The 131107-nt window shown below is 38.5% G+C and overlaps 2 protein-coding genes and 2 pseudogenes across 2 annotated transcripts; 2 read left to right on the top strand and 2 right to left on the bottom strand.

The window, feature by feature from the left end:
- Positions 1-9859: 9859 nt before the first annotated feature.
- LOC103225092 (small ubiquitin-related modifier 1-like) lies at positions 9860-11911 on the bottom strand. The gene is made up of 2 exons (XM_073014887.1): positions 11884-11911; positions 9860-10405 (listed from the first exon to the last, which is right to left on the bottom strand). Exons 1-2 carry the CDS (start codon positions 11909-11911, stop codon positions 10038-10040), a joined length of 396 nt encoding a protein of 131 aa, XP_072870988.1. The 3' UTR covers positions 9860-10037.
- A 10788-nt stretch (positions 11912-22699) lies between these two features.
- Positions 22700-94432, top strand: DDX4 (DEAD-box helicase 4). Its single transcript, XM_007972759.3, has 21 exons — positions 22700-22774; positions 30287-30347; positions 41509-41586; positions 44796-44873; positions 45658-45708; positions 49587-49646; positions 61978-62079; positions 62996-63076; positions 63845-63892; positions 67603-67650; positions 67754-67801; positions 68039-68181; positions 68822-68974; positions 70153-70307; positions 73121-73250; positions 75240-75406; positions 80978-81123; positions 90853-90952; positions 92103-92373; positions 92515-92625; positions 93647-94432. The coding sequence occupies exons 1-21, from the start codon at positions 22706-22708 to the stop codon at positions 93722-93724; spliced, it is 2178 nt and encodes a 725-aa protein (XP_007970950.1). The 5' UTR covers positions 22700-22705; the 3' UTR covers positions 93725-94432.
- On the top strand, positions 59558-59678 carry LOC119618349 (5S ribosomal RNA; annotated as a pseudogene).
- A 21557-nt stretch (positions 94433-115989) lies between the features above and the next one.
- Positions 115990-117335, bottom strand: LOC103221597 (heterogeneous nuclear ribonucleoprotein H-like; annotated as a pseudogene).
- Positions 117336-131107: the final 13772 nt, after the last annotated feature.

Genomic DNA, 131107 nt, shown 5'->3' with positions numbered 1-131107 from the left:
TACAATGCCAAACAACTACTAAGTGGCAGAGGATCTGGAATTCATGCTAAGATCTTATCCCAAAGCCTGTGTGCTCTCAAACATTGCCTCTGTTATGGAGGGCTTGACAAATGCAAGGCAAACGATTTAATGAATGTTGTCTTTAAGGTAGATAAAAGTTGTTTTGCTGATGGTATTATTGTTCAAAAACTTTTTGAACTGCTCTTTGGCCCTGCCTTCAAGTCAGGGCCAGTCAAGTAACACAAGTCAGTAATACATTCTTTTGGTAGTTTCAGTGATAGCAAGCTTTCTTTTTTCTCTGCATTCCAGGCTGAGAAAATAATTTCAAGCAAGGCTGGGAAACACAAAAGTAAATAGTATGAAATTATGTCAGCAAAAAATGGAAAAAATGAATAAGCTGGCAAAACTGTCAGAAGCACCTTTTTTGGAAACTGTGAAACTAATTTAAAAAAAAAAAAAACCAAAAACCTCACAAAAGTCAGGAGAACATGTAATGAAGAAAAAACTGCTGAATTTTTGTAAGACAGTTCTGTGGTCATCTACTCTTCAAGCTGGCAGTGGCCTTTAAGATGGCAGCCACATTCCTGGTGTGGGTTGCTGGCACCAGAGGGAGCACTATGGACCTTATCCTCAAGGAATCGTAGATGTGTTTTGACCTCTCTGATGGTTTCCTGAAGGTTCAACTCAAGGGCTTGCCTTTGTTTCACCTGCCTCAGAGCTTCCTCAGGGCTCAGGCAGCTTCCCAGGCAGCTCAAAAACATTAGAGGCAAACAGCCAGTGTCACAGAAAGCATGGTATGAAAGCCAGGGCAAGCAATAAACAGACAAAAATTGTGGGAAGGAAGAGGCTGGAGAAGGAGATACTTGGGGGAATAAGGGCTTTGGAAAGCTTCATTTTTTTCTGGGGAATCTAGAAGGCCATCAGCATGCCCTGGTCTGGATGCATACTCAGAAAAAACCTAAGAACACGGTAAACTCTCACCTCTGACTGACCTTTAGCCTTCATGCAAGCAGGAAGTGAAGGCTAAGGCGGCATTGTAAAGTACTTATTTGAGCATTGAAGGGGTGCTGCAAAACATAGCTAATTGGCAAAGACTGGGAGTGTTTTCTCGCATTTTGGGCTTTTATCTTTTTATTTTTTGGTTCCAGACTTTTAATAAAAGAAATAAACAACAATAACAAACTCTGGTAGGGAGTGGGAGGAACAGATACCCAGAATTATCACATTATAAACAAAACGTCCAATTTTCAACAACAAAAAATTATGCGGCATGCAAAGAAACAAGAAGGTATGGCTTATTTACAAGGAAAAAATGTTTAAAGAACATTCCTTTGGGAAGCCCAGACATTGTCAATTGCCTTCAGTATGCTCAAAGAACAAAGAAAATAATAGACAATAACTAAAGGAAACCAGGAAAAGTGAATTGTTCAATAAATAGAGGTTACTCTTAAAGAGGTAGAAATTATAAAAAGAAACCAAATAGAGTTGCTGGAGTTGAAAAGCACAATAGTTGAAATATAATGTTCACTGGAGGGGTTCAATAGTGGATTTGATCACGCAGAAGAAAGATTGGGGAATTTGAAGATATATCAAGAGTATACAGTTTGAGAAACAGAAAGAAAAAATAAGAAAAATGAACAAGACCTGTAAGGATTGTGGGACACCATCAAGCAAACATTTGCATAGTGGGAATTCCAAAAGGAGAGGAGAAAAGAAAGGAGTGTAAAGAATATTTGAAGATATAATAGCTGAAAACTTACCAAATTTAATGAAAGACAGGAATCTACACATCTAAGAAGCTCAATGAACTTCAGGGCAGATAAACTGAAAGGGATCTACACCAAGACAAATTGTGATTAAATTGTTAAAAGACAAAAACAAAGAATTTTGACAACAGCAAGAGAGAAATGACTGGTCATGTATAAGGAATCTTCATTAAGAGTAACAGTAGACTTATCATCAGAAACCATGGAGCTCAGAAGGCAGTGGAATGACATAAGTGCTGCAAATAAAAACCAAAAAAGAATCATGAATCTGGCAAAAGTATCCTTAAAAAATGAAGGAGAAATAAATATGTTCCTAGAACAACAAAAAAGGAGGGAGTTCATAACTACAAGGAATACTAAAGGAAGTCCTTCAGCCTGAAAAGAGGCTAGGAGAGAGTAACTCAAAGCCATATGAAGAAATAGAGAACATCAGTAAAGATAACTACATAGGTGAAATTAAAAGTAAGTAGTTTTCTATTTTTGGGTTTGTAATTCCTCTTTTTTAAGTAAAAGGATTTAAAAAATAAATGCATAAAAGACTAATTATAAATCTATATTAATGAGCACATAATATATAAAGATGTAATTTTAGACAGTGCCACCCTAATAGTTGAAGAATTCAACACCTTGCTTTCCATAAAGGCCCAGATAGAAGATCAACAAAAAAGTTGAAGTCTCAAACAACACATAAACCAGCTAGTCTAACAGACATTTATATGACACCACCGCCTCCCAAGAACAGCAAAGTGTATGATATGGTTTGGCTCTGTGTCTCCACCCATATCTCATCTTGAATTGTACTCCTATAGTTCCCACGTGTTTTGGGAGGGACCTGGTGGGAGATAATTGAATCATGGGGGCAGTTTTCCCCATACTGTTCTTGTGGTAGTAAGTCTCATGAGATCCGATGGTTTTATAAGGGGTTTCTACTTTTGCTTCTCTCTCATTCTCTCTTTGCCTGCCATCATCCGCATGAGATGTGACTTGCTCCTCCTTGCCTTCTGCCATGATTATGAGGCCTCCCCAGCCATGTGGAACTGTAAGTCCAATTAAACCTCTTTCTTTTGTAAATTGCCCAGTCACAGATATGTCTATATCAGCAGTGTGAAAATGGACTCAATACAGTAAATTGGCACCAGTGGAGTGGGGCGCTGCTGAAAAGATACCTGAAAATGTGGAAGCAACTTTGGAATTGGGTAACACGCAGAGGCTGGAACAGTTTGGAGGGCTCAGAAGAATTCAGGAAAATGTGGGAAAGTTTGTAACTTCCTAGAGACTTGTTGAATGGTTTTAACCAAAAGCCTGATAGCGATGTGGACATAAGGTCCAGGCTGAGGTGGTCTCAGATGGAGATGAGGAACTTGTTGGGAACTGAAGCGAAGGTGACTTTTGTTATGTTTTAGCAAAGAGACCGGTGGCATTTTGACCCTGCCGTAGAGATTTGTGGAACTTTGAACTTGAGAGAGATGATTTAGGGTATCTGGCAGAAGAAATTTCTAAGCAGCAAAGCATTCAAGAGGTGACTTGGATGCTGTTAAAAGCATTCAGTTTCATAAGGGAAGCAGAGCACAAAAGTTTGGAAAATTTGTAGCCTGACAATGCAATGGAAAAGAAAATCCCATTTTCTGAGGAGAAATTCAAACTGGCTGCAGACATTTGCATAAGTAACAAGAAGCAGAATGTTAATCCCCAAGACAATGGGGAAAATGTATCCAGGGCATGTCAGAGGCCTTCATGGCAGCCCTTCCCATCACAGGCCCATGGCCTTGGAGAAAATAGTTTTGTGGGCCGGGCCCAGGGTCCCCATGCTGTGTGCAGTATAGGGACTTGGTGCCCTGCATCCCAGCCACTCTTTCTGGAGCGGTGACTAAAAGGGGCCAAGGTACAGCTCAGGCTGTGGCTTCAGTGGGTGGAAACCCCAAGCCTTGGCAGCTTCCACGTGGTACTGAGCCTGTGGGTGCACAGATGTCAAATATTGAGGTTTGGGAACCTCTACCTAGATTTCAGAGGATGTATGGAAACACCTGGATGCCCAGGCAAAAGTTTGCTGCAGGGGTGGGGGTGCTCATGTAGAACCTCTGCCAAGGCAGTGTGGAAGGGAAATGTGGAGTGGGAGCCCCCACACAGACTTCCTACTGGGGCGCTGCCTAGTGGAGCTGTGAGAAGACAGCTACCATCTTCCAGACCCCAGAATGGTAGATCCACCGACAGCTTGCATCATGTGCCTGAAAAAGCCACAGACACTCAATGCCAGACCATGAAAGCAGCTGGGAGGAAGGTTGTACCCTGAAAAGCCACAGGGGTGGAGCTGCCCAAGACTATGGGAACCTACCTCTTGCATCAGCATGACCTAGATGTGAGACATGGAGTCAAAGGAGATAATTTTGGACCTTTAAAATTTGACTTCCCTGCTGGATTTTGAACTTTCATGGGGCCTGTGGCCCCTTTGTTTTGGCCAATTTCTTCCATGTGGAACAGCTGTATTTACCCAATGCTTGCACCCCTATTGTATGTAGGAAGTAATTCACTTTATTTTGATTTTATAGGCTCATAGATGGAAGGGACTTGCCTTGTCTCAGATCAGATTTTTATTTTTTTTAAGATAGTATCTCACTCTGTCACCCAGGCTGGAGTGCAGTGGCATGATCTCAGCTCACTGCTGCAACCTCCACCTCCTGGTCTCAAGTGATTCTTCTGCCTCAGCTTCCTGAGTAGCTGGAAATACAGGCGCCCACCACTACACCTGGCTAATTTTTGTATTTTTAGTAGAGATAGGGTTTCACCTTGTTGGTCAGGCTGGTCTTGAACTCCTAACCTCAGGTGATCCCCCCACCTCAGCCTCCCAAAGTGCTGGGATTAGAGACGTGAGCCACTGTGTCCAGCCAAACACCCCAATTTGAAGAGAAAAGACAACTAACAGAGAGACCAGCTCTAAGATGCCCAGATGTTTGAATTAGTAGACAGATATTTTAAAGTAGCTATTTAAACTAAGTCAAGGATGTAAAGGGAAATAAGATCACAATGATGAAAAAGTAGGAAATATTAGCAGAGAACTAAAAACCAGATGTATATACACATACAAAAAATCCCTGAAAATTTTAATATCTGAACTTTAAAATTCATCTTTTTAGTGAATAGGCTTAACAGCAGAATGGAAGTGACAGAAAACAGTCAGTAAACTTGCAGATAAATCAACAGAAATTATATAATCTGAACAAAAGTGAAGTAAATAGTTGGAAAAAATAGCCTCAGGGACCCTTTTGATATGGGACAATATCAAAAGTTCGAACATAAATGAAATTATTTTCCTAGAAAATGAGGAGAGAGAGAATATTTGAAGAAATAAAAACTGGGAAATTCCCCTAATGTTGTGAAAAATAAAACATCAGATTCAAGAAGGTTAAGGAAACACAATAAGATTAATTGGGGGGACAGCCGGGGCCTGTGACTCATGCCTGTAATCCCAGCACTTTGGGAGGCTGAGGCGGGTGGATCACCTGAGGTCAGGAGTTCGAAACCAGCCTGGCCCACATGGTGAAACCCCATACAACCTAATACAAAAAATTGGCCAGGCATGATGGTGCATGTCTGTAATCCCAGCTACTCAGGAGGCTGAGACAGGAGAATCACTTGAACCCAGGAGGCAGAGGTTGCAGTGAGACAAGATTGCACCACTGCACTACAGCCTGGGTGACAGAGTGAGACTCTGTCTCAAAAAAATAAATAAATAAAAATAAAAGCTGGAAAATTCCCCTAATGTTGTGAAAAATAAAACTTCAGATTCAAGAAGGTTAATGAAACACGGTAAGTTTAACTGGGAGGACAGCGGGGGCCCTGTGGCTCACACCTATAATCCCAGCACTTTGGGAAGCCGAGGTGGGTGGATTACTTGAGGCCAGCAGCTCGAGACCAGTCTGGCCAACATGGTGAAACCCCATCTCTACTAAAAATACAAAAATTAACCAGGCCTGGTGGCGCACAACTGTAGTCCCAGCTACTCGGGAGGCTGAGGCAGGAGAATTGCTTGAACCTGGGAGACAGAGGTTGCAGTGAGCCAAGATTGCACCACTGCATTCCAGCCTGAGCAATAGAGCAAGACTCTGCCTCAACAAATAAAATAAAATAAAATAGAATAAAATAAAATGTAATTTAATTAAAAAAAAAGATTAATAGAGGGAAAAATTTGAGTGCCACAATTTTTCTCCAATCATTTCCTTCCTCTAACAAAATCTACCTGTTTAATGGTAATTTTTGTCTGACTAAGCAGGCATAGAGTTGTTTTTTTTTTTTTTTAGCAATATAGGTTGTAAAAATATAAAAGTATAAAATATAAGTTGTAAAAAACTTTATGCCTGCTTGTTAAGAGGAAAATTCGTATTTATTTAGCAATAAATACAAGTTGTAAAAAACTCTGTGTGTAAAAAACTCTGTGCCTGCTTAGTTGGACAAAACTCAGTCCCCAAGTCTGCCCCGCACCTCACCACACCAGTTTGAGTTGATTTAGACACCCTAATCTACTACAAGTGAATTGGAATGACATGGTCTCTTCCAAGAAGGAACTAATATTCAAGTCAAGGAGAAACACAATAATAATAACAATTAAAAGTGAACATTTTATTTAATAAATAGATGTTATGGTAAGTTCTGTTCATAAGTAAACTGGGTGCCATTGTACAGTGTAATGCTTTGAGGGTACTACTTTAAATCAAAAAGTCAGAAAAGGATACTGGAGTAGTTTAGATGAGAGATGATAACCACTAAACTACATTAGTGACAGTAGGGAACAGATAAATGAGCATTCAACGTATAAGATATGAGCATATTCAAGATAGAGAAAAGCAAGGTAGAATTGACAAATTTTACTACCTGAATGTGGGGAGTGATGGATATTGAGGAGTAAAGAATAGGATTCCCAGGTTTGGGGATTGCACAAGTCTATGAATGGTAGTATCCTTCATTGAGATTGAGAATAAAGAGGGAAAACAGATTGGGAGGAGAGGTTGAGAGGATGAATTCGGCATTGGAAATGCTGAGTGAAGAGCAGCTGTAAAACATCTGATTGTAGGTATCTAGTGGGCTGCTGGGTGGCAAGATGTGGAACTCTACATTTGAGAGTTACCAACATTGCAAGGGGTCACTGTAGCTTTCTTTAGGGAACTGAGATAGCTACTCTTATTTGCCCAGTAAAAATTTCCCTTTCTTCTGATAATAGACCCTTCTGCCTTGGTCTTAGCCAGGCCTCATCATTCTATGTCATCCTCCCATATGGGGAACATGACTCAAAAGGCAAATCAGAGTCTTTCCCTAGAGTTGGTCTGTAGACAGGAAGAGAAAGAAAATTCTTCCCGGAGTTGCTTATTTGTTCACCAGATGGCTAAACTAGATGAACGTGATTCTGGGGCTGACGGTAGTCATCATTTTCTTTTCTTTTTTTTTTTTTTTCTTTTTTTTTTTTTGAGACAGAGTCTCGCTCTGTCTCCCAGGCTGGAATGCAGTGGCTGGATCTCAGCTCACTGCAAGCTCCGCCTCCCGGGTTCACGCCATTCTCCTGCCTCAGCCTCCCGAGTAACTGGGACCACAGGCACCCGCCACCTTGCTCGGCTAGTTTTTTGTATTTTTTAGTAGAGACGGGGTTTCACTGTGTTAGCCAGGATGGTCTCGATCTCCTGACCTCGTGATCCGCCCGTCTCGGCCTCCCAAAGTGCTGGGATTACAGGCTTGAGCCACCGCGCCCGGCCTAGTCATCATTTTCACTGCAGCATAAAGAGAACCTGTCTTTAGAACAAAGACATCTCTGCTCAATGCATGGAGATAGAGTGACTAGAGCAGTGGCACTAAGTCTAGAACTGAGGTCTTGGTTCCTATAACTCTGATCTTCATTCTGTATTCTTTCAAGATAAATCTCCTTCACTGTTTTTTTTTTTTTTTTCTTAAAGTGAGTTGAATAAGGTTTGTTACTGTTGGGGAGAAACTCTCAAAGTATGTTTTTCCTCTGCTCTCACGCTACCATGACAACAATCATCAACACGGAAAAGGTCTTCTGTGACCAAGTGTGTGAGGGTTTCTCCCCACCACCAAGCAAGCAATGAATTCTGCAGTGGACACCAACTGGGAGTCCTCCAATCAATTCTGATACTGGAGATAGCAACAGATTCCACAGGCTGAGGACTCAGTGCCCAAGATTGCCCCCAACCTCACCACACCAGTTGCAAGTCTAGGCCTCTGGAACTTCTGGTGGACTAGCTTCAAGTTGGGGTTCCCGTGACCCCATCTCTGGGTTCAATTAATTTGCTGGAGTGGCTCACAGAACTCAAAGAAACACTTACTTATATGTACTGTTTTATCATGAAGGATATTACAAAGGATACAAATGAAGACATGTATAGGGTGAGGTATAGGGTGAGGTATAGGGGAAGGGGCATGGAGCTTCAATGTACCCCCTGGGTGCACCACCCTCCAGGAACCTCCACATGTGCAGGTATCCAGGAGCTCTCTGATCCCTGTCATTTTGGGTTTTTATGGAGGCTTCATTGCATAGGAATGATTGACAACTGTGTAGAAATGTGACTAGACAAGAAAATATGATTTAAACCCAGCAAGACTGGTCTTTTCAGACTTTTCTTGGCCTCTCTGTGTTGTATTCTTTCCTCTAAGGTGTGGGGTAGGGCGCTCTCTGGCTTAAGGGTCTTTTGACCCACAATCAGATTACAGTCTTGGCGTGGGCAGGTAAAAGGAGGACGGGAGAAAGAAAGAGAGATTCTATTTCCTAAGGCCTTAAGTGCCCCAACATTATAACAATGACTATGGGAGATAGGGATCAGGAACCATGGACAAAAAAACAGTATATATCATAACATCATAGCCACTAAAACTTTGTTTTTGTTTGTTTGAGACAGGATCTCACTCTGTCACCCAGGCTGGAGTGCAGTGAGTGGCATGATCACAGCTCACTGCAGCCTCTACCTCCCAGGTGCAAGAGATCCTCCCTACTCAGCTTCCTGACTAGCTGGGATTACGGGTGTACACCACCACAACTGCCTAATTTTTAAATTTTTTGTAGAGATGAGGTCTCCCTATGTTGCTTAGGCTGGTCTCCAACTCCTAACCTCAAGTGACCCCTCTCATCTCAGCCTACAAAAGTGCTGGGATTACTGCAGGTGCCATTGTAGCCAGAGGCCCTAAAACATTTTTGATTAATACATGTGTGCACTGAGAGAAGATAAAATCACTCAAGACAAAGAAAGGATGGGGCCAGGAATTGAGAACAAATTCCAAAAAAAACCCCAACATTTAAGAACTAGGTAGAGATTCCCTGTATCTATCACTTATAGATGTTGCCTTATCTGTGTTATCACAGATATCACTTACCTGTGTTGCCCAGGCTGGCCTGAAACTCCTGAGCTCAAGGGATCCTCCTGCCTCAGCTTCCTAATTAGCTGAGATGATAGGTGTGTACTACTGTGCCTGGCAACTCAGTATGTATTTCTTTCTTTTTTTTTTTATGATTTTTACAAATATTGTTTATTTTAATGAAGCTGGTACAGACAATGTCCATTTAAAACCCATATCCCAGGCCAAAAAGTACAAATAAAATCAAAAAGAGCAGTGTTCTGTTGTATTCATTTCTGCATGTATAGTTTTATTAATTGCTAATGAAAATTAGAACTTTTCTGGGATCTTCTGACAAGATTTTTAAAAAATCTTAAAATGCCTTTTCTTCGGTGAAGCCATCTTTGGAGTTAGTTATTACTTTCACCTTATCTGTCATCTTGACTTCAACCTGATATTCCTCTTCTTTTGGTCCAGACCCTCAAATTATAAAAGTAGCTTCAAGTTAAAGAAAGGTCATTTTTCCACAGTTCAGTTCTCTGAAAAACTTCCCTTTCCCACTGAAACTCATAGTCCAGGAGTGAAGCAATCACATGCTAGAACATCAGGGCCAATTGGAAAGTCATTATGAACACTTGCATTGGTCAATCTTATTTATCACCACAAGCCTGAAAATGCAATGTCCTGAAAAAGGTGGCCTCTCTGTGCACACGTAATTTTTAAAAAGGAGAGGGTAATATGAAGGGGACTGAGGCTTGATCACCAAAAATCAGCACAATGAAAACAAACAATAATGAATAATGAGCACTAGAATTCAAATTACCAGATGTTTCAAAGAGATGGGTGCCAGTTTTCAATTCCGTTTTGAACACCACATTACAAAAGAACTAGTTTTAAAAATAAAAAAGGATTGAGGGAAAAGAAAAAATATAAAAAGAATATCTAAACTGTTGAATGACTACCCGTTTGTTCCTGATAAACTTCAATCACATCTTCTTCCTCCATTCCCAGTTCTTTTGGAGTATGATCATCAGCAATTCTCTGACTCTCAAAGAGAAACCTGAGTGAATTCATTGGAACGCCCTGTCTTTGACAGTATGATTCTTTGAGTTTCTTGAGATGTGTTGTCATTTTCACTTTGAAGTGAATCTCACTGCTATCCTGTCCAATGACTTTGAGTTTAATATATTCACCTTCCTTCTTATCCCCCAAGTCCTCAGTTAAAGGTTTTGCCTCCTGGTCAGATATGATGACGGTGGTTTCACCCGGGGGTCTCCGCACAGCAGCAGCCTCGGGTAGGCAGAACCTCCCTCAGTATGTATTTCTAAAAGATAAAGACTCTTTTAAGGCCAGGTGCAGTGGCTCATGCCTGTAATCCCAGCACTTTGGGAGGCTGAGGGAGATAGATCCCTTGAGTCCAGGAGTTCAAGAAGAGCCTGGGCAACATGGAGAAACCCTGTTTCTACAGAAAATACAAAAACTAGCTGGGCATGTTGGTGTACACCTGTAGTCCCAGCTACTTGAGAGGCTGAGATGGGAGGATCACCTGAGCCCAGGGAGGTTGAGGCGCAGTGAGATTGCACTATTGCAGTCCAGCCTGGGTGACAGAGTGAGACCCTGTCTCAAAACAACAACAAAAGACTCATCTAAAAAATTATAACCACAATATAATTATCATACTAAAACATTATTTACTTAGTATCATTTAGTATCATGAATTTACAAATTCTTGAATTGTATTGTAATTTAATTCAGTTGGTTTGAGTCAGGATCCAAACAAGATTCACACATTGCAATTAGTTATGTTTCTTATATCCCCTTTAGTCCTAAGTTAACCACCTCTTTTTTACCTTTACATTTTTTTTTAAAGAAACTGAAGTATTTTTTTCCAGTAAAATTTCTTGTAGTCTAGATTTTGCTGATTATATCCCTGCAATGTTATTTAACATTCTCTATTCCCTCTAACTGCTGTAGGCTGATAGTTAAGTCTGGATAGTTGAACAATTGATCATATTCACACTTGATTTTTTAAAATCAAGCCTTTATAGATAGTATTTTGTACTTCTATTGTAACACTTTGGGAAGCACACGATTTCTGGGGGTCTTTCTTTTGTGAGATTAAGGCTGTTCAGTGGGCTCAAATATTGTCTATAACAAAGTTCCTCATCTGCTTTTCACCTAATTGTTTCAGCAGCCATTGATGATCATCCACTAGATCAGAAGTTCATGGCACCTTTAGTGTCTGAATAATTTTTTCTCAGTTCCCATAGGTCAAAAGAAGTACCTAACATTTCTTTTTATTAAGTAGTTAGGGTCAAACAAATTAATATTAGGTTGGTGCAAAAGTAATTATGGTTTTTGCTATTACTTTTAACATATGTATTTATGTCCTAATAACTTAGTAGCAACTTTAAAGTATACACATAAATTGAAAGAAAGCATAATACTTTAATTTCATCCTTAAATAACCACATTCGCTTACTAATGGGATGTTTATACCTCTTTGGTACCTCATAATTTCTGAAACCTTGAAATCAGGTGGGACACCACTACCCTCATTTCCTGTTCGTAACTGGATTCTGCACAACGCTTTCTTGAGACCATATCTACCACTGAAAACCTGACTGCAAAGATAGGTTAGTCAAAAGAATGTAATTTGCTCTAATGTTGAAACTTTGAATTAACTCAAGCTGGTAGTTCACATGGCTTCTGATAGATGTCACTGTTGTTTCCTCAGAAATTTAAAATACCCTGTGATGTCCCTGTGAGTTTGTAATAGTGCCCTCACCGTTTGGGCACTGGAGGTCATTGGCCATTCTTCTCCTGGACTAGAGCAAGGATTGGCAACCTTTTTCTGTAAACAGCCCAGTGGTAAATATTTTAGGCCCAATAGCCATGTGGTCTCTGTCATAACTACTAAATTCTGCCTTTATGGTGTGAATGCAACCAGTATAGACAATATGCAAACAAATGGGGTGATGGTTGCCATGATTTGAATGCATGTTACCTCCAAAATTCAGTGGGGCCTTTTTAGGAAGTGATGCTTATGAGAGCTATACCCTCACAAATGTAGTAGGACATTTATAAAAGGGGCTTGAGAGAGTAGGTTTGCTCTCTTTACTCTTCTGCCATGTGAGGACACGGTGTTCTTCCCCTTCAGGGGATGCAGCAACGAGTTGCCATCTTGGAACTGGAAACTGAGCCCTCACCAGACACTGATCCTGCTGGTGCCTTAATCTTGGACTCCCAGCCTCTAGAACTGTGAGTTTATGTTCTTTATAAATTACCCAGTCTCAGGTATTTTTGTTATAATAAGCACAAACGGGCCAACACAACTGTATTCCAGTTTATTTACAGCCACAGGTGTTGGGCTAGGTTTGTCCTGAGGACCTTGGTTTCCCAATCCCTGGTGTAGAAAATAGAGAGGAATTTTTCGTTTATTAGCTGGAATTCTTCTAAGGAGAAGAATTTTCCCTCAACAGTTTGATTACCCCAAGATAAAGTGTGCTTAGGAAATGTAGTATAAACATTTTCTTCTGTTTCTTGGGGGGATGGGAGGACGGAGTCTCGCTCTGTTGCCCAGACTGGAGTGCAGTGGCATGATCTTAGCTCACTTGCAACCACCACCTCCTGGGTTCAAACGATTCTTCTGCCTCAGCCTCCCAAGTAGCTGGGACTACAGGTGCATGCCACCACACCCAGCTAATTTTTGTATTTTTAGTAGAGATGGGGTTTCAGCATATTGGCCAGGTTGGTCTTGAACTCCTGACCTCGTAATCCACCTGCCTCGGCCTCCCAAAGTGCTGGGATTACAGGTGTGAGCAACTGCACCCGGCTGCTTCTTTCTTTTTACTAGTTTTCAAGATTGGTTGATTCCCTAGCATCCAGCAAAGGTGGCCAATAAGGTATTTGGGTTTTGATTTGGACTTTTTTTTGCATCGTTAATGATGAAGTCATAAAAATTTAAAATATCTTTGATATGTTTTGGTTATTTGAAAATATTTTCTTTAATTTGAAATAACTTCAAACTTGTAAAAATTCTGCAAAGATAGCACAAAGAATTCCGATATACTTTTCACCCAGAGTTACCCATTGTTATCGTTTTGCCATATTTTATTATTCTCTCCCTTCTTCACCCCTCCTGGCTTTCTCTCTCTCTCTCATACAGTTTTTCCTAAATCACTTGAGATTAAGTTGCAGACAATATGCCTCTGCCCTTAAATTCTTCAGTGTATATTTCCTAAAAACAAGGATGTTCACAGTACAGTAATTACAATTAGATCATTTTTTATTGACACAGTGCTCTTATTTAATCTATAAACCTAACTCAAATTTCACCAATTGTTCCAATAGTGTCTTTATAGCATTCTTTTTTTCTCATCCAGCATCCAACCCAGGATTAATCATGCATTTAGTCTTCATGTCTCTTTAGGCTCCTTTAATCTGAATTAATTCCTTAGGCTTTCTTTGTCTTGCATGACATTGACATTTTTGAAGAGTATAGGCTATTTGGTAGAATGTCCCTTAATTCGAATCTATCGCAAGTTTCCTCATGATGAGGTTCAAGTTAAACATTTCTGGCAGAAATAGCACATGAGTGTTATAGTGTCTTTCTTATTGCATTACATCTGGAGGCACATGATGCATATTGATCATCATTGATAGCTAGTCTCCAAGTTCTTCAGTGAACTATGTCCCCAGTTTTCATGGCCTTATGTTGTTGCCTCTCCTCGAATCTGGACTGGCCCAATGACTTTCTTTTAACTAATCGAACGTGGCAGATGTGATTGTTTCTTCTTCTACTAGATCTGAAGAAGCCTTGCAGCTTCTGCCTTGGTCTCTTGGAATTTTGTCCTTGCAATGTTTGCTTGGTTGGAATGCTCACTCTGGGGGTAAGCCACCAACATAAGAAGTCTGACTGAGACCATCAACTGTGAGGAAGCCCAAGCTAGCCACTTGGAGAGAGAGAGATGCCTGGCCAGCACCCAACTGTTCCAGGTATCCCAGCCACCAGATAGCTCAAGAAAGAAGCCATCTTGAATGTTAAATAAATTGATATCAAACTTTAAGATGAATCAAGTCCCAGCCAACATCTGAATGTAACTCCATGAGAGATCCCAACTGAGCCCCCTCAATCCACAGAACCAAGAAAGATAATAATAAATTGTTTTAAGCCACCAAATTTTGGAGCAGTTTGTTATGCAGCAGTAGATCACCAGAACAGTACTACTAACTTTGGTCACTTAGTTAAGATAGTATCTTCCAGGTTTCTCCACTGTACAGTTATTATTTTTTCTTTATAATTGATTACTAATTCATGAGGAGACACTATATAAGACCTTATTAATGTCCTTTTTTCATCAAACTTTCAGCTGCTAGTTTTAAGTAAGCCAGAATCAAATATTGGTATGATAGTTGCAAAATGGTAACTAAAAAACTCCTCTATTAGTTCTTCTACATTTGTTAGCTAGCATTCTGCTGTAAGAAAGAGATTTGCTGGCCGGGAAATCTCTTTGCACCCGGCCTAGCACACGTTCTTATCCTTTGCTGGTTCCCTCTTTTCTTTCCATTTTATTAATTTTGGTTTATCCTTCTAATAAAAATGAGCAAATATGTCTTTATAGATACAAGCTAGCGTACTGGACACACTACTCTGGTTTTTTTCCAATAATATATCCTGGCAATCACTCCATAGCAGTGTGTAGAGATAATCCTCTTTTCTTTTAATAACTACAGAGTATTCCATTGGTAGATGTTTTGCCCTGCTGTTGAGGAAGTTTTTGGTTGTTTTCAGTCTTTAGCTTTTGGTTCTGCAGTGAATAACTTCGTGTAAAATCCTTTTGTGTTTTTTGCCAGTGTATCTCTGAGATAACTTCCAGAAGAAAGTTTGCTGGATCAAAGGGTAAATGCATGTGTAATTTTGCTAGATATTGTCAAATTCCTTTCCCTCAGGGTTATGCCATGGTGCATTCCCAAGAGCAATGTGAGTGCCTATTACTTTACAGCTTTCTAACAGAGTGCATTATCAAACATTTGCCATTCGAATAGGTGAAAAATTGTTTCTCAGTGTAGTTTTCATTTGCATTGCTCTTAAAACGAAGTTGAGATTTTCTTCATTTATTTAAGGACTATTTGCTTCTCTTCTTCTGTGAACTCTGTTTATATCTCTTGCCCATTTTTCTTGAGATTTGTTAATCTTTTTCTTTTTTACTTTTAGAAGCTCTCTCCATATTACAGATCTTAATCTTTTTACTGGATGTATGTTGAAAATATATTTCTCCAGCTTATCATTTGTCTTTTGGCTTTCTTATAGTTATTTTTTGCTATGAAGTTTTATTTTTTAGCCTTTACTTAGTCATATTACATACAATTATTCCTTCGGGATTTTAAATCATAGGTAGAAAAGTTTTTGCAAGGACAGAAGAATTCATCAGTGTTTTCTTCTAGTTTTTGCATAGTATTTTTGTTCTTATATGTGAATTTCTTACTCTGTATAATGTGAGAAACAGGTCAGATTTTGTTTTTTTCCATATGGCTATCTAGTTACATATAGAGTATTTTCATAAAGAAGTGGTCAACGGTGTCACTGACTGCTAAGAGGTCCCCTAGGTTAAAAACTGAAAACTGCCAGTAGAGTAACAAGGAGGTCAATGTGACCTTGCCAGTAGCAGTTTCAATAAAGCAATGAGACAGAAGTCAGATTGCAGTGGATTGAGGATTGAAAGGTGAGGAAGTAGAAGGAACAAGTGTAGATAACTCCTTGTGAGGTCCTAAATTGATAGTCTTTTTATTAGGCACTCTATAATAAAGTTTCAGAATTCCAAAAGACAGATTTCAGGCAAAGAAGTTTTCCAATAAAACCCCTGTATCAATCAGGGACCAATCAGGCAAATAGAAACAATTCTAAGTATTTTAAATAGAGGGAATTTAACCTTTGTGAGAATTGGAATGGTGCCTCATATGAGTAGATGCAGCTGTGCAGGTGCCCGGCTTGTTCAGTAGAGAGCAGGCAGGGAGGGTTCAGCTATTTCTTGCCTTTTGGTTTGGTGCCTTTTTGCAGGATACAACCTCCATATCTGTATCTGATGACCCTGGTTATCTCCATTTTACAGAGAAAGATTAAATAATTTGCCCAAGGTCATATGCCTAATAAATGAACAATCAGAGATTACCAATGTTGAATTCACAGCCAGTTGTTGGTGACTTTCCTCCTATTTGAAAGCTGTAATCCTTCAGTCTTGAGAGAGGCAGACAAAAAGAGATTCATTCCTGGCCAAGGTTCATGGACAGGGTCTGGTCACTACTTCTCCTCCTAGGGTACTATGCTTTCCTAGTGACTCTTCACTAAATTCCATAGTTCACTGGTCAACCACTGTTCTGTGACAAAGGGCCAATAAGACCCCTTAGTCTAAGGAAGTATTGTCCAAGGTAACCTGACACAGTGTTTGACTTTTATCTTTCACTTACTTTAAGCTCTCATTAAACACACTGATAACAGAGTTTAGGTGCCACAGATTGTGTTATGTCATCTAGGAAGGCTGGTTGATTGCAAACAGGACCTCTCAGGAACACTAGTTAAGCTCAAACAAGACTGATTTCTAAACCAGAATTTCAATGTATTAATTCATAATAAGGAGCAAGTAAGGCTTGTATGTCTTATTTATGGCACCTCCTTTCCCAGTATCCAATCACTAGGGAAGTTGAGTAATTAGTAAAGAAGTTGCTAGGTAAGCATGGAATCAGAACAGGTGCTGATTAAATATCTTTACTCATAATAGAGAACACTTCTCTAGTGGTCAGCCTCCAGATTTAGAGTCTTTTAAATTTGCACCAGTGTTTCCCAAGCTTCAGTCATTTGAATATCACCTTCATGATTTTACCATTTTTGTATTTTTAGTGGAGACGGGGTTAAACCGTGTTAGCCAGGACAGTCTTGATATCCTGACCTCGTGATCCACCCGCCTCAGCCTCCCAAAGTGCTGGGATTACATGCGTGAACCACTGCGCCCGGCCCTTAGTTTTCTTAATTTAACAAGTTTTTAAAACAAAACATTTACTTTAGCTTCAGTCTAAGCAATTATATTTCTGAAATCATATTTGCTGTGCTAGTTTTCTAACACATATTAAAATAAATATAGGCCGGGCATGGTGGCTCAAGCCTGTAATCCCAGCACTTTGGGAGGCCGAAATGGGCTGATCACGAGGTCAGGAGATCGAGACCATCCTGGCTAACACAGTGAAACCCCGTCTCTACTAAAAAATACAAAAAACTAGCCAGGCGAGGTAGCAGGCCCCTGTCGTCCCAGCTACTCGGGAGGCTGAGGCAGGAGAATGGCCTAAACCCGGGAGGCGGAGCTTGCAGTGAGCTGAGATCCAGCCACTGCACTCCAGCCTGGGAGACAGAGCGAGACTCTGTCTCAAAATAAATAAATAAATAAAAACATTAAAATAACTATCAAAATGAAAATGTCCATGCACTGCTTAACTCAGTGGTATGTATACCACACCTTAGTAAATATTGCCCTAGCCATTACTGGAAAAATAAAATACAGAAGTTTCTCTGAATCCTGGTTGGTATGCTGAACACCTCTCTCTGTTGAATTTCTTCCTCAGGTGTGTACTAGCATCATGATATCTTTTACCATCATTATACCCATCCCCTCCATTTTGTGTTGATTTTACAGGGCTCCAACCTACAGTATTTTATTCTATTTTATTTTTTTTAGATGGGGTCTCGCTCTGTTGCTCAGGCTGGAGTGCAGTGGTGCAATCTTGGCTCACTGCAACCTATGCCTCCCAGGTTCAAGTGATTCTCATGCCTCAGCCTCCCGAGTTGCCAGGATTACAGATGCCCGCCAGCGCGCACAGCTAATTTTTGTATTTTTAGTAGAGGCAGGGTTTCAGCATGCTGGCCAGGCTGGTCTTGAACTCCTGATCTCAAGTGATCCACCCACCTCAGCCTCCCAAAGTGCTGGGATTATAGGTATGAGCCACCATGCCCGGCCTCCAACCTACTGTATTTCATATTTTATCTTTAGTATTTGTGATTTTTTGCATAGTAAGAGATTCTCAAATATTTGTGTACCTAATATTCTTGATATTTTCTAACTATTCTCAAATATTTATAGTATCTAAGAATGAACATATACTCTACCATTTGAGGTGATTAATTTTGGCCTACTGGTGGATTAAAACAATTTTTAACAGTGTTGATGTGGCGCTAGGCACAATCCACATCAATAAAAAATCATTATTTGAATAAGATGAAGATAATGCTGAAAAGATAAAAAGACTAAAATATCAGTTCTCTTTATTTGTATTAACTTTGAGAATTTAGTGTTTCGAAAGTGTGAAGGGTCTTAACTTAATTGATTTAAAACTGAGACTTCTTTGAGGAAATTGTCTTGCTTTAATCAATCCTTCTAATTATGGGATTTAGAGAATTTGGAGGAACTGTATACAATAAAGTTTTTTTCACCTGAGCTTTCTAGTTAATCATTAGACACAGCAGTCTTAAGATTTTAAATTCCAGTTGCCACTGCCGTTCTTTCCACTAGAATGTTCCTTGAGATATGGGCCAATTTTACTTAACACCTAGCTTGGTACCTGGTGTACAGTAGGTGCTCATTTAAGGCTTATTTTACAACTAAGTGAATTCCTACCTTTTCTCTATGTTACAGAACATCACTAACACTAACTTAAGATCTATAAGAGGGAATCAGAAAATAGAATATTAGCTTCACTTTCTTGGAACACACATGAAGAAGCAAATCTTTACAAAACTGTCTTTTTTCACTATTCATGGTCAATATTTAAATTATATTATTTTTATCCACTGCTTATTTATGCTATTGAACTTTGTTTCTCATCAGAATTCACTTTTTCTTAACCAAGGATTCCTCTCACACATTATACATGCAGACTTTTTCATTAAGAGTCATTTTATTGCAATACCTGAGAGCAACAAGAATCTGTACTCTCCAAGTGAGTGAATAGCAGAGAATGTTCGCTAAGTGTTTTTAAAAAAGTCTTCATTTTAGAAAATTTGCCCAAGTTTACCATACTTGAAAAAAAAACCTAGTTGTCATTCTCTCTACATGATTTTATATCTTGCTTTTTCTGCTTAGTAAATATTTTCCCATAGAATTAAAAATTTTGCAAGAACAATCTTTAATTTGAATGGAATTAAAATACCTTAGAGGACCTGAATACAAATTCAGAACCTTGAAGATTGGTTGCTCTCCTCCACCATGCCTCGAGGGTATGTGATGTGAAAATTTGGTTTAAAAATGGAAATTATTTAAAATGAATTATATCGAACTGTATTTTGGTTTGACCTTTGTTAAATATAATTTTTTTTTTTTTTTTTTGGCCTAGTCTCGCGATCTCCACTCACTGCAACCTCCGCCTCCCGGGTTTGAACAAGCGATTCTCCTGCCTCAGCCTCCCAAGTAGCTGGGACTATGGGCGCTTGCCACCACCCCCGCCTAATTTTTTGTATTTTTAGTAGAAACGGGGTTGCACCATGTTAGCCAGGATGGTCTTGATCTCCTGACCTCGTGATCCACTCGCCTCAGCCTCCCAAAGTGCTGGGATTACAGGTGTGAGCCACTGTGCCCGGCCTAAATATAATCTTTTAAGGTTGGGTGTGGCAGCTTATGTCTGTAATCCCAGCACTTTGGGAGGCTGAGGCAGAAGGCTCACTTGAGGCCAGGAATTGGAGACCAGCCTGGGCAACACAGAGAGACTCTTTCTCTACAAAATTTTTCTTTTTTTAATTAGCTGGGCATGGTAGCTCACCCCTGTAGTCCCACCTATTGGGGAGGCTGAGGTGGGAGGATCACTTGAGCACAGGAGGTTGAGGTTGTGGTAAGCTATGATCATGCCAGTGCACTCCCCTCTGGGTGACAGAGTGAGACCTTGTCTCAAAAATAAATAAATAAATAAGAAATTCATTTTAATCACCTTGAGAATAATCTGACAAAGTTTATTGCTAACTAGATAAATCCTGACATACTTGGTGGTGATGGTTCTACAGATAAAAAGTATAGAGATGAAAAGTATGAAGCAAGCCTGAGCCTATTAAGTGCTTCATCCTTTATGTACCAGTATCAAACTGTGTTGCTATTTATGTTCCTGAATGAGATAGGAATTTCTTCAAAGATTCAGAGAAGGGAAAATGACAGAAACAACAACAAAAATGAGAACTACACCTTTTTTTTTTTTTTTCTTGAGACGGAGTCTCGCTCTGTCACCTAGGCTGGAGTGCAGTGGCGCGATCTCAGCTCACTGCAAGCTCCGCCTCCCAAGTTCACGCCATTCTCCTGCCTCAGCCTCCCGAGTAGCTGGGACTACAGGCGCCCGCCACCACGCCTGGCTAATTTTTTATGTTTTTAGTAGAGATGGGGTTTCGCCCTGTTAGTCAGGATGGTCTCCATCTCCTGACCTCGTGATCTGCCCGCCTCAGCCTCCCAAAGTGCTGGGATTACAGGCGTGAGCCATCGCGCCTGGCCTCTGAGAACTACACTTTTAAAACAGCCCATGGTCACGCTTTTTGAAGGGCTGGGGAAAATACTGAGGGATTTTACCTGCTTTGGGGTTGGGGGCTGGGGACAGAACAAGAAAATCTGATTGAAGGCAGCATGAAGTATCAGAATAACCCTTGGCCACTTTGGCTAATGCCGGAAGGAATGTAAACAGGTGGACCACAAATCCAAGCCTTGATGAATGACCTATGCTAGCACAATTTCCTCCCTCCTTCTGGAGCAGAGCCTGTTTTCTTCCAAAGTGGTGGACCCCCCAACTCTTACAGGCTTTTTTTTTTTTCTGTCTCACTCTGTCGCCCAGGTAGAGATCAATGGCAGATCTCTGTTCATTGCAACCTCTGCCTCCCAGGTTCAAGCGATTCTCCTGCCTCAGCCTCCTGAGTACCTGGGACTACAGGCGCCCGCCACCATACCCGGCTAATATTTGTAATTTTAGTAGAGACGGGGTTTCGCCATTTTGGCCAGGCTGGTCTCGAACTCGTAGCCTCATGTAATCTGCCCGCCTCGGCCTCCCAAAGTGCTGGGATTACAGGCATGAGCCACCACGCCCAGCCGAGTCTAACTTTCTTTACAACTTCCTGGGGTACCAGCTGGATGGAGTCTTATCCCTGCCCCCCTTACTGGAAGGAAAAGGGAATGCACCTCCTCCATGGGCCTCAGCTGCACTTTGAGGCACCTGGAATCCCCAGATGTGAAGCGAGCCTCTGAAATGCAGAACCCGAGGGGCCAACTGCCCAGGGACTGCGATGGGTAAAATGGGAGAGAGCACCAAAGAGGCCGAGTAGGGAGAGCATTATCCCTTTCCCCTTTTACTATCATTTTTTGTTAGAAAAACGCAGGTGGACATCTTTGGCATGTGGAGCTTGCACAAGGAAAATCCAGAGCGTCTCCAGAATAAGGACCCCACCAGAGAACGTGGACATGAGTGGGCCCTCGGCCAGCCTTGTACTCGTAGGCCCAACAGGCCATTTGGCAAGGAGTCCAGAGCGTCATCATAGGTACCCGAACGCTAGCGTTTAGGGAATGCGCAGGCTAGAAGTGGAGGCGGGACGCCACTGGACATCTGAGCGATGATTTGCTGGTGGCGCTAGGCACCAGCCAATCGTTAACAGACGCCATTTGTTGTTGGAGCACGCACCTGACGCAGTGGGAGTCTTGCACGTGCAGCCGTTTAAGCCGCGTGGGCGCCTGCGAGGACTTGGGAGAGCAAACAGCGGAGAGGTGAGTGGGCCGCCTTTCTGCGGGAACTGGCCTGAATTCGGTCGTACGGGCTCCCCAGTAACCGGCCTTTGGTCAAAGAGTGGATGGGGTAGGCGGGGTTTCGAAGCCGTCCTTCGGAGTCTTTCTGCCTCAGGGTCTCAAGAGTCCCCTGGGTGCCCAAAGTCTGGGCTTGAGGCCTGTAGAGGAGGCAAAGGGGCCTTCTTCCCGGCCTCTACACTACGTTTTCTCTGAACAGAGATGGTCCTAGTACCATTTGTGTACAAACCCTCCTAGTTGAAGCTGGTTGTCCTTTGTCGGCAGGATTTGGGCGACCCTATCCTTCTTCCCTTTCCCACTAAAATCCAAGGCCTCCCTCTTCACCCAATTCCCACCTCCCCGCCAACTCCCGTACTCCTGCCCCCGCGCACACCAACACCCCAAAGCAAACATCCTGTCCACCTTAGACGTTAATCTGGAAGGGAGAAATCTTAAGTAGTTTCTGAAAAAATTTTCCTCTCCCTTAATATTCAATAAGTCGTTTGGAGACTCTTTGAGGGAGGAGATAAATTCTATGAACAGATTTTTGGGAAAAGCCTAAGGCTCGCTGGGGACATGGTGATTGCTAGAATGACTAGGTAAGAGGTTCGACTAGTTTTTAAAGATAAAAAAGGAGATAAATGCCACCTTTAGATAAGAAGAGACCTAATTCCTTCTTTGGAAAAAGCTTCTGGGGAATCAGCACCTAGTTGGGTAGTTTCAAGAGGTGTATATGAAACAATGAGTTTATACTTTTAAAGTTATGATTCTGATCTAATTGAGTCCAAATATGCATTTTTTTTTTCCTGAATAGAACTTGAAGCCACCATGGGAGATGAAGATTGGGAAGCAGAAATCAAGCCTCATATGTCTTCCTATGTTCCCATATTTGAGAAGGTAATAACATTTGAAGTTGAGTTATTAAATGCTATGGATTTTATCAAAGTTGAAAATCACTGTGGTGAGAGTTCTAAATTATACAGTCTGTGCCAGTGTTTATCTCCATGTGATTGTTATTAACTATTATATGGGAAGTAAGAGGCAAGCTACACCTCGTATAGGATACAATAGCTTGAGAAAATTTGATAATTAAAAACTAAAATAGATGTAACAATATTAATGACCTAATTTAAATCTCAATGATTTAGGACTTCTTCAGGTGAAAGCAAACTTGGACAAATGTGGTTGATATCAGTGAAAGACCCTTGTATGGAAAATTGAAAACAATAATTATGTTTTGGGAGATATTTTGAATTCTGAAAATTGATTTTGTGCAAGGAGGGCTCTCAGAATAAATGATACTAGGCTGATTGAGTTGGTAACGTCAGTTTGTATGAATCTTCAGATCTTTTTTCTTAATGACATTTGGGGAGTTACGTTGTAATTTAGCAGGGGACAGTGGGGTAAGCTTTTTGGGCTTCAGTTCTGACTTGGAAATTGGCTTTAAAAAGATTAATAGAAGGTACTTTAAAAGATAATATAAGAGATTATTTTTGCATGTGTTACTTACTTGATGGTGTCTCTACAAGTTGATTTTTTTTCCCCCTTCAGAATTTCCAGTTTGAGTGTATGTCAGTTCTGACACTTTGATTTCAAGTATTGCCTTAGTGGAAGTTCTTATTTTAGACAAAAATATAAAATATGCTATCTTTTGTCTTAGTTGAATTTGATCTATATGTGACGTTTATATTAAAATACCCAAAATACTAATATAAATTTATCATGTTTCTTGTCTTGGAACTTTTTTAAAGAAATAACATGTTACTTTTTTTTTTTTTAATTTTTAAAAATTTTTGTGGAGATGAAATCTCACTATATTGCCCAGGCTGGTCTCCAACTCCTGAGTTCAGGCAAAATTCTCAGTGTTGGGATTACAGGCGCGAGCCATTGCACCTGGACTATGTTATCTTTTTATAGTTCTCTTCTCATCATAAAAATATTATAGCTTTTTTGGGAAAAGAGGAGAAAGTCACCTACAAATCTTGCCCAATAGACAAGCACTCCTGTTAAATTTTTTAGTCAAGTTTCTTTTGTTTTTTCCAGACATTTTTTGTTTGTTTTTGGTACAGAGTCTTGCTCTGTCACCCAGGCTGGAGTGCAGTCGTGCAATCTGGGCTCACTGCCGCCTCTGCCTTCTGGGTTCAAGCCATTCTCCTGCCTCAGCCTTGCTCAGCTGGTACAGGCGCATGCTACCATGCCCAGCTAATTTTTATATTTTTAGTAGAGATGGGGTTTCACCATGTTGGCCAGCCTGGTCTTGAACTCCTGATCTCAGGTGATTCACTCACCTCAGCCTTCCAAAGTGCTGGGATTACAGATGTGAGCCACCGTGCCTGGCCGAAACATGTTTTATATAGTTTTGATGATAGTATATAACAGTAATTTTTTTTTTTTTTTTGAGATGGAGTCTCACTCTATTGCCCAGGCTGGAGTGCAGTGGTGCCATCTCGGCTGACTGCAACTTCTGCCTCCCAGGTTCAAGTGATTCTCCTGCCTCAGCCTCCCAAGTAGCTGAGACTACAGGTGTGTGCCACCACACCCAGCTAATTTTTTTTTTTTTTTTTTTTTTTTTGTATTTTTAGTAGACGCAGGGTTTCACTATGTTGGCCAGGCTGGTCTCAAACTCCTGACCTCAGCTGATCCTCCCACTTTGGCCTCCCAAAGTGCCAGGACTACAGGCATGGGCCACCACACCCAGCCACATGATAGTAACTTTTGAATCCATCTTTTTTCACACTTCAGCACTAACTATTCCATATTACAACTTCTGTAGGAATTTCAGTGGTGTTAACTTCTCACTCTGGTATTGTCATTAATGTTTACGTCTTATTTGTTTTAATGTGGTGATTTTTTTCAAAAATGGAATTACTTGTTCAGAGGACATTTTTTATAGTTCTTTTACTTCCTTGTTCTCAATAGATTTGTTATAATACAAAGTTTAATTCACAGATACATACTTTATTCCCCCTGGTTTTAATGGCCATCTGTCCATTTCTTTTTCTTAGTTTGAGATTTTTGTCTTCATGAAGTGTTTAAGCAGCACGCTGCACTGTAGCATGTTGTGCATATTTATTGCATTGGGTTTCTGAAATTAAGGATGACTGTCGAATCTTTCAGATTTACCTTTTTGGGATTTTTATGCTATTCAATAACATAGTTTCTTCACATTGGGAAGACTAAATTGAATATGTTGACAAGTCTACCTTATGATGCTTAATACATTTGTGTTGGGTGAATTTATAGTATGTCTTTTGCATTTGTCTGCAAACTTAACACCTGGTGTTGTGCTGGTTGTGCCATTAGTTCTTGGGCTTAGTTGACTCAAAGGAACTTGGTGCAATCAGGATCTTTATTTGCCTTCCTAGGTTGAATAAAAAGTACAGAGATGGGCACGTGCAGTGGCTTATGCCTGTAATCCCAGCACTTTGGGAGGCTGAGACAGCCAGATCACTTGAGGCCAGGAGTTCAAGACCAGCCCGGCCAATGCAGCAAAACCCCTTCTCTACTAAAAATACAAAAAGTTAGCTGGGCGTGGTGGCACGCGCCAGTAGCCTCAGCTACTCGGGAGGCTGAGGCAGGAGAATCGCTTGAAATCGGAAGGTAGAGATTGCAGTGAGCTGAGACTGGGCAGCTGCACTCCAGCCTAGGCAATGGAGCAAGACTCTGTCTCAAAAAAAAAAAAAAAAAAAAAAAAAAAAAAAAAAAAAATGTGGAAACTAGAGATGAATACATTACATTTTTATGTAGAAGAAATCTAAAGTATTTTATTCCATTTCTTTTAAAGACACCATTTTGATTTGTTGTTCTAACTGAATTTGGTTTTCAAGAAAAAGCTGGCCTTCTCTTTTAAATTTATAGCAGTTTTGTCTGTGATGATCTTTTTCTGAGTGCTTCTCAGGAACTTTATTTGGAGACTTAATATTGACATACGCTTATATAATTTTGAAATAATATGTCATTGTTCTGGTAGAACTGATAGAATTTTGGGTAGAACTTCTCAATTCTAGATTTTAAAGTGAGTGTACCACCTGGGGATAGAATAGCGAAAGATGTGAAGTTAAGAAAGATTTGATAATCTGGCAATTATATCGTCCAGAAATCTCCACCGTTAGGCATTTGCACATTGCCTGCAGGCTTATTGGGGTGAGTGTTAGAATGGATGGGTATGGTGAGTATATTAGATAATTCCGTTGCTTACTTACTAGCTGTAAGGCTTCTTGCTAACTGACCATGAAAGTAAGCTGGTATAGTGATCACTTCTGTCTGATCTATTTGCCATTTTTGTGGCACATTTCAGAAGGCAAAATCTCTTGTGGTTAAAGTGGAAACACTAATTGAGTAATTAGACCATCCACAATTATAATTTTATTAAGCAGCAGTAGCAAGGTTAGTAATTGTTGAGATTAGAAAATAAACGTATTATGATATGCCAAAATTGAAAATAAGAATACAGGTGAAAAAAATGTGTTCATCAAAATGCCCTTTTTATTTGTAGCTGCATATGAGAACTCTTATGTGTTAAACATTTGAAATTTCTGAATTGGTGCATTTGGGTGGTTTGAGAGATAATAATGGTTTACAGCTAAGTATTTTAAGAGGTAAGCTAATGACAAGACCTATGATTCATTCAGCATATCTTTGAGTTCTAGTAGGTGATGGAGAGATAGTGGTGAACATAAGGTGCTTGCTGTTACATTGTATGTTACTGGAGAAGACAGAATAAGCATGTTTGAGAACCAAATAATTATAGTGAAAAGTACTATAAAAATTAGAGAAATGTGTGTGTGAGACTGGTGTAGGATGGATTTAGTTGGAGAGGGAAGGCTTCTCTGAGACAATGACTCATGAACCTGAGACTTAAAGGAGTCCCAGCAGGACATCATGTGCACAGGTTCTCAAGGAACCTTTGAGAAGGAGGAGGAAACAAACTTGGGGTATTAGGGCAACAAGAAGAAGGCCAATGTGTTAGTTTTCTGTGGCTGCTATAACAAATTAACACCAACTGGGTAACTTAAAGCAACATAAATTTATTCTTATAGTTCTGGAAGCCTGAAGTTAAAAATCAAGGTGTCAGCAGGGCTGCCCTTTCTCTGGAGGTTCTAGGACAGAATCTTTGCTGCTTCTAGCTTCTAGTGGCTATAGGCATTCCTTGGCTTGTGGCTGCATATCTCTTGGCTCTGTCTTCACATTGCCACCTCCTTTGTGGGTCTTTGTGTTATCTCCCTCTAGCTCTCTGTTATAAGGACACTTGTGATGGCAATTAGGACTCATGCCGATAATCCAGGGTAATATCATCTCAAAATCTTTAACTTAATTTCATCTGCTGTGACCCCTTTTCTCCTTTTTTTTCTTTCTTTTATTTATTTATTTATTTATTTTTTGAGAAAGAGACTTTTTCTGTCACCCAGGCTGGAGTGCAGTGGTGCAAATCTCGGCTCTCTGCAACCTCCACCTCCTGGGTTCAAGCGATTCTCCTGCCTCAGTCTCCTGAGTCGCTGGGATTACAGGCGCCCACCACCATGCCTGGTTAATTTTTGTATTTTTAGTAGAGATGGGGTTACACCATGTTGGACAGCCTGGTCTTGAACTCCTGACCTCAGGTGATCTGGTTGCCTTGGCCTCCCAAAGTTTTGGAATTACAGGTGTGAGCCACCGCACCCAGCTGGTTAAGGTTTTTCATGATACAATTCTGTTGGAAATTATTTTTGATGTCTTTTTTCAAAATTCATCTTGGAATTTGTAAGTTGGACATATGTGGGATATTAAGTTCCATAGCTTGAAGAGTAATAATAAGTGTTTCAGTTCTTTAGTGTAAGAGTGTTTTATAACACTTGTAAAAACAGTCTTTTTTTTTTTTTTTTTTTTTTGTGGCTCTGTTCACTCTAGTACGTTGAGCATTGCAAACAAGAAAAAAGTCTTCAGATTTTGAATGTAAAATATTGGATAATTGTTCTTGTTTTAATGTCTGTGGTAGTAATAAACTGGAACTTTTTTTTTTTTTACTGTAGCAATTACCAAAACCTCAAGGCATTTCAAGTATGTTGTTATCTTTGTGCTCTTCATGATGACTCAGAAAAATGTTTGGACGACTCTTGAGCTTTTTTAAAGTAGGTTTTTTTTTTTTTTGAGACCGAGTCTTGCTCTGTTGCCCAGGCTGGAGTGCAGTGGCCAGATCTCAGCTCACTGCAAGCTCCGCCTCCCAGGTTTTCGCCATTCTCCTGCCTCAGCCTCCCGTATAGCTGGGACTACAGGCACCCGCCACCTCGCCCAGCTAGTTTTTTGTATTTTTTAGTAGAGGCGGGGTTTCACTGTGTTAGCCAGGATGGTCTCCATCTCCTGACCTCGTGATCCGCCCGTCTCGGCCTCCCAAAGTGCTGGGATTACAGGCTTGAGCCACCGCGCCCGGCCTTAAAGTAGTTTTAAAAGTCAGTGTCTTTGTGAAAGAAATTGTAGTAAATAGATGTTAGCTAAAGATGCCTACCTTGGTGCATTCTCTCTAGGTTTGGGACTTAGTTAAATGAACTTATTTGAAGGAACATTTTAACTGTTGTAATATAGTCAGTTGATTAAGAGATCATCTGTAGATTTCCTTTCATTCTTAAATTATTAAATTCTGATTGTCATGTGCAAGAATTTCGGAGCTCTATTCTGAACTTTTGCCATAATTAAAGGAAGTTTATGTGAGAAGGAGTAAAGGTGTGGATTGATGATAAGGACACCCTAAGAGTTAGAAGTGAGAAAAAAATGTACTCAAATTGTCCTTAATCTAGAGCTGTCCAGAGAAATGTTGGAAGTTTCCAAAATTAACCTGCATTCAGCTATTGATTTTATAACAAGTTGAATTTTCTAAATCCAGCAGTAATTCGACCACTGCTAATGTAATGCTTGTGTGTTAATAGTAAGTAATTTTCTTTAGCCTAAAGTAGGGAAAGTGGAACAGTTAGTATTTGAGAGCAAAGACAGTCTTCAGCTACTGCTATGGCAAATTTGATTAAAATTAACCATGAATATTCTGATGCTATAGCTGAGGATACACCTTTTCATTGTAGTTATAGTGCAGTGGCAGGTTGCATATATAAATTGTTTTCAGTCCATAAGTGAATTTACTTTACAGTGAACCTTTTTTTTTTTTTTTTTTTTTTTTTTGAGACGGGGTGAGACAGTGTTTTGCTCTTGTTGCCCAGCCTGGAGTGCAGTGGCACAATCTCGGCTCACCGCAACCTCTGCCTCCTGAGTTCAAGCGATTCTTCTGCCTCAGCCTCCTGAGTAGCTGGGATTACAGGTGCCTGCCACCATGCCCGGCTAATTTTGTATTTTTAGTAGAGGTGGGGTTTCTCCATGTTGGTCAGGCTGGTCTTGAACTGCTGACCTCAGGTGATCCACCCACCTCGGCCTCCCAAAGTACAGATGTGAGCCACTGAGCCCGGCCAGTGAATTCCTTTTTAAAACATAAGAGTACCATTAATTGGTTTCACTATAAATGCAGTAGAGGTTTTAAAAATTTCTGTGGTACTTTTCTAGAACAAAGATTAGTGTTAAATCACTAATACTCTGTAGTATTGATGAATATACTGTAATATATGGAACTCAGCACACAGTAGTGTATATTGACCAGTGTTGGTTTATTCATGTATTACTTTGTCAGATTTTATAATGATATTTTATTATATTTTCTTTTCTATTTTTATTTTGTGAGACAGGGTCTTATTCTGTTATCTGGCTGGAGTGAGTGGTGTGATCTTGGCTCACTTCAACCTCTGCCTCATAGGCACAAGTGAACCTCCCACCTCAGCCTCCTGAGTAGCTGGGACTACAGGCTCATGCCACCACACCTGGCTTTTTGTATTTTTAGTAGAGCTAGGGTTTCGCCATGTTGCCCAGGCTGGTCTTGAACTCCTGGGCTCAAGTGATCCTCCTGTCTCAGCCTCCCACAGTGCTGGGATTACATGCGAGAGCCACCACACCCATCCTGATTGTACTTTTCAGGAATATGGGTGACTTAAATGACTAAACTTTTGTTTTAAGTCAGGTGTCAGCAAACCCTTTCTATAAAGGGCCAGATAATAAATAATTTAGACTTTATAGGCCTTACTTGTCTGTCACAACTTTGCTGTTGCAGTGCTCCAATACTGTTTACAGAATCAGGTGGCCCACCAGATTTGGCCTGTGGCTGTAGTTTTCTGACCACTGTTCTAGTGATATATATTAGTACTATATATACAATGTTAAAAGTGAAGATGTCTTGGAATAATTAGTAAAGAAACTTCTAGTGATTTAGAAAACCTTACAGTATGTCATTATTTTGTTCTGAATAAAGCCCAATTGTTACAATTTTCTAGTACTTGTGAAATAAATGACACATTTGTATTCAAAGTAGGAAACTAGTCTTTTCTTTCTTCCTTCTTACAGGATAGGTATTCTTCTGGAGAAAATGGAGACAATTTTAACAGGACTCCAACTTCATCATCAGGTATGTGTTATGTTTGGAAAACGGTAAAACCCTTTTTAGTTTAAGGGTTTCATCTAGTGAATGAAGAGCAGCAGACTAGTAGACATCTTGTAGAGGGTGTTTTAACAAATTTAGTGAAAGTTCCTTCTGATTTGGATATTGTGGAATGGGGGTACTTCTAGTTAGAGGAATTGAGAGAGGGGAAAGTATAGACTGTATTATTTGATTTAATGGGTTACTATAAAACGTTTGCCCAACTTGGAAGTTGCACATTCAGCTTCCAGGCTGCTAGGGCATCATCATCGTCAGGGTTCCTGACATAAGGGAGTAGAATATAGGACTATAAGGCTGTTGAAGCAGGTTACGATGGTGATGACCTGTCACAATAATAATTGTTTAAGCCAAATCTGCCATACCATCAGGATATTGTGAGTTTCTTTGGGATCAGAAAACTAATTTGGGAAAGGCCTTAGGAGAACAATAGAAACAAGTGTCAAGGTAAAGGAACCCATATCCTTCCTGATGCACCCTCCTCCCAACCTCACTGTGAACTTTTCATTTTGGTTGCCCCTCCCACCATCATTTTTCCCCTTGGATTGTCCAACTCTGTTTTACAGAGTGGATGTAGATGGGAAGATGGGTGGAAGTGGTAGGACTAGGCTGGGAAATTGAGCTCACAGCAGTAGTTTTTCACATTGTTGAAGTCCAAAGCAGGATGAAATGCAATTGTTACTGCATTAAAATAATTTTGACCAGGCTCAGTGGCTCATGCCTGTAATCCCAGCACTTTGGGAAGCTCAAGTAGGAAGACCATTTGAGACCTGGAGATCAAATGATCATTTGAGATCATTTGAGACCAACTTGGGCAACATAGTTGGAGTCTATGTCTACAAAAAATTTAGGCCGGGCCTGGTGGGCTCACGCCTGTAATCCCAAAACTTTGGGAGGCTGAGGCAGGTGGATCAGGTCAAGAGATCAAGACCATCCTGGCCAACATGGTGAAACCCCGTCTCTACTAAAAATACAAAGATTAGCTAGGTGTGGTGCTGCATGCCTGTAGTCCCAGTTTCTTGGGAGACTGAGGCAGGAGAATCGCTTGAACCCAGGACGTGGAGGTTTCAGTGAATCGAGATTGTGCCGCTGTACTCCAGCCTTGTGATAGAGTGAGACTCTGTCTCCAAAAAAAAAAAAAAAAATTTAAAAATTAGCTGGTCATGGTGGCCTGTGCCTGTAGTCCTAACTACTTGGCAGGTTGAGGATTGCTTGAGCCCAGGAGTTCAAGGCTATAGTGAACTATGATCATGCTACTGCACTCTTCCCTGGGCAATGGAGTGAGACCCTGTCTCTAAAAACAAAACAAGACAAAAACATTTAAAAAACTATGGTGAAGTATACATAACGTAAGATTTACCATTTTCATGTGTACAGTTCAGCAGCATTCGGTACAGTCACATCACTCTGTAACCATCATGCACCATCCACCCCCAGAACTTTCTTGTCTTCCCAAACTGGAACTCCGTACCCAATGAAAAATGACTCCCCATTTCCTCCTTTCCCCTGATCCTGGCAACCACCATCTACTTTCGGTGAATTCGAGTAACTATGACTTTACTATGAGTCTCTAAATTGAGTTATTACTATTTTTAAGGCTGACTAGCATAAAAGGAAGAGGGCCTGGTGGCATCAGGTAGTAGTTTTATCATTTCTCTTATCAAAAATTAGCAGATGAGGTAAAACATTTTATGGTCAAGTGAGCTACATGTTCACTGAAACCTGGCCTATGTTGGAAAACACTCGTGGTGAGGTAATTTCCAAAATGTGAGGATACTTTGAGAGTTAGTTTATCGGGTTAAAGCAAATCTAATTCTCATGAAGATCTTTCTTAAGTTCAGGGTAAATATCTTTACAAAAGTTAAGTTTAAAAGAGATGCTTTTGCTATTTTCAAAACATATTTATCTTTTATAAACATTAAACACAGTGGTTTAATACAGAAATACTCAGATTCTCAGAAGTTCTTGGAATCCTGCCTGCTGAAACCCCAGCAAAGGGCTAATTTTGCTTCTACCATATAAACTCTGTGTGTACTTAGAGTATTCCAGAAAGACAAATGGGTAAACGTAATCGATGCCTCTTAACCTGTCTGTTTGCATAGATCACTAGGAGAACCCTGGTTTTTTGAGGTACGAACAGAAGCCATTATTTGTAAAGGAGTGAAAGCTTAGATCTATAGTGTATTAAAGCATAACACTGTTTTATATTGGAATTTTCAATAAACTAGACTGAAATAACCACCAACTAAAAGCTAAGTTTTTTTTAGCATTAGACCTATGAATGTTTAGGCTAATGAAATGAAATCACTAATGAAAATCACTAATGAAAAATATTGATTGCCTGCTTACCTTCTTCTAGATAACAAGTACTTTTTGTAGTTCTTCATAATTTTTTTATTTTTTAATGAAAATTTTCTTATTAGAGAAATGTAAGCCAGGCCAGTGAATGTATGCCAAGCCAAAACCTAAATATGCTTATTGTTTTAAAAAAAGTAAAAAGGGATAAATAAAATCTGAAATCTTAGCCCCTAAATTTAGCCACCATTTGATGTCTGTTGACTCTGACTTTTTAGATTCCTGTGTATATTCTCCACATACATGATCGTATACACTGGCATAATACATATATTCCTTTTATTATAAATACCTGTCTTGCTTTTCGTTTGCTTACCCATGCTTACCTTCCATACCCTTTTCATGCTCTTAAAATTGTACTTAGACCTGCTTCTTTTCATTCTGTATTTTATAGAGATGGAATCCTGTTATATCTTGCTTTTATTTAATGGTCATGGAAACCCTTCTAAACAACTGGTATTGTCTGATTATTTCCAAAATTAAGTGAAAACAATTTCACATTACTTGGCTTTAAAATGTCAATACGAGCTGTAGTGGCTTATGCCTGTAATCCCTTTGCTTTGGGAGGCTGAGGTGGAGAAGTGCCTGAAGCCAGGAGTTCAGGACCAGCCTGGGAAACAAAGTGAGACACTGTTTGTACAAAAAAATTTTTTAAATTAGCTGGGCATGGCGATGTGCAACTGTAATCCCAGCTACTCAACAGGCTGAGGTAAGAGGATTGCTTGAGCATAGAATTTTGAGGTTACGGTGAGCATTGATCACACTGCTGCACTCCAGCCAGGCTGATGGAGTGAACCCCTGTCTCTTAAAAAAAAATTCTGCTGAACCTTAGTTGCCTTGTTGTTTTTGAGGGTGGATCATTAAAATGCTGATTAGAAACTCAACTCTGTGCAGGGATGCACTGATGGGCTCTACTGTGAAATGATTGGGCCAGGGCCAGGCTGTTTTGTTTGGGAGAGCAGGATCCTCTAGTCTCTGAGATTTAAGTATATACTAGTTTCAGCCTTCCCTTCCTCCCTCTCTGTCCTCACTATATTGTACAGCTCCTATGTTGCTTTTGCTTATTTCTTCATTACTCATGTTTGATTTGAAACAAGCTGTTTATGGGAGGAAGTTTCAGGGGTTTCTTGCCCTCCCCTTCCCCAAAGGAACAATTATGTTGTATGTGTGTGTCTTTTTTTTTTTTTTCCCAGAAAACTTTTTGCGAGTTTTATTTGCAATGCTAACTTTTAAAAGGCCACTAAAGTTAACTGGATTACAAACTAGGCAGAAATTGCTTTACAAAAGGAGGGAAATACCAAAACGTTAGTTTCTATAGAGAATCCGCAGTTCCGTTTTATTCAGAGCAAAAAAAACCAACAAACTTTTAATCACACTAGAAGAAACTCAGCATTAGGTTTGGAATCTGTACTCAAACGATACGTACAATGACAGTATTCTGCTAATGCAGTCGATTTGCTGTTGTATTTGTCTACTTTTTTTTGTATTAATAATTATAAACTCTAGAGCAGTGCAACTAGTATTTGGAACAATCTTTACAGTGTCAGGCACATTTCGCGTTTCTTCACACCATTAGTTCTGTGTACGTGGGCTTCCTCCCCTTCAGTAAAGTTGTTTTGATATTGAAAGGCTTGGGAATGTCCACAGGTGTTTTCTCCTTGATCTTATTGGCAGCAGTCTTGCATGTAACAAACCTTTGATAGTAGCTTGCAGCTAGAGTAAGTTCAAAGAGAGTTCCTTGGTGAATTTTCAGGAATTCTTGATCCCAAACAGGATTTTTATCTGTTCGCTTTTCTTCTCAGTATTCTCAGGAGGAGGAGGAGGGTCATCTTTATGGTGGGTGCACCACTGAATGACCTTTTAAAATAGTGCTTCATTAACATTTGGTAGAGGAACTGGGTCATCATCTCCTTCATTCATTCATTCCCACGTCTTCCAACATGATCTTGATAGTACAGATTGTTTGGTAGTTTCCACATTAACCTCAAATATTTCTTCATTGGAACTCCACAACTAATTGAAAGCAGTCTAGAGGCTGATATGAGCTGGGCAGCATCAGCACAGAAGGGAAGGGTGGAGGACATGGGTGCTCTGTGTATGTTTTTAAATGTATGTTTTTCTGAGCATATTTTGGTGTGTATTTTTAACTTAGAAAAATTATTGTGCCTAAGATTTTTGTTTTTTAAATTTTCTCATGGTCACTGTTTAAGATATATTCCTAATTGATAATCGATTTCCTTATTTCTAATGACTGCATGGTATTTCATATACTTTTATCACCAAGTTTTATCTACCCCTGTTTTCCCTCCGTGATAGGCACTGAAATTACCTCCTTTTCCCCTCTGCTACCATAGGATGGGCATTCTTGTATATGTTTGTTTATGGGCCAGAGTGAGAATTACTTTGAATAGTGGACTCGAGTAGAATTACAGGGTTATGGAAAGGGGTAATGCCCTTAATTTGTCTAAATATTTCAAAAATTGCTCTCCAGAATAGCTATACCAGTTTATACTCCTGTCATTAGGTTGTGAGGGTTCTCATAGTCCCTATATTCCCACCAACATTTGACATTTTTAATTTTAATTAATTTTTGCCAGTCTATTTGGGTATAAAGTAAAAAAAAATTTTTTTTTTTTTTTGTAACAGGGCCTTGCTCTGTTGTCCAGGCTGGAGTGCAGTGATGTGATCATAGCTCACTGTGGCTTCAATCTCTCAGGCTCCAGGAATCCTCCTGCCTCAGTCTCTTGGGTAGCTGGTACTACAGACTTGCTCACCATGTCTGGCTGATTTTTAAAATTTTTAGCAGAGATGAGGTATTGCTATGTTGCCCAGGCTGGTCTTGAACTCCTGAGCGCAAGTGATCCTCCTGCCTTGGCCTCCGAAAGTGCTGGGATTATAGGCATGAGCCACCATGCCCAGCGTCATTGCTTTAATATGCATGTATCTGGCTGTCTCTTCATATACATGTTGTTATTCTGTAAGTTTCTACTTTTGTGAGTTGCCTGTTCATATTTTTAGTTTATTTTTCTAGTGACCTAGCTCTTCCTATTGTTGATTGGCAGGCATTGTTAATATTCTAGATTTTAGGCTCTTTCCTGATTTAGACACTGAATATCTTCTTCCATTCTGTTGTCTGTCAGCTTTGTTCATGATATGCCTTATTAATCAAAAATTTAATTCTGAAGTTATTAAATAACTTTTTTGCTTCTGAATTTGATTTTGTAGTTTAAGAAACTCTTCCCCATCTCTGTCAAAAAGTAGCCTTCTACATTATCTTCCTTAGACTTTTGCCTTTCACATTGAGCTTTTAATCATCTGAACTCACCCTTTTTTAATCATGGTGGCCATCTCTGAGTGTGAAATCAAGACATAGTGTATGCAGTATGAGTATTCCTAAATGACTCATAAAAAAGGATCTTTGACATTAAAGTTTTTCTGGTCAGCCCTGGCCATGGGCCTCTAGTTATTTAGGAGTTGTATTTGTGAACTGTGGTAAACTAGACATAATACAAAATTTATCATCTTAACAATTTTTAAATGTACCATTGAATCCCTTTTTTTCAATACGGTGAGAAATAGGGATCCAATTTTATTTCTCTCCACATAGCAACCTAGTTTTTCCAGCACCATCTAATAAGCATCCTGTCTTTTCCTTGTTGATGTGTGATGCAAATTTCATCTCTTAAATGATTTTGTTCTTTGTTGTCTTAAAGCATTGGATAAAATCTACAGCTCATTAACGAGTACTAGAAATAACAAACATCTAGGCTTTTCCTCACTTCAATGGGAATGCTCCCAAATTTTTATAATTGTGATATTTGCATTAGGCTACTAATAGTTGTTTTTTTTTTTTTTTTTTTATCATGCCAAGAGAATTTCTTTTCATTTCTACTTGAATATTTGTTTTGTTCAGGAATGGCAGTTGAATGTTATCAAATGGCTTTTTAGAATTACTGATTTCTATTATTTCTCCCTTATGTCTGTTAATGTAGTAAATTAATTTTTAAATGAACTTTTTGTTCCTGGGCTAAGCCTTACATGGCTCTTTTATTGTAGTATTGGATGAAATTAAATATTTTAGTTAGCACTTCTGAATTAATGTAAGATTGGTGTATAGTTTTCTTCTGTCATGTTGTCCTCACTTGATTTTGGTTTCAAGCTTTTCATGTTTTCCAGTAAGCTCTGGAATGTGAAAATTACCTGTTTTTTACAAGTTATATAGCATTTGTTCATAAAACTGTCTAGGCCAGGGCAGATTCTTTTCTTTATTTTCAACTTTATTGAAGCATAGTGTACACATAGATTCAATATGTATTTCAGTATGATACACAGCATAAATGTCCAGCTCACTAAATTATCACAAGGTGAGCACTCCCTGAAAGCCAGCACTCAGATGAAGAAAAACAGCATATTAACAGCACCCTTGAAGCCTTCCTTTTTCTTCTAGGCACTGTGCTTCTGTCCAGAGGTGACTACTATTCTGATTTCTAACAGCATAGATCAGTTTTCCCTATAAATGGCAGTCATATAAAATGGCATCATACATTATGTTCTTTTTTTGTTGAGGTTTTCTCCAAGTTGTTAGAAGTAGTTATAGGTTATTCGTGGATGTATGATATTCCCTATGTAAATATACCATAAATTAAAATTTTGATGGTCATTTTTGTGGTTTCCAGTATTTGCCTATTATGAATGGTTCTCTTAAGAATATTTTCTAGTTCATGTCTTTTGGTGGATATAAAAATCTTCTCTGAATGTGATTGACAGAACAATAGCATTGGCATCACCTGGGAACTTATTAGAACTGAAGAATCTCATACCGCACCCAGGACTACTGCATCAGAATGTATGTTTTAATGAGATCACCAGGTAATTTGAATGCACATTACTGTTATACTCTGAGGTCTCTACTTGAAAGACTTGACACTGAATTCTAAGTGTTTAGTGTTTTAGCTACTTTGGATAATGAAAGGGATTAGAAGTCAGTACAGCTGGCAGCCCTAAGCACCACTAAATAGTTTCAAAACTCTTTGCCACCAAGTCTTTTCTCATCTTCCTTTAATTTTCCTCATTCTGGTTTAGGCAAATCACTGTGAAGAAAGGTTGGAAGATTATAGAGTCCTAGAGCTCATACTGAAGTCTCATACATAATTGGGTTCTTTTGCTTGGTGGTTTTAGTATATGGATTTTTTTTTAAGTTGTTGTTCAATATTTGAGCCTCTTTGGATTTGATCCAAGTGTAACTATGTTGGGAGATACTCTTTGTGGTCAGTTGGGGATTGTGTACACTAACACTAAATTCATTTTAAATGGACTTCATTTTTATTTCTTTTGGTTTATTTTCGTGGATTTCGTAGCATTCAGGAAGAGCATCTATACTCCATCATTTATTGGTATTGGGGCTTATTTTTATTGCTATGTATAATATGTATTATGGGGACTGCCATGATATATATCAATGACAGCATATCATTACATTCATGAAAGTGAATGTAAACTTTCACATTTACATGTGAAACTACTGTGAGATTTAAAACTACTAAAAAATGGAAAGGAAATAATTGTATATTTTCCTTAGGATTGTGTGCTAATAACAAGGTAAACTGGGTTAATTCTTTCTTAGAACCTTATACTTTTGTACCATCATTTTTATGTATTTTTTATTTACATAGGTTTTTGGGAAACAGGTGGTGTTTGCTTATATGAGTAAGTTCGTTAGTGGTGATTTGTGAGATTTTGGTGAACCCATTACCCGAGCAGTATACACTGTACCCAATTTGTAGTCTTTCATCCCTCACCCCCCATCCCACTCCTTTCCCCAAGTTCCCGAAGTCCATTGTATCATTCTTACCCTTTGCATCCTCATAGCTTAGCTCCTGCTTATGAGTGAAAAGCTCTGCTATTTGGTTTTCCATTCCTGAGTTACTTCACTAAGAATAATGGTCTCCAATTCCATCCAGGTTGCTGCAGATGCCATTATTTCATTTCATTTTTCTGGCTGAATAGTATTCCATTGTGTATGTATACACCACTCATTGATTGATGGGCATTTGGACTGGTTCCATATTTTTGAAATTGCTAATTGTGTTGCTATAAACATGCGTTTGCAAGTATCTTTTCATATAATGACTTCTTTTCCAACTAGTGAGAGGTAGGATTCCCAAGAATAATTGTTACCTTGTGATTTTATTGTAGAATCTTTATTGAAGAATTTTTCATTTAAAAAATCTAATGTATTAAAGTCCTATGTAAAACCATAAAGCTTAATGTTTTGAACCACCACTAATTGTAAGAACATTACCCACCAGGCACGATGGTTCACGCCTGTAATCCTAGCACTATGGGAGGCCGAAGTGGGTGGGTTACTTAAGGCCAGGAGTTCAAGACCAGCTTGGCCAGTGTGGTGAAAACCTGTCTCTACAAAAAAAATACAAAAATTAGCTGGATATTGTGGTACACGCCTGTAGTCCCAGCTACTCAGGAGGCTGAGGCGGGAGAATTGCTTGAACCCAGGGGGCAGAGGTCTCAGTGAGCCGAAATCGCGCCACTGCACTCCAGCGTGGGCGACAGAGCAAGACTCCATCTCAAAAACAACAAAAAAATTCTCATGCACATTTGGGTTGTTTCCTTTTTTGCTGTTATGAACAAACTCATCATTCCTTAGTTTGCTAAGTATATGTTAAGTCATGAAAGGTGTTAAATACTTTCATGACTTTCAAAAAGTGTATGTCATATACTTTTATCTGGAGAGATTAGGTTTTTTTTTTTTTTATTAATGTATGTTACCTTTTTTAGATGTTGTAATGTTAAATACCCTTGCAAACTGGGATAAACCCAATTAGTTATAATATATTTTATCCGTTCAATTTACTGTTGGGTTTGGTTTGCTAATATTTTTTTTTGAGATTTTGTATCTATGAGTAAGAGGTTTATAATTTTCTTGTGAACTTTCATATCAAGGTTATGTTGCTCTGTAGAATGAGTTAGTGAGTTAACTTCTCTGTTTCCTGGAAGAGTTGTGTGACAGTTGAATGATTTGTCCTTTGAGAGTTTGATAGAACTCACCTGTAAAACACGATCTCTGCATCTTTCTGATGCAGAAATTTAAGTACTGATTTAACTTCTGTAGGAAAGTTGGGTTTTTCATTGATTCTTGAATCACTTTTGGTGAGTTAATTTTCTAGGAACTTTTTCATTTCTTGTAATTTAGTAGCATAAAGTTGTTCAGAGAAGTTCTCTAGTTGTCTTTCTCTTCTATCTTTGAGATTCTTTTTAAACACGTTTCTAATACTGTTCATTTGTATCTTTGTATCTGTTCTCCCCTCACCCCCTTTATGGGTCCTCTAGTAATTTGTTACCCTGGCAAATTTTATAGGTCTTTTCGAAGAACCAAGTTTTGGCCTTTTTGAGCCATTATATTACGTTTGTTTCCTTAAAAAAAAAAAAAGAGAGACACAGAGACAGACAGACAGAAAGACAAGGTCTCCTTCTGTTTCCCAGGCTGGAGTGCAGTAATTTAATCATAATTCACTGCAGCCTTGAATTCCTGGGCTCAAGTGATCCTCCTGCCTTAACCTCCTGAGTAGCTGGGTCTACAGGTGTGCACCACCACACCCAGCAACCTAATTTTTTTTTTTTTTTTTTTTGGTAGAGATAGGGTCTTGCTTTGTTACCCAGGCTGGTCTCAAATCCCTGGCCTCAAGCATCTTTTCCACTTTGGTCTCCCAAAGCTGTTTCCTATTTTATTAATTTTCATTCTTTATTTCCTTTTGTGCGATTTACTTTGTTTTTCTAGTATTCTTGTTGAGATGGCTATTAAGCTTATTGAGTTCTTATTTTCTAGCGTAAATATTTAAATACTGATAAAGTCACATTTTTATCATACAATTTGTAGTATTTTTAAACTTCCATTGTGTTTTTTTTTCTTTTTTTTTTTTGAGCTGTGGGTTATATAGAAGTGTTTTTAAAAATATGTCACCAAATGGGATTTTAAACAATTTGTCTCATATTTAATAGGTTTTGATTTGATTGCATTGTGATAAGAGAATCTCGTGTATATGAATTGATTTTTGAACTCTTTTGTTGAATTTGCATTATGACCTTCTACATGGCCAGTTTGTAAACACTCTCCATTGTTGAAGAATGTGAGCTCTTTAATGTTGAATGCTGTATATTTCTGTGAAATCTATGTGCATACTATTGTATGGATGACCATAATTTCTTTATTCCACTTTGATCATTTATTTGGTATTACAGACAATGCTTATAAAAACTTTTTTTGTGTGTCTTTCTGGATAACCATGTGATTGTATCCAGAGGAGAAATTCATGTTACTGTACTTTCAGCATATATGCCTTTTAAATTAGGATCAAGATTGATCTAGTTTATATTCTAAATACAGTGTATGTTTTATGCTTGTTTCCGTGTGTCTTTGTCCTGGCTATTAGCAAACTTAAGACTGGTTTCCATTTTTTAAAAATTTATTATGTTATTTTCTTTCAGGGAATGGAAAGGACTGTTTTCCATTCAATTATGAGGTTAAAAATTGCTGTCTTTTGATTTCTAATTCTTTATGAGTGAGATTTAGTCACAATTTATTTTTCTTTTGGAGAGCTATTCATATAGCCATTTTTTTTTAACTGGGCTGATTGTCATCTTTTTTACTGCTATGTAAAATTTCTTCTTTGCCACATGTGGCACATTGAGAAGGCTTAAGGTTTGCAAGTACTAGATACTTGTTTTTATTTGACTGACTTCAAAATGTTGTTTGCTTTAGAAATGGATGATGGACCTTCTCGAAGAGATCATTTCTTGAAAAGTGGATTTGCCTCTGGGCGGAATTTTGGAAACAGAGGTAAGCATCTTTGTCTTTCCTTAATCTCCTGAACTGTTGAGTAATTGTATATACAGAGGCTTTCATAGCCGTTTGGCACAAAACTAAGTCTGTTGTAACTCAGTGTATAGTAGACTTGGTGTTGAGATAATGAGTTCATCGTTTTTCCAAGTTCATTTTCTTTTTGCTGTTTTACTTCTTTGGGCTAGTAGGGAGTAGTGTTAAGTTGATTAGACAGATTGGTTGGAGGGATGGATGGGTTGGATGGACGGGTGATTCACAGAGCTGCTTCTTAACGTGTTTATGATATTGATTTCCATCAATTGACGTGGGAAGAATGTTTGTAAAAGCTTCAGGGATTAGAGGTGAGAAGGACTCTTTCTTGAATTTTATATTTTTCAAGAAAAGGCAGTATAGGAAACGTGTTAGCTCATTAGTATTAATTTTTTAAGAGCTTATTTTGCCATTATTGGATTTTTTAATTTTACTTTTAGAACAACCACCTGATATGACAGATAATGACACAGCAAAACCTCTTTCTACAGTCCATTTTTAGACTTAATATTAACATGCTAGAAATACTATGTGCTGTATTTTATTATTGTGCAATAACATATTAGAACTTCAAGTTAAATTTATTTGAAAATCCCTATGGTCATTTTTTTTTTTTCTTTTAGGGGTTGCTATAGCTAGGGCTATTTGGTAAACATACTTGACACTTATTCTTGAATTTATGAGATGTTATTTTTTGAAAAACTCTATTGATACTTTCAGATATTTTTGTTGTGGAAACTAAAAGATGCATGATGTTTCATTTGACATTTGGAAAATTTCTTTAGATACAGTGAACGCAAATTTGAGTCTTATATTTTGACATGTTTCTGCCACTAATGGAAATGATTAATCAAATATCACATATATTTTGGTTTTTAAGACTGCATATTAAGATGCATTGCTTATTTGAACAATGTAATTGTGCTAAGAGATTCAAATGAGGTTTTATTAGCTACCACTGACATTAGAAATAATATATTTAGGAGCATATTTAGTATTTAGATATATTTTAAAATTACATTTTAGTAGAGGTTATGTGATATTTTGATACAGTCTTCTAAATATTATTGAATAAAACCTTTTTCAGTGAGAAAATCATCACTGAGGCAGATTTTACCACAAATTATTTTCATGTTTTAGATTGAAATATGCATAAAATTTCTGATCAGAACTCTCAGTTGTTAATACTTTAAACAATTAGCTTTATATTTTCTATAACCTGGGACATTTGTAGACCCATGAGTATAACTTACTTTCCGTATGATTCTTCCAACATTTTATATAGTTTCTTTCTTTTTTATTTTTTTATTTTTTTATTTGAGACAGTTTTGCTCTTGTTGCCTAGGCTGGAGTGCAATGGCACAATCTCCGCTCACTGTAACCTCCACCTCCCAGGTTCAAGCAATTCTCCTGCCTCAGCCTTCCAAGTAGCTGAGATTACAGGTGTGCACCACCACCCCCAGCTAATTTTTTTGTATTATTAGTAGAGATGGGGTTTCACCATGTTGGCCAGGGGAGTCTCAAACTCCTGACCTCAGGTGATCCACCCACCTTGGCCTCCCAGTGTGCTGGGATTATAGACGTGAGCCACCGCGCCTGGCCTATATAGTTTCTATCTTGATTTTCTTCTCAGTAGAACTTGCATAACTAATAATGTGGTTTTCGAAGTTGACTCTTAATTGCTTAAAATATCGACTAGCTTGTTATGTCCTGTGAAGTATGTCTAAGTAGCTTGGACTTCTTGAATCACACATCTTTGAAATCTGATTAAAATACTTTTATAGTTGGGCATACACAATTTTACCTGTGGTTTTAGAAGTTACACAGATCCCTTTTAACTCCCCTCTACAAGGGTATTACAGAGGTAAGTAAGTAAGACAGTATATAGGGATCACAGGGAATGCTTTAATTTTTTTCTCAGTGATAGTTTAAGGCATCATTTTATGCTGTTTTGGATGTCTCTCCTGTTTTTTTTTTTTTTTGAGACGGAGTCTCGCTCTGCCGCCCAGGCTGGAGTGCAGTGGCCGGATCTCAGCTCACTGCAAGCTCCGCCTCCCGGGTTCACATCATTCTCCTGCCTCAGCCTCCCAAGTAGCTGGGACTACAGGCGCCCACCACCTCGCCCGGCTAGTTTTTTGCATTTTTTTTTAGTAGAGACGGGGTTTCACCGTGTTAGCCAGGATGGTCTCGATCTCCTGACTTCGTGATCCGCCCGTCTCGGCCTCCCAAAGTGCTGGGATTACAGGCTTGAGCCACCGCGCCCGGCCTTCCTGTTATTTTTTTTAATTTTTTATTTTAAATAATCCTGCTTCTTGCTATCACATCTCTGCCCTCGAGATTTTTAATTTAGTGGTAGAGAAACACATGGAAAGAAATACTCCTTTAAAAAGGTACAGATAGTATGCTGTGGGAATGTGGAAGAAGGATAAATTATGACTGGAGGGCTAAAGGAAGACTTCACATAATTGTTTTTTTGAAGAATGAAATGAATTTTGATAAGACAAATAGGAAACCAGGGAATGCTATGCCAAAGGAATAGCATGTACAAAGATGTAAAATTAGCAGTTGACAATGTGGAGTTTTGGAGTTGTTTGGTGTGAATTAAAATGTTGGGTGTTTAGAATTACGTAGTGAGAAACGAAGCTAAGAAAGTTAGTATAGGAAAATAGTATGGTGAAAGGTGGAGGCCAGGAGGGGAGTGGTAGTCTTAGGTTTTTCTCTTATGTATTCCCTTGTTTTAATTTTAAAAGTGGAAAGGATGTGATAAATATAAGAAATAGAAAAATAAAAAATAGAACAGTTAAACAGGACACAGTGTAGCATTTTCAATAGCAATGACTTTCACACAGGGCAGAGTATAATAGCTGGCTCTATCAGGATGAGAATTCAACATATAGAAAACTATGGAGCAGAATTTTCCTGCTTGAAGGTCTCCAATATAATACCAATAAGTAGAAAGCTGTATTTCACCAGTAGTAGATTTGTTTTTACCTTGATATCATAATTTAAGAGTTTTTTCTTTTAAGTTGCAGGTATGTTAATTAATTTTAGGTTTCTATGCTACTCTATTCCCATCCTTGGAAGTCCCTTTACGCCGGAAATTCATTTAATTCTTAGTTTTTGATGATGACACACTTAATTTTGTATGTTAAAGAGTTTAATTTGACCTTTTTCAGATGCTGGTGAGTCTAATAAAAGAGATAATACATCCACAATGGGTGGTTTTGGAGTTGGAAAGAGTTTTGGAAACAGAGGTAATTACTTGGTTATGATATCTTACAATCAAAACTTGAGTGATTTTTAAATAATTGAGTTTAAATACTGATTGACAGACATTCCATATTGACATTTAATTTGAAGGTATATATTCCCTGAGTGCCTTTGCACTAAAGATTATTTTATTTAAACTTATTAAAAACATTTTTTAATTTTATGAAAGATTACTGATGAATACTTTTAAAATTAGTTCTAGAGACCTGTCTGTATGCTCCAGAGATGCATAACTGTTAGACGTAGGTTTTTAGGAAATAAGTTTGAAAGCAAACAAACAAGTTTGATGACTTTTTTAAAAAGAGTAAACAAAAAGAAGCTAACAAGATTTTCATGTTATTGAGGAGAAAATCATTGAGTTATTGGATTATAATTTAGTTGTATTGTCCTTAGCAGATAAAGAGATTGAGTTTGTAAAATTTTGAGAATTTTGATGGTTTGAAATAGAAAACATATAGTGGTTACACTGACATATTCCTCTGTTTTGCCGATGTGCATATAGAGGAGTATGTGACAATTGAGGTAATATAAAATTGGCTGAAAAGAAAGTTGTTTTTAACCTTAAGAGAATGGAGTTGATAAACTGACACAAAGCAGAAATTGTTTACAGCCTGAGTGAATTTGCATGTGATAGCTATGTATACAATTGTGTACTGCTTATCTTAAAAAGTCTTCATAACTAGTAATCCCTGTGTGGTTATTATTATTATTATTATTATTTATTACCACAGAGGTACAGGAAATTGTTTCATTTTATATTTTGTATAGGTTTTTCAAACAGCAAGTTTGAAGACGGTGATAGCTCTGGTTTCTGGAGAGGTAAGGTCAATATTTTTGTGTTTTAAAATTTTTGTCAAGAATACATGCTAAAAAAGAGAAATGAAGATTAAGTCTCTTAGTCTGGGCCAATTCTAATTTATTTAAACCAGATTTTATGACGTAGCTATATCCAAAGCCTTAACCAAGGATATTACTACTTTGTACATAAATAATTCAGGCATACTAACTTGGCCTGTTGCCATCTGCCTTAATCCATGAGGTACAACTTTTGAATGCTCTGAAATTTAAGAAAATGGGATAGTAAAAAGAAGTAGTCAAGAAGTGAAACTTCACTCTCTATATAAATACAGTTTGTGATGTGTAGGGTCATGTTTAGATTCAAATAAATCTAAGAAAAAGTTTCTTGAGAATGTAAATCAGTGCTGAAATTAAAGACATTTCCATTGAAGGTACTGAACTCTACAGGAATACAGAGAATGATGAAAATAATGATACCAGAAGATGGACTACGATAAACAGTGCATTCCCAAATCTGATTGAGTCGATTTGGGTGAGGCCTTAGAACCTGTATTTAAAAGCATCCATGGTGATTCTGATACCTCCTGTGTTTGGTAACCATTGATGTATAAAATCTTTATAACATAGAACACTTTAGGGTGCCAAACTTGGCTTCAAACTTGTCTCTGCCTTGCTACCTGCTAGCTGAAGTAGAACAAGCTGCTTAATTTTTCTAAGCCAGTTTTCTGTTCCATAGAATGGAAGGTATTCATTTCATAGATGGTTAGGCAGACTAAGTGAGAACGCGTGTAAAAGCACACAGCTCAATACCAGACACATTCATGATAAACACTCAGATGTCATCTATCTTTCTTCATTAAATATTTGAAGCTTGATCTTATTAAACACTTTGATTCCCAAAGTCAAAACCAAGTCTAGGTCTGATCACCTTAAAACACTTTTGGTATAAGGCCGGATTTTAATTATCAAACGAGACTGTTTCTCCAAACTATTGCCAGTCTCTTTCTCCCTACTTCTCTTCTTTTTCTCCTATCCCATTCAAATGAAAACATATATGACGTAGAACTAGTATTTGTGAGAGAAGAAAAATACCATCATTTTTATTCTTTTCCATTTCTATTTGTTTCTATGCTGATCTCTCAACTTTGAACTCATTTAATATTCAAGATCATTTCTACTTATACACAGACCTTTCTACCTACTTGACCTCTTTCTAGAGATGGTGGGCCAGAGAGCTTTTGAATACAAATTCCAGTTTCTGATAACAGTTGACAGAACTTCTCTCTGAAGTGGCCTGCTTCTTTTTTCCTTCTTAGTTCACCTAAAATAATATATATATTATATGTAATATATATTATATATTATATAATATATTATGTATAAATAAATTTATATATATAATATATAATATATCCCATTCAAATGATTATATATTATATGTTATATATTAAATATATATTAAATATATGTATCTGTAATGTATAATATATATATAGATTGAATTCATTCATTATCCTGATTGTTAACAAGCCCAGGTTTCAAGCTCACAGTAGAAACTTTTTACTCTGGACACAAACGAATAGTATGTTTTTAAATTTTTTTTCCCCTGTAATCTACTTTGCTTAAACTGGTATATTGTAGTGATAAGGAACTCAGATACTGGATTTGAACACCTAGGTGTGAGACTCAGATCCTCCTCCTGGCAATTATATTATCTTGAAAAAGCCTATAACTTTCTGGTTTTCATTTTCCCTATTTATAAAATGATGATTATATCTACTTCACAAGGTTTTTGTGAAACTTTAAAAAAGTTAATACATGTGACACATTTAGAACAGTGCCAGGTACATACTTTCTTTATATGTTGTTATTATTATACTATTTTTTGAGACAGAGTCTCGCACTGTCGCCTGGGCTGGAGTGCAATGGCACAGTTTTGGCTCACTGCAACCTCTGCCTCCAGGGTTCAAGCGATTCTCCCGAGTAGCTGGGATTATAGGCGCCTGCCATCACACCTGGCTAATTTTTTTTTTTTTTTTTTGGTATTTTTAGTAGAGCGGAGTTTCACCATATTGGCCAGGCTGGTCTCAAACTCCTGACCTTGTGATCCACCCACCTCGGCCTCCCAAAGTGCTAGGATTACAGGCATGAGCCACTGCAACAGGCCATGTGTTATTTTTATATAATTAATAGGTTGTAACTAATCTTGGGATCATTATCTCATTTTTGTTTGTGCTTAGCTTTATTTCCTAACTATAGAGATCACTTCTTTTTTAAAATACTTTTTCATTTTAAAATAGTTTTATTCATAAGAAGTTGCAAAAATAGTGCGGAGGTTTTTCACGTACCCATCACCCAACTTCTCTTAATGTTTTCTATTTTTATTCCCACTGTGATCAAAGTAACTATAGGTTTATTTTAGGGAAATAATTGGCCAAATATATTGTGAGACTCTTTTCCTTGCCAGGTCCCAGATTAATAGTTTTTTTTTCCTCTAAGGTAGTAAATACTAGTTATCATCATTGTTATTCCAGGGCCAACTTTTCAAAAATTATTTCTTTCCTGCCCTTCTACATTGTATTAAATCCTACTTTCCAGAAAGTTGTCTTGTTAATGGCTCTTCAGGATTGTTTGTCGGTTGTCAGCTGCAGCTGAAATAGGAGACTGCAACAAGAGCTTTGAGTCACTGCTTATTGTAGAACAATCATAGCTGTTAAATGGATTGGGACTTTTACACAGGAACTTAGCTAATAGCCTGCAAGCTCTTTAGTCACTTGCTCTCATTATTTTGACTTAATGTTCCCAGATGACAAGTACAAAGATCCCTTGAAACCATCTTTGTATTCCTGAATGTGACTTTTTTTGGAATCTTCTGGAAAGCTTGATGATACAGTAATAACATAGAACTTTTACATTTTGAAAAATCATTCCTTTGAGAATAAACATTTCTGGGAATGGGGCCTAGGAATTTATTTTTAACCAACTCTCCAGGTAGTTTTCAGGCCGCCTTCAGTATAGTAATCTCTCATACCACTATTTTAAAAGTCTGGGAATGTTACTTCATAATATCATTAAAAATGGAAAAGCTGGGATATCCCCAAATTATTTCATTAGGATGAATGGGGGAAAGTTTGCATATATTTAAGAAAGCGCAAATGTCTCAAGTTTATTAAGAATGGTAAATTGGCTCGGTGTGGTGGCTTACGGCTGTAATCCCACCACTTTAGGAGGCCAAAGTGGGTGAATCACCTGAGGTTCAGGAATTCAAGACCAGCCTGGCCAACATGGCAAAACTGCATCTCTCCTAAAAATACAAACATTAGCCAGGCATGGTGGCTCGTGCCTGTAATCCCAGCTACTCGGTAGGGATAATCGCTTGAACCTGGGAGGTGGAGGTTGCGGTGAGCAGGGGTTGTGCCAGTGCACTCCAGCCTGGGAGACAGAGCTTGACTCCATTTCCAAAAAAAAAAAGTAAATTACAGAAAAGATACGACATTATAAATAGAACAGTCTAGTGGTCTGTGGACCTTACGTGAGAACCACTTGATTACTTAATAGTTTAGATATTCCTGAAATCATTTTTGGTTAGACTGAAATTTATGAAATTCTAATTTTTTTTTTGGCTTGTTTTCCCTAGTATAATGCTTGGCAAATAGTAGGTTCTCAATTTCATATAAGAACATTTAATATTTAGATACATGAGATGATTTGCATAGGGAATTGACTCTGAATAATGTCTTTATATATCTGTTAAAATTATTTGAAGGAATATGTTTATATTTTAACTTATGAAAATATTTTGTTTTCTAACTAATTTATCTTGTGACAGTGCTATTCTTTATATAATTGCATCATTTAAGTTAATTAAATGCTATTTACATGTTAAACTTTTATTCAAGAGTCTAGTAATGACTGTGAAGATAATCCAACACGGAACAGAGGCTTTTCCAAGAGAGGCGGTAAGGACCACATTTTGGAACAATTTGTACTTAACACAGAGACACTAAACTGGTAAAACTGATTTTGAAGGAGCTGGATGAAAAATACTGATGGTGAAAACCTTTGAAGGAAAATACTTTGGTATATGTTTTCTGCTTTTAATATTTGAGTGAGTATTCAGTAGGTGCCCCTCCTTTCAGTCTTTTTTTTTTTTTAACTTTTAGGTTCAGGGGTACATGTGTAGGTTTTGGTTATCTAGGTAAATTGCAGGTCATGGGGTTTTGGTGTACAGATTATTTCATCACCCAGATAATAAGCATAGTACCTGATAGGTAGTTTTTTGATCCTGTACCTCGTCCTACCTTCTACTCTAAAGTAGGCCCTAGTGTCTGTTGTCCCCTTCTTTGTGTCCATGTGTTCTCAGTGTTTAGCTCCCACTTTATAAGTAAGAACATTCAGGATTTGACTTTCTGTTCCTGCATTAGTTTGCTTAGAATAATGGAGCTCCATTCATGTTCCTGCAAAGGACATTATGTCGTTCTTTTTTATGGCTGCATAGTAGTTAGTCCATGGTGCGTATGTACCACATTACCTTTGTCCAGTCTACTGTTGGTGGGCATTTAGGTTGATTCTGTGTCTTTGCTGTTTTGAATAGTGCTGTGATGAACGTATGTGTACATGTGACTTTATGGTAGAATTATTTATATTCCTTTGGGTATATACCTAATAATGGGATTGCTGGATCGAATGGTAGTTCTGTTTTATGTTCTTTGAGAAATCGCCACACTGCTTTCCACAATAGCTCAAGTAATTTACACTCCCACCAGCAGTGTATAGGCATTCCCTTTTCTCTGCAACCTTGCCAGCATCTGTTATTTTTTTATTTTTTAATAATAACCATTCTGATTGGTATTAGATGGTATCTCATTGTGGTTTTGATTTGCATTTCCCTAATCATTAGTGATGTTAGGTCATCTGCCTGTTGGCTGTATGTTGTCTTTTGAAACATGTCCATGTCCACTGCCCACTTTTTAACAGAGTTGTTTGTTTTTTTGCTGGTACATTTAATTTCCTTGTAGATTCTGGATATTAGGCCTTCGTTGGATGCGTAGTTTGCAAATATTTTCTCCCATTCTGTAGGTTGTCTGTTTACTCTGCTGATAGTTTCTTTTGTTGTGCAGAAGCTTGTTCATTTAATTAGGTCCCATTTGTCAATTTTTGCTTCTGTCAAGGTGACTTTTGGCATCTTCATCACAGAATCTTCCAGGGCCTGTGTCTAGAATGGTATTTTGTAGGTTATCTCCAGGGTTTTTATAGTTTTAGGTTTTACATGTTATTCTTTAATCCATCTGGAGTTGATTTTTGTATGCAGTCTAGGGAAGGGGTCCAGTTTCAATCTTCAGCATATGGCTAGCCAGTTATCCTAGCACCATTTACTGAATAAGGAATCCTTTCCTTATTGCTTGTTGTTGTCAACCCTGGCAAAAATCAGATGGCTGTAGGTGTGTGGAATTCCCGTTTGCAGATGGTATGATTTTATACCTAGAAAACCCTATAGTCTCTGCCCCAAAGTTCCTTGATCTGATAAATTCCTTCAGCAGAATTTCAGGATACAAAATCAATGTACAAAAATCAGTAGCATTGCTATCCACCATATTGTTAAAATGGCCATACTGCCCAAAACAATTTACAGGTTCAATCTACCAATGACATTCTTCACAGAATTAGAAAAAGAAAACAATTTTAAAATTCATATGGAACCAAAAAAGAGCATGAATAGGCAAGGCAATCCCAAGCACAAATAACAAAGCTGGAAAGCATCACATTACCTGAGTTCAAAGTATACTACAAGGCTACAGTAACCAAAATAGCATGGTACTGGTCCAAAACCAGATGCCTAGACCAATGGAACAGAATAGAGAGCACAATTTTAATTTAATTTAATTTTTTTTTGAGATGGAGTCTCACTCCGTCACCCAGGCTGGAGTGCGGTGGTGTGATCTTAGCTCACTGCAACCTCCACCTCCTGGGTTCAAGTGATTCTTGTGGCTTTACCCTCCCTCATAGCTGGGACTGCAGGCATGTACCAGTACACCTGGCTAAGTTTTGTATTTTTAGTAGAGACGGGGTTTCACTATGTTGGCCAGGCTGGTCTTGAACTCCTGACCTCAGGTGAGCTGCCGCCTCAGGCTTCCAAAGTGCTGGGATTACTGGCGTGAGCCACCGTGCCTGTCCTTGTTTTACTTGATGATACCACTGATCTGTTGTTCTCCCCCTCCCCCCATGATCGTGCTATAAATTGCAGAAGGAACGTGCTATAAATTACAGAAAAGGGACAATGTGAATCTTGGTCAGTCGCGGTTTAGATGAACTGGGGATGTCTTTGTCTCTGAATAGAGTCATTGGAAATTTGAGGAGGGAAGAAATTGTAGATTATTTTTTGTTCAAGTCTAGCAGTATTTCACCATACTCTAGTAATTCAGCTTCTATTGAATTCGAGATGAGATAGTATCAAAAATTACCATGCTTAATTCTTGATTACATATGGGCAGTCATGTTAAAATAGCAATGACAACAAAACAAAACATATGAAAAATATAGTGAACTTATTATAAAATTGCTACGGATGTGCAAATCTATGTTAAGAGGTTTTATAGTAATCACATACATGAATTTTTGCTGCACCTTGGTGACATTCTTTTCCTTTGCCCATTAGGTAGGTAGTTGGCTGAATTAGGCCCTCCCTAGTGAAGGTAGGACTTGTGGATTTCAGAATGAGGGAAGACTGTCTCGTTAATTACTTCTTATGGTAATTATGGACAGGGGTGGTGGTGGGGAGAAAGCTAAGCTAAGAAAAAACAAGACTCATCTTTTACCATATTTTTTTTAACAAGCAATTTTTGGCACTTAATGTTCCTAAAACATAGCTCATATTTGAAATTTTTTTCTTCAGACCAGTGAATATCTTTTGTACTATTAACATTAACATTTACTTTAAATCAATTTAATTCATATTTAAATGAGGCAGTCGAAACCATTTGCAGCTCTATGTGCTTGGTCCTGTAGCAAGTGTAGGATAATTAGATTATAGATTAGTGTAGGATAATTAGCAGGGACACAGCTATTTTTCAGGATATCCCTGATTCCCATTCTCTGTAGATGTGTACATTTGAGGATAAGAAGACTGCATATAGTGGTCGCTCAGAAAATACATGTGTGTATATATGTTTGTATTAAAATATGTAGACAGGTATATATACCATAAATGTATAGCTCAACTATATTTCACAAACTGAACTCACTTGAGTTCAGTGTGTTCACCAGCATTCAGGTCATGAAATACAAATTACTAGTACAAAATACAAAATACACCTCAAAAGCCCCTTTTCATGTTCATTTTTTACTCACTAATTACTCATTACCCCTAAAACCTCTATTAAGCCTTCTAACAGCAAACAATAATTTTGTCTATTTTTATACTTGATATAAATGGAATCATATCATATGTAGTGTTTTATGTTTACCTTCTTAGTGTGTTTGTTGCAGTTGTAGGTCATTATTACTGTTTAGTATTCTTTTGTTTTACTGTTGTTCTATTAATGATAGGTATTTGGATTACCTCCAGTTTGGGGCCATTATGAAAGTACTTCTGTAAACATTCTAGTATTCTTTTGGGTGTCATTAGTACATACTCAGAAGAAGAATTGCTAGGTCATAGGCTATATATATTTTTGGCTTTAATAGTATTGTCAGATGTTTCAGCGTTTAAACTAAGATACACTTTCATATTCTAACCAATGCCTGGTATTTTATTTTTCTCTCATTTTAACCTTTCTCCTGGTTGTGTGGTGGTGTACTCATTATGTATTACATTTCTGTGTTTTTGGACTAATGGAATGTGGAGCACTTCTTATGTTTATTGGCCATTTTGACATCTGGACATCTTTTGTCATCTGCCCGTTTTTCTGTTGAGTATCTTTACTTTTACCTTTTTATTTGTAAATGATTTAAGACTTAAAAGTTGCAAGAATAGTTCATACAGATAGGCCAGGCGTGTTGGCTCATGCCTGTAATGCCAGTACTTTGGAAAGCTGAGGCAGGCAGTTCACTTGAGGTCAGGAGTTTGAGACCAGCCTGGCTAATATGCTGAAACCCCGTCTCTACTAAAAATACAAAAATTAGCCGGGCGCACTCCTGTAGTCCCAGCTACTCGGGAGGCTGAGGCAGAAGAATCGCTTGAACCCGGGAGGCAGAGGTTGCAGTGAGCTGAGATTGCACCACTGCACTCCAGCCTGGGTGACAGAGAGAGACTCCGAATAAAAAAAAAATAAGTAATTGGCATTAATCTGGAGTTTATTTTTGTATGTAATGTAGGAATCAATATACATTTTTTTCCATATAGATGTTCAGTTGACCTAGTATCACTTATTGAAAAGACTGTCCCTTCCACTCTGCACTACAGGGCTGTCTTTGTCCTAAATTAGGTGGCTTATGTATGTGTATCTGTTTCTCTAGGTTTTATTCCATTGGTCGGTTTTTCTATTTTTGTACCATTGCCCCATAATCTAATTACTGTGATTTCATAATAGGTCCTGATATCTGGCATTGTAAGTCTTTCAAGGGCTTGTTTTTCAAGGGCTGTGGTTTGGATGTTTGTCCTTCTCATGTTGAAATTTGATTCCCAGAGCGGGAGGTAGGGTCTGATGGGAGACGTTTGGGTCATGGGGGCGCAGATCCCTCATGAATAGACCTGTTCTCCTTGCGGGGGTGTTGAATGTGTTCCCTATTAGTTCCCTTGAGAGCTCGTTGTTAAAAAGGGCCTGGTACCCTCTACTTCCTCTGCATCATATGATCTCTGAACACACCAACTCCCTTTCACCTTCAGCCATGGGTGGAAGCAGCCTGGGGCTCTTACCAGATGCCCAATCTTGAACATTTTCAGATAGCAAATTGTGAGCCAAATAAACTTTTTTTTTTCCAATTAATTATCCACTCTCAGGTATCCCTTTAGAGCAACACAAAACAAATGAAAACCTCAAGATTGCCTGTTATTTTTAGTCCTTTGCATTCCTGTGTGATTTTTAGAATCAGCTTAATCAATTTCCAGAAGAAAAAACTATCTTAATTTGGGTTGCTATAACAAAATGCTATAAACTGGGTAGCTTGTAAACAACAGAAATTTGTTTCTCACAGTTCTGGAGAGTCAGAAGTCCGAGATCAAGGCACCAGCAGATTCATTGTCTGGTGAGGACCCATTTCCTGGTTCATAGATGATGTCTTCTCTCTGTTTTCTCACATGGTGGATAAGGCCAGGCAGCTCTCTGGTGCTTCTTTTATAAGAACACTAATTCCATTCATGAGGGCTCTACCATTGTGTGGTTACATCATATTTGTTTATTCTTCAGCTGATGAATGAGTTGTTTCTACTTTTGGGCTATCATGGCTAATGCTGCTATATTCATTTGTGTACAAGTTTTTGTGTGAACCTATGTTTTCATTTTTCTGGAGTATATACTTAGGAGTGGAATTGCTGTGTCATATGCTAAACTCTTAATGTTGAACTTTTTGAGGAACTGTGAAATTATTTTCTATAGCAGCTCTACCATTTTATATTCCCACCCTCAGTGTTATAAGGGTTCTGATTTCTCCACATCCACCAATACTAGTTGTTACTGGTGTTTTTTTAAATATAGCCATTCTACTAAGTGTGAAGTGGTATCTTATTATGGGTTTTTTGTTTTTTTGAGACAAGGTCTCACTCTCACCCAGGCTGGAGGGCTCTGTCACGATCTTGGCTCACTGCAGCCTCAACCTCCTGGGCTCAAATAATCCATCCACCTCAACCCGCTGTGTAGCTGGGACTACAGGCATGTACTACTACATTCGGCTAATTTTTGTATTTTTTGTAGAGATGGGGTTCCACTATATTGCCTAGGCTGATCTTGAACTCCTGAGTTCAAGCAATCTGCCTGCCTCAGCCTCCCAAAGTGCTGGGAGTACAGGCGTGTGTGCCACAGTGCCCAGCCCTTATTGTTGTTTTGATTGCGTTTTTTGGTGACTGTCATGTTGAGCAGCTTTTCATGTGCTTATTGACCATTTGTATATCTTTGGAGAAATGTCTGTTCAGATCCTTCATTCATTTCAACAATTGGGTTGTCTTTTTATGTTTTAAGATTTATTTATATATTCTCAATATGAGTATCATCAGCTACATGATTTGCAAATGTTTATTTTTTTTAATTTGTCTAATTTTTTTTTTTTTTTTTGAGACAGAGTCTCGCTCTGTTATCCAGACTCTGGGGTGCAGTGGCAGTCATGGTTCACGACAGCCTCAACCTCCTGGTCTCAAGCAGTCCTCCCACCTCAGCCTCCTGAGTAGCTGGGACTATAGGCGTGTGCCACCATGCCCAGCTAGTTTTTTTATTTTTTGTAGGATGGGGTCTCACTGTGTTGTCCAGGCTTGTCTCAAACTCCTGAGCTCAAGCAGTTCTCCCATCTTGGCCTTCCAAAGTGCTAGGATTACAGGCATGAGCCACTGCATCTGGCTTGCAAATGTTTAATAACCTCCTGTGGGTTGTCTTTTCCTTTTCTTTTTTCTTTTTGAGACAGAGTCTCGCTGTGTCGCCCAGGCTGGAGTACAGTGGCGCAATCTTGGCTCACTGCAAGCTCCGCCCCCTGGGTTCACCCCATTCTCCTGCCTCAGCTTCCCCAGCAGCTGGGACTACAGGCACCCGCCACCATGCCCAGCTAATGTTTTGTATTTTTAATAGAGACGGGGTTTCACCGTGTTAGCCAGGATGGTCTTGAACTCCTGACCTCGTGATCCATCCGCCTCGGCCTCCCAAAGTGCTGGGATTACAGGCATGAGCCACCGCACCCGGCCTCCTTTTCTTGATGGTACCCTTTGAAACATTAAAATTTAAAATTTTTATACAACCCAGTTTATCTTTTTTGTTCTTTAGGTATCATAACTAGAAAACTGTTGCCTAATCCAGAGTCAGGCAGATTTTTTCCTTTGTTTCCTTCTAAGAATTTTATAGTTTTAGTCCTTACACTTAAGTCTTTGATGCATTTTGAGTTCATTTTTATAGATGGTGTGGGGTGGGGGTCCAAATTCTTTTGCATGTGGTTACCCAATTGTTCTAGCACCATTTGTTGATGTTTTATATTAATGTATCTAGATGTGGACCTTTTTGGGTTTACCCTCCTTGGAGTTGAGTTTCTTGGATTTATAGATTAATAGTTTTCATGTAACTTGGGATATTTTCAACTTTTTTTTTGTGGTAAGATCTCTATAACATAAAATTTTCCATATAAACTATTCTTAAGTGTATAATTTTTGCCTTTAAGTGCACAGTATTCTGTCATCACTATCATCACCCAAACAGAAACTTTGTACGCCATTAGACAACAATTCCCTGTATACTCCCTTAACCCTGGTCTTTGGTAACCTCTATTCCTTGTTCTCTATGAAATTTGTCTGTTTTAGGTATTTCATTACAAGTGGAATCATACATTATTTGTCTTGTTGTATTTGGCTATTTTACTTAGCATCTTGTTTTCAGTGTTCATCCATGATGTAACATGCATCAAAACTACATTTCTTTTAATGGTTGAATAATATAATGTATTTACCACATTTTATTTATCCATTCATCTATTGATGGACACTTGGATTGTTTCTTCTTTCCGACTATTGTGAGTAAGTCCTCTATGTCCTCTATGAACATTCACCTACAGTTATCTGTTTGAGTCCCTGTTTTCAAATCTTTTGGTTATATACTTACAAGTTGAGTTGCCGAGAGAGGGAACTGGGTAAGTTAAAATGCTGCGGAATTTGCTGTTCTTACCAACAGTCAGCCTTGACTGAACAAATATTCCCTGGGTTGCTTCAAGCCTTTGATTCATTTCTAGAGTTTGGAAAAAGTTAATTCTGACAGTTCTTGCCCATTTTTTTCCTTGCCTTTTTGGAGTAGTGGAATTTGGAGTTCCTTACTTGGCCATTTTTGCTGATGTCAGTGATACATATCATTTTAATGTTTTCATTTTATTTGTTAGTATGTAGAAATATAATAACTATCTGGTAAGTACTTTTTAAAAAGTGAATAAAAGATGTTCACTTTTCTTTTATACAAAGGTTAGATCATTTATAAGCTAATTTCTTTGTGAAGATGTCACCAAACATCTTTAAGAATTATAAGAGATTGTCAGCTGTCCCTTATGAAATGCAGACTATACCTTCTGGAAGGACTCATGTTACTTTAAGAAAATATGTTAATGTTGGCCAGGTGCAGTGACTCACCTGTAATCCCAGCACTTTGGGAAGCCCAAGCGGGTGTATCACCTGAGGTCAGGAGTTTGAGACTAGCCTGGCCAACATGTTAAAACCCCGTCTCTACTAAAAATACAAAAATTAATTGGGCGTGGTGGTGCAGGCAATGAAATTAAGAGCAAGGAAATGAAAAACTATTCAGGATATTGGCTACTCAGAGTCTGAGGCAGGAGAATCACTTGAACCCAGGAGGTGGAGGTTACAGTGAGCTGAGATCGCACCACTGCACTCCAGCCTGGGTGACAGAACGAGACTCTGTCTCAAAAAACAAAAAAAAAAAAAAAGAAAAGGGCTCAATTTGAATTTTTAGAAATTTACAGAAAAGAACAGAGTGATTAAAGGTAAAGATTAAACACAGATGAAGAGAATGAATTAATCCAAAGATAGATCTGTGAAAATTCTCTAAACTTGGAAATGGAAAACACGAGTGAGAGCAGTTAATAAATAAGGTATGGAAGATAGAATAAGACCTGTGGCCCAACATATGACTGTCTCCTGAGGAGAGGCCAGAAAATGGGAGAAGGAGAGGAAAGAAGAATATTCAAAGAGAATAGATGAGACTTTTCCAGAGTTAGAGAGGCACAAGAGTCTTCAGCAAATTAAATTTAAAAATTTATACCCTTATGCATGTATTGAAGTTATAGTTTTAAAACTTATAAAACTACTAGAGGAAAAAGGTAGATTCGCCTTTAGAAGAACATTGTATTCACAACAGAATTTTCTTCAGTAAAGGTAGATGTCAGAATGTAATAGTATAGTATATTCAGAATGCTGAAGAAGAATAGCTCTGAACCCAAATAAGTATATTCAGATAATTAGGTGCCAGGGAGAAATAATGCCATTCAGATAAAAATGGTGTTTAATACTCTCAGACTGTTGAGTAAGAACTACTAAATTGTATACAGTAGTAAGACAACTGATTGCAGGAAGAAAGGCATAGGAAACGAAGCAATAATGAGCGAAGAAAAGATAAAAATTGTAAAACAGATAAACCTATTGGTAAACTTAAATAAGTATTGACTAAATAAACTAGCAATAATGACTATTAATTTAGGGGTTCTAGAAATAAAAGTGAACTAAAATACTAGCAAATGAAAAGACTTAAATTCTTGCCAGCTCAGTTGGAAGGAAAAATATTTCTTAAGTATAATTGAAGAGTAATCAGAGAAGGGATAAGATAAAATATGTAACTTGCTAATGCAGGAAATCTAATAGAAGGACAGAGCTTTGTAGGAAGGAAGCTAGATTGAAAATAGTTTAAATATTTACTAAATATCCATGGTGAAAATAGGTAAAAAATAAAATACATAGCTTACCATTTGGGGAAAACAGAACAGAAAGGAGAACAAAAAGCATTGAAAAAACTCAGTAAAGAGAAAACACAAAGATGGTAGAAATAAAAGATCCATACATCAGTAATTATAATATAGGTAAGCATATTTCGGTATGGAGTTGAAAGTCAAGAGGTCAGGCGTGGTGGCTCATGCCTGTTGGCTCAGGCCAACATGGGAGGAATCTCTTGAGGCCAGGAATTCAAGGCCAGCCTGAGAAACTAGATCTTGTCTCTATAAAAAACCTTTCTTTTTAAATTAAACAATAGTCTATGGCCGTACCACCCTGAACGTGCCCATCTCGTCTGATCTTGGAAGCTAAGCAGGGTTGTGCCTGGTTAGTACTTGGATGGGGGACTGCCTGGGAATACCACCAGGTGCTGTAGGTGTCGGGGGAGGGCAGGCAGCGGGGAGAGAGCATTAGGGAAAAGAGCTAATGCATGCTGGGCTTAATACCTAGGTGATGGGTTGATAGGTGCAGCAAACTACCATAGCACACATTTACCTATGTAACAAACCTGTACATCCTGCACATGTACCCTGAAACTTAAAAAAAAAATAATAAAGTAAAAAGAAAAAAGTGTTCAATAACTCAAAGCTGGTATAGAAATAGGAGACAAAGTACACTGTAAGGTAGAATTATTAAGGATAAAGAAATTTATCAGGAAGGCATTACAGTTCTGAACATAGTTCAAATCTAACAATATACTAAGATGGACAAAGAAAAATAGACATAAGGAAAATTTTGCAAATCCTAGTAAGTTGAGACAGCAGAAATAGACATCAGTAAGAATATAGAAGATCTGAAAGCCACTTACTCAGCTTGATTTAATATTTGTTTGGAATCATATACTCTAAAATTATAAATCACATATTTTTCCAGCATATATGGAAAATATGTACAATTTGATCATCTTTTAAGGCCAAAAATATGCCATGGATATATCATCAGTCATGTTCTCTTATTAAAATAAAAGTAGAAATCAATAAGTCTAACCTTCATGATTTGGAAACTGAATTTCTTAGTTTATGAATAACAGTTCATATGGAAATCCGGAAATATTTAGAATTTAATAACAGTAAGAACAGAACACAGGAAAACTCTGAGGATATAGCTAAAGCAGCTGCCTCTTAGAGGAAATTTTATAGCCTTAAATGCATCAGAGAAAGGATAAAATGTAAAACTTGCTAATAGAGGAAATCTAGTAGGACAGCTTTGTAGGAAGACGACTAGATTGAAAATAGTTTAAATATTTCTTTTCTCAGAAAAAAGAATGAGTTAAGTGTTCAAGCTAAGTAGTTAAAAGAGAAGGAAGATGCCGGGCGCGGTGGCTCAAGCCTGTAATCCCAGCACTTTGGGAGGCCGTGGTGGGCAGATCACCTGAGGTCAAGAGATCGACACCATCCTGGCTAACGTGGTGAAATCCCATCTCTACTAAAAATACAAAAATTAGCTGGGTATGGTGGTGCACGCCTGTAATCCCAGCTACTCGGGAGGCCGAGACAGGATGAATTGCTTGAACTCTAGAGGCAGAGGTTGCAGTGAGCGGAGATCACGCCACTGCACTCCAGCCTGGGTGACAAGAGTGAGACTTAAGTCTCAAAAAAAGAAAAAGAAAAAGAAAAAAAAAGATGTGGAAGAAGAATATGTTTTAGTTCCATTATCTAAAGCTCTAACATAATGCTAATATGTTGCTTAAGGCTATGTACGTAGCTGATGAAATTAAGAGCAAGGAAATGAAAAACTGTTCAGGATATTGGCTGGTTGGGTGTTAGTTGGAAGGAGTGCTCAGGGAGAAGAGAAGCAGAGGGCAAAAGAAAAACACAGGCTGCAAATACATTGGAAACATTTTAGTGTTAAGCTGGGCAGTGGAGATAAGCTTTCATTTTATTATATTTTTAATTTATATATGTGTTATATGTTCTTTTACTTTCATGAAAATAACTTATACCTTTACAGAAAAGTTTTCAGAAAATAAATTTTTTGAAGAGTTTTGTTTCATTTTTAAATAGGTTTTAAAATACATATACTCTAATATTCAGAAATAGCATATATAGAATTTCTCTTTATTCATCATTCTCTTTAGGTGTAAATAGTTGCAAGTTTACAAACTGAACAGTCTCTATTTCCTGCCCAGTTGGCACTTTGGTTTTGCATTAATCTGGTTCTGCCCTATGAGTCTGCCCTATGTGCAATTAAATTTTACTTGAACTGTTTCTACTAATCTTTTGGTATTCAATTCAATTAAAAATTGTTTGTACCTGGAAATCAGACTTTATATGTATCTGCATGTCTGTGCTTTGAGTAAGATGTTTACTATATTCTGTATGGAGCAGATAGAAGTCTAGGATTTATTTAATTCTTTTGTGTATTGTGGAAATCCAGTTAATGGTGCAGTTTTGGTGACTTTTAATGTATTAATTCAAGTGCCACTTTTTCCTTTAGGTGATTTTTAGACTCGATTCTCAAAGCAAGCAATGAGGTTTTAAAAAATTGTAGCCATATCTATTTATATTAGTAAAGTTGAACACTTATAGGTCAAAATGTCATTTCTTTTTGACAACAATGCCTTAAAATACTTGTTTAAAGTTACTGAATTATTCAAGGCTTAAATTAAATTTGACCATGTCCCCAAGATTTCTTTGTTGTTGTTTTGTGTTGTTCTTGTGTGTGTTTTAATATTATAGGCTATCGAGATGGAAATAATTCAGAAGCTTCAGGGCCATCCAGAAGAGGTGGAAGAGGTAGTTTCCGAGGTTGCCGTGGAGGATTTGGTCTAGGAAGTCCAAGTTAGTAGTGGATTTGCAAATGATGTGTTTCATCTGTTAAAAAGAAAATGATTTAAAAGAATATGTATCAAAGAAGGTTGTTATGAGGATTATATGAGAATAGCTTAGTGACTAATACACGTTAATCACCCACATTATCTATGACATTAGTTTTTAGACAGATTTAATTGCATATTGGTTAGGTTGAAATACATGAATTTAAAAAATAAGTTTGAGTGACTCAATTATTTAATATTACATACTATTCATTGTTTTAGAGCTTTGATAATATGGCTGACCTTATAAACAGGTGACTTTCTATGTGGCTCTACCTCCCCCCATACCTTCTTTCACCAATGTGGCTTTCTACCTTAAATTTTTCCAGCCATCATTTTTCAGAGATAAGGTACTGACTTCAGAGGTCACTGCTGGAATGTATGTGCGTCTAAACAGAGGAGGACAGATTACAAACATAAATTTGTAATAATGATTTAATAGATCTGTAGCAGATTAGAGAATTGTCACTTTGACAGAAGTTTAGGGATTTTGAAGGGTACTGTGCAGGACTGGTAAGGTTTGATTTGGCAACAGTGGGGGCAAGGGGTGCTACTTTGAAGAATAAGTAGTGAAATGATGCAATGTGAAGTTTCTCAGGCAGTTTCTAGAGATTTAACTTGCTTGTATCATATTTTGGCATAATACTGGCCCTAATTTATGAAATATTTTAAATACATTTTGAGGAAGTAGTTTTTCATTGAAGGACATTATTTGTAGAGAATTCCTGTGTGCAATACTTAGTTTAACCAGAATAGTATTTTTCTATTTTACCCTGCATCTTTTAACTTCTGATAGCATAACTTGATTTTTTTCTGTTTACTGAACGATTAAAAAACTTCTTCAAAGTAATATAATCTAATTTTACTTTCTGCAAATCAAGATAATGACTTAGACCCAGACGAATGTATGCAGCGCACTGGTGGCCTTTTTGGTTCTAGAAGACCAGCATTAAGTGGCACAGGTGAGAAATAAAACTTATTACTGAATATGATTGATATATGTTTTTAGCACTAGGATTAGTAAACCTAATATATATGTTAAAGTATATTAGTTTGGCTTATGATTGTCTCTGCTTTTAGATCTGTAGGTAAAAATATGTGGACAATTTTGTCTCCCTTATAAAATTTGTGTAATGTGGATTATTTATTCTGTGTTATCTACCAGTTAATTTGAGATGTGAATTATTAACTAGAGGAATAAAGGATTCTGAGTTAGGGGAAAATGATTTGTGTGATTTGAGGTAAAAATGAAAACACAGTTGATGAAAAATGTTCAAATGAGGTTAAGGTTAACGTTTAAACCTAGAGGCCAGGCCTGGTGGCTCATGCCTGTAATCCCAACAGTTTGGGAGGCCGAGGCAGGTGGATCTCTTGAGGCCAGGAGTTCGAGACCAGCCTGGCCAACATGGCAAAACCCCATCTCTACTAAAAATACAAACATTAGCTGGGCATGGTGGTATGTGCCTGTAGTTCCAGCCACTCAGGTGCCTGAAGCACGAGAATTGGTTGAACCCAGGAGACGGAGGTTGCAGCGAGCCAAGATCGTGCCACTGCACTCCTCAAAAAAAAAAAAAAAAAAAAAAAAGTTAAATCTAGAATTAAGAGATTGATGGGTTAAAGGACCGGAATTCCTAAGTAATAACTTTGTTGAATAGAAATAACCACATGGTTTGTGTGCTTGAGTAGCAACTGTGTGTTATCTAAATATTTTGCAAAACAATGCTTTACAGGTAATGGTGACACTTCTCAAAGCAGAAGTGGCAGTGGAAGTGAACGAGGTAAGTTCTTATTTTGTTTACCTGAAAGAAGTTAAAATCATTGTATTCCAAATTTAATTTTTTTCTGTACTTCACTGGTTGGAAACTAATTTTTGAAGTTAAAGGTAACTTACTGCTTTTGTACACTGTGAGGAGCATAAATTTACACAGCCTGTTTTAGATAGTTCTTTAATACTCTCCAGGTTATTGCCTCTCTGATCCAGCAATTCCATTATAGGAATTATATACTATAGATGTATTTGCAAATACATGTACAAGGATGTTCACTGAAATGTTATTTATAATAAGTAAAAACTGAAAATCACCTGAAATTCATAAATAAAACACTGTTTAAGTCCGGGTACGGTAGCTCATGACTGTAATTCTAGCACTTTGGGAGGCCTTAGGTGGGTGGATCAGAAGGTCAAGATATCGAGACCATCCTGGCCAACATGGTGAAACCCCCATCTCTACTAAAAATACAAAACTTAGCTGGGTATGGTGGCGCACGCCTGTAGTCCCAGCTACTTAGGAGGCTAAGGCAGGACAATTGCTTGAACCTGGGAGGTGGAGGTTGCAGTAAGCTGAGATGACACCACTGCACTCCAGCCTGGTGACAGAGCGAGACTCCATCTCAAAATAAAAAACAACTGTTTAATAAAATAATAATCACGAAATGGGATGCTGTGTGGAAGTTAAAGACTGAGTTATAATATGTACAAATCCTTATTAAAACTGTCATACACGTCCATGCGAAGAGACTACCAAACAGGCTTTGTGTGAGCAACATGGCTGTTTATTTCACCTGGGTGCAGGCGGGCTGAGTCCGAAAAGAGAGTCAGCGAAGTGAGATAAGGGTGGGGCCATTTTACAGGATTTGGGTAGGTAAAGAAAAATTACAGTCAAAGGGGGGTTGTTCTCTGGCGGGCAGGAGTGGGGGTCATAAGGTGCTCAGTGGGGGAGCTTTTTGAGCCAGGATGAGCCAGGAAAAGGACTTTCACAAGGTAATGTCATCACTTAAGGCGAGGACTGGCCATTTTCACTTCTTTTGTGGTGGAATGTCATCTGTTAAGGTGAGGCAGGGCATTTGCACTTCTTTTGTGATTCTTAGTTACTTCAGGCCACCTGGGCATATACGTGCAAGTCACAGGGGATGCGATGGCTGGGCTTGGGCTCAGAGGCCTGACAAAAACCATATGCTTTTTCTTACGGAATACTTATGTGATTTGATTTGAAGGATAGAGTTAGCTCAATATATAATTTTTTACTCTTAAAGTTTTTTCTTTTATCTTTTTGTTTTTTGTTTTTTGAGACAGAGTCTCTCACTCTGTCACCCAGGCTGGAGTGCAGTGGCACGATCTCAGCTCACTGCAACCTCCGCCTTCCGGGTTGAAGCCATTCTCCTGCCTCAGCCTCCCTAGTAGCTGGATTACAGACATCTGCCACCACACCTGGCTAATTTTTGTATTTTTAGTAGAGATGGGCTTTCACCTTTGCCAGGCTGGTCTCAAACTCCTAACCTCAGGTGATCTGCCCGCCTCGGCCTCTCAAAGTGCTAGGATTACAGGCATGAGCCACTGCACCCGACCTTAAAGTTTTTTCAAAGTATAAATACTTCAGTGTCATATAAAAGTTTAAATGCTCTCCAGACTAGTAAATTGGTGAAGCTTGCTTGATGTATTTGAAGATTCTCAGTAATTATTATTAGTCTGAGAGTATTCAGAGTGACATTCCCCCAACCCATGCTGATTCTTGGATTCTTCAATATAGAAAAAGTTTATGAAAGACTAGCTAAACCAAATCTTCTACAAATATTCACAGCTTATATGAAGGAGGATTTCAAGACCTGTGGACATACAAGATAAGGAAATTAGAGTTCACGTAGAAAAAGTGTTCTATCTAATTAGCTCTTGAATCTAATGCAGTCATAGTACCTAAAAGTGGCACAACAGATTACTCGTTATCTAAAAATCAGAAAGGTAGTCTATAGAAAGGAGTTAACAGGCCTGATTGTTCATCAAAAATTCATCAGTAAATGAAATTGAAAATCTTACTTAAAAGGCCGTTCCTTGGCTAGTGTATATTAGTTAGGGTTCTCTATAGAGACAGACCAAAAGGAAGGAGGGAGGGAGGAAATGGATGGATGGATGGATGGATGGATGAGAAGGAACTAATTAGAGGCATTGGCTCATGAGATTATGGAGGCTGAGAAAGTCCTATGATAGGCTGTCTGCAAGCTAAGAACCAGGGAAACCGGTAGTGTTGTTCAGTTCAAGTCCAAAGGAACCAGTAAAGTTTTTTTTTTCTTCTTTAAATTCTAGGGGACATGTGCACAACATGCAGGTTTGTCACATAGGTATACATGTGCCATGTTGGTGTGCTGCACCCATCAACTCATCATTTACGTTAGGTATTTCTCCTAACGCTATCCCTGCCCCTGTCCCCCACCTTCCAACAGACCCTGGTGTGCGATATTCCCTTCCTCGTGTCCATGTGTTCTCATTGTTCAGCTCCCACTTATGAGTTAGAACATGCGGTGTTTGGTTTTCTGTCCTTGTGATAGTTTGCTGAGAATGATGAGAACCAGGGAAGCTGATGGTGTAACTCTCAGTTCAAGGCCAAAGACCTGAGAACCTCTTGGTGGGGCAGAGCCAGAGGGCGGGGGATTGCTGGCATAAGTCCTAGAGTCCAAAGGCCAGAGAACCTGGAGTTCTGATGTCCAAGGGCAAGAGAAGAAGGGTATCCCAGCTGCAGAAAAGAGAGAAAATTTGCCTTTCCTCTGCCTTTTTGTTCTATCTGGCCCCCAGCCTATTGGATGGTGTCTGCCCACGTTGGATGAGGGTCGATCTTACTCTCTCCACTGATACAAATGCCAGTCTCTTCTAAAACACCTTCACAGACATACCCAGAAAGAATGCTTTATCAGCTACCTGGGTATCCCTTAATCTGATCAAACTGACACCACAAATTAACCATCACAGCTAGCATCTGAAAACTTGGATTTGGGACGGGTTCCCAATACCCTAATAGGTAAGAGCAACTCATTGTGCCTAAACCATTTGTGCATTGTGGTTTTTGCTGAATATTTGCTTTCCTTCTGGGAGTCTGGAATTTGGTATGTGCCAGGCAGAAGGTGAGTACATTATTAGCCCCTAATAAAAACCCTGGGTACTAAGTCTCTAATGAGCTTCTGAGTCTCTAATACTCTTCTCTGGTAGAGTTTACATGTGTTGTCACAGCTCATTGCTGGGAGAACTAAGCACATCCTGTGTAACTGCAGTAGAAGACACTTGGAAACTTGTGCCTGGTTTTCTCTGGGTCTATGCACCTTTTTTTTCTGCTGATGGGACTCCCTATTTTTTCACTAATAAATGATAAGTATGACTGTATTGAGTCTGGTGAGTCCTCCTAGCAATTACTGAACTGGGGATGGTCTTGGGGACACACCCCAACACAGGTTCTTTTAGAAAATACATTCCTTTGCTGATTAGGAAAGAAATATAACAGCTTAAACAAAATGTAGTGATATGTAATAGTCTCATCTACATAAAATCATTTTGAGTACTACAGAAACTAAAAAGGTACAAGATTCTATTTAATTGTCTCAAGTATTTGTAAGAAGGGAATTTAAAGTTTTTTAGAACTTGTTCTCTTTGAAGACAAGCAACGAAAATAAAGATGTGCACAACCTTGCATCTTGACCAATTGTCACTTATGAATTTGTTTAACAGGTGGTTACAAAGGTTTAAATGAAGAAGTAATAACAGGCTCTGGAAAGAGTAAGTTTTCCTGAAACAAGGTATTTAATTTTTGTAGTGAGAGTTCTTTTACCCTTCAATTTTAAAAAAAAATGTATATCTTTTTTATTTGATCCTCTTTAAGATTCTTGGAAGTCAGAAGCAGAAGGAGGAGAAAGTAGTGATACTCAAGGTATATTAACGTTTATGTGACTCACATGGGAGTATATTGTGTTTTAATAAAAATGCTTAAGTATTTTACTTAAAAACAAAGTTATCTTTTAAAAATTTGAGCAGTGAAAACTTTAAAGGTAAGCAGTGGGAAGTTCCATAGTATTTAAAATTTGATCTTGTCAATTTTTGTCTGTTTTCTCTTATATTTTCTTTTAGTCTCTGTAACGTACGTTATGTTTTTAATTTAAATTCCAAGGACCAAAAGTGACCTACATACCGCCGCCTCCACCTGAGGATGAGGACTCCATCTTTGCACATTATCAGACAGGCATAAACTTTGACAAATATGACACTATTCTTGTGGAAGTGTCTGGACATGATGCACCACCAGCAATTCTGGTCAGTGAATTAATTGTTTCTGTATTGGCTGTGTAGCAAACTTTACTTTTAAAATACATTGTATAGTTTGTAAAGCTGATATCAACACACAAATTTCACCTCTGGTATCTAAGGTCTTAGGTTGGAAATTTAGAGTGATGTCTTACCATCTACAATAGAATTAATTGCTATGTCAAAAGAGAGTAATAGATTTCATCCCTACTCCCTATACCAGGATGAGAATTTTATTTAAACTTCCTTAATATAATACTTTTCCTAGTGATTCAAGATGTTTCCCCAAGATTGTGAGAAAGTGTGTCTTAGGGCAGTGATTTTTCTGAGAGGGGGAGCCCTCTGTCTCCTATTGATAATTATACTTAGAACAAACCATTACTAGCAGAATTCTTCATATCTCATAGGTTTTAAGGGGGCAGGAAAAATGTGTGAAAACCACCATTTGTGGGGAATACTTCCTGATTCTGTCAAATCATATTATAATATACAGGCTTTGAATATTTGAGTGGGGGCATGTTACTAAAGTCACTTTAGTATATAAAGTAGAATTAAACAGAACTTGGAAAATAGCTTGAATGAAATATGCTTATAAATGATCTGCATATGATATATAGAATGTAATCACTGCTTTTTTTTAAATTTTCAGACTTTTGAAGAAGCTAATCTCTGTCAGACACTGAATAACAACATTGCTAAAGCTGGTTATACTAAGCTTACTCCTGTGCAAAAATACAGTATTCCTATCATACTTGCAGGACGAGATTTGATGGCTTGTGCTCAAACAGGGTCTGGGAAGACTGTAAGTCTTTCCCCACATGTCCAAACTGTTAGGTTTTTTGAGCTTTGGTTCTTCCTTAGTAACTTGGTTTCTTCTTTTGAGTAGAAGGTTTGTAGATGGTTTCAGTGACCTGTCATAAGTATTGATGGTTTTGCTTCTGATTTTTATTGGGATTTGTGTACTTCTAAAGAAAGAATTCTGAACTATTTCTAGGGTAGTGTTGCAGTCCATAGATGTTTAATCTTTTCTGTGTGCAGCTCTTTCTGAAGCATGGTAGTATCTAAAACAAAGTGTCTGAAAGTCAAAGCAGAGATTATAAAACAGTGAGAGAGGGAGAAAGTAATTTCTGTATTATAGCTGGTACACTCTTGAAGTCAAAAGATAAAGAATGAGAAACAGTTACATGCATTGTGCATGATTCCTTAGTATTCAGTGACCTCAGGTTATGCTAATTATAAAAGAAGTCTGATGAGACCAGGTTGGTTTTAGGACTAATCTGGGAAATTTGTGTGTTAATTACGACTCCGTGAGATGAGACTCTTATTTCTATGATCGTAGAGTCCATGAGGTCATACTATTTTAGTCTTAATAAGCCTTCATAGTAGAATTGTAAGGAAATATAGGTATTATATAGCAGCTGATTGAGAGTGTTACATATGGTATTGGAGGTGAAGTTTAGCAAGTGTCTTATTTGCTTAAATGAGAAAACTCTAGCACAAAATTTCTGTTGCCAGATGTAACTTCAGTAAGGGTAATGTGTTCAGTAATACAAATGATGATTTCTAAGTTTTTGCTCTGTGGACCACTTTTGTCATCCATTCTGAATGATGATTTTATGACCTCAAAAGGACTAACTTAGAGTAATTATTCACTGTAATGATTTGCAGCAATTACATTTATTATTTTCCTCTATAAATAGGCTAATGTTGTTGATCTGTTTAGAATTCATGGGTATGCTTTTAAAAATACACCGGAAAAATTTGATAGAGTAGTTTTACCAAATTTTATATTGTATAATAGGAGCATAAAGACCTAAATGTTAAGAACACATTGAAATGAAATTTGTTTTCATTTTTCATCTTAAATTTCCCAGTAGGATGGAAGTAGAGTCTAAAGGCTATAAGGACATGAGGATTAGCTTTCCATAGGGATAAAAGTGATGTGCTATAAGTTTGTAAAGTAGGCAACTTAACTTCTAGGCGGCTTTTCTCCTCCCAATTTTGGCTCATATGATGCATGATGGAATAACTGCCAGTCGTTTTAAAGAGTTGCAGGAACCAGAGTGTATTATTGTAGCACCAACTCGAGAATTGGTCAACCAGATTTATTTGGAAGCCAGAAAATTTTCTTTTGGGTAAGTACATCAGAATGCTACTCACAAAATAGTTTTTTCTTTAGAGATTTTTTTCCCCTCACTTTTGGAAGAACTCAGTAATACTGCACTCATGTAATTTTTAGCATTACTTAAAGTATACTTTTTTATTATCTTGTTTATGGAATCCTTTTTATTTTTAAAAAGAAACATGCTTATTAAAAATTAGGTTAATAGGTTGGACTTAGTGGCTCATGACTATAATCCCATTGCTTTGTGAGGCCCAGGCAGGAGGACTGCTTGAGGCCAGGAGATCGAGACCAGACAGGGTAACATGGTGAGACCCCGTCTCTGCAAAAAATAAAATAACTAGCCAGCACGTGGTAATGCACACCTGTTGTCCTAGGAGCTTAGGAGGTTGAGGCAGGAGGATTGTTTGAGTCCAGGAGTTTGAGGCTACAGTGAACTGTGATTGCACCACAACACTCAGCAAGACACTGTCTCTAAAAAAGTAAAATTTTAATTTAAAAAACAGATAATACTAGAAGTAGAAAATAGTGAACATACTGGTATTATTTCTTGGTAGTTTTTAATGTATATTTAAAAATGAACTCAGGGTATTCTAATGATTTCCTATTCTTTTACATAAAACTTTATAATACAGAAAATGCTTATTGCATAATAAGAACTGATTTTTAATGACTTTTAAATTGCCCATGTGCATACATTTTATTTCTCTATTCTGGGATATTTAGGTTCTTTCTAACTTGGGGCTATTGTAAACAGAATTCAATGTATATCTTGCTATATAGTTTTTCTGTTTTGGCTGGATATGATGGCTTACACCTGTAATCCTAGCACTTTGGGAGGCCAAAATACAAAAATTAGCCAGGTGTAGTGGTGCACCCCTGTAGTCCCAGCTACTCGGGAGCCTGAGAGATGGGAGAATTACCCGAGCCTGGGAGGTTGAGGCTACAGTGAGCTGTGATTGCGCCATTGCCCTCCAGCCTAGATGACAGACCTTGACTTAAAAAAAAAAAAAAGAAAAAGTTTTCTATTTTAAGTATTTTCTTAGAATAGAGTTTTATCAGTTTTAATGTTAAAGAGCAGGAACTTATTTTAAAGCTTGCAATTAATGTGTATTTGTGCCTGCAGTGTATCAGAAGTCCAATTTCAGTATACCTTTTGCCAACATTTAGTTATTGCTGTCTGACAAACTCCCTTAAAACATAGTTACTTTCAACAATAAACATTTACTGTCTCACCATTTGGGGGGCTTAGGAATTGGGGAACAGCTTGGCTTAGCTGGGCCCTTCTGCGTTAAGAGTTTCTTTTATTTTTTTTTTATTTTTTTTTTATTTATTTTTTTGAGACGGAGTCTTGCTCTGTCACCCAGGCTGGAGTGCAGTGGCCGGATCTCAGCTCACTGCAAGCTCCGCCTCCCGGGTTCACGCCATTCTCCTGCCTCAGCCTCCGGAGTAGCTGGGACTACAGGCGCCCACCACCGCACCCGGCTAATTTTTTGTATTTTTTAGTAGAGACGGGGTTTCACCGTGTTAGCCAGGATGGTCTCGATCTCCTGACCTCATGATCCGCCCGTCTCGGCCTCCCAAAGTACTGGGATTACAGGCTTGAGCCACCGCGCCCGGCCTTGCGTTAAGAGTTTCTTATGAGATTGTAGACAAGATGTCAACCAATCCTGGTTGACAAGATTGTCAACCAGACAAGATGTCAAGCCAGTCATCTGAGGGCTTCACTGGATCTCTCCATAGGGATGCATGATTAAATGGCACTGACTTCCCCTAGATTGAGTGATCAGTAAGAATAAAGAGGTGGCTGTAATAGCTTTTATGAAATAGTCCCAGAAGTCACACATTGTCATTCTGCCACATTGTAAGAAGCAAGTCACTAAGTTTGACCCCACTCAGGAGTGGCTATTATAATTGGAACTAGTGCAAAATTGAAAGTTCAGGTCCTTTGTTGTAAAATTATTACAAATTTCAGGGCAGCGACAGCAGAGCGTTAAATGAAGCACAGGGTTCTTCTAAACTTGGAACTCTGACTGGACAGGTTGCATACTCATGAGGCTAGCCTTGCCCACACTGAAGGGGAAAGGTAGAATCCATATTTGAAGGAAGGAATATATTGAAGAATTTGTATATGTATGTTAAAACCACCACAGGTGATTTTATTTTTTTTCCATGCTTGTCAAAATCACTTTAATATCAAACCTGATAGATCTTTTGGAAAAACATGTGGATTGCTTATTTCAGTGTTTGTATCTTGCTAATCCTCATGTACCATGTTGCTTTCAGGCTTTTAAATCAAGTAAAAGGTCTCGGAAATCACCACTAAATAACTTACTCATGTGATGAAGTACCACCTGTTCCCCCAAAAGTATTGTAATTTTTAAAAAATCAAGTAAAATATCACATTTTTTTGTTTGTTTTTTTAGGTGGAGACTCGCTGTATTGCCCAGGCTGGAGTAGAGTGGCGGGATCTCGGCTCACTGCAACCTCTGCATCCTGGGTTCAAGCGATTCTCCTGCCTCAGCCACTGAGTAGCTGGGATTACAGGCACATGCTACCATGCTTGGCCAATTTTTTGCATTTTTAGTAGAGACTGGATTTCACCATGTTGGCCAGGCTGGTCTCAAACTCCTGACCTCAGGTGATCTGCCTGCCTTGGCCTCCCAAAGTGCTGGGATTACACGCATGAGTCACTGCACCTAGCCATAATTTAATATATTTTTTAGATAGTTGAACTTTTTTCTTTTTGGATTTTGTTTTATATCTTGTTAGAAACAGATGCCTAATTTTTAAATAGAAAGTAACATTTAGCTTTCTTGTTAATAGGACTTGTGTAAGAGCTGTTGTTATATACGGGGGAACCCAGCTGGGGCATTCAATTCGACAAATAGTACAAGGCTGTAATATATTATGTGCTACTCCTGGAAGACTGATGGATATCATAGGCAAAGAAAAGGTACGCCATATAGGAATAATGAAGTTGTGAGATTGATCCATTTTTTTGGTATGGGAAAAGGAAAGAATGAGGTAAAGACAGATGTATTTACTAGAGCACCATTTATGTGTTAGCCTCCATCACATTCGTTGAATGCATTCTTATATAATTCTCAAGATAATCGCAACAGGGAATAGTGTTTTCTAATTTATACTCGGGAAAACAAACTTATTGAGATTATGTAATTTATTTTTAAAATCCCTCAGTTAGCTCTAGTAAGTATAGAGCTAATGTTAGAATCTGGGTCTGGTTCCAGAAACCATATTCTATGTCCCACTACGCTGGGGGAAAAATGTAGTTAATAACTTTTTATCTGATTTCATACATGTCTTGAGGAAATAGTTTTTCTCCTGTAAGAAACCCTTTGTGGCATCAATAATTCTGTCTCCTGTGTAAGCATGGGAATGATATTAACCAGGATTGTTAATTTTCTAAATCTTTAAAAAGATTTTAGGGCCATGTACTTATTTAGGAATTCATATACCATATTTTTACATCTCTAAATCAGTACTTTCAGTTCACCTTAATGAACCAGATACACTTTTTAAAATCTCTTTAAAGGGTCCTTCTGAGTTAAGAGTCTTTTCTTTTTTTTTTTTCCTGAGACAGAGTCTTGCTCAGTCACCCAGGCTGGAGTGCAGTGGCGCAATCTCAGCTCACTGCAAGCTCTACCTCCCGGGTTCACGCCATTCTCCTGCCTCAGCCTCCGGAGTAACTGGGACTACAGGTGCCTGCCACCATGCCTGGCTAATTTTTTTTGTATTTTTAGTAGAGACAAGGTTTCACCATGTTAGCCAGGATGGTCTCGATCTCCTGACCTTGTGATCCACCTGCCTCAGCCTCCCAAAGTGCTGGGATTGCAGGCATGAGCCACTGCGCCCGGCCGCGTTAAGAGTCTTTTTAATCCCTCTGGGTTACTCAAAAAAATGTTATTTCTGCATAAACACACATTTCTTAGTATACTTATTAAAAGGACCCAGAGATGTCTACCTTACTTTCTTGCTAACATCTTCATAGTGGTACCAAAATCACTTTGCAAGTGTGTTCTTCTGTCTATAGTAAAAGATGTTCATGTGAAGGTAAGAGGTTCCTGATTGTTCCCGAGTGATTAGAGGATGGATAATTTACTAAGGATTTAAAGAGGTTAGAAAAAATTTTACCAGTTAGAAGATATTTGAATATGTCATGCTGTTAGGATATTTTCTTTCTTAGAGTCTAACTTTATGAGATACTGTAATCCAGATCTGTATTGTCCAATACAGTAACTACTAGCCACATGTAACAATTTAAGAATGATAAAATTAAAAATTCAGTTCCACAGTCACAGTAGCCACGTTTCAAGTGCTTAATAGCTAGCTACTTTTGGCTAATGACTGACATGTTAAACAGTGCAGATAGGCCGGGTGCGGTGGCTCACGCCTGTAATCCCAGTACTTTGGGAAGCTGAGACGGGAATATCACGAGGTCAGGAGATAGAGACCATCCTGGTTAACACGGTGAAACCCTGTCTCTACTAAAAATACAAATAAAAAAAATTAGCCGGGCATGGTGGGAGGCTGAGGCAGGAGAATCACTTGAACCCAGGAGGCAGAGGTTGTAGTGAGCTGAGCTTGTGCCACTGCACTCCAGCCTGGGCAACAGAGCAAGACTCTGTCTCAAAAAAAAAAAAAAAAAGAGGTGCAGTTAATAGAACTTTTAAGTAATTGTAGAAAGTTTTATTGCACAGTGTTGATCTAGACGTTTGGTTTCTTTTAGACTTAATTTTAAAAATGCTTTATAACAGAAAATTGAACTGAAATATACAGTAATATCTAAGCATAACAATTCTCATTTTATACACCGATTTCTAGTCTTTGTTCTTCACAGTATTTTAACAGTTGGAATTGTGAAGAATAGTTTAATATAAACTAATATGCATTTTCTCTTTTACCTTTGAAAATATCCTTAAAGATTGGTCTCAAACAGATCAAATATTTAGTTTTGGATGAAGCTGATCGCATGTTGGATATGGGTTTTGGTCCAGAAATGAAGAAGTTAATTTCTTGCCCAGGAATGCCATCAAAGGAACAGCGCCAAACCCTTATGTTCAGTGCAACTTTTCCAGAGGAAATTCAAAGGTTAAGTTTTTTCTTAAAAATAATTTAGTTATATACATACTTTTATCAAAGTGGAAGCAATGCGAATATCCTATTTTTAGAGATTTGTCTTTAAGATTTTAATATAGGTAGTTTAAAAAGTAGATGTATTTCTAAAATGTTTACCACATTTTCCATTGTTTCTTACCTTTATTCCTGGCTTTGTGTTAACATCACATTTTATTTAAAAAGTGTGTGTGTGTGTGTTGCATAGAATGCAGCTAGGGTTTAATAAGTGCTTACTAAATGAAGTTATTTTTATTATTATGCCTTCTTTTCAAACCTAAATGTATAGGATTTGGGAGAACTGAGGCTTTGGTAGAAAATTCATATACCAATTATTGGCAGATATTTGAAGATCATGTTATATACCATGTGGTCTAGTGAATTCAGAGATTAGAGTGACACATCCCTACTGGCATGGTGACTCTTTTTCCTGCCAGCCCCTTGTCTCAAGGAGCCAGAAGTGCCCAGGCAACAACAGAAGCTTATACAGATGGTCCTGTGGTTCAACGTATGATTTTATGATTTTTCAACTTTGTAATTATTTATCGTAGGTATTAATTACATTTTTGACTTAAGATATTTTGGACTTACAATAGGTTTATCAGGATGTTAACCCTGTTGTAAGTGGGGAACCATCTGTAATTCAGCAGGACTCTTGCTATTTTCTCTAGTGGAACTGTTTTCTCTTTGGGAACCAAGACCTCAAAACCTACAGAACGTAAAGTTGGTGGACAAGAAGGGATGGGAAGCATAGATTTCCCAAGTGGGTCATTGAGAGTGATGGTAGGTGGGCCTGTGTTGCTTGCTTTCCTGGATTCCCAGACTCATGCACCATATATGGGTATTTGATTTGAAGAATTACTGTGTCGTGTTGGATAATGCCCCATCTTCATAAAGAGTTGCCTCCAAACTGGCCCTTGAACTTTTTTTTCTGCAGACAGTTCCAATGTTCTCTCAGGTTGGCAGTTTCTGAGTGATGCGGTATATATTATCTGTGAATCCTATGGTTATGGGCCTGTCCCAACACCTCTTTTGCTTTAAAGTTGGTCCCCTGGTTTGATAGAATGTTACATGGGATCCTGTGCTAGTATATCAAACATTCCCAAGCCCTTGAATAGTGGTGCTGGCTATTGATCTATTTTTTACATGGTAAATCTTTGTGTAAAGTTAGGAAGAGTTCTTTATTGAGGGAAAATAGAACTCATAAGACAGCATTAGGTCAATTGGCAGGATATTTTTCTTTCTTAGTGATAGACAAAACAATCATTTCTTAACAGTTGAATAGTATTTCCTTCCTTCCTTTCCTTTCCTTTCCTTTTTCCTTTCCTTTCTTTCTTTTTTTTTTTTTTTTTTTTTTTTCATTTGAGACGAAGTCTTGCTCAGTTGCCCAGGCTGGAGTGAAATAGTGCGGTCCTGGCTCACTGAAACCTCCATCTCCTGGGTTCAAGCGATTCTCCTGCCTCAGCCACCCAAGTAGCTGGGATTATAGGCACCTGCCACCACACCTGGTTAATTTTTTTTTTTTTTTTTTTTTTTTTGTATTTTTAGTAGAGATGGGGTTTCACCATGTTGGCCAGGCTGGTCTCGGAATCCTGACCTCAGGTCATCTGCCCGCCTCGGCCTCCCAAAGTGCTGGGATTACAGGCATGAGCCACCGCACCCTGCCCTGGATAGTATTTTCAATTGGAGATGGGATATTTGCATTCCCACCATTTGCTTTGGTAACTATCTAATTAGCAGCCTGACTCTTTTTAGATTTACCCTGAAATGGGAAAGTATTTGTATGTTGACCACCCAAAATGGCAAACGTGTACTACTGTCAGTAATATTTGTTGAGGATCTTTTGTGAATCATATTTGATTATAAGCTTTGGGGATATATGTTAAACAAAATAAGCTCCTATCTGACCTTGGGTTGTTTACATTCTTTGCTTCCTGACTCTTCCTCAATTGCTTCATTGTCTACTCTTAAATGTTACCAGTTGCCCATCATTCTGTGCAAAGTCCTTTTCTCATTCTGCATATTCCCTGAGTTATGGTATATCCGTTCCCTTGGCTTCTAGTTATACCTGTAACTCTGCCATGGCTTCTAGTTATACCTGTAACTCTCCCAGATTTCTTCCCTGTATTCCTAATCTCTCTCTGTAGCCCCAGACCTTTTTTTTTTTTTTTTTTTTTTGGAGACAGAGTTTCGCTCTTGTTGTCCAGGCTAGAGTACAATGGCACGATCTCAGCTCACTACAACCTCCACCTCCAGGGTTCAAGTGATTCTGCCTCAGCCTCCCCAGTGGCTGGGATTATAGGCATGCACCACCACATCTGGCTAATTTTTTATTTTTAGTAGAGATGGGGTTTCTCCATGTTGGTCAGGCTGGTCTTGAACTCCTGACCTCAGGTGATCCGCCCGCCTCGGCCTCCCAAAGTGCTGAGATTGTAAGTGTGAGCCACCACACCCGGCCCAGACTTTCAAATTTAACTTCTTGGGGTGTTTTTTCTCTCAGATGAATAACTAACTCACGTTCATGTCCAAAATAGAATGCAATTTTTCTTCAGCTCCCTTTTTCCAGTTTTCTTTATTCTGGTTATTGGCATCATGATCTTTTGAAGCCAGAAATTTTTGAATCATGGTGATTCTTCTCTCACAGTCTTTTAACTCCGCTTTTAAAAATACTCAACTTGGGCCAGGCGCGGTAGCTCATTCCTATAATCCCAGCACTTTGGGGAGGCTAAGGTGGGAGGAGCATTGGAGCCTAGAAGTTCAGGCCCAGCCTGGGCAACATGGTGAGACCCTGTCTATGTAAAAAAAAAATTTTTAATTAGCTGGGTGTGGTGACATGCACCTGTAGGTTCAGCTACTCAGGAGACTAAAGTGGGAGGATGTCTTGAGCCCGGGAAGTTGAGGCTGCAGTGAGCCATGGTTGTGCCACTATACTCTGGCCTGGGTAACAGAGTAAGACCCTGTCTCAGTACAACATGGCAGTGATATTAGGGTTCTCCAGAAGGACAGAACCAATAATATATATAGATAGATATAAAAGGAAGTTTATTAGGGAAAATTGGCTCACACAATCACAAGGTAAAGTCCCATGATAGGCTATCTGCAAGCTGCAGAAGAGAGAAACCAGCAGTGGCTTAGTCCAAGTCTGAAAGCCTCAAAACCAAGGAAGCTGATAGATCCCCCAAGAAGCCGCTGGTGCAAGTCCCAGAGTTCAAAGTCTGAAGAACCTGGAGTATGATGTCCAAGGGCAGGAGGAGCAGAAGCAAGCATCCAGCATGGGAAGAAGAAAGAGAGCTGGAAGACTCAGCAAGCAAAGTTACCCCACCTTCTTCTGCCTGCGTCGTTGTAACTGCGCTGGTAGCCAACTGGATGGTGTCCACCCACATTTAGGGTGGGCTTTCTTCTCCCAGTCTACCAACTGAAATGTCAGTCTCCTCTGGTAGCACCCTCAGAGACACATCCAGGAACAGTTTTTCACTGACCATCTAGGCATCCCTCAATCCAGTCAAGTTGACACCAAGTATTAACCATTACAGCAGTAATCTCTAAAATATTGCATATCTGTTAGCTTCTTCTCTATTTCCCACCTTAATTTAGGTCCTTATCAGTTTTGCCCTGCTCACTGGAAGTGGCTTTTTAACCTGTCTCCCTGCTCCTAGTGTCACTTCTGCATTAGTGGCAATGCCAAAATAAAGTCTGATTCTTTTAGACATTTATTTAAAATAAACCTTCCCATATCTTTCCATCTTCATAGACTGATTTTTAAACTCTTTAACACATGACAATCTCAGGCTTAGCTGCTACTTTCTTACCTGGAGTCGTGTGTTTCTAGTCTACTAGAGCTATTTCCTCTTGGCTGAGAAAGCTGAATTTTACTTTTCTCATTATTTGTGCTTGTTTCTTCTTTCCTTCTGCATAGAATGCCTTTCCCCAATTGTTAGTGTTCCACATTCTTGCCTGCTGCTTCCCTACATGAAGCTTCAAACCTGAAGACTTTTTTTTTTTTTTTTTTTTTTTGAGATAAGGTCTCACTCTTGTTGCCCAGGCTGGAGTTCAGAGGCACAATCATGGTTCACTGCCACCTCGACCTCCCTGACTCAAGCCATCCTAGACCCACCTCAGCCTTCTGGGTAGCTGGGACTACAGGTGTGCACATACGTACCTGGCTAATTTTTTATTTTTTGTAGATATGGGGTTTCACCATGTTGGCCAGAATGGTCTCAAACTCCTGGACTCAAGTGATCCACACGCCTTGGCCTTCCAAAGTGCTAGGATTATAGGCGTGAGCCACTGTGCCCCGCCTCAAACTTGAGGCTTTTTCTAAATCATTTCATCCATTTCCTGCCAGTGTATCTTGTGAAAGAAACTATTTAAGTCATTTTGTACATTTCTTGGAACCTAGTGTTCAGTAAACATTATTCTAACACTAAAATTGTAAGTTTTTAAATATATCTTTCCTACTTGATGTGAGGACCTCATAAGCTAATGTTCATCTTTCTACTCCCAGTACCTTGTACACATGACACAAAACACTCTGTAGTTTTAGTGAATGAAAAGAATGATGGAGAATTTCAGATGATTTTAACTTTTGTGCCTGGGTGAGAGAGTGACTCTAAAAGAAGGCAAAAAAAAAAAGCTTTGCTTTTATGATAAGAGATGAAGTAAGGAGAAAGAAGAAGCAGTGATTTATTAAGATTCTGGATATGGTGAATTTGAGCTATTTTCATGAAGGAGCCAGCTGGTAAATAAGGGACTGCTACATAGGAGGGAGAAGCATTGTAGAGAGATTTGAACCTCCCCATTTATCCCTAAAAACTCATCTTTCTCATTAGCAACTTTGTCCACTCCCCCATGTTTCTATGTGATCTAAAGCAAGACTTCTCAGTTGCATGCTGATAGTGAGTTAACTATGTGTCAAGATATTGATACCCTTAACCTTTGGGGCAGACACACCTATCCTGATTCCACTATGTCCCTGGGCCTTTCATCGTGTCTCACTTGTTTTGCCCAATTGTGCCTTGCAAATACTACTTTCTATGTGTGTCATGACATAGAGAGCACTGACCTAAGATCTGGTTTGCTTGAAATCATTCATTTGAAGTAGAGTAATTTAATAGGTAATATTTTCTGAAAACAACTAATAATAGCATACATAAAAACAATGAGTGGAGAACAGAATTTGTGCCTTAGGCTTACATTTCAGTTTTTACTAAAAAATAATTCCTGCTTATTGCAGTTTATTTCTTTTAGTTCATGCTTTTTTTAAGTGTTATACACATATTTTATATAGTTTTGCGTGGATAGCAAATCCACTTGTAATTACCTTTGTGACAAACTTTTTCTGTAGTAGTTACGTATTTTGCAAAATCCTAATATTTTATACTGATCTTTCAAAATAGTACTTGGGTGATATAAGTAACCTAACCATCTTATAGCTGTCGTAATCTGCTGTCTGATTAATATTGAGATAACACCTACAGGAATTCAGTGGATATTATGAATACTAATGGAGAAGAGGATAAGTTAAAGAATAATCTTTTGTTTTTCAAGGTTGGCTGCAGAGTTTTTAAAGTCGAATTATCTGTTTGTTGCTGTTGGACAAGTGGGTGGAGCATGTAGAGATGTTCAGCAGACCGTTCTCCAAGTTGGCCAGTTCTCAAAAAGAGAAAAACTTGTTGAAATTCTACGAAACATAGGTATCTTATGTTGATACATTTTTTGTCATGGTTTTTTTTAATGAATAATTTTTAAAAATCACTAAAGAATTGTTTGGTCTGACTTTTAATAAGTTTGTTTGAATTCCCTCTCCCTCTAAAGCTCTTTTATAAAAAATTTTATGATTCAGTTTTCTGGGTAAATTATATAAAAATACAGTCCTTTCTCCACCATTAAGTTTGAAAATAGGAAGGATTTGAGACTGCGTTTTAACTATTCCACCAGAGGTATATCTATTTTTTGTTTTAGGAAACTAGAAAGGCTTAGTAGTGACACATGTTTACATCACACTATTACTCCATCAAAAGCAGATTGTTTTTCTGTTTCTGGTTCCTAGTTCTTGCTTCTTAAGGCTTCCCAAATTCATAGATTTGAATAACTTTTTAGCTAAAAGGGGCTTAAGATCTAGTTGTCTTCCTTCGCAATATCTGTGGGAAATTTTTTTTCTCCTCTACTCCCCCAATCAATTTTTATTTTTATTTTATTATTTTTTTAGAGACATGGTCTCACTTTGTTGCCTGGCCTGAAATAATTGTGTAGTCATAGTTCACAGCAGCCTCAAACTCCTGGCCTCAAGCAATCCTCCCACCTCAGCTTCCCAAGTAGCTAGGACTATAGGCATGCACCACCATGCCTGGCTAATTCTTTATTATTTTTCTGTAGAGATAGAGGTCTCACTGTTGACCAGGCTGGTCTTGAATTGTTGGCCTCAGTCCTCCTACCTTGTCCTCCCAAAGTGCTGAGGTTACAGCCATGAGCCACTGTACTCACCCCAATTTTACTTTTTATTATTTTTATTTTTTTGAGGCGGAGCCTTGCTTTATTGCCAGGGCTGGAGTACAGTAGCATGACCACGGCTCATTGCAGCCTCAAGCTTCCAGGCTTAAGCAGTTCTCCCACGTCAGTCTCCTGAGTAGCTGGGACTACAGGCATGCACCACCATGCCCAGCCAGTTTTTTAGTTTTTGTAGACATGGGGTTTTTACCATGTTGCCCAGGCTGGTTTTGAACTCCTGGGCTCAAGTGATCCACTAACACTGGCTTTCCAAAGTGCTGGAATTACAGGCGTAAGCTGCCATTCCTGGCCCAATTTTTATTTTTGAAGTCTTGTTTTTTTAGTTTGGTTGTTTAAGATAGCCTTATTTTGAGACTGGAAACAAAAATTTTAAATATGTTCATTTTAATACCTTCTGATTACCTCACAGGCTAGATCTACTTATATGTTATACTTTCCCCATCCACACCCTCCATTTTAGTACTTGCGTTTCAGCTTGAATGTCAGTGTTGAGACAGAGGAGTGTGAAGGTGGCTCATCTTTTAATTTCCAATAATGAGCAAGAAGAAAAAATGGAAAGGTGACTTTAAAAGCACTTACAGGCTTCTAGTCTTTAGTTTGTGCTGAGTTTTATAAAAACTTTTAAAAACCAAATACTCATCTTGAGTTTGAGAAATTTTATTGGTTGGCTTCATCAAGTGTTTCATAATATACACTGATAGCATATAAAAATAATAATAGCTATGGGCCACATACCATTCTAATTATTGTACATGTGTTAGCTCATTTAATTCCCAAAACAACCTTATGAAGTAGATTTTGTCATTATCCCCATCTTAGGGATGAAGAAAGAAATATAGAGAGGTCAAGTAAATTGCCCACCATAAGTCGATGCTGCTAATGCAGAAGAGATGAGCACTATATGGTTTGCTGAAGTTAGAACGTATTTCTAATATAGGCACTTTAAGATTTTTTTTTTTTTTTTCTGAGATGGAGTCTCACTCTGTCGCCCAGGCTGGAGTGCAGTAGCATGATCTCAGCTCACTGCAACCTCCGCCTCCCAGGTTCAAGCAATTCTCCTGCCTCAGCCTCCCGAGTAGCTGGGACTAGAGAGGCACCCACCACCCCCGGCTAATTTTTTTGTATTTTTAGTAGAGATAAGGTTTCACCGTGTTAGCCAGGATGGTCTTGATCTCCTGACCTCGTCATCTGCCCACCTCGGCCTTCCAAAGTGCTGGGATTACAGGCATGAGCCACTGCGCCCGGCCAAGATTTTTTTATATATGACTTTGTGGGATAAAGTTTATTTTGCAAATAATCCAAAAGGAGAGTTTTTCAGAAGTACTGGTTTGCCCTTGACAAAAGGTCAATGTATTATATATGAGCACTATTGATATACTTCTGTATTATTTAAGCTGTGAAATATTTTTTTGGTTTAGTGTTCATAGTTGATATCTTTTTAACTTTGCATGTAATATCCATCCAGTATATCCTCAAATTATACAAATTTTTGTTCATATAATTTATCTCTTTTTCTACTCTTTCACTTAATTATGCTATTTTTTTCCTTTTGCCTTTAAATTATAGGTTTATTTTAGAGTAGTATAGCCAAACTGCCTTTTTCATAATTTTAAGTCAACATGGATCAAAGAATTTATTGAGCTCTTTAGTTACCAAAGGAACCAGTAAGATGTTACAGCTAGTCAAAAGGAGAATTCAAAAAATACATGTATGTTTAGGCCAAGCTTGTCCAACCCACAGCCCACAGGCCATATGCAGCCCAGGATAGCTTTGAATGTGGTTCAATGCAAATTCATAACCTTTCTTAAAACATGATGAGTTTTTTTGTTTGTTTGTTTGTTTTTGTTGTTGTTTTTTAGCTCATCAGCTATCAGTAGTGTTAGCATATTTTTTGTGTGACCCAAGACAGTTCTCCTAATGTGGCCCAGGGAAGCCAAAAGATTGGACACCTCTGGTTTAGGCAATTAGGAATGCTAAAATTAACTTAGAGATAGATGTTAAACTGGTCATTATTCAAATGCAATAATCAATTACATTTCAGGGGAAAACTTTATGTGCATTTTTACTGAGAATCATTGGCATTGCTGTCAATTGCAACAGTTATGAAAAAGACTATAGAAGGCACAAAGAGTGTGCTAGACAGTGATCTTTTTTGCTTACTTCAAATTCTTCCATAATGTTTTCTGACAGCCTATATCTACCTCATGACCATAATAATCTCAGAGAGAGTCTTGATGACAAGAAGTTTGGTCTTATGTTTGGCTTGCTTATTGGCATAGGTGCAGCAAGATTGTTCATTAACAATAAATAGGCCTCCTTCAGTATGCTTTGCAAATCTAGAGCCGTACAGTATTGACTTTTACTAAAGTCACAAAATTAACTTTTGTCTGGAAGTTTTCATAAGGAATGTCAGATTGAACTTTAAAAATCCTTGATTATTTGCTATCTAAGGGATAGGAAACTAAGTCTCAGAAACTCTTTCTACTAGGTTTCACCTGCAGTAGGTATACATTGGAGTGAATTTCACTCTACTAAAGGTCCCCCATATTTCCTGTGGTTCATGTCCTGTCAGGAAGTGTATGGCTTTCCTTAAAATTTCCAAGACTGGGCTGTGTAAGACAAGCACCAGGCCAGCTTATATGGGAGGTCTTCGTAGGCACTGATTCCATAAGGAAAGCCAACCTTTGTTCCTTAAAAAAAGTATCTGGTTGTACCTACTATGCCGTTTTCAAATACGAAATCCAGGTGAGATGTTAGTTGCACAGGTAACTTGTCCACTTATATCTTGGTTAAAGGAGGCAGACAGATTCTTATTTAACTGTTGCAGATAACTACCATGAAAAGTAAGGAGACTTAGTTAAGAAATCTGAATTTGGGTTGGGATGGGGTGTCAGTGAGATGCAAGGTCAGATACGATTTTAGAATGTTTGATTTTAGTTTACAAAAGCAGTCTGCTAAAATGTGTAGATGACAGCTAGCTTAAGAGAACAAAAAGCTTCTTCATATATCCAGAAAATAGAATATTAAAATAATATTAACAGTATTGCCAACACATGACCACAGAGAGATTTTCTCCATCAGCTCATTCAGTCCTTATGTAATTCTTACTTCATTGTATATGTTAGGGATCAGCTTGCATGATTCTGTCTGTTTCTAGAAGGACTAGTCCTGGAAATCTCACTCAGTCCAGTGATAGGGTCTAAAAGTTGTCAAAGCAGTCAACTTTAGAACCTTCTACCCAAGACTCTGTTCTTTGAAGTATTAATAGTTCTTCACAAGGCTTGGAGTCTCTCCTTTAGGACATAGACTCTGATCTATATAGCTTACAGCACAGCCTTTGGGCAAGCATCTAAAGAAGACAAAAGCGGTCTGAAGATGACAGATTTAATGATCATGGTAAATTTGTTACCGGTAATTGTTAAATATCAAGGGTCTGAGGAGGGCTCATAATAAGAATAATGCTACTGATAAAATTTTTTCTATGACATGCAAAATAAAGAATAAAGCCATTCAAAAAAATACTAGGCAAAACATCTGATTAAGCCTATTTTCAAAGAAGAAACCTGTTTATGAAAATGGGCAGATGTAATTTTTCATATCAAGAGTATAAGGTAAATAGACCTAGTAGTATAATTATGAAAATTGTTTTTACCTCGCAGACCTCTTTAGAGGATCTTGGAGACTCTGGGAAAGACTTATTTTGTCATGAAGTGTCAGTTTGTTCCAGAACATTGAAAAAGCACAATGAAAGACAAAATGGGAACTGAGTTCACCTGTAGATGTAGAAATAGGGTCCAGACATTTATATTTTTACAGAATGCCATGTGTAAGTCTGACGTACATCCCTAGTGAAGAACCACTGGAGAAGATGCTAGATTCAAGTTAGGAAAGAAGTAAGGTTATAAATGTTTTAAAAAGTGAAATTATAATGGGCAGCACTGTACTGTTGCATCAGGTAGCGTACTTTCAGGACTTTGATAAAGATAGGGAAACTCCACAGAGTTACTTTGTAGAATTTTGAACAGTGTTTCTCCTGAGGGTAAAAACATACTTTGGATGGTGAGGGAATTTACAAATCATGAGGGACTCCCATAAAGCATACATTAAAAAAAAAAAAAATACAGGCCGAATATCCCTTATCCAAAATGGTTGAGACCAGAAGTGTTTCAGATTTTTTTTTTTTTTTTTTTTTTTTTTGGAGATGGAGTTTCACTCTTGTCTCTCAGGTTAGAGTGCAACTGTGTTATCTTGGCTCACAGCAACCTCTGCCTCCTGGGTTGAAGCGATTCTCCTGCCTCAGCTTCCTGAGTAGCTGGGATTTCAGGCACCTGCCACCACGCCCAGCTAATTTTTGTATTTTTAGTAGAGATTGGGTTTCACCACATTGGCCAGGCTGATCTCGAACTCCTGACCTCAGGTGATCCGCCTGCCTTGGCCTCTCAAAGTGCTGGAATTACAGGTGTGAGCCACCACACCTGGCCATGTTTCAATTTTTTTTTTAAATTAACTTTTGGAATATTTGCAGTATGTTTGTCACTTGATCATCCCTAATCCAAAACTCTGAAATGCTCCAGTGAGCATTTCCTTTGAGCATCATGTCAGTACTCAAAAAGTTTGGGATTTTGGATTTTCATGTTAGGAATGCTGAACCTGTATTAATATGTATTAATATTTTACGTATTCTCTTTAATCTTGGAAAAGTATAGTCTTTTCTGGTTTGACAACTCTTACCATACAACTCTTAAATAGTAATACATTTAAAAAATAGTAATTTCTAGAATCCCTTGTTTTATAAGGTGAAATAATAAACCTTTGTGCTTTTCTTGGGGCTCTCTCTGAGAAATCTCAAAAGTTTTCTAGGTGAATTTCTTCTTCTAAATTTATAATTTGATCTTGAAAAGACAGAAGGAGTTGTCAGAGGAGAGTTGAATATTTGATTGTAGGATTCGTGGGTATGAGAGAAACTATTTGGTTATCAATTTAATTGAAGTGACAATAAAACATAGAAATTAACATAGAAATTAACATGGTTGTAAATAACCACAGCTCTTTCATAAATAGGGAACCTTCTCTCTTTAGTCTTTTTTTCTTCTTTTTTTCCCCTTCTTTAGTCTTTTTTTTTTTTTTTTTTTTTTAAACAATCAGACCTAATAAAGTCAACAGAATCTCTGCGATCTAGGCTGATTACAAGGAGGGTAAAGAATAACTTTTAATCCAGTGTAATGGCTCTGAGGAAAAAAAAAACTCCTCATATAATAAGTGAAAGCATTAAACAGTAAATCAAGAAAGTAATTCCATCAAAACTGAGTGACCTTTGCTAAAATATTAACACCTTTTATAGCTTATTTTGACCCAAGTGTTATAAATCAAAGCAGATAAAATTCAGTTTCCAAGTTTTATCTTTCATTGTGCTTTTTCAATGTTCTGGAACAAATTGACATTTTAGGACAAAATGTGTCTCCCACAGATTCTCTAAGATCCTCTAATGGGGTCTGCAAGGTAAAAATAATTTTCATAATTATTCTAAGAATTATTTTAATATGCAAATATTCAAATAATTATTTAAAGGTTATCTAGGTGTTAATTTTTAATATGGTAAATATCAAAACACACACAAAAAACTCCAGGATTGTCAATGTTTTGTGAGTTTAAAGGTGACAGAGACCAAAATGTTTGAAAGCCACTAAACTACTTTTTTTCCTTGAAACAAAAGCAATTACAGTTTTTATTTCTGTCACTGTTGTTTCTGGCGTAGTTGCAACCACTTATGTTAATTATATCTTTTAATTATAGTAACTTCTATTTCATAAAGGAAATTAGGAGCAGGGAGATGGGAAACTGGGAGATGTCATACACAAGCATTGTCTACTGTTTTCAGTTACCTGAAGATTTTGGAAATTACCTTCAAGATGATATTTTTCAAAACATAAATACTATTGAATAAATGACTAAATTTAGTTGAACACAAATTTCCATTTTCATACTCTTAAACATCATGGAGGAATAATACTAGCTTATTTCGCTGGTAAACCTCTATACATTAGGAAAAACAAACCCAAGTAAAATAAGTGTGTTAAATTTAACACTGATAATGGGGAAAAGATTTTTTTTTTCTTGTTAAAGCAAAGGTGTTAGTCTCATTTACCAAAGATTTCACTTAATTATGTGAACTTGCATTCTTAAAATGTTTCTGATTCTTGTAATAAGTTTTTTCAAAAGTTTAATATAGTTTATATTTTTCAAAAGTTTAGAGCATTACAAGTTCAATTTCTTTACTTTCTGATATTTTAGGAATATTTACCTTAATAACATTTCTCTTCTATTCATCTTTATAAACAAATTTGAATAGACTTCCTTTAAGAGACTTTGTAATTTAATATGTTAATACTTCTATAGGGGCTGGGCACAGTGGCTCACGCCTGTAATCCCAGCACTTTGAGAGGCTGAGGTGGGCGGATCACAAGGTCAGGAGACTGAGAGAGACCATCCTGGCTAACATGGTGAAACCTGTCTCTACTAAAAATACAAAAAAAATAAGCCAGGCGTGGTGGTGGGCGCCTGTAGTCCCAGCTACTCGGAAGGCTGAGGCAGGAGAATGGCGTGAATCCAGGAGGCAGAGCTTGTAGTGAGCGGAGATTGTGCCTGCACTCCAGCCTGGGCGACAGAGCGAGACTCCATCTCAAAAAAAAAACCAAAAAAACTTCTGTAGGATATTCACAACTGATTTCACATAATGATAAAACCCTTTCTGAATTACAGGCACATAGATAACTTATAGCCTCAGTTCCACCACATCAGCCACATATCAGGAGTGAACACAGAAATACAAAAATTTATGATCAAGTAACTAAAGCCAGAATTCTTTATATTCTTAGTTGATTTTGGCTCACGGGGCAAATACACACAGAAATAGACCAACAAAATTGATTCTCTATCATTTTTCACCCAACAGAGATCATCAGATAGTCTTATAAAGCTAAATTTGCAGTCATTGCTGCCACCAATGGGAAATAGCTCATTGTCTGACCTGGAACAAATACAAAATTAGTAGGCAAAAACTAAAGAAATAGAATCAGCAGAGTTAAATTTTTATTGCTACTTGCAGTTCACACTGGGAACCAAGGAAAGACAAGACCAGGGCTTGAGCTGCTCAGCAGTGCTATGTATGTGGCTCTGTCAGATGAATCCGTTTTAGCCTTGGGCGTCTTGTTGGATGACCTCTGGAATTGTTGAAACATAATTTTTAATAAAACATAAAATCATCATTCTGAAATAAATGTAAAAGGACCATGATTCAAAGATTTAACTCATTGTTATGGGAACCAATTAGCATTTTGATTTTGCTACTTGGTCATCTAATAGATATCTGAAGCTTAAATATCATCTCTAAATGATTTTTTCCTGTAGTCTTCCTATATCAGTTAATGTTAGTTCCATTTTTCCAGTTGCTCAAACAGAAAATCTTGGAGTCACTCTTGATTTCTTTCTCAAACTATACGTCTCATCTGTTAGCAAAATCCTCTTGTACCATCAAATTATATGTAGAATCCTTTAAATCCTCAGTTAAAGATCAAATCATGTTACTTCTCTGCTCGAAACCCCATGTTTTCCCTTCTTAGAGTAAAAACGTTCTTTCAGTAGCCATCAAGGCCCTTTATGATATGGCCTCCATTACCTCTCTGACTTTATCTCCTATTGCTCTCCCTACTCCAGCCACACTTGGCCCATTACTCTTCCTCATATATACCAGGTAGACTTCTGCCTCATGGCCTTTGTACTTGCTGTTCCCTCTGCCCAGGATGTAGAGGCCACATTAGGATCTCTTTTCTGTTTGATGAGTATAAGAACACCCATTTCTCAGAGGCTTAGACTTGTCTTTCCCTCTTCCTTAAGCTCTTTTCCTAGATACCTGCACAGTTCACTATCTTTATTAAATCTTTACTAAGATACCATCTAATTGGGATATCTAAAGTAGGCCTAATAAGCCTATCTTAAAGTATCTAAAGTAATCATCTCTGGACCTTTTATCTTACTGATTTTTTCCTTTTTAGTACTAAATGCATAATATGTATTTGCCTCCCCATAGTGAAAGCAGGGGCTTTTATTTCTGTATATCCAACAGAAACGTTGACAGGCATCTAGTAGGCACTCAGTATTTGCTGAATAAATGATGTGAGCTGACAGAGAAATGGGGAGTGTGATTATGAACACTAATACATTTGTATATGCTTTAAAGCTATAAATTATCTTTCTTCTCTAACATTTTATAGGGAAATTCCCTGTGTGGGAAAATCTCTGGCCCATGCTTGAATTTCTACTGGTTAAGTATTTTAAGAAACAAATATTCCTTAACAAGTTAAGACCCTGGGATAAGGCTGTCATTTAATTTTTTAATCTGTAAAATATTTTGGGAATGAAGGGATTTGAATTAGAGATAATGTTTGGAACACTGATTATATAGAATTAAGCAGCCCCAGGTCAGATGCCACTATTGTAAACACCTCGGGCAATCACGGGAGAATGAAAGATTGGATTATCTTGAGAGGTAGAGAGCAAAAATCATTTATAGAGTGAGGGAAATGGAGGGGAGGAAAGGACTAAGACGATTTTATACTACTAAAGAGTTGGCAGGCAGATATGACTTACCTTTCTCTAAGGTTCTACTTCTTGTGTTGGCCTGGGAGAAGGAAGGACGAGCTAATTTTTTAAATCCCCAAACTAGGAAAACAGTCCTTGTGTCTTTGACATCCATTCTAGAATTAGAGTCTGTCTCATGTACCAGGTCTGGCTGTGGTGCTGGTAATAAATACAGTGGCGGACAAAGTTTCCTGTTCAAGCTCTGCCTCCTACCCCTGCTTTATTTTTCATTTCCTGATTTTGAAGTTTGACTATTAATAATTTCATTTGTCTTGTAGGGGATGAAAGAACTATGGTCTTTGTTGAAACTAAGAAAAAAGCAGATTTTATTGCAACTTTTCTTTGTCAAGAAAAAATATCAACTACAAGTATTCATGGGTGAGTAGATGAATATAATTTCTTATTAGGGGAATGACTTCTATTTGGTATTTAAGAAACATCAGTTTATATAACTAATATGATACAATCCTAGGATTGGGATTCAGAATTCTCTCAGATCTAAACTGTTATTGTCCTTTATATGAGGAAAAGGGTAATACCCAGGAGTACTAAACTAGTATTTTTCGTCTTCATTCTTAGTTTTTAGAACTAAGCGGTTGTGGTGGGTAAGATAAAGGTCTGCCTTAGCCTCAACATAAGAAGTGGAAACTTCTCAAGAGATCTCACTTAAGGATCTCTGGCCCCATATCAAGTTTTTCCTTTGCTAAATGTAATCTTTCTTAGGCCTTTTTAAAATTGGAGTGCTTTAAAATGTCATATTAATACAGTTTTATTGGCACTTTATTAGTAGATCCTAAAATATTGCATAGTATATGGTATTCTGAAATTATACTTTAAAAATATATTTTTAAGCAAGCCTTCTAATCAAGTAGTTGTATATTTTATGTTAAGGCTATAAAGCATAGAGATTATAATAGGATTTGATTTTTGTCAGACTTGAGTTTGTATTCTGTCTCTACATATTAGTTGTTACTTTACCTCATTTGCAAATGGAGATAATTTTTGCAACTCAAAGTATTATTGTGAGGATTAAATAAAATGGTAGCTTGGAAGGAATTAGTATACTACTTGGTATATAAGAAGTGAACATTAATGTTAAATGCTGCTATTCTTTTTTTTTTTTTTTTTTTTTTTTTGAGATGGAGTCTCGCCCAGTTGCCTAGGCTGGAGTGCAATGGCACGATCTCGGCTCACTGTAACCTCTGCCCCTCCAGGTTCAAATGATTCTCCTGCCTCAGCCTCCCGAGTAGCTGGGATTACAGGTGCATGCCACCACGCCCAGCTAATTTTTGTATCTTTAATAGAGATGGGGTTTCACCATGTTGGCCAGGCTGGTCTAGATCTCCTGACCTTGTGATCCACCTGCTTCAGCCTCCCAAAGTGCTGGGATTACAGGTGTGAGCCACCGTGCCCAGCCAAATGCTGCTATTCTTACTATTATTAAAAAGAAATTTGTATGTTGAACTTTAATGATTCACTTTAATGATTTTAAGAGTGGTTCTAATAACATGCTTTCTTTTCTTTCAAGTGATCGGGAACAGAGAGAGCGGGAGCAAGCTCTTGGAGATTTTCGCTGTGGGAAGTGCCCAGTTCTTGTTGCTACTTCAGTAGCTGCCAGAGGGCTGGATATTGAAAATGTGCAACATGTTATCAATTTTGATCTTCCTTCTACCATTGATGAATATGTTCATCGAATTGGGCGTACTGGTCGTTGTGGGAATACTGGCAGAGCTATTTCCTTTTTTGATCTTGAATCGGATAACCACTTAGCACAGCCTCTAGTAAAAGTATTGACAGATGTAAGTTAAACTTTTAAAATGGAATGGATAGTTCTCTTACTTCGTTGTTGAAAGTAGACATTTTATGCATATATATAAAACAAGTAAACTTTTCCAATCTTTAAGACTTTATGTTGCATATGAAGTCAATTTTTTTTAAAGGCTCAACAGGATGTTCCTGCATGGTTGGAAGAAATTGCCTTTAGTACATACATTCCTGGCTTCAGCGGTAGTACAAGAGGAAACGTGTTTGCATCAGTTGATACTAGAAAGGTTAGTAGAAGGGAAAAATTCAGAACTTATCTTCTGGTTACTCTTTGTCAATGTTGTGCTTAATATTGTGATGTAACTATAATATTTAATAATCAAGCCTGGAAGGTAGCTACTTTATTATTTCATTAACATTTTATGTATATACATATTTTTGGTTTTAAAGGTCAGGAATTAACTTTGAGATTTTTGCCTAAACAGTCTCCTTTCCCAGATTTTAAATTTTAATTTGGAATCTTTTAAATTTCTGATGGAATTATTTTTGAATTCTGACATTAATAATTAATATAAAATACAGGACCTATTGGGGTTACAAGCCTTTTATTTTCTCTCTTTTTTTTTTTTTTTTGAGATAGTGTCTGGCTCTGTTGTCAGGCTGGAGTGCAGTGGCATGATCTTGGCTCACTGCAACCTCCACCTCCCAGGTTCAAGCAATTCTCGTGCCTCAGTCTCCAGTATATCTGGGATTAAAGGCATGTGCCACCATGCTCAGCTGGGGTGTGTGTGTGTGTGTGTGTGTGTGTGTGTTTTTAATAGAGACAGGATTTCGCCATGTTGGCCAGGCTGGTCTCAAACTCCTGGCCTCAAGTGATCCACCTGCTTCAGCCTCCAAGTGCTGAGATTACAGGCATGAGCCATTGTGCCCAGCCATGAGGCTACAAGTCTTTTCTGGTATGTCAGGTTTTTATAGACTGAGCACCACCTTTATATAGAAACAATGAACATGCTAATTAAATATTTATGCTGATTCATTGAGTGTAGTGCATTAAGTTTTCCCCACTTGTCAAAAACTATTGACTTAAAAAATATTTTTATTGAAACATTTTGTGCAATTTAGACTTCCTGGTTTGACATGAGCCTTTTTTCAGGTGAATCAGATTTAGTGAGAATAAAGTTCTTTGTGTATTTGGGGAAGACATGATAGATACTTTGAGTCCTTGCTCTCAGTCTGAGTGATGTAACTTTAAAGCTGTCATAAAATTAAATGTTTGTTTCTTTTTTTTTTTTTTTAAATAATTACCAGGGCAAGAGCAGTTTGAACACAGCTGGGTTTTCTTCTTCACAAGCTCCCAACCCAGTAGATGATGAGTCATGGGATTAAAGCCAAAACATCCTTCAAGTCTGTGGTTTTGATGCAGAGAAGAAAATAGTTTTGATTTTTGAGTTTTTAAGAGAAGTATAAAACTTGACATTCTCATAGCTCCTGTCCTTGTATTCTCACTCCTACACTTAAAAAAAAAATCCTTACTGACTAGTTATGTGAGATGCTAAAACTTACAACAGTGCAGTTACTGATACAAACGGTGTTAACTAGAAATATTAAAGCATTCTAAATGTCTTTCTTATTTCTGGTATATTCTTCAGGGGGCTTAGACATGTTTAATGTTTAAATGCCAAGTCTTGCTATAGTGTTTATTGATCTTATAAAACAAGTAAATAGGATGTGATACACTTTTGGTTAAAAATTACTGGGTCTCATTTTTACTTGAGTCTTTAAAACAGTAGTGTGTCACTATAATGTGATAACATAATCTTTAAGAAACAGTAGAATACTTAAGCCTTTCAAAGTGATTTTGATTTTTAGATCATCAGATGTATGATGAAAATGGTTAAATGTTTGTGATGGAAGCTCTGTACTCAATGGCATAACAATGTTTGTTTTTATAATATACAATCTTTCCTTGAAATAAAGGATGAAACACTTTTCCCTTAAGTTTTCCATCAGCACTTTAAATTTTTCTTTGTTGCATATCCTAGCCCACACTCCTATATTTTTGAAACTGGTTTTTTGTGTCTTGTGTAACCAATGCAGTGAACAAAGTCTTACATAAATTAAATATTAATTATAAAATACATTACTGTACAGATGTGGCAATGAAAATTAATCTTAGGACTCAAACCCATTTATCAACAAAAAACAATGCTGCTTACTCTTTCCATAAATTTTCGATTCATATTTTAAGATTGATGAAAGAACCCTGTCTTTCTTCATTTTCCATTATATATCTTGAACTTGCTATGCCTAGAATAGATGAAGTTTCTTTTTTTTTTTTTTTTTTTTTTTTGGAGATGGAGTCTTGCTCTTGTTGTTAAGGCCGGAGTGCAATGGCGTGATTGTGGCTCACTGCAACCTCCGCCTCTCGGGTTCAATCAATTCTCCTGCCTCAGCCTCTCCTGAGTAGTTGGGATTACAGACACGTGCCACTGTGCCCAGCTAATTTTTAGTAGAGACAGGTTTCACTATGTTGGCCAGCCTGGTCTCGAACTCCTGACCTCGTGATCTGCCCGCCTCAGCCTCTCAAAGTGCTGGGATTACAGGCATGAGCCACCACGCCCAGCCCGAAGTTCTTAATAAATTGTTAAATGAACGAACCCAAATATTTAAGACCCAGTGAGGTGTAGATACTGGGGCAACAAAAATGATTGGTATTGTTACCGTTCACCTAAACAATCCAAAGTGACATATCCCTGATGTATATCTTGTTATAGGAATTTAGTTAATAAATGAGGCATCACATATGAAAAAGGAAGGCATATCAACAGATAGTGTGTTAGGATAACTGGGTAGATGGCTGCCTCATGCCGTATTCAAAATTAACTTCATGTGAATTATAAAATATTAAAACTAATAGTTAAATATTAACCCTTTGAAGGGTTGACTTTAAGCTAAGGAACAGAAATCAAGGAATCTGATTTGATCACTCAAGGAAGGATTAGTTGCCTACATAAAAAATAGTGAAAAATAGACAAGGAAAAATACTACTGTGACCACCATGGTTATCAATGTTCTGTATATGTGGATATACTAATAGAAGAATGCAAAGAACATAGAAACTCAAAAAAAGAAGTTCAGTTAATAAAAATACAGGACATATTTCACTTTTATTCTGTTATCTCACTTCTGGGAAAGGCTAAATGAATGAAGGTGTTTAGATTGTAATATCTGTGTGTCTTAATTTTCTAGTTTCATTTAGGAAGAGTATAGGCCAGTCTTGTCTTATTTTTTTCATTGCTTTTTTTTTTTAAAAAAAAACAGATTGCTCCTTCTGAACTGATTGCTTTTCAGCTTTTGCTTGATTTGTCAGATTACCTAGTGTTACTGAATCAAATACAAAAAAGGAAAGGAAATGTATCATACATCTACCACCATTACAGATGAACTGTAAATGTCCCTATGTTTAATTACTCTCCTCATTTGTAGGTATAGGTTTGAATCATCTCTTTAGAAGTTATCAAAGTAACATGCATGAATTAGAAAATAAAATGCCATAGAAGCATTTGTAATAGAAAGCAATATTCTTCTGCCCCTCCCCCTCCAAATTGCCATTCCACATCCAACAATCAACTATTAACCATTTCAGTTCACGGCCATCATATACAGGTTGAGTATCCCTTATCTGAAATGCTTGGGACCAGCAATATTTCAGATGTCAGATTTTTTTTTTGATTTTGGAATATTTGCATAATATATAATGAGAGATCTTGGAGATGGGTCCCAAGCCTAAACATGAAATTCATTTGTTTCATTATACCTCATGTACAACTTGAAGATAATTTTTGATATTTTAAGTAATTTTGTGCATGAAACAAAGTTTGTGTACCTTGAGCCATCCCAAAACTAAGGTGTCACTATCTCTGTCACCCATGTGGACAATCTGTGGCATCACATTTGGTGCTCAAGGTTTCAGGTTTAGGAGCATTTGGGATTTTGAATTTTTGGATTAGGGATGCTCAACCTGTACTTTTATCTCACCAACTTCAGACATCTGTTGACGTTGATACATAAAGATTTAACTCAAATCTCTGACTCGCCTTAGTATACTTTGTGAGATGATTTTAAAGGCACCTTTTCCTTTCCTCTATTTGTATGTCATAACATCTGTAAACTGCACATTCACATATCCCAGGTTAACATTTGCATTTTCTGTTACCATAAAGTCTCCCTTATATCCACAGATTCTAAAATTGAAAATCTAAAGCCAGAGTTTATATAAATATTGTTCACTGGATGGGCCAATTAACAGTCTTGATTTGCCTCACCTTTACTATCTTCCTAATTTTATGACTTCTGTGTCTGCAGAGAGAATGGGAAGTGTCAGGGTCAAATGAAAACTGCTCAAAGCCATTCTACATACCAATTTGCTTTGAATTTGGATCACACACTTTTTGAGCAATTTGTTTACCCTGTTTGTAGTGTTTTTTTGTTTTTCTGGGAGACAAATCATGCCTTTTTCCTATTACCTTCCCAGGTTCAATGTTAATTTTCTTAAAAGATCCCAGAAGATATTGGTCATCTTCAATTTTATGATGAATGGGACTTTTAATTTTGTGTGGTACTCAGGGTGCTTTGAAAATTGTCTTTTTTTTTTTCTTGGTCTCTAGGAGTGTTTTTTGTATTTGATAATTTTTTTTCCCCAAGTTTTCTCTGTTCTCTGTTTTTGGAGTTTCTATTAGATTCTAGAACTGCTGAATTCTCTATTGTATCTTTCCTGTTTTTTTCATCTTTTTTGTTCTAGTATATATTTTTTACTTTCAACCCTTTAATTAGCAATTGTTTTTAATTCTCCAGAGCTCGCCCGGTCTATATATGTTTAAATGTTGCTTAATAATAGTGAATTTTCTGCTTCACTAGTACTTTTTAAATTCCTGGAATTTCACCTAAGAAATCATGTCTTATGTTGATCGTTTGTTTTTCTGCTGCTTGGTGTCAGAAATCTTAAGCCTTAATCATTTTATATGTTGTATGTACACATGCTCCTCAATTTACAATGGAGTTACATCCGGATCAACCCACTGTAAGTCGAAGATAGCAGTAAGCCAAAAATCCATTAAATACACCTAAACCTGCTGAACATCATAGCTTAGCCTGCCTTAAACGTGCTGACAACACTTAGCCTAAAGTTGGGCAAATTCATCTATACAAAGCCTATTTCATAGATGTGTTGAATATCTCATTTATTGAATACTGTACTGAAAGTGAAAAACTGGTTGTACGTGGGCACTCACCATTAACGTACACAACTGAAAGCACACTGGGCTGAAGAATGTTTGAAACATCTAAAATTGCTGGATGACAGGGATGCCATGGTGACAGGGCAATCAAATTTCTCTTCTGGTGAGGCTCAAGAATAAGTACTTGGGCATCCACACAGAACGCAGTAGAGTTTGGGTGGTTTACCCTCGCGGTCTTGTGGCTGGCTAAAAGCTGTGTCTGGCTGCTGCCGCCCAGCATCACCGTCTCCATCTACCACATACCGCTAGCCTGGGAAAAGAGCAAAATTCACAGTACGATTTCTGCTGAATGCATATCGCTTTTACACCATCATAAAGTCAAAAAATCATGTAAGTTTAACCACTGTAAGGGTCCTTTTGGTATATTTAATGCAACTCAAGATCAGCCTTCATCAGATTCTGCAAGTTCTTCCATTTTTGTACTTTTCCCCTCAGCCCTTAGAATCTAGTGCCCTTTTTCTAATTATTTCAAGGTCTGCTCTCAAGAGAAGGCAGAGGTTGAGATGTCACTGATAAGGCTTAACTTTTCCTTGAATTTTAATAGGAGTGAAAGACTGTGGACTTAGCTAAAAGGAAGCTCAAAATGTGGAATCGTAAACACCAGCTACATATGTGAGAGTTTGGGAATAATGTTGATGTAGTGGGGAAGGAATGTCAAGGGGTACCTGATTTCACACAGGATGGATAACCTACTTACTCCACCAGTCCCTGGGATCTTGGGGGTGGAGTAGATATGTCTTTTCTAATTTCATTGTTTGCACTGAGAACATTTTCCCCTATTTATTTAATAGAGACAGGGTCTTGCTGTGTTGGCCAGGCTGATCTCGAACTCCTGGCCTCCAGAAGTGCTGGATCACAGGTACATGCCACAGTGCCTGGCCTTGATAACATTTTTATTATATAGGACAGCAGCAGTGCTCAGTTTTCTCCTCGCACCTTCCCCATAGCTTCACACTTGTGCTGGTTTATGTAGTTCTCTCTCATTAGTGCCCTAACTTGGGAGCAGTCATTTTTTCATTTTGTTTGGTGTGGCCTTCATCAGTTTTTTTAGTGTATTGAAAATAGTGTGGTATTTCGTTTTCTAAAGCATTTTCTAAAAACTTCGACTTGCCAGTATGTGCTTATGCTCACTGTTGGATTTAGATTCCCCGTTCCACACCGAAGCGCGAACCTAGTACCTCCAGCATGAAACAATCCAGAAGGCAGTCGCCTATGTCCTGGGGCCCTGGCCGGGAGAACGCCGCAGGGCGGGTGGGCTGGTGGCTGGCTGTGTGCGAAGAGCCGCGTCGAAGCTGCTTCCGCCCGCGCGTCCCGAGCTCGCGGAGGCTGGCTCCCACGGGCGGCCCTGACCTGGGGATCCTGACTCTCTCCCAGCCAGCGGCGGGAAGCTTCCCAGGGGCGGAGCGAGAGGTTGCCCGGGTAGGATGGGGGACTGAGCTAGAGTCACGGAGCGGTTCCTGCCCTGGGAGTCCGGGCTGGCCACACCCAGGTGAGTGGCACGGTGGGGCGCGGTGCAGCTGCGCTGGCCCCGCGGGTTTTCCTCGGGCTTTCACTTTAGAATAGCAGTTCTGATCTCTTTGGATCACATAAATTATAGAACCAAGTTTTACATAAAATTGCAGGGGCTTTAACCTTTGACCTCCTTGAAATCCATTAACAGACCCACTCAAAGGAGCTGAGAACTGCACATTGACCCCTGCTCTAGAGACAGATGGTACCGTGAGGGATTCCATGTCAGAAGGGGACAGGGGAACAGGGATTGGCGTGTGGAGACACTGACGCTGGACATTGAAGTGAGCCAATGAGATTTGTCCCAGTTCTTAGATCTTTACCTAAGTGATCCGTTAATTGTTTTGCTCTAATTTGGGGGATGTTTATCAAATCATCAAGGTAGGTCATCTGGAATATATTTTTTCTGTAGGAGTTGAAAGATTTCTTTTGTCTCCATCAGAGTTTTCTGGATGTAGAGTCTCATATTTCTGTGGGATTCTTTTTTCAGAAACAAAAATCTTTTCCCTCTCCTTCTGAACATAGGAACTTACTATCCCACCATCTTGGATATTTTAACTTGGTTTTAATTTTAGTTTTGGGATGAGGCTTACCATGTGGGAGATTGAAGAATTCTCAACAGAAATCAAAGCACTTTAAAATATTTTTTAAAATTATGGGTAGCAGGAGAAGCTTCTTCTATATAACAAGGTAAGGTTACTCCAACTATTTAATTAGTTGGAGTAGCTTTAACATTGGCTGTATTTGCCGACTTGTGTGGTACCTAGCGTATCAATGACCTGCTTTAGGCTTTGATTTGCTTATGTGTAAAAGGAAGACAGTAACTAGATTTTTTCCCCCACATCTCCATCTGATGAAGTCACACAGTCCATACAGTTACATAAAGTATTTTTAAGAGGCAGCCCTGTATCGGTATCGTATTAAGAGGCTCGGTATCATAGCTGCATGCTGGTGCACTTGGATTTTAATGCTCAGGTCTTATTCTGGTATTACATTAACTGCTTTGTCGATTTTAGAGAGTTGATTCTTGAGAAGTCAGTGATCACTTTGCCAACTCTAGTGGTTGAATCTCTATTATGATATAATTTGCCCTTGGGATATCATACAGCAAGAGTGATACTTGTTAATTGACCATCTTGGCATCTTATTATATACCTCCTCTAGCAATTGTTTCATCAAGTGTTCCATCACTGGAGATTTATTCATGATAATCCACTTATGCCAATCAGCTAAGAATACTTCCCAATGTGTTCATGCCAGTTAAATGTTGCAGTTACAAGTTCTGGCAATTTTATCTTAACATGTTTGTTCTTCAGCTGAGGTATTTGATTGGGCTAGCAGTCATCTGGGTAGGTGGAAAGCTTGGTTCCAATAATTATTTCAATTTTATAAACATAATTACTGTTGCTATGATGCCACAAAGAAAACACTATCATTTGGAGTAGAATTTAGAAGGTATACGTGCCAAAATAAGTTCAGTTTATCATAGTGTGGATACTATAAATATGTACTGAGAATAATGCTATCACTTATTTAAATAGTAACAAACCTGTAGTTTTCTCATCTGTGTATGTAATTCACTAGGAAAATGAAATCTACTCTGGTGAAATGACTCAGATTAACCAAGGTTTGAATCCCATTACTAATTGTGTGATCTTAGGAAAGTTAATTTTTAAAATTTGAAATAAAATTTGCCTACAATAAAATGCCCAAATCTTAAGTGTACAGCTTGAATGTTTACCTATGTATGCTCCTTGTAACCATCACTTAAATCAAGATGTGAAACATTTCTATCACCCTGGACAGTTTCCTCTTGCCCCTTTACAGTCAACTTCCTGGCCCAGAGCACTATTTTGATTTTTATTACCATGAATTGGGTTTGCCTGTTCTTGAATGTCATTTACATGGAATCATAGAGTATCTGTCTTTTATATGTGGCTTCTTTTGTTCAATATAATAGCCGTGAGATTCAGCCATGTTGTTTTGTGTAATAGTTTCTTTTTATTGTGTCATTTGAATAACTACAAATTATTTTTGTAGTCTCCTATTGACAGGCATTTGGATTGTTTCCAGATTTTGAACAAAGCTCCTACAAATATTTTACTACAAGTCTTTTGGTCAACACAAGGACTCATTTTTCTGGGCATATACTTAGGAGTGGAATTGCTGGAACGTAGGGTATAACTTTTTATTAGAAACAGCTGAAGAGTTTTCCAGAATGGTTGTACCATTTACTATAGCCACCAGCATTATAAGAGTGTTCTGTTTGCTCCACATCCTCACCATCACTAGGTGTTACTGCTGTTTTTAATTCTATCCATTTACTGTGGTTTTAATTTATATTTCCCTGATGATTAGTGATGTTGGGCACCTTTTCATATGCTCACTGGCAGTTTCCTTCTTTCTTCACTTGTTTACATGTCTGTCCAGTCACATAAAAGGGGAGGAGAAAAGGTGGTGAAGCGGTGTTGTTTGTCTGGGGTAATGCCTGAGATTCGTTGTCTCATGCCAAGAAAATCAAAGATGCAGCCACACAAGGAGTGGATTTAGGAGCGGAAAGTTTAATAAGCAAAAGAGAAAAGAGAATAGCTCTCTCTTTTACAGAGAGAGAGGGATGCCAGAGTGGGTCTTCTGGTCCCATGGTGAAGTACACAGGATTTTATAGTCTGGCTTGAGGAGGCAGTGTCTGATTTACATAGGGCCCAAAGATTGGTTGAACCAGGTGTGATGTTTATATAGTAATCAAAGGAGCTGGCCACCCCACTCTAATCTTTTATTATGCAAACAGATTTTCTACCTGGCTGGTGCCATGTTGTCTGCTCCTTACTGTACATATGACTGACAAAGAAAAGGGAAGATGGAGCCGCCATGTTGAACATGCCTAGCCTCTGGGTAGCCTTTTCCTATTGTCACAGCTGCCAGCTTTCACCCATGCAAACTTCCAGCTTGCTTCTCCATGTCTGCAGCTCAATTTTACAGGCTGCTTTTTGTTAGAAAAGAAATGATTTGGGGGCTGCTTTTTATTAAAAGGGAAACCTGATCAAGGACTTCCTTACCCTCACTGTCTGCCTAAATAATTTTTTTAACTCCTATATCGTTGGGATCAAAGGATGGGGTACTGTCTTGCTGTTCAGTGGTGATACCAACAGTTGTGAAAATAGTTTATCCTTAGGCTAAGTTACAGTCCTTTGGGTTGCTTATTATATCTTCAGGGTGACACTTGCTGCTGTTACAACCCCAAAACTTCAGTGGCTTAACAAAATAGAAGTATGTTTCTTGCTCACCTGACTGTCCAAAAAGGGTATTCCCAGTAGATAGGTGTCGTTCCCAGTAGTTACTTAAGAATCCAGGTTCCTTCCTTCCTGTGGCTCTGCAGTCTGGTATGGCTTCCAAGATCTTTATGCTTCTCTTCGTCAAGCCAGAGAAAGGGAAAGAGTTGGGGAGGAGAGAGACAAGATGGACTTGTAGAACATTTTTATGGGTCAGGCAAAGAAATAAGCATATACATCTCAGATTCCACTGTTAAAAACTTAGTCACATGTAACTGTAAGAGAGACTGGGAAATGTAGCCTTATCTGTGTGCTCAGAAAGCTGGGAATCAGCTAGCAGTTTTTGCCAAAACTGATGAAATGGGTTGTTGTCCAGGATGGTCAATGGATTTCTGTAGTAAATTGAGTAAATTGAGACTTCTTGATCTTCACATTTCAAGGAATCTGTGTAAACTGCTAGGAGTTCTTAAATAAGACACCTTCCCATTCTCCGCTTTCTGCAGCATGAAGGAGAGTGACCATGGAAATAAAGATAGTGATAACTGAAATCCATTCTGTGATGGTAGAGAATGCTTGGCTGAAAGCTCTTCTCCATTCATGATGATTTTTAAAATCTAGTATCTGATATTTATAAAATAAATACAATTTGGAATAATATATTTCATCTTTCATAAATAATCCAGAACTTAGGATTTTAAAACTTTAAAAAAGTGATTAAGTAGTTTTAGTGACTTATTAGAAAATGACTTCTAAGACAGTCCATGGGGAAAAGCAAAGCTGTTTCTTTCACACCTTTTTTTCCACTGGGCTACTAATATACTCCTATATTTGAGTTGCCAAGTCATTATACTGTTCTTTTGTGTTAAAATCCTCTACCTATGAGAAATTACTGTAAACCATTTAAACCTTGGGTCAGCAATCTTTCTAGCTCGTAAGAGTTCAGTACACATCATTGTTAGAGGAAGGCGAGGAAGAAGAAGTTAAAAGGGGAACAGAAAGAAAATGATCATGAGTTGAGGTGCAGTAGAGCTTCTCCAATTCTTATGTCTTGTAATAAAGTGGCCTTGTGTTGTCTAAGCTTTTCTTGGGCAAATTGTTACTCTAGGGCTGTCCTGTAAAAATATAATGTGAGCCATATATGTAGTCGATATATCCCAAATACTGTCATTTCAACATGTAGTCAATGTAATGATTATTGAGGTATTTTACATTTATGTACTAAATCTTTGAAATCTAGTACATATTTTGCCTACACTTACATCTCAATTTGAATGCTAAGTTATCATTGGAAATATTTGATCTGTATTTAGAGTGTATGAAATGTGTAGTTATAGAGTAGATTCACACACCCAAGTTGTCCAAACATACTTGAAAGTTTTCCAACAGCTGAATCAAGTCTCAGTTTTTAAATTTAAATTTAGATTAAGAAACATTAAATAAAATTAAAATTCAATTTCTTATTGCACTAACCATGTTTCAAGTGCTTAATAGCCACATGGGGCTAGTGGCTACCACATTGACACTACAACTCTAGAGTCTAGATTGAGTTTAGACTGTAAGCTCTCGGAAGGCAGGGACTTCTACCTGGCATTGAGAAAGTGCTCAAAAAATGTTTGTGAATTGAAAATATTTACATAGTTTTAAAATGTCTAAAATAGAATTGAAAGTGGTGCTTAATAAATAAGATAATTTAATTGAATAGCTGGAGGGAAGCCAGACTTCCAAAACTAAACCTTTATTTCAAAAACTTATTCCTGATAAGCATGCAAAGTACAGATACTTAGATCAGAATGGCTATACCTTTTTTTGGAGAATGCCTCTTTCTAGCCCAATGGCTGGCAATTCTGGTCAAATTGCATGTTAATTGCCACATAATGGTTAGCTAACCAATCGTGGAGGAAAATTTTAAGCTGTCATTTCTGTAATCCATTGGTTTGCATTTGGGCATTATAAGCTAAACATGAATGTAGTCAAAACAATTAAGGTTGAAATTTTGAAAATAATTATGCCCCATTCCATATTCCATGTCACTCTGCAGAGGAAACAATTTTATTGTTATAGGGGCATGCACATCTAATTTTGAAAATATAACTTGCAAAATATCCTAAGTGTGAAAAAATCACTCTATTCTTTGAGAATGGGATTCTTCTACCCTAAAGGCCAGATGTCTTTTGTACTACCCAAATTTTACTAGTTCAATGCTTTACTCAAGTCGACCTTCTTTCACAAAGCTTTCCTTGATTACTATAGTTCACATTGATCCCTCCCTTCCCTGAATTTCTTTCTCACTCATGGTAAGAACCAAATATTTTGTCATCCAAATACTATGTATCTACAATGCTGTGAATTGTTTCCCATTTGAGTATTGAGTTTCATCACATCTAGCACATCCAACTCAGTGATTGATAAGTGGCAGTTGCTCAACATTTGCTTGAGTACACAGAAAACAAGAACACCATAGAAATCCTGGTTAATAAACATAAGAACCTCTGACTGTTCCATGCTTTGTGCTCAGATTGCTTTACTGCATTCTTTTGTCTTGAGTAGTGTCAGGAGCGTGGCTCAACTGGAGAGAGAGTGCTGAACTGCCAGGTGTTGTTGGAATACTGGATTAAAGGACAATCAAAATGAAAGTGACAGTCCAGCTTTTCATCAGTTATGGCAATAGTATAAACGAGTCTAAACCAGAGAAAGCACCTGCTGCATTCCATTCCTCTCGCAGTCCCCATGGAATGGCCCACTAGTTGAAAGTCAAGTAGACCAGCACAGAGAGAGGAGTCGTGTCACTGTCTGAGAGCTCCAAACAAAAGGCTTGGGCAGTTTGATAGGTCCAAGGCCTAGCAGGAGGCAGAGGGAAGGGTTAGGAGTGCAAAAGTACTAAGCAGTGAGTCAGGGGGGAGCAAATGGTCTTTGAGTTTTCCCGATAAGGATACCTCTAAATGGAGGCAGCTTAGCCAGGAATGCAGTTACATGTAAGGTCATGGTGGGCCAGGGGACTGTAACGACTTCCAGAGACTGCAGTGCACTGGCAGTGCCACGAAATCTGATGTGGAGAGAGCAACTTTCACCCGTGAGGCCTGTCAGATAAAGTGTTTGTAATTGACTATGATCAGGCCTGCAAAATCACACAGGTTTTTTGCTTTTTTTTTTTTTTTTTTTTTTGCCAGGAACTAGACTCCTCAAGTAGGAAATCACTTCTACTGTCAAGGCCCAAAACTACTCTCATCTATTCTAGGAGGCACATTTTCTCACATTTTAACACCTCTGAAAGCAGGATGCATTTTACAATTGATGTCCTACAATTGTAGTGTCAGGTAACAGTTTATGATCTAGTTCTATGAAAAGCTTCTTTTGACACTTGTGTAAAGTCAAGAAAGCAGCAGCATCAAAAAGTCTTACAGAATACTGATGAGATACAGTATTCTTTTACATCATAAACAGTGTTTACATCACATCTAGAGTTTGGCAGTTTATGTCTTTGGCATCTCCATTTTAGGCCTTCCTAACATGTTCCAGTGAGCTTCCCAAGACTGTGTAAATTCTTTCTCTGCCAGCTGAGAAGAATCTAGTTTCTTTTCTATTTTTCTTTGACCAAAGGCCCTTGTTCTGTAAAGGTCAACATAGTCTAAAAAAAACCTATCAGATCATATATCCTTTTTTTCCCTTACTGATGCTTACCTTTTCCAGGGATTGTTGGAATCTTAAATCATGCCAAGCCTTTCTGGGAATTGCTTGAAGAATTTCGAGAAATAAGTGACATGACTAAAAATGAGCTAGCTGATGGGTCTAAAGTGGAAGGAGTTGGGAAGACACTTCACACATGCAATGGGTCATTTCACTTGACTTTGTTGGGACTGCTGTGAACTGTCATAAACTCTGCCAGGGCAGAACAAATGAATTAAACTGTGGAATGTTCTGTGGACTTCAGCATCCAATTGGAACCATTTTCCCCAAATCCAACTGTTAAACCTGTCTAGGATTAAGGACTGGGGATGAGATTCTGATGACCTTCCAGTGGTGAACATCTGCACTGTTATTTGTCTTTAACGCAATTTGGGAAGCAAATTCAAATGGTAGATAGGACTAGGGAACCAAAGGATCCTCAGGGACCACGTAAAACATGTGGCAAGCAAAAGTCTTTTTATAGAAAAAAGATTTGGAGACAAAATTTTGGGATAGTGGTCCTGCCAACCCTGTCTGCCAGTGACTGAACAAAAGGCTCAGGCACTGGACTCCCTGAAATGGACTCTACCTTCCTTCTTTTGTGTGACCCTGTTTACCTTTTCTATATATTTCTCCCTTCTAACACTCTCCTTAGCCCTGAGTTATTCTGATGTCCCCCACCTGCTCAAGAACAACTGGCTAGACTTTAGATATAGACAGCATGTTTAGATTGATGTATAGTAACACCTTCTGTTCATTTTCTGCCTTCCTGAAATTTGTTTTAGTTACCCATCGCTGCATAATAAATTACCCCAAAGCCAAGTGGCAGAAAACTACATGTATTATCTCACCCTTTCTGTGCATTAGGAGGCTGGGCATGGCTTAGCTGGGTGCTCTGGTTCTGGATCTCTCACAGGATACAATCAAGGTGTCGGCTAGGATGCAGCCATCTCAGGGCTTAACTGGGAAAGTATCTGCTTCCAAGCTCACTTGGGGTTGTTGGCAAGGTTCAGTTCCTTTGGGTTGTTGGACTAAAGGTCTCAGTTTCTTATGAGCTGTTGACCAAGGGCTGCCCTGATTTCCTTACTATAAGTGCCTCTCCCTAGTGCAGTTTACAGCAAGATAGCTGACTTCAGCAGAGCAGGCGAGTGAGAGGGCTGGAGGGAGGGTGAGAAAGACAGAAGTTCCAGTCTCCTAACCTGATCTCAGAAGTGACATTCCGTTACTTTTGCTGTACTCTGTTAGAAGTGACTCACTCACTAGTTTCAAACTACACTCAAGAGAGCATTATATAAGAGTGCGAACTGGGAGACATTTTAGAAGCTTTCTACCACAGAATGCAAATTATTACGTGAGTGATGTACCATTTAGAACAAGGGTATGGGTGTGAATCCTATTCCACATGTCTTGAATGTAATAATGTCACAGTGTTAAAAATTCAACTTGAATCTGACAGTCCCCATCCTACTGGAATAGCTGGAAGTTTGATCACAGTCATTAGTGGGGAACCCCTCACCTTGTCACACACATTCATGCTTGTGCTGAGGTCCCAGGGTCATGAGCACCACCAAAGCCTGGGGGAAACTCCTCAGTTATCAACTGCATGTCCACACTGCTTACTTCTAAGTTAGTTGTGGTGCTCTCAGCCTCCACAGGCAGTGCTTTTGGGGTCAGTAGCCTTGCTGCTGCTGTGCCGTCCTGGGGCAGGGAGTCTTTGTCAAGGCTGAGAGCTCCTGTTCCCAAGACCTGGCCACCCTCAGTGTACTCTGTAGTCACCCTTTTTGGAGCATGACTACTGAGAGGAGCACCAAACTATATGTGTATGTGATCTGGCTTTTGTTGTTAGTGTGGAAGTGACATATTCTCTTGCAGTTTTCTACATTCTAAGCCAAAGTCTGAATTCAACGTTCTATGACCTAGAATAAGCAAGACATTTTCCACAAATACAACTATAAGTAATCTTCAAGGTAAAGGCTATATTACAAAAGCAGAACACAAAACGTCCTCATTGTAGTTAATGTAGAGTCTTATAAAATTGTTTCTCACAAAACAGCAACAACAATACACACACACACACACACACACACACATATAATGATAACAAAATGAAGAGTACACATAATCTTCCAAGAAAGAAAGCTTCATCCCAACTTGGTTAATGGGATGTTTGTATTCTTAATGTCTTCAGGATACCTTCTGTGTGCATACATATCTTTTTTTTTTTTTTTTTTTTTTTTTTTTTAGTTTATCCATATAGCAAGATGTAAGGGCCATCTGTGTCAACTGTCTTTTGATTTTTTCAAAATTCTTTGATAAATTGCAATGTAAGTCCTGTGCTCTCTGGCTTTAGCTCTACTTGGCCAAGGCTGATTTGCATTCATGGACTATAATAAGCACACCAATAATAGTGCAGGCTGTGTTTGGATCCGGTGGTTCCGTACCACCTAGACCTAGACCTTGATTTATTTTTATCTGCTCCTTTGGACTCTTAGAATAAATACAGAGTGCATGTATGTTTCAAATCAGCTCTCATGTTCCACCTTATGACAGGCTTTACTTTGTAACAAATTAAGTCACTCTTCCCTTTTGCCTTACATATTCTGCAGACTTCCAAGGAATGAAGGAAAAGATTGCAGTTACCTAGGGCCGGGTGTGGTGGCTCACGCCTGTATTCCCAGCACTTTGGGAGGCCGAGGTGGGCAGATCACAAGGTCAAGAGATCGAGACCATTCTGGCTAACGTGGTGAAACCCTGTCTCTACTAAAAATACAAAAAATTAGCCGAGTGTAGTGGCGGGCGCCTGTAGTCCCAGCTACTCAGAAGGCAGAGGCAGGAGAATGGCATGAACCCGGGAGGCAGAGCTTGCAGTGAGTCCAGATTACACCACTTCCCTCCAGCCTGGGTGACAGAGTGAGACTCTGTCTCAAAAAAAAAAAGAAAAGAAAAAAAAATTGCAGTTACCAGTGTGGGATTGATATGGTTTGGCTCTGTGTCCCCACCCAAATCTCATCTCGAATTGTAATCCCCACATGTTGGAGGAGGGGCCTGGTGGGAGATGATTCGAACATTTTGGGTGGGGGAGGCAGATTTCTCCCCTGCTGTTCTCATGATAGTGAGTGAGTTCTCATGAGAGCTGATGGTTTTAAAGTGTGGCACTTCCCCGCCTCCCTCTAGCACACTCTCTTCTGCTGCCATATAACATGTGCCTTGCTTCTCCTTCGCCTTCCACCATGATTATAAGTTTCCTGAGGCCTTCCCAGCCATGTGGAACTGTGAGTCAATTCTTTTCTTTATAGATTACCCACTTTCAGGTTGTATCTTATAGCAATATGAAAACAGACCAATACAGAGATGTATCCCTTGTCCCAGCTTTGGGGCAGATCCGTGTCAGAGGCAGTGGTTAGTCTCAGGGACAAAACCCCTTTCTGGTAAGAGTTTTGATTTTTATAAACCTTGGCTTTGATTCTGTCATCCTCTCCTGAAAAGGTAGGTAGGTGGCTTCTGCGCTCTGTGATGTTCAGGGAAATGGATGCTTTGATTCTCATGTGGTGATACAGTTTGGATATTTGTCCCTGCCCAAATCTCATTTTGAAATTTAAACTCCAGTGTTGGAGGTGGAGGCAGGGCCTGGTAGGAGGTGTTTGGGTCATGGGGGTGGATCCCTCATGGCTTTGTGCTGTCTTCCTAATAGTGAGTTATGAGACCTAGTTGCTTAAGTGTGTGGCACCTCCCCCTCACTATCCCTCTCTCTTGCTCCTCCTTCACCATGTGATGTGCCTGCTTTCCCTTTGTCTTCTGCCATGATTGGGAGCCTCCTGAGGGCTACCCAGAAGCAGATGCTGCTATACTTCCTGTACAGCCTGCAGAACCTTAAGCCAATCAAACCTCTTTTCTTTACCCAGCCTCGGGCCTTTCTTTATAGTAATGCAAGAATGGACTAACACATGTGACAAAGCCTGACACTGCACTGAGGCAGCCCTACTGGCAGAACTCTCATCACAGTTACCAAGCCTTTCCAAATACTTAGCTCGGTGCCCACTGAGGAGCCTACCTGCACCACATCAGTACCATTGTAAGCGTGATTCATTCCATGTTCATTCAGTGAGGGAGTATCACAAGAAGATGAATTTCAAGAACTATTTGAAGAAAGAGAGAGAGAATGGTGAGTTCTTCTAGGGTACCATTTGGAAAATGGCTATTCCCAGTGAATTATCCTTTGCAAATAGCATTTTGATGCTGTTGTTCCTTTCTTTGAGGATCCTAATGGTTCCTAGTTTTCATCTGATTTATGAGACCCAGTTATCCAGCACATGAGCTATGGAAGGGCCTTTCCAGCATAGCTCACAATAAACTTACTGCTCTAGCTTGGCAAAAACACTCCTCTGCTCCTCAAACATTCCTTCTCCAGTGTGCTCTGGGATGTAGCACCTGTCAGTCCTTTACTCAGAATGCTTTCACTCTGTGGAGCCACATGTTTTTCCTGTTCTGAAATTCTGTTCAAGACCCATCATTCTAGGAAGGCTTCCCTACCGGCTCACTTAGGTTTGATGGTGAGTATGTATCACATTCTGCTGACTGTGAGCCTTTCATGAGAAGGGACTGTGTGGCACTAGTATGTTCATATGTGGGTCCCCAATAAATGGTAGCTGGCTGGTTGTGCCAGGATCCCCTTAGTGCTTATGCTACATTCCACTCACTGCTGTGGGCTTAGCTTCCATCCTTTGTGCCAGGAAAGAAAGCCATGGGAGAGATAGGATGTGACCAGAGATGAAAGCCTAGGAATCACAGAAAATGTGTCTGACAGTGGAGACAAAGTAATACAAACCGCAATGATGAATTTTAGTTATGATTGCCATGTGTATTTGGGAAAGGAATTAGAAGATTCTGATTAGCACCCCTCATTAAGAACCAGACCTGGCTGGGCGCGGTGGCTCATGCCTGTAATCCCAGCACTTTGGGAGGCCGAGGCACGTGGATCACAAGGTCAGGAGATCAAGACTCATCCTGGCTAACACGGTGAAACCCCATCTCTACTAAAAATACAAAAAAATTAGCTGGGCATGGTGGCGGGCACCTGTAGTCCCAGGTAGTCCCAGCTACTCGGGAGGCTGAGGCAGGAGAATGGCATGAACCTAGGAGGCAGAGCTTGCAGTGAGTTGAGGTCGTACCACTGCACTCCAGCCTGGGCGACATAGCGAGACTCCGTCTCAAAAAAAAAAAAAAGAAAGAAACAGACCTGTGGATGGGACTTGCTTATACGTATATATGTTGTGGAGCTTAGTGCAGAATGAAAATATGGGGCTTGGGCTCAGAAAGTTAAGAATTTCAAGACAGCAATAGTGAGGCATTAAACCAAATTCAGGGACCTTCTCATTGTAAGGCCCCGAGTGACACAATTGTGCAGCTTGCATATCTTGTCTATAAAAGATTAACAAATAAGAGACAAAGGTTGAATGTGACTCACTGAAAATAAAGATTTATTTAAAATCAAAACCAAAAAAGCCTATTACATTCCCAATACAAATTACAGAGTCATGTTAGACTAAATCTTCTTGGTCTCATGGGATACACAGAGAACTGACTCTATCTTCAATAAGTCAGATTTTCAGCTAGAGAAAGTCACCTACTATGTGCTGTCTCTGAGAGTGGGAGTGAGTCAGATTTTTATGTTGATAAGAAGAATGGGCCGGGCGTGGTGGCTCACGCTTATAATCCCAGCATTTTGGGAGGCCGAGGCAGGGGGGATCCAACGTGGAGAAAACCTATCTCTATGAAAAATACAAAATTAGCCAGGCATGGTGGCACGTGCCTGTATTCTCAGCTACTCAGGAGGCTGAGGCAGGAGAATCGCTTGACCATGAAGGCAGAGGTTGCAGTGGGCTGAGATCGCGCCATTGTACTCCAGCCTGGGCAACAAGAGTGAAACTCCGTCTCAAAAAAAAAAAAAAAAAAAAAAAAAAGAGTGAATTTTTTATGTTGAGAAACATGGCTCTAGAAGAGATACAAATTTGGATATGAAAGATTGCTGTGAGATTTGCAAGAGACGGTGATTGGTCTGTCTATACCTTCATTCAACAAATAGTCATGGCCTAATATATTGCCAAATGCCAAGCTGCATGGCCAACTTCCTCTTGTATTGTGGAAATTTCCTGTGCTTGCTTTACTTTGGGGCTTTTGGTACATAGCGTGTTTATCAATGTCTGTGAATGGGAAGGGGCAGGAGCAGGATTGGGCAGAGTGAGAACTCTGAATTTCTGCATTTCTTTTTTATTTGTTTGTTCTTCTTGTAGAGACAGGGTCTCACTCTTTTGCCCAGACTGGAGTGCAGTGGCACAATCATAGCCTCAAACCCCTGGTCTCAAGTGATCCTTCCTCCTCAGCCTACTAAGTAGCTGGGACTCCAGATGCATGCCACCAGTACCAGCTAATTTTTGTTTTGTTTTGTTTGAGACAGAGTCTCACTCTGTCACCCAGACTGGAGTGCAGTGGTGTGATCTTCGCTCATTGCAACCTCCACCTCCCAGGTTCAAGCAATTCTTGTGCCTGAGCCTCCTGAGTAGCTGAGATTACAGGCGTGCGCCACCATGCCCAACTAATTTTTGTATTTTTAGTAGAGATGAGTTTTCACCATGTTGACCAAGCTGGTCTCAATCTCCTGACTTCAAGTGATCTGCCTGCCTCGGCCTCCCAAAGTTCTGGGATTACAGGCGTGAGCCACTGCACCTGGCCCAATTTTTTATTTAATTTTTTAATTTTTTTGGTAGAGATGGGGGTCTCACTATGCTGCCAGGGTGATCTGAAACTCTTGGCACTAAGCAATACTCTCACCTCAGCCTCCCAAAGTGCTGGGATTAAAGGCATGAGTCACCACGTCTGGCCAGAATCTGCATTTCTACACAAGTTTCCAGTTAACACCTATGTGACTGGTCATGGCCACAGTTTGAATAGCAAAGTTCTGTAGCAAACTGACTGGTTTTCAGCTGATAATACAACAATGAAGGAAGAAATGAACAACTGCTGACTGTATCTATGGATTCTTCATGGTTTCTTTTTTTAATTTTAATGATGTGGAAAAACTATTTGTGAGCTACAAATAGTTTTTATGTGTAGCTCACAAATAGTTTTTCTGTGATGAATTATGTGATGAAAATGCAAATAACACTTTCTCTTCATGGTCTTAAAGAAATGTTTTTGAAGATTAATGAGGTGAATGCTCGAAAGGCGGTAGAGTTTCCAGAAAGCATGGTACTGCTTTAGTGCTTGGCATGAATATGTAGTGGAGTCCACATGTGAGTATTTCCTTGGAAAGTTGTTACGTGATTCTATTATATTTCAGAAAATGAGACTTCAGAAACTGCATTTTAAAGTTTCTTATTCACATCACTGCTCTTAGGGACATGAACTTGTGTGCACAGAAGTTTGGGCATTTTATTGCAGCTTTCCCTGTTGAGTTAGTGTAACCATAACCATATTCCATGATTAGCTTATTAAGCTCCCAAGCCCTGGGAATGGGATTGTTCCTTCTTGAAGGTATAGAGTTGGATTTGAGTACTGCAGAAGGCATAACTATACAGTCTAGAGATTTATTTTTTGAAAACAAACCAGAATTTAGTAATCTGAAAGAATGTTATCCATCAGGGTGTCTGCTTATAAGACCACAAATGTATTTCAGGGATATTGCAGTTGCTCAACATTCAGTAATCCCATCTGCCCTTTTGGATATCCACGTCAACTGGCCTTTCTCAGCCAGGGCTCTGTGCAAGAATTAAGCCTGATTCCCTAAAGGTATCCATTGTATATAGAACATTTTGTATGTGATAGGAATTAACTTCTTTTCTGTGCATTTACATTGGTACTAATTATGTTCCATTCTTCGTAAAATAGAATAGTCACTCAAATTCTTTTCTGTGTTTTGTGGTTCAGATCAGGAACCTGGATGGAAAGGCTGCCAGTGATTCTTATCATTTTCATAGAGCTATAATTATTAATTGGCAGATTGCTGTGTAATTAGTTCCTACTATAATTATTAATTACAATAATAATTATTAAATTGAAGGAAGAGGGAGGGAGTCAGAAGTTTAAAGAAACAGTAACATATTTGCAACCTCCATTTGAGATGGACCAGGAAAACAGTCTTTGACTTAACACCAAAAAGTAGCATAGTATAGCCAAAGATTTTCAGAGGCGGAGTAGGGGAGGAGAGAGGTAGAGGCAAGTCTGGAGTAAAGATCTCAAGCAGTGCTGTCCAGTCAATGTGAGGCTGGGAGTGGTGACTCACGCCTATAATCCCAGCACTTTGGGAGGCTGAGGCTGGTGGATCATGTGAGGTCAGGAGTTCAAGATCAGTCTGGCCAACATGGTGAAACCCTGTCTCTACTAAAAATACAAAAATTAGCTAGGGGTGGTGGCGGATACCTGTAATCCCAGCTACTCGGGAGGCTGAGGCAGGAAAATCGCTTGAACCCAGGAGGCGGAGGTTGCAGTGAGCCAAGATCACACCACTATACTCCAGCTAGGGTAAGAGAGCAAGACTCCATATCAAAAAAAAAAAAAAAAAAAAAAAAAAAAAACAATGTGAGCCTCATTTTAAAAAATAAAAACGATAAAATTAACTATAATAATGTATATAATTTAACCCAAAGTGTTATTTTTAAATTATGATCAATATAATTATTTTTAATGAGAATTTTACATTCTTTTTTTGTATTCCTCTTCAAAAGCTTGTATGTATTGGATTTCCAGCACATCTCAGATTGGAATTGTCACACTTCAGTTGCTCAGTAGTCACCTATAGCTAGCGCTACTGCATTGGACAGCACACCTCTAGATGCCATATCACTTACAAAGGTTATGTACTTTATAATTAAATAGTAAAGTTGTATTTTCCAAAATGTCATAAAATACAAATATGCTAAAAGTAAAAATAAGTCATTTGTAGACTTTCTTTCTTTTCCTCTCTCTCTCTTCCATCTTTCCTTCTCCCTCCATTCCTTCCGTCTAAGCCTTGGGGCACTCTAACATAGAGAGGTCAGGGAGAACAGGAGGCCTAGGTAAAGCGACGGAAAAAAGACCAGTGAGGCAGGAGGAGAACCAAGAGAGTGTGGTGCTCCAGAAGCCACGGTATCCTGGAACCAGCTTATATCAGCTCATGAGGGCTGATTGGTAAATTTTCTGGAATGTAGTGAACAGCTTGAAGTATGTCATTGATAAAAATTATATAACTTAATTAAATAAATTGTACTTTTAAAAAGTAGTACTCAAAACTCATTTCTTCTTAATTTTTTTTGAATGAGGATTTATTTGACAAATTTTACTTAACACAATATACATAAAAGGAAATCACAATACAATGAAAGACTTAAATCAAGGCCTCAGAATTTCATACAAACATCAAGACCAAAATCCTAAAGTATTGGTATTGCATCTCAAAATTTTCCCATTAATTAAAAAAAAAAAAAATCCTAAATTTACATGCCTTACAGGTTATTAAATAAAACTAGAATTAACAAAGATGCCAAAATGTTTCACTTTAATTGTAGACAGACAGACACACACACACACACACACAAAACCACGTCTTTCAGCATGCATCTACACAGTGTACAATGTAGCAAAGGGCAACAGTGAACATAATTCAACTCCTTTTACCTCAATATGCTTTCTGCTTAAGAACATCCTATAATATAACTAACTTGAGCAAAGCTGGAACTTGTTTAACAGTTATAGTTTACTCAACTTCACTGTTACATCCTAGATGAGTATTATGTTAAAAAATACTGAGCCTTAAGTCTTCGTAACAATACTGATTTCCACTTAGAGAGTAAGCATAACTCATAAGCTTGTATTGCAGAAACTGTTAAACTGAAGTTTTGGGTTTTTCTTTAAAAAAAATTGAGCAAGAGTCAGTGATCAATTATATTCCCCATCCACCACTCATAATGGACATGGTAGACATCCCTCCCATTCCATTCATGCCTATAGATGCACGGCTTCCATTACTGTAGTAGCTGCTGTTCATTGCTCCTTGGCTGCCTATGCAATGTCTGAGAAAATCACATAAGTTTTCCTGTAAAACTTGGTCATATCCACTCATGCTGCTGTGGCCACCACAGCCACCTCCATAACCACCTCTCAGCTGCTGGCTGGCTGGGCCACCATAACTGGACTGGATTGACAAGCCCATGCCCCCCATCATTTGGCTACCGTAAGCACTACTACTGGCTCCTGCTGTAGAATTCAAGAAGGGTTCTACATCGCTGTGTTGCATATTTCCTTTGTCTTTTGACATAGCTGCCACAGCATCTTCATGAATTGCAAACTCAACATCTGCTTCACCAGTTACTGTGCCATCAGGACTAGTTTCAATGTGTACCCTCACAGGATTGAACAGTGAAAAAAAATTACAAATGTCATTCTCAGTAGCTCTGTAAGGTAATCCACACATGTGTACACTGCGTCCTGTTGTGCTCTGGAAAGTAGAGCCACCATTCCCATATTTGTGATCAGACATTCCTGAAAAACAATAATTGAGGTCTCTTCCAAATCTATCTGACCCAAATCCATAGCCATAGCCATTATAATTATCATTGGCTCTATATCCTTCACTATAAGTAAGCACCATGCCTCATCCTCTCAAAGCCAGCTCCTCTGCCAATGCTGTTAAACCCTCTGCCAGACCCAGGTCTATCATGGGACCTGGCCTCTGCATGGCCATAAGCTTTTATAGTGGATTGTAGTGAGTTCTAACTTCAGCCCTGCTGCTCTTAAAGATTTCAATATACCTGTGCCCTATTATTTCCTTGTGTTTCTTTAGAGAGCCTTTTCAGTTATTTCCTGTGAAGCAGACTGCACGAAGGCCTCCCCTGTACTCCTCCGCTGGAGTCCACCGGCAGTGTTAACCCATTTGGCATGATTTCCAACCTTGAGAAGAACTGAGCAATTTCTTCCTTGCTGCATTCAAAGGGAAGTCCTCTAAGCTGTACAAAGCCATCATTGGCCTTGTCAGGACTATTTGGACCAGTATGCTGCAACACCCAATCCATTTCAACGTTGTTTGACTTGAATGCTTCAACAAAACTGTGTCCCATAGTTTCTCTGTCTTTTTTTCACGGCCAATTTGACTTCATCTTCTGATTCAAGTTCAACAAAAGCCTTGCCACCCAGCCTGCCTTCTCTGGTGTAGATGAAATGAATACCTTGACCCTCATTTTGGATTTTGCAGTCAGAAAAAAAAAAAAAAATGCTGCACTTAATCGGCTGAGCAAGACCAGGGCAGGCCATGGACCTTCACCATAAATCCCTCTCTACCTTCAGTGCGCAACATCATTGTCTCTTACATGGTCTGGTGTCAAAACAGACCAGACACTCGACTTTGGCAGGGCTAAAAAGAAATGGCCCACTTCTTAATTATTTTAGTAGACTTTACTAACATCTATGCTCCTGAGATTATGGCTGTTGCATCTGTGTGGCGGAAATACTACATAATGGTGTGTACTACTGTTCATCTCTTTCCAACTCAGCAGTCACACTGGTAGACTGAAATTTACCATAGTGGGAGTACTTACATCACAAAAATCAGCAAAGGCAACAAATTGGAGCTTTTGAAAATTTTTCTGGAGAACCTGTTGTTAAACATTTACCAGCACACTACTGCCTGGAAGCCAAGAGAAGATAGAGTGTCAAGGCGAGAGGAATCAGTTGCGTCAAATGCTGCTAAGATGAGGTTAGTAACATAAGATTTGGGAATTGAACACTGGATTAAGCTCCATGGATTTCACAGGGACTAAAAAAGACAAAATCACCACCTTTGTGGAACTTACATTCTGATGATTGACTTGGAAATTTAATAGCAAATAGAACAGAAAAAAAAAAAGTCCTGCCTTCATGGATTGGGATGTAGTAGGCATTTTGAAGGACCTGCTGTTCTTGGAGTAGTAAATTTCATTTTCTCCACCTTCTAGGCTTTGTATGTTCTCTATGTTTAGACTGCCCTTTGCTGTCTTATTCCGCTGGTGTACATCTGTCTACTCATTTCTTTAGGATTCAGCTCAAATGTATATTCCTTTGGGCAGCTGTCTCTGAACTTTGCAGGCAAAATTAAATGCTTGCCCTGAACATTCCTGTGTTTTTCTTATGCCTGTATTTTTCTCACAGCTGTAATGATGGCCCGTTTCTACATCTTTCCTTGATGAGCCCACTGACTGATAGTGGCTGGGATCTTCATCTTCGTATCTCAGGGCCTGCCACCATCCTTGGCACATAGTTGATGCTATGTGTCTCTACATCTTTAGAGACTGAAGGAATCAATTAATTAATCTGGGATTAAGGTACTGAGACCTGATCCAAGGCAGAGGGACCACAAGACCTACTCCATGGGGGGGATGTAAATGGTTTTCAGTAGAACTGTGCTTGTTTCTGTCTCTGGACCATTTGATACTCTCTCTTTATCATTCTCTCTCCTGATGTGAAGATCTAATCTGGGGCTTGAAACAATCAATGTGCTATATTATAAAATAAAACTTGCTTGTTTTTCTATTCAGAGACCTTTTATGGCTAAAATTTTCCACTTGTTACCTTTTCTTTCTCAATCAATTTACACTTTGAATTTATTCATTTGTTTAGCAATTTCCATTTTATTTTCACCTCCTCACGGTTTCTTAAAACTAAGTTACTTCTTAGCATCATGGTTATATCAGGGATCATTTGGTTGCAAGGAACAAAAACATGTTCAAGCTACTTTAATAAGCAGCATTTTACTGCATTGATATAATAGGCAATGTCATGGGCATCCATAGGCAGGGACTTAATACAATAGGGTCTCATGTGTTCCACATGAGCACCCATACTGAACTGTCAGTCATCACGTGGACTCTCACCCTTGCTTCTCTCTTTGCTTTTTCTCACTGTTCTCTTAGCCATCTTTCTTTTCTCGTATGTCTAAAACGGGGCTGCCAGAACCCATCACCTGATAGCTCCACTCAGCTGACTTTGTTTCACATTCCCAGGTGAGAGGATCCAGTGACTTAGCCAGGTCTATGGACCACATGTAACCTGGGATCCTAATTTGATGAAAGGGTGTATTCTTCATTTCCTAGGGATGTTGTAGCAAATTACCACAAACTTGGTGGCTAAAAACAACAGAAATTTATTCTCTCACAGTTCTGGAGAACAAAAGTCCAAAATCAAGATGTCAGCAGGGTTCTTTCTGGAGTCTCTGAGGGAGAATCTGTTCCATGTTTTTCTTTACAAAAAAACTTTTTTAAAAGAGATGGTCTTGCTATGTTGCCCAAGCTGGTGTTGAACTCCTGGCCTCAAGCAATCCTCCCACATCAGCCTCCTAAAATGCTGGGATTACAGGCATGAGCCACTGCCCCTGACCTTATTTCATGCCTCTCCTTCTCCTAGCTTGTGGTGGCTCCAGCAGTCCTTGGTGCTTCTTGATTTGTAGACACAACATGCCAGTCTCTACTTAGTCATGTGGCTTTTTCCTTGTGCCTCTCTGTGTCTGTCTCTTCTGTTTCTTACAAGGACACTGGTTATTAGATTAAGGGCCACACTAATCCAGAATGATCACATTTCAAGATCTTAATTACCTTAATTATATCAGCAAAGACTCAATTCCAAGTAAGGTCATATTAGGGTACCAGGTAGACATATCTTCTGTGGGCCACTATTGGACCCACTATGGGAGGTGTATGGGACTGTATGCGAGGTATAGTCAAAGGCTACCAGCATGGCTTTGAGGCCCCATTGCAGGTGCCAGTAAATGCCTAGTTGTTCCACACCTCTACCAGGAATACTTGTCACTTTATCATTTTGAACATTTACTTTCAATTAACATAGTCTGCTGAAATGTCCCTTTCTCTAAGTAACTTTCAGGGACTCACATCACTTAGGGTGGAATTAATGTCTTCCCTTTCCCATTTCCCATAGCATTTTATACACACCTCTGACAGCACTTGCCATTTTCATTTATAGCACTTTGTTTACATGTCCGTTTTCCCACTTAAGTTATGGACTTTTCCTGGGTAGGGCCTGTTCCTTACTCAGTTTTGCTTCCACAGGGTCAAGCACAGGATCCAACTTTGAGTTATGTTTGTGGAACTGCGTTGAAAGTCTGGGCTTCATGGATTGAATCTCTCCCCTTCCAGCCTTAGTGTTACTTGATTCAATTGTGTTAATTGTCCATTCCAGCCAGTTTCGTCTGTGATTGTACCCTGTTGTGTTCTCTGTTACATGCTCAGCTCTGCCCCACCTTGCTGCTGCCACAACCTATGTTAGCCCTCATCAGCATATTTCTGCAGCCCAGCTTCTTTAGGCCCTGCATTCTCAAGTTGTCCCCACCACCCGTTCTGTTCAGGTTAATCTTCCCTTTTGCATGCATGTGCCCACACATGGGGATCCACTTTACATGTTTATCTTAGCCATGGTTGGTGCAGTTAGGATTCCCAAATTACATTATCAGTACCAAATTGGATTTGAAAAAGGAGAGGGAGCATTTATTTCTTAAGCAATCTTATCACAGTGTTTCCTGTGGTCCCAGAAATCATGGTGGAAAGAAAATTGGGATTTCAGAAAACATTGCTTGATTCTGCAGGAAGTGAATAACGTTTTCTAATGATTTCCAGAAAGAGAAACATGTCATATTTTTCTGGAGTGCTTTAGAAGGAAGTAGTGCAGTCAGTGGTGGGAAATATGTCCTCCACTCCCTGTTAAGTTCTCTGTGGCAGATCTTACATATTGCCGGTGAGTTCCTGCTCTTATTTACAGAATGAAGATAATGATATTCTGCAGCTATGAATTTTGAGTTCAACTATGTAGTTGCTGATTTTCTGCCTATTGGGTTTGTCCACTTCCAATAGAGGGATGTCAATATCTTCAGCTGTCATAGTGAATTCTTCTATTTTCCATTGTAGTTCTGTCAGTTTTTGCCTCATGTATTTTGATGCTCTGTTGTTAGATGCATACAAATTAAGGACTGTTATGTCTTCTTGGAGAATTGGCCCCTTTACCATTATATAATGTCCCTCTTTATCCCTGATAACTTTTCTTGCTTTGGAGTCTGCTTTTTCTGAAATTAAGGCAGCTATTTCAACTTTCTTTTGATTAGTGTTAGCATGATATCTCTTTCTCTATCCATTTATATTTAATCTATATGTGTCTTTATATTTAAAGTGGGTTTCTTTTATTTCCTTTTGTTTGTGTGTGTGAAATGCAATCTTCCTTCTGCAGCTTTCTTTATTGAAGTGTTTGGTATATATTTGGTGCTAGCATGGCCATTGCTAATTCATGATTTTTTTTTTTTTTTTTTTGCTTTATTTGCTTTATTTACAAATGTAATTTCAACTTTTAGTTTAGAATCATGGGGTACATGTGCAAGTTTGTTATATGGTATATTGTGTGATGCTGAGGAGCCAGAGGGGGAAATAAACCACCTTTCCTATAAAGGCATAAATAAAATAATTACATCCAATGTCTCCTCAGAAATCATATAAGGAAGAAGAAAGTAGAATGAAATATTTAAAGTGTTAAGAGAAAAACAACCCCACCAACCTAGAATTGTTTATCCTATGAAATTATCCTTCAAAGTGAAGGAGGAATAAAAACTCAAACAAAAATTGAGATAATTTGTTGCCGGTAGACCTGCCTTGCAAGAAACGTTAAAAGTTCTTCCAAGAGAGATAAATAATACGAGTCAGAAACTCAGATCTACATAAGGAAAGGAAGAGATCACAGAAGAAATAAGTGAAGGTAAAAGAAACACTTCTATTTTTCTTATTGTGACTTGACCTAACAGATAGCAGTTTGTTCAAAGTGATAATAATTATAACAATGTATCTGATTAATATTGTTTATGTGTAAGTGAAAAACAGTAGTTTTATTTTTCATTTTCTACAGTTTTAATGATATACCTAGGTGTAGTTTTTCTGGAATTTATCCCACTTGGTGTTCCCTGAGTTTATTGGATCCTTGGTTTGTTGTCTGATGTTAATTTGGGAAAATCTCTGTTTTTACTGCTTTAAATATTGTTTCTGTTCTTTTTTCTTTCTTCCCTTTCTGGTATTCCCATTATGAGTATGTTACACCTTTTGCAGTTGTCCTGCAATTCTTAGACACTGTTGTTTGTTTATTTTTAGTTTTTTTCTCTTTGCTTTTCCACTTTGCAAGTTTCCATTGTCACATCCTCAAACTCAGAAATTATTTCTTCAGCTATGTCCAGTCTACCTATGACCCTAATAAAGGCAGTCTTCATTTTCGTTATAGTGTTTTTAACCTCTAGCATCTCTTTTTTATGCTTACTTAGAATTTCCATTCTGTGCTTATGATATCCATCTGTTCTTGCAAATTGTCTACTTTTTCCACTCACCCTTAGCATATTAATCATAGTTATTTTATATTTATAGTCTGATAATTCCAACATCCCTACCATATCAGGGTCTGTTTGTGATGCTTGCTTTGTCTCTTTAAACTGTGTTTTTTGCCTTTTAGTATGCCTTATAACATTTTGTTGAAAGGTGAACATGATGTACTAGGTAAAAGGAACTGGGGTAAACAGACCTTTAGTGAGGTAATGGTAAGATGTGAAGGGAGAGGAAGTGTTTGACAGCCCTATGATTAGGTCTCAGTCTTTTAGTGAGCCTGTGCCTCTGGACTGTGAACTTCACAAATGATCCTCAGTTTTTCTTTTCTTCTCTATTGCCTTAGGTGGTACAGGATGGCAAGAGGGGGCTATAGTGGAGTATTTTCTTTCCCATTAGGTTAGCCTCTTGTAAAATAGTTTCTCTTGAGGGCAGGTGATATGGTTTGGCTGTGTCCCCACCCAAAATCTCATCTTGAATTGTGATCCCTGTAATCCCCATGTGTCAAGGGCAGGGCCAGGTGGAGGTAATTGGAACACGAGGGCTATTTCCCTCATGCTGTTCTCATGATAATGAGTGAGTCACATGGGATCTGACGGTTTTTTAAGTGTCTGGCATTTCTCCTGCTTGCACCCATTCCATGCTGTTGCCCTGTGAAGAAGGTGCTTACTTCTCCTTTGCCTTCTGCCATGATTGTAAGTTTCCTGAGCCCTCCTGAGCCATGTGGAATTTATAAAGGAAACCTCTTTCCGTTATAAATTACCCAGTCTTGGGTATTTCTTCATAGCAGTGTGAGAACGGACTAATACAGCAGGCCTTGTTAAGAAGAACAAAATGTTCTAGTGTATTTCAAAATGTTTACTCCCCTCTGTCCCTCTGCTACCTGCTATTTTTCTCTAATCTTTGCTATGAGAACTTGGTGGTTCTCATACGAGCTCCTGAAAGTAAAACTCACAAAGTGTGAGGGCCTCTTTATGACTTGGGCTCCCTGGAGTTTTTGACTCTTATACTTTTCCACACTGAACCTTGAGTGATTTAACAATGATAGTTCAGGTTTTCCTACCCTGGTACTGGTTCCTGTGGAAATGGGTTTGTGTTCTGGTGAGCTGTGATTCTCTGCATACCCACCTGTCTGTCTCTCCAATTTTGGGGACAGTGGTTTGTCTAGTGACCTCACTTCTCTGATGGATCTAAGAAGAATTGTTGATTTTCAGTTTGTTTAACTTTTTACTTGTTGTTAGGACAGAGTTATGCTGTTTAAGCTCCTTACATGGGGAACCAGAACCTGGAAGTCCCAGCTGTAAATACTGAAGGCATAATGATTTCTTAACTTTTATATTCTGATTCCTGTTGTTTGGTTCTCTGCCTCTCCAAAATAGGAATTGACCCCATAGTATTTCTGTACGTTTTAACTGGGAACGTTAAGACCTGGATAAATTCTAATCTTGGCTCTGCTGCTAATGATTTACCTTGGGCAAGTCAGAGACTGAGTTTTCTCATCTATAAAAGTGAAGGGTGGAGACTCATTTCTAAGTCTCCTTCTAGCTTTAAAATTCTGAGGTGGGCGGATCACGAGGTCAGGAGTTCAAGACCAGCCTGGCCAACATGTCTCTAGTAGAAACTCCGTCTCTACTAACAATACAAAAATTAACCAGGTGTGGTGTCATGCGCCTGTAATCCCAGATACTTGGGAGGCTGAAATAGGAGAATCGCTTGAACCTAGGCAGAGTTCAGTGAGCCGAGATCGTGCCACTGCACTCCACCCTGGGTGACAGAGCAAGACTCCATCCTGGAAAAAAAAATCTATATTTTATGATGTTACAAAATATTCTCTGATTTTGAATACTAGTACCAGTACTCTGGGTAACCTGTGTGCTTAAGCAGGTGACCTATTATACTTTCTGGAATTTAAAAATAAACTTTTTATTTTGGAATAAATTTAGATTTATAGAAAAGTTGTTGGCTGGACATGCTGGCTCACACCTGTAATCCCAGCACTTTGGGAGGCTGAGGCAGGTGGATCACGAGGTCAGGAGTTTGAGACCAGGCTGGCCAACATAGTGAAATCCCATCTCTACTAAAAATACAGAAATTAGCTGGGCATGGTGGTGTGCACCTGTAATCCCAGCTACTTGGGAGGCTGAGGCAGGAGAATCACTTGAACCTGGGAGGCAGAGGTTGTGGGGAGCCGAGATCGCGCCACTGCGTTCCAGCCTAAGTGACAGAAACAACAACAACAACAACAAAGAAAAGTTGCAAAGATAGGGCTGGGCGCAGTGGCTCACACCTGTAATCCCAGCACTTTTGGAGGCCAAAAGGTGGGTGGATTACTTGAAGACCAGCCTGGCCACCATGGTGAAACCTTGTCTCTACTAAAAATACAAAAATTAGCCATGCATGTTGGTGCATGCCTGTAATCCCAACTACTCTGGAGGCTGAGACAGGAGAATCGCTTGAACCCAGGAGGCGGAAGTTGCAGTGAGCCAAGATCGCACCACTACACGCCAGCCTGGGTGACAGAGCGAGACTCTGACCCCCTCCCCCACCAAAAAAAAAAGTTGCAAAGATAATACAGAGAGTTCCTGAATACCCCTTACTGTTTTCCCCATGGCAACATTTTATATTATTATGGTACGTTTGTCAAAACTAAAAAGCAGATCATGAATGGTACATTACTCTTAGCCAAACTCTAGACTTATATTTGGATTTCACCAGTTTTTCCACTAATGTCCTTTTTCTGTTCCAGGATCCAATGCAAGCTACCATATTACACTGAGTCGTCATATCTTCCCAGTCTCCTCTGGTCTGTGACAGTTTCTCAGTCTTTCCTTGGTTTTCATGACCTTGATGGTTTTGAAGAGTGTTGACTAGATATCCTGTAAAATGTCCTCAAACTTGGGTTTTTCTGATGTTTTCTTCATTGCTAGACTGGGCTTGTGGGTTTTTGGAAAGAAACCACAAAGATGAAATACCTTTCTTGTAACATCGTATCAGGGGTTGGTTATATCTATATAACATCACTGGTGATACTAACTTTCATTAAGTGGTTAAGGTGGTGTTTGCCAGGTTTCTCCACTGTAAAATACTATTTTTGTCTTTCCCAACTCTGTTCTTTGGAAGTGAGTCATTAAGTCTAGCATACCCTGAAGGTGGGAGAAGAGAGGGAGTTAAGCTTCATTCACTTCTTAAAGAGAGCAGCATCTACAGATCACTTAGAATGTGTCTGTAAGGAAAATTAGTCTCTTCTTCCACATTTATTTATTCAATCATTTATTAATATTAATATGAAGTAATGTATATTTATTTTATACTTTGGATTATAATCCAGTATACATTGTTTACTTTTTTGCTTAAATTGTTCTGGCTTTGACTGGAAGTTCTTTCAGATTGGTTCCTGTGTCCCTTTGATATGCTCTATCCTTTTGCTTTTTCAACATTTCCTTACTTTCTGGTACTACAAGATACTCCAGGTACATTCTGTATTTTCCTTTTTCAAGTCCTAAAATCAACCATTTCTCCAAAAAGCTCTGAGTTTTAAAACAAATGACAATTTATCTGTTTTGGTATTTATAAGCATTGCCATGATGACCATCCTTGATGATATATCTCTGGAAAACTCCATGATTATGTCTTTTAGATAAATGTCTAAAAGTAGAATTCCTGGATCAAAGGCATCTAAAATGCTTTTACTATGTTTTCCACTAACAAGGCATGAGATGGGGGGCTGCCTCAGGGGCTGCACCTCAAAGCCCACTTCAAATGGGAAACACTATCCATCCATCAACCAATTTATCTGTCTTAGAACTCTCTTTCTATGACTTTCTTATTTTCAAAACAAACCAGGAATAAAGAAAGAACAAAATGAAACAAACAAAAGACCTCATCTAGACTCTCTCACCACACAACAAATCACAACATTGCTCCTCATGGGAGGAAATGGTTGAGGTGTCAGACTGAGAATGACATCTGTTTCCCTTCATGGGGAGAGCACTTGTTAATTCACCTATTAATTCACTTTTAAAATACAATTTTACATTTTATCAAAGTAATACGTGTACATAGTTTAAACATTCAAGTGGCACTCCAAGACTTAAAATGAGTAACAGCAATACAGTGCTACATCCCTTCGCATTGCTAAACTTTCTTCACAGAAAAAATCACTTTCAATTCTTTTAGCTTTTTTTTTTTTTTTCTGGGGTTTATTTCCGTATCTATAAAGAACATGCTTATACTGCAATTTTAAAATTTTTTCAATTTTAGACATTATCTATTGACTTCTTACTTACTATGGAAGATAAAGACTGAAGTCTCTTACCAGTCCTATACACAAACACACATACATGTGCATCCTTTCCTAACCCCATCCTTTCAATATAGTTATAACTTTTGTTAAATCCATTAATGTTTTCGTTGTTGTGATTCTGTAGTTATTCATAGCTGAGCCACATATTGGACTTTAAATATATTTTCTTATATAACATTGTCTTTTTCCTGGAATTAATAATTATGCCATTGTTTGGTTTCCTTAATTTACTGAGCCTATTACTCATCCTTCTCCAAACTTTCCAAGAGCGCTGTAAAACTTTTCAAGTTTCAAGTTTCAACATCTGTCACATCCATTGGGTCCTCTCCATGTATTTTTTCACTGGAAATATCCCTCCTTGAGCCTGGCGCCTGCCTCTCACTTGGGCTAGTTGCTCTCCAAGCCTGCTGCATTCTTGTTATCTTGGGATCTCCCTTGGCCACCATTCTTGGAGTTCTCTCTCTTATATTTGAAATTTCCTGTTTTCGGGAGCCCATTTTTCCTTTTTGTTTTGGCTTGTGCTCTTGTTTTGGTAGTCACTTTTTTCACTAACATCTCAAAAACATGGGAGATAAACCTGTTGGAAAATGCAAAGTTCCAAGAACTTTATTTTACCTTTCTTTCTGATGGATTATTTTGATGGGTAGAGCATCCTAGGTGAGAAATAATTTTCCATTAGAGTTATAAAGGAATTGATCCATTGCTTTCTAGCTTCTGATTTTGTTATTAAGTCTAAAGCCATTCTCATCCTTGATCCTTTATATATGACTTACTTTTTTTCCTATCTGGAAACATTTTTTTCTGTTTATTCTTGATATTCTGAAACTTCACTGTTTTGTACTTCAGTGTAGATTTATTTTCATTTATTATGCTGTTTACAGTGGGCCCTTTCAATGTGGAAACAAATGCTCCTCAATTCTTGGGAATTTTATTGTATCACTTCTCTCATTATTTCTCCCCCTCCGTTCCTCTGTTCTGTGTTTCTGGACTGCTAGTAGTCAGATGTTGGCTATTCTTCATCTCTTCGTCTTTTCTTCTATCTTCTGGAAGATTTCCTCAACTTTATTTTCTAGCCTTTAGACTTCAGCTCTCATATTTTGAATCTCCAAGAGTTCTTGTTCTCTAATTAGGCCTTTATCATAGTATCCTATTTATATTTTGTGGATACAACATTTTTTCTTATTTTCTATGAAGGTTTGAGTGATAGTTTCTTTTAAAAAAATATTCTGCTTTCTGCATTGCCTTTCTTTCAGATTTTTTCCCCCCATCTGCTGTTGGGATGGGAGAAATTTAATGAATTTGGCTTTGTGGGGTTAGGATTAGGCAGTCTGTTTCTTTATCAGATTTTCAACCAATCTTACGATTTTTGTTTCAGAGGTACAGTCAATTCTCATTATTCCTGGCAATTATGTTCAATAAAGTCGCCGCAAACACTGAATTTGAAAATACTGCCCGGCGTGGTGGTTCACGCCTGTAATCCCAGCACTTTGGGAGGCCGAGGTGGGTGGATCACCTGAGGTCAGGAGTTCAAGACCAGCCTGACCAACATGGAGAAACCCCATCTCTACTAAAAATACAAAATCAGCCGGGCGTGGTGGTACATGCTTCTAATCCCAGCTACTAGGGAGGCTGACCTGAGGCAGGAGAATCACTTGAACCCGGGAGGTGGAGGTTGCGGTGAGCCCAGATGGTACCACTGCACTCCAGCCTAAGCAACAAGAGCAAAACTCCATCTCAGGAAAAAAAAAAAAAAAAAGAAAGAAAGAAAGAAAATACTGAATTATTCTCTGTAGGGGAAATATAGAGTTAGGTGCCTGTGAGCCTCTGGTCACAACATTTTTGTCAACTAATCAATACATAACCTTGTTTTGTGTGTGTTTCTGTTTAAAGACACCTTATTTAATATACATTGTTGATTCATTAACATTGAACTCATGGCCAATAACAGTACTATGCCTCATGCCTGAATAGACCTTATTTAACACGTATTTTCTCCATGAGGTACAGCCTTCTTGTGCTTAGGAACACCAGACAGCACTCCAGCACTCTGCTTGGGGGGCATTTGAAACAGCAAAGTCACTTATAAAAGGCAAAAAATTGCAAAAATAAAAATAAAAAATAATAACCAGCATGGCACTAAATAGACCATGAAAAGACTTGTGCATGCAGTATGAAAATTGAGACAGGAAGGCAGAGCGTCAGCTTGTTCCACCTCAACTAGGAATGTGCATCAGGCAACTCAAGTTTTTCACCACGGCATGTGTCTGTGAATGACCGCAAAACATTGTGAGTATTGATTTGGGAGTTACAAATAATTCCTAGCAAGTAAGTGAATTCACAAATAAGGAAGTTGTGAGTAATGAGGTAATGAGGGTTGATTGTACCTACCTAGTGTTTCCAATTCCTGAGCCATGTGAGATTCCATGGCATAATTATGTTTGCTTCTTGTTGGCAACCTTATTAGGCATTTTTAGGTTTCTGCTTTACCAGTTCAGTTATGGCTTGATTCATTTCTCATTTTCCAAAGATTTGTTGACATCTCTTATTTGCTGTTGTCTCTTCCCATTTGTTTTGTCTTGAGGTTCTATATCTTTGCTATATTTTTTGTGGAGTTTCCTGAGAGAGTGGAGACAAATGTATATGCTCAATTGGTCATGTCTTAACCAGAATTCTATTTAATACACAATACCTTTAGTGAAGTGTTATGCATGTAATAGGTGTTTACAAGGTATTGGTTGAATAAATTAAAGAAATGCTTGCTATTTTTATGCTAGCATTTAGCTTTTCTATAGAGTATGTTATAATAGAATTTTATTTTATTTATTTATTTTTTGAGATAGAGTTTCGCTCTTGTTGCCCAGGTTGAAGTACAATGGCGTGATCTTGGCTCACTGCAACCTCTGCCTCCTGGGTTCAAGCGATTCTCCTGCCTCAGCCTCCCAAGTAGCTGGGATTACAGGTGCCTTACACCATACCCAGCTAATTTTTTTGTATTTTTAGTAGAGATGGGGTTTTGCTATGTTGGCCAGGCTGGTCTCGAAGTCTTGACATCAGGTGATTCACCTGCCTCAGCCTCCTAAAGTGCTGGGATTACAGGCGTGAGCCACCACGCCTGGCCAGAATTTTAAATATCTCATAATTGTAATCTGCTAAGTAAAAGACTAGCTCTCTTTCTCCCCCTTGTTCCTCCTGCTTAGTGAAACATTGCCTAAGGAAGATGCGGAATGGGTTAAGAATTAAAATCTGGGGCTGGAAACCATAGCTTGTTTTAAAGCTTAGTTTTCTTTCCTTTTGCATCATAATCTCTTCCCTAGTCTATTTATTTCTTTGTGGTTTTGTCAGTCTGTTACAAAAGGTTGCAAAATTGTGGTACTAGAAGGGATCCTAGAAATAATCTAATTTAAACCTTTGATTGCTAGGAAACTGAGAGTCAGGCTACCTTGGTTCAAGTCCTGGCTCCACCACCCATGTAGGACAAGTGGCTTATTGTTTTGACCTCAGTTTCCTTGCCTGTAAAGTGGGAATAAAAATACTCCTGATGTTATAGGATTGTTGTGAAGATTAAAAGAGATAATTAATGTGAAGTTGTTAGTACTATGCCTGATACACAGTAAGAGCTCCACAAATTATTAATTATGATGATTATTACTAGTGGTTAAGCTCGAGCTTCTGTTTCTCAGTTCAGTGTGTTTTCCTTTAGACATAAATAAGAATTTGTAAGCCTCTTTTTTGAATCAGCTACCATTATTTTCTTTCCTTCATTATCTAAAGACAGTTATAGGATTGCATATTTCTCATTTCAAGCTAAAGATGCTCTCAATGTTTCAGCTATTACCACATTTGTAAGGACTTCCTGAAGAGAAAATTTAAAAGTTAGTCACTTCTTTTAGCTCTTTCTGGTCTTTCAGATGATACTTTTTTTTTCTGTAAAGTTGAGTGTTTTTGTTTTTGCTTTTGTTTTTAGTTAACAATAATGCAATCCATTTCCCAGCATAAGTGGGTAAGTGCCACTCTGACTTGGGCTGGGCTTAAAAGCACAAGAAAAGCTCCCAGACAGAGTGGAAACACTCCCAAATCTTAGTGTGGATAAATTAAAGTCCAGATTGTTCTTCCTGTCCTGACTTGTGCTGTGGGAGTTGGAGTTGCCTTTGATGCAAATCCTTTGAGCCAGCAGAACATCTGTGGAACATCCCCTGGTATGTGAAGGTGAGTGCCAAAGCATTTAGAGAGTGATCATTTGAATCATCTTTTTCTACTCTGTATAAGTCTTTTTCTGTTTTCTTCAGTGAATTATGGGTCGGACCCATCACATGAACTTCTCCTTGAACTGGTTGTTGATAGTTAAGGGAATCTAATCTTTTGGCAGGCGA

Source organism: Chlorocebus sabaeus, chromosome 4 (assembly GCF_047675955.1).
Source record: "Chlorocebus sabaeus isolate Y175 chromosome 4, mChlSab1.0.hap1, whole genome shotgun sequence".
Lineage (NCBI taxonomy): Eukaryota > Metazoa > Chordata > Mammalia > Primates > Cercopithecidae > Chlorocebus > Chlorocebus sabaeus.
This window is presented reverse-complemented; position numbering and strand designations above follow the sequence as displayed.

Excerpts from the sequence above, each read along its gene's own strand:
- LOC103225092 (XM_073014887.1), bottom strand. The coding sequence starts at position 11,911 with ATGGCCAATGACCTCCAGTGCCCAAACG. Across the intron at positions 10,406-11,883 it reads TGACCTCCAGTGCCCAAACG|GGAGGTTCTGCCTACCCGAG; the intron begins GTGAGGGCACTA and ends ATACATACTGAG.
- DDX4 (XM_007972759.3), top strand. The coding sequence starts at position 22,706 with ATGGGAGATGAAGATTGGGAAGCAGAAATCAAGCCTCATATGTCTTCC. Across the intron at positions 63,893-67,602 it reads TGGCAGTGGAAGTGAACGAG|GTGGTTACAAAGGTTTAAAT; the intron begins GTAAGTTCTTAT and ends TTTGTTTAACAG. Across the intron at positions 67,802-68,038 it reads AGAAAGTAGTGATACTCAAG|GACCAAAAGTGACCTACATA; the intron begins GTATATTAACGT and ends TTAAATTCCAAG.